General features: G+C 46.8%; 3 protein-coding genes and 2 long non-coding RNA genes across 23 annotated transcripts in view; 3 read left to right on the top strand and 2 right to left on the bottom strand.

Moving 5' to 3' along the window:
- The first annotated feature begins 23,105 nt into the window (after positions 1-23,105).
- Zfyve1 (zinc finger FYVE-type containing 1) lies at positions 23,106-72,275 on the top strand. Of its 8 annotated transcripts, none has more exons than XM_063261729.1 (12): positions 23,106-23,343; positions 24,910-25,811; positions 47,217-47,721; positions 52,843-53,057; positions 59,860-59,966; positions 63,316-63,424; positions 63,838-63,935; positions 64,034-64,151; positions 66,397-66,567; positions 67,102-67,282; positions 67,923-68,036; positions 70,735-72,273. In XM_063261729.1, the coding sequence occupies exons 2-12, from the start codon at positions 25,329-25,331 to the stop codon at positions 70,965-70,967; spliced, it is 2,334 nt and encodes a 777-aa protein (XP_063117799.1). In that variant the 5' UTR covers positions 23,106-23,343; positions 24,910-25,328; the 3' UTR covers positions 70,968-72,273. The 8 variants fall into 8 exon arrangements, with proteins under 8 accessions (XP_063117799.1, XP_038967952.1, XP_006240385.1 ...); XM_039112024.2 differs by having other exon boundaries at positions 23,110-23,343; positions 67,923-68,069; XM_006240323.5 differs by having other exon boundaries at positions 23,110-23,343; positions 24,906-25,811.
- On the bottom strand, positions 54,822-57,158 carry LOC134479226 (uncharacterized). Its single transcript, XR_010052278.1, has 2 exons — positions 56,340-57,158; positions 54,822-54,990 (listed from the first exon to the last, which is right to left on the bottom strand). It is a non-coding gene; the product is annotated as an uncharacterized LOC134479226 (long non-coding RNA).
- Positions 72,276-76,220: 3,945 nt separating the features above from the next.
- Positions 76,221-102,367, bottom strand: Dcaf4 (DDB1 and CUL4 associated factor 4). Of its 4 annotated transcripts, none has more exons than XM_006240347.5 (14): positions 102,219-102,367; positions 96,361-96,457; positions 88,015-88,115; positions 87,509-87,666; positions 86,768-86,850; positions 85,212-85,314; positions 83,667-83,810; positions 82,114-82,163; positions 81,056-81,135; positions 80,013-80,114; positions 79,805-79,902; positions 78,578-78,751; positions 78,193-78,307; positions 76,221-76,826 (listed from the first exon to the last, which is right to left on the bottom strand). In XM_006240347.5, exons 2-14 carry the CDS (start codon positions 96,447-96,449, stop codon positions 76,564-76,566), a joined length of 1,560 nt encoding a protein of 519 aa, XP_006240409.1. In that variant the 5' UTR covers positions 96,450-96,457; positions 102,219-102,367; the 3' UTR covers positions 76,221-76,563. The 4 variants fall into 4 exon arrangements, with proteins under 4 accessions (XP_006240409.1, XP_063118189.1, XP_038968441.1 ...); XM_063262119.1 differs by lacking the exon at positions 102,219-102,367 and adding an exon at positions 88,375-88,472 and having other exon boundaries at positions 96,361-96,377; NM_001108716.1 differs by having other exon boundaries at positions 76,231-76,826; positions 80,013-80,111; positions 102,219-102,343.
- On the top strand, positions 88,112-95,667 carry LOC134479227 (uncharacterized). Its single transcript, XR_010052279.1, has 2 exons — positions 88,112-91,977; positions 94,664-95,667. It is a non-coding gene; the product is annotated as an uncharacterized LOC134479227 (long non-coding RNA).
- Positions 102,368-131,612: 29,245 nt separating the features above from the next.
- Positions 131,613-141,963, top strand: part of Dpf3 (double PHD fingers 3) — a 278,933-nt gene continuing 268,582 nt past the window's right edge. For 2 of the 9 annotated variants that reach the window (XM_039112020.2, XM_039112022.2), the window contains exons 1-3: positions 131,695-131,765; positions 136,893-137,063; positions 138,210-138,255. In XM_039112020.2, coding sequence (XP_038967948.1) covers positions 137,009-137,063; positions 138,210-138,255 — 101 coding nt within the window. In that variant the 5' untranslated portion in view covers positions 131,695-131,765; positions 136,893-137,008. Of the gene's footprint in view, positions 131,766-136,892; positions 137,064-138,209; positions 138,256-141,963 lie in introns of those variants that run through there. The other 7 variants (XM_008764749.4, XM_063261728.1, XM_008764747.3 and 4 more) reach the window with 6 other exon arrangements.

Genomic DNA, 141,963 nt, shown 5'->3' with positions numbered 1-141,963 from the left:
TTTCAGAATGTTGAGTTTAAATATACCATCTCACTATCTGATCTCTACTGGTTTATATGTCTTTTACGCTTTTTCTGACATATTGCGGATTAACTCGGTATTTGTTCTTGTTACTCCTTTTTGAGAGGAAGAGCTGAGTCTCACAAAGCTGAGGTTGGTTTTAGATTTGAGAGACTCTCCTGCCTCTGCTTCCCAGTAGCTGGGACTAACAGCCAGGCTACTGCTCAATTTATTGCTAACATTAACTAGCTTGCTCACTATACATTTTGGGGCATTTGGTGTTCACAATAACAATATTCTTGTCATAGTATACCTTCAAAATACATGTTTTCTTTTCAGTTTGTGTGTGTTATTGTTTCTTGCCTGCTCGCCTTGTGTGCTTGGTGCCCGAGGGATAAATGAAGGTGTTAGATCCCCTGGAACCAATGTTACAGATGGTTGTGAGCTGCTGTACAGGTGCTAGGAATTGAACCCAGGTCTCCTGGCAGTACAGTCAGGGATAAGCGCTGAGCCTTCTCTCCTGCTCCTATAACGCCATTTTAAATGAGTATTACCTTCACGTACTGGGGGAATAGGGCCAGGAAGTGTGTGTTTGGGAGGGGGGGGTAATTGGAGACAGAGTTCACAGTGATGCCTGGAATTCAGACCCCAGAGACCAGCATCAGAGTGCAGATACAACTTTATTGTTTATTACACAAGCTTATTTATAGCTTTTTAGCCAGTTAGGATATATTTATGTATTCAATGATAAATCAGGGTGCTACAGGTGTTGTTTATCAGAGTCTGACTCACTGAGTCAGAGTCCTGTCTATCCAGGAGCCCGTAGAGGAGGGTCCAATCTCCGGGGGAGATTTCTGGTCACCGCCCTGGCCTTGGGTCCTTTGTGCTGTCTCACCGGTCTGTTGGGAGTTGTCACGTCAGATCAGACACTGTGTACAGTGGATCAGGACTCTTCGGGGAGCTATAGGAGCCGCAGGAGCCTGTGGTGCCTTGCTCTCTGTTCGACTTCTTGCTCTACCAGGTTCCTCCGCATTCCCTACATCCTTCACGTCTGATTCCGTGGTTGGTCCTGTTATTTCCCTCCTGCGTACGCTCCGGGATGCGCTGTTTTTTAATATTTGTATTTGTTTATTTTGTGCACATGTGTGTAGGTGTGCATATGTTGAGGTCAGCGGACAAACTGTGGCAATCAGTTCTCTTCTTCCACCGTTGGACATCCTTGGAGTAAAGGTAAAGAACATTGACATGCTGAGCCTTCTTGCTTGCCCTAGTTTGTGTTTAAATAGTTAAGGATTGTTTAAATAGATTGTCTCAGCCGTTCCCGTTGCTAGAACAAAATATCTGTGAGTGGGACTTGCTGCTTCTCTACCCAGTACAAGGCTCCAGGTTTGGTTCCCAGTACTGAGTGCAAGGAATCTGTTGCTAATTTATTTCTCACAGTTCTGGGTACTAGAATTTCCAGATTCTATATCCTGGCAAATTTAGAGTCCAGGCGAAGGCCTGGCTTTCTGCTTTCAGGATAGAACCTCTTTGCTAAGTCCTGACATAGTAGAAGGTAGAGGGCAAAAAGGGCCAAATCAATTGCCTTCAGGCTGTGTGTGTGTGTGTGTGTGTGTGTGTGTGTGTGTGTGTGTGTTTCACGTGTGCAAGTGCCCATGGAAGCCGGAAGAGGGCCCTGGTTAGAGTCCCTTGAACTGGGGTCCTCTGCAAGCTACCTCTTCAGCCATTTGTATATACATTTTCAGGTGTGTGTGCAGGTGCGTGGGGAGCCCAGCAATGAGGTTGTGTGTTCCTCAATTTCTCCCTGCCTTATTATTGAGTCAGAGTCTCTAATTGAATCTGGAGCTTACCAGTTTGGCTACATTAGCTGGCCTGGGAGCTCTAGGGAGTCTCCTGTCTTCCACATCATCAGTGATGGGATTACAGGTGAGTTCAATCCCTAGCTTTATTTGTGGGTGATGAGAATTGAACTCTGGCCTTCAGGCTTAAACAGCAGGCCCTTTACCAACTGAGCCATCTCCCTGTCTTCCCAGCCCCTTCGGCTTTTCTCCAAACCTGCACATTTCATCCATTAGGGGAGGACCTCCATGCTTCACTCACTTCCTGAACTTTCCACCTAAGTGTCTCCGTGAACCTTGGAGGGACACAATTATTCAAAACTAATAAGATATTTTCTGACACTTTTCATTCCTTTGTATCTATTTAAATTTTGGGGGTATTGTCCTTCTGTTTGAACTGTGTTCTCTACGTTTGCTTCTGAGGAATTCCATCTAGTAGATGGAAGTCTCAGTGATAGACACATCTTACTTGCTGGGTTTTTGTTTATTTTTGGAGAAAGGGTTTCTCTATATAGACCACACTGGTCTAGAATTCACAGAGATCTTCCTGCCTCTGCCTCCTGAGTAAGTTGGAATTAAAGGTGGGCACCACCAAACATTGCTTCTGATTTTTTAAAAACAATTTTTATTATTATTTTGGGGGGGGGTGAGATAGGGATTTTCTGGGTATGTAGCCTTGGCTGTCCTGGAATTCACTTTGTAGATGAGGCTGGCCTGGAATTCATAGAAATTCACCTGTCAGGGGCAGGAGAGATAGCTCAGTAGTTGGGAGCACTTACTGCTCTTCCAGAGGTCCTGAGTTCAAATCCCAGCAACCACATGGTGGCTCACAACCATCTGTAATGAGATCTGATGTCCTCTTCTGGTGTGTCTGAAGACAGCTACAGTGTACTTATATAATAAATAAATCTTTAAAAAAAAAAAAAAAGAGTCTCTGCTCCCAAACCCCATGGGAGAGAAACCTCACCGCCTGGTCAGGTGGGCACTCCTGAGGCTGCAGAGCGGAGGAGACCACCAACACTGCCCACCCCTGCCCACATCCCTGGCCCAAGAGGCAACTGTATAAGGCCTCTGGGTTCCCGTAGGGGAGGGCCCAGGAGCGGCAGGACCCCTGCAACTGAGACACCGCCGGAACCTGAAGGAAACAGACCAGATAAACAGTTCTCTGCACCCAAATCCCGTGGGAGGGAGAGCTGAACCTTCAGAGAGGCGGGCGCGCCTGGGAGGCCAGAAGACACTGCACTCTGCGCACGTCCAGACGCCAGAGGAAAACACCAAACGCCATCTGGAACCCTGGTGCACGGAGGCTCCCGGAAAGAGTGGCGCAGATCTTCCCAGTTGCTGCCGCCGCGGAGAGGACTTAGGCAGTACCCCACGAGCAAACTTGAGCCTTGGAACCACAGGTAGGACCAACTTTTCCCCTGCAAGAAACCTGCCTGGTGAACTCAAGACACAGGCCCACAGGAACAGCTGAAGACCTGTAGAGAGGAAAAACTACACGCCCGAAAGCAGAACACTCTGTCCCCATAACTGGCTGAAAGAAAACAGGAAAACAGGTCTACAGCACTCCTGACACACAGGCTTATAGGACAGTCTAGCCACTGTCAGAAATAGCAGAACAAAGTAACACTAGAGATAATCTGATGGCGAGAGACAAGCGCAGGAACCCAAGCAACAGAAACCAAGACTACATGGCATCATCGGAGCCCAATTCTCCCACCAAAATAAACATGGAATATCCAAACACACCAGAAAAGCAAGATCTAGTTTCAAAATCGTATTTGATCATGATGCTGGAGGACTTCAAGAAAGACGTGGAGAACTCCCTTAGAGAACAAGTAGAAGCCTGCAGAGAGGAATCGCAAAAATGCCTGAAAGAATTCCAGGAAAACATAAATAAACAAGTAGAAACCCATAGAGAGGAGACACAAAAATCCCTGAAAGAATGCCAGGAAAACATAATCAAACAGTTGAAGGAATTAAAAATGGAAATAGAAGCAATCAAGAAAGAACACATGGAAACAACCCTGGACATAGAAAATCAAAAGAAAAGACAAGGAGCTGTAGATACAAGCTTCACCAACAGAATACAAGAGATGGAAGAGAGAATCTCGGGAGCAGAGGATTCCATAGAAATCATTGACTCAACTGTCAAAGATAATGTAAAGCAGAAAAAGCTACTGGTCCAAAACATACAGGAAATCCAGGACTCAATGAGAAGATCAAACCTAAGGATAATAGGTATAGAAGAGAGTGAAGACTCCCAGCTCAAAGGACCAGTAAATATCTTCAACAAAATCATAAAAGAAAACTTCCCTAACCTAAAAAAAGAGATACCCATAGGCATACAAGAAGCCTACAGAACTCCAAATAGATTGGACCAGAAAAGAAACACCTCCCGTCACATAATAGTCAAAACACCAAATGCACAAAATAAAGAAAGAATATTAAAAGCAGTAAGGGAAAAAGGTCAAGTAACATATAAAGGCAGACCTATCAGAATCACACCAGACTTTTCGCCAGAAACTATGAAGGCCAGAAGATCCTGGACAGATGTCATACAGACCCTAAGAGAACACAAATGCCAGCCCAGGTTACTGTATCCTGCAAAACTCTCAATTAACATAGATGGAGAAACCAAGATATTCCATGACAAAACCAAATTTAAACAATATCTTTCTACAAATCCAGCACTACAAAGGATAATAAAGGGTAAAGTCCAACATAAGGAGGCAAGCTATACCCTAGAAGAAGCAAGAAACTAATAATCGTCTTGGCAACAAAACAAAGAGAAGAAAAGCACACAAACATAACCTCACATCCAAATATGAATATAACAGGAAGCAATAATCACTATTCCTTAATATCTCTCAACATCAATGGCCTCAACTCCCCAATAAAAAGACATAGATTAACAAACTGGATACGCAATGAGGACCCTGCATTCTGCTGCCTACAGGAAACACACCTCAGAGACAAAGACAGACACTACCTCAGAGTGAAAGGCTGGAAAACAACTTTCCAAGCAAAGGGTCAGAAGAAGCAAGCTGGAGTAGCCATTCTAATATCAAGTAAAATCAATTTTCAATTAAAAGTCATCAAAAAAGATAAGGAAGGACACTTCATATTCATCAAAGGAAAAATCCACCAAGATGAACTATCAATCCTCATCTTCAGTTGGTTTATATACAAGTGTGCAATTTCTAGGCTTGAAAGTAAAATGATGCTATCTGGTGCTGGATAGAGGAGCCTTATTTTTTATTATGGCAGCTTGCTATTTTTGTAACATGGTGATTTGGTTGAACATAATAAAGTACAGTAGTAACTGATCTCCCCTTCTTCCTGGATGAGCGAGGAGATGATTAAATGTTGATGTCAGCATCCTTGAGCATATTCAGATGAGCTTCTGCTTCTGTTGAAAAGGATGCTGTGTTTGATTGTGGTCCGAAGCTTTGAAGCACTACTTGGCATCTCCTTCCTTGGAGGTCTCAGTGTTTAAACATAACAGATTTGATAGCTTGTTGGTAAGGTGAGGTCCAGCTTGTCTCCACTAGGTCATCTTCATGTGAATCCGGTGGTTATACGGTTTTGTTTTAGGGATATTTCATTTTTTTAATAACGGTTTTAGCTGACATTCATGGAGAGAATGAATCCTTAGAACTGTGCCACTAGTGAAAGGAAATCCTGTCTAGAGTATGTTTCTTTACAAAGCTGTGTCACACCATCCTTTGTGCCCTCTGCTGGAAAAGTAGAATCAAGTCTCAAATAATGCCTTTTAAATTGTATCCTCTAGTATTATAGATGTAGGACAGTACTGTATCATACCTCTGTGGATGTAAAATAGCTTGTACCTGCTTTATGATACGTAGTAGTGACCGTGCTTTATCAGAGCTGTTTTTAATGATGTTGCTCAGAATGTTTTCTTTCCAGATGATGATTGAGAAGCTAATTAAAAAAAAAAAATGGTGCCAGGTACCACAAGAGTAACAGAACTGTGCTGTTTTCTCGGGTTTTGTTTTTTTACTTTTTTTTTTTTTTTTAATGGAGTGTGCTGGATGTCTCTACAGTTTTGTTCAGATGACTGCAGAACCTGGAAAAGCTGTTGCTGCTGTTGATGCATAACACACTGCTATTATTGGTCTTTTCATATAAATATAAATATATATATACAGATATATAATTTGAATTTTTTTTTTGGTTCTTTTTTTCGGAGCTGGGGACCGAACCCAGGGCCTTGCGCTTCCTAAGCAATCGCTCTACCACTGAGCTAAATCCCCAACCCATAATTTGAATTTTTTGAAACTTTAGCTGTGCTGTCAACTTTGGAAAAAAGTATCCCCATTTACTGTGTTGAGTTGGCACTGTACAGAAATTAACAGCCATATTGGTCTTGAAATGTTGAACTTAAGTTTTTTCCATTTGTACAGGGGTAATGCACTGTATTAAATATGTAAGGTCTTAAAAAAATGGGGTTTGGAGCTAAACAAAGAATTCATAGCTGAGGAATGCCGAATGGCTGAGAAACACCTAAAGAAATGTTCAACATCTTTAGTCATAAGGGAAATGCAAAGCAAAACGACCCTGAGATTCCACCTCACACCAGTCAGAATGGCTAAGATCAAAAACTCAGGTGACAGCAAATGCTGGCTAGGATGTGGAGAAAGAGGAACACTCCTCCATTGTTGGTGGGATTGCAGACTGGTACAACCACTCTGGAAATCAGTCTGGAGGTTCCTCAGAAAACTGGACATTAAACTACCTGAGGACCCTGCTATACTTCTCTTGGGCATATACCCAAAAGATGCCCCAAAATATAACAAAGACACGTGCTCCACTATGTTCATAGCAGCCTTATTTATAATAACCAGAAGCTGGAAAGAACCCAGGTGCCCTTCAACAGAGGAATGGATACAGAAAATGTGGTACATCTACACAATGGAATATTACTCCGCTATCAAAAACAATGATTTTATGAAATTCATAGGCAAATGGATGGAACTGGAAAATATCATCCTGAGTGAGCTAACCCAATCACAGAAAAACACACATGGTATGCACTCATTGATAAGTGGATATTAGCCCAAATGCTCGAATAACCCTAGATGCACAGAACACATAAAACTCAAGAAGGATGACCAAAATGCAAATGCTTCACTCCTTCCTTAAAAGGGGAACAAGAATACCCTTGGGAGGGACTAGGGAGGCAAAGTTTAGAACAGAGGCAAAAGGAACGCCCATTCAGAGCCTGCCCCACATGTGGCCCATACATATACAGCCACCAAACTAGATGAGATGGATGAAGCAAAGAAGTGCAGGCAGACAGGAACTGGATGTAGATCTCTCCTGAGAGACACAGCCAGAATACAGCAAATACATAGGCGAATGCCAGCATTAAACCACTGAACTGAGAATGGGACCCCTGTTGAAGGAATCAGAGAAAGGACTGAAAGAGCTTGAAGGGGCTTGAGATCCCATATGTACAACAATGCCAACCAACCAGAGCTTCCAGGGACTAAGCCACTACCCAAAGACTATACATGGACTGACCCCGGGCTCCAACTGCATATGAATAGTCTAATGAATGAATAGTAGCAATGAATAGTCTAATAAGAGCACCAGTTGAAGGGGAAGCCCTTGGTCCTGTCAAGGCTGGACCCCCAGTGGACCTTACTTAGGATTGTTGAGGGGAGGGCAGTAATGGGGGAAGGATTGGGAGGGGAACACCCATATAGAAGGGGAGGGGGAGGGGTTAGGGGGATGTTGGCTTGGAAACCGGGAAAGGGAGTAACAATTGAAATGTAAATAAGAAATACCCACGTTAATAAAGATGGAGAAAAAAATTTAAAAAAAAAAAAAAAAAGAAAGAAATTCACCTGCCTCTGCCTTCAGAGTGCTGGGATTAAAGGTTTGAGCCATCAGTGCCTGGCCCAATTTTTATCATTGTTAATTATATATGTAGGCTAATTATATATGTATCATTTTTAATTATATATGCAGGCTAATGTGCCTGATTGTGGTATGTGCATGTGAATGTAGGTGCCTGCCGAGGCCGGAGGTATCAGATCCATTAGAGCCAGAGTTGAAGATGGTTGTGAACTACCTGACAAGGATGCTGGGAACTGAACTGGGATCCTCTGGAAGTACTCTTAACTGCTGAGCCGTCTCTCCAGCCCCGTTTTTCTATTATTAATTAATTAGTTAATCAAATACGTAGGTCTGTGTGAGCACCTGCGTGCCACGGTGCAGACACGGTCAGAGAACAATCTGTGAGTTGATTTCTTCTCTTTCCACCAGGTGGGTCCAGGGCCTTGAGTTTAGGCCATGCTTGGAAGCAAGGATCTTGGCCCACTGAGCCATCTTGGCGGCCCATTGTGCCAATTCTTACTCATGGGGACTTTGCTTCGTGAGTTGAGGATTGCCCTCTTTTAGAAGGGATTTCTGGGGGCTGGGGATTTAGCTCAGTGGTAGAGCACTTACCTAGGAAGCGCAAGGCCCTGGGTTCGGTCCCCAGCTCCGAAAAAAAGAACCAAAAAAAAAAAAAAAAGAAGGGATTTCTGTTTATAGTTACTGTGCCTGTGGTCACTTTGATTCTACACGCTGGCCTTCGAGACAATAAATCTATGAGGATAAACTCAGAAAGGGCTCCTAGCAGTCCATTGTAATGGCGAGAGTCACTGGCAAAAAGCCACTTACAAAAGACATGCTCCTTTCGGATCTCAGGTTTCTGTTATGAGTTCCTCTCTCTACCCTATCCTTTGAGTCAGCTTGTTCAGGCTCCAGGCTCTCTTTCATGGACTCCTGTCTTATCCAAAACCTGAACTCCCTTTCTCCTACGTAGTTATTAATCATTGAGGTAATAGGATAGACCTTCAGGGCTCTCCCATAAATTTATTATTGCATCTTTTATTTTCTTTTGTCATGCTTGGGATGGAATCCATGGCCTTAGACTAGACAAGTGCTCCTCCATTAATCTCTGCCTCTGGTTCTATCTTCCCTAGCACTCGAGGAATTCTCTTGTTTTCCTATCAGCCTAGTGGTCCACTCCAGTACACATTGGTTGTGGTCTTTCTGCCGTCAGAGTATTCTCATACATAGGATTTTTCAGAATCTGAGTTCCAAACTCTTCCCCCAAAGCCCCCCGCCTCTGTTTTGTAGGGAAGGGGACAGCATTCTGGAGTCAGAGTCCTTGCCAAACCCACTGAGTGGACAAATATCTTAGCAATGCACAATGGGCATCCTCCAAACTGCTGGGCGCATGCTCAGTAGCAAGTGCCCCTGTGTTCACTAGTTTAGGACATCGGGCTGGGAAGTGTAGGCACATGATTACAACTCAGTACTTGAGAGCCAGAGAGGGTTGCAGCAAGTGCAAGGCCAGCCTGCTCTACATAATGAGGCCAACCAGGGGTGAACGGGAAGACTCTGTCTGAAAAAAATAAAACAAAATAAATTCACTGAGCAGAGACTCTGGTTGGCACAGTTAGTGACCAAGATAATGTAGTACGAATGGGAAGGTCAGGCCCTGCTTCTTAGGTTGGTGGAACAGGATCCAGAGAAAGAGAAAATAAACCGGTGGTGGTGTTCACTCCTTTAGTCCCAGCACTCAGGAAGCAGAGGCTGCTGGATCTCTCTGAGTTTCAGGCCAGCCTGATCTGCAGAGCAAGTTCCAGGACAGCCAGAGCTACACAAAAAGGCTGTCTCGAAAAAAACCAAAACCCAAAAGCCAAACAAACAAAAACAAAACAAAAGACAAACAAACAAAACCTTATTTATAGAAAAGCACCTCTTTTATTCTAAGTGCTCTAAACTTTCAAAGAATACATCAGTTTGCAGATTCAGTCTACAGGATTATTTTAGTCATAGAAGCAACACTAAAATGGCAATTAAAATATTGTGTTACATTCTAGTTTATGTTATATATGTGGCAGCGCGTCGCACAGTTTGAGTCTGGAGAATGATCTGTGGGAGTCAGTTTTCTCCTTTCTCCATGTGGGCCATGGAGATATAACTCAGGTTGTCACACTTGGTGGCAATCCCTCTTACTTGCTGAGCCATTTCGCTGGTCTAGAAGGAGCAGTTTTTGAATAATGCCCAAACCTCTATGCTAAATATGACTTAGTCCTTCTCTCTTCTACTCTGACTGTGCACCCCTGCTTATACTGGCCTTGAAGTTGCTGTGTAGTTGAGGGTGACCTTGGAGTCCTCCTCTGGTATTACAGGGCATGTCCTACCATTCCTGAGTCTGTGCTGTTCTTTCGATTCATGAGATTGTCTATATGGACTCTTCTAGAGTCTTTCACAAACAAAGCATTTCAACTTGACCTAATTTAAACTAATGTGTGTCTACTTTCTAGTCTATAAATTATCTTTTTGGTTTTACATCTAAGAACTCTTTGTTAGTTGGGCCTGGTGATGAAGTCATACAATTTAGCAAGGCCTTTCCTCTTTTCTTTACTTTTTTTTTCCCACTTTATGTGCATTGGTATTTTGCCTGTATGTATGTATATGTGAATGGCAGTGTTGGATTCCCTGGAACAGGATTTGCAGACAGTTGCAAGCTGCTATGTGGCTACTGGGAATTGAACCCAAGTCCTCTGGAAGAACAGCCAATGTTCTTAACTGCTGAGCCATCTTTCTAGCTCCAAGGCCTTTCCTCAACAACAACAACAACAACAACAACAACAACAACAACAACAAAAGAAAAGTCTATGCTGTATAGCTCAGTAGTAAAAAAATATGTGTAAGGTTCTGGGTTCAATCTCCAGGAGAGCAAAAACGAGCAGAGCTTAGGATCAGAAGATGGCTCAGAGGGTAAGGCATTTGCTTTGTGAACACAGTGATCTGAGTTCAACCCCCAGGATTCATGTAAAGGAGGAAGGCAAGAACCATCCTGACAAGTTGTCCTTTAACCTCCATATGTGTACTGTAGCATGTGTACAGTCCCCATCCATCACATACACACAGTAAAATTAAGCAAATGCATCTAAAAGTATTCTAATTTTTAAAAAAGCAACGGAACTCTGCTCGCCCCACATCATTGGACTTTTCTCATGTTTTCTTTCAGAGGTTATTTGTTTTGTGATTTTTATTTATTCATTTGTTTTTATGTATTTGTGCATCTGTGGGATTGTGTGCATGTGCATGCAGAAGTCCATAGAGGTCAGAAGAAGGCATTGGAGTCCCTGTAACTGGAACTACAGATAGTCACATGCCACCATGTGGTGCTGGGAACCACACCTCTGTTCTCTGCATGCCCATGCTCTTAACAACCAAGCGATTTCTCTAGCCCATGGTTTCGTTTTAGATCTACAACCCATTCTGAATTAATTTTTGTATAAGTATCAGATTGTTTTTCCTCTCTTCAGTAGCACCCTTTCTCTAGAATAGAGGACATACTATTTTCTCCATTAAATAGCTTTCAGAAAACATTGATTTGCGGCTGGAGAGATGGCTCAAAGGTTAGGAGTACTTTGTGTTGCTCTTGCAGAGGTCCCTGGTTCAATTCCCGGTACTACACATAGTAGTTTACAACCACCCTGGAATCCAGTTCTGCTCTCATTGGGCATCAGACATGACTGTGGCATACATTTCTACATACACACACGCAGACACTTACACATGAAAGAATTTGTTTGTTTTTCAAGAGAGAGTTTCTCTGTGTAGCCCTAGCTGTCCTGGAACTCAATCTACAGACTAGGCTGACCTCAAACTCATTGATCAGCCTGCCTCTGCCTCCTGAGTGCTGGGATTAAAGGTGTATGCCATCACTGTCTGGCTTAAAGATTTTTTTTTTTTTTGGTTCTTTTTTTCGGAGCTGGGGACCGAACCCAGGGCCTTGCGCTTCCTAGGCAAGTGCTCTACCACTGAGCTAAATCCCCAACCCCTGGCTTAAAGATATTTAAATATTCATTTTATTTTAATTCTATGTACACCTTTGTGTCGGAGTGTGGGTACGTGCATGTGAGTGCAGTTGCCTGTGGAGGCCAGAAGAGGGCACGAGCTCCCTTGGAATCTGAAGTTGATGTCCTGTGTCTTTCCTTGAACCGCTCTACCTTTATTTTATTTTTAAAAATTTGTCGGGTTGGAGAGATGTCTCAGTGGTGAAGAGCACTGGCTGCTCTTCCAGAGGTCCTGAGTTCAATTCCCAGCAACCACATGGTGGCTCACAACCATCTGTAATGAGATCTGATGCTCTCTTCTGCTGTGTCTGAAAAGAGTGACAGTGCACTCACATACATAAAAGTAAATAAATTAAAAAAAAAAAGGCATGCACCACCATACTTGGCTTGAGAGTCATTTTATTTTATTTTTTAAATTTATTTTTGTTCTAATCGTGTGTATATGTGTCTGTATGAAGAAATGTGCAAGTGAGTGCTGGTGCCCACAGAAGCCAAAGCAGCTGGATGCGCTTAGAGTTGTCATTACAGACTGCAGTGAACTACCTGACAAGGCTGTGGGAACGGAACGTGGGTCCTCTAGAAGAGCAAGAAGGTTCTTAGCTGAGCTATCTCTCCAGCTCCTATGTTATTGTTGTTGTTGTTGTTATTATTAGTGGATTTTGTTGTTGGAAGTAATCTCTCACTATGTAGCTTTATCTGGCCTGGAACTTCCTATGTAGACCAGGCTAGCCTCAACATCATAGAAATCTGCCTGCTTCTTCTGCTTCTCATGGCTGGGATTTAAAACATTTGGCACTTTATCTTATTTATTTTAAGCTGCATATTTTATTTTTTTCTTTATTTTTTTTTCCTTTTTTTGGAGCTGGGGACCGAACCCAGGGCCTTGCGCTTGCTAGGCAAGTGCTCTACCACTGAGCTAGACCCCCAACCCCTTTTTCTTTATTTTTAAGTGACATTTATGTGTGTCCCTGTTAATGTGGATGCACACACATGTGCCACAGCATGCTTGAGGTGACTAAATGACAGCTTGCCGGAGTCCTCATGGGCGTTGCCTGGGGTTTTCAGCCTGGAGGAAGGCCCCTTTACCTATCGAACCGCCTTGCTGGCCTCCTAACTTTACAGGTTTAAAGTTTTCATTGGTATAAATCTTTGTATATTGAGACAAAAGTGTAAGGTTAATTCTGTTCCAAGATAATATCTACACGTTTCAACTCTTAGATAGTCCTTGTGCCTATGCAGCTCATTTGAAAGTACAAGGTTTAACCCCAGTCCTTTTAAGAGATGCTATTACAAAGTTTTTAGGATAATTAAGCAATGCAAGTTACTAGCCAGTCAACCAAACTCATGTCATGTTGGATTATCTTAGAAATAGACTTCCTGGGTCAGCAGATAATAGGGAGCTGGAGACGAGCAATGTTTGCTTGTTCGGATATGCTATGAATAGATGCTCTTCAGGCCTCAGAGACTCATAGAATATGGCATGTAAAGATCTTTTCTATTAACTTAAAGCTTTTTGACATTGAGACATGACAGCTCCCGGCAGCAGCCTCATTTGACTTGGAAGAAGAGCATCGAAAAGCCTCCCTATGGAGTTGTTTCAATTGTGGCAAACTAGCCACTGGGCAGAGAAAATTCCCAAACTGTATCTGCAGACAGAACGCCATCCAGAAAGGACAAATGGATGCAGGGAAGTCGATTGCCAACCTCTGCCAATACAGGGCAAGCAAGTCTTCCATAATTACTGCTTCACAAAAGGTCTGTCAGATATTCCAAAGATAGATGCTCTGACATTATAGAGAATTTTAGGGACTGTCGGGGTGGGATGGGGTCAACTGTCTCTGTCATTTTATATTTTTGGAAGCTGCATCCTTGTGCATCCTGCATACAAGTAATATTTATTTTCTTCTCAGGCCTTTGATGGCATTGATGACAAAATAGTCATAGTCTTGCTATAAGCTTAAGTTGTTTAGGATATAAAAGGATGCTCTAGAAGGCAATTTTAGGAATGTAATGCAAATTAGGATAGAAATTGGTTTAGATACAGAACTCTGAACTAACGAGGAGAGGCTAGATAATACTCTCTCCTGAGTTGCCAAGTATGAATAGACTGGATTATTTGAATGTAACTTTTATTTAATAATTTTCAAAATAATTTTATAATTGTTCCTAGGGTATGTTGTTTATTGTTATAAGAGAAAAGGCCTTTTTTAGTTAGACAAAAAAAAGGGGAACTGTTGATGTTTGGTCCATTGCCATCTATTGTAATGCTACATTCTATACTGAAAGGTCTAAGCCTAGGAGAGAATTCCCTTCCCTGTTTACAAGCTTTTGTTGCAAACCTTCTTCCTTAGTTTAAAACTATTGGTTAAATAAAATTGGCCACAGCCAATTACTGGAGGGATTAGAGGTAGGTGAATTTGGAGTGCCCTGGTTAGAAGAGGAGAGACTAAGAAAAAAGAGGAGGAAGGAGAGAGGAAGAGGAAGCTGCCATGACAGGAGAGGAACCATGAGGACCTGACCAGGAGAAACTGTAAGTATCTGGGGTTCACTACCAGAGAGGTAGCCAGGCCTGCCTGCAGTTAGAAGAGTAGGTTAGGGGTGACCCCCAGTAATTGTTAAAGCCCAATAAAATAGCCATAGTGTGAGCCTCACTTCTTTGTGAGCCTCACTTCTTTGTGAGCCTCACTTCTTTGTGAGCCTCACTTCTTTGTGAGCCTCACTTCTTTGTGAGCCTCACTTCTTTGTGAGCCAGTCGGGAATAAGCTTTAATTGTTTGTACCACACACACTGAACCTGAAATTTTACCGACTCGATAGCTCGGGCAAGCCAACGAATTTCAAAGATTCCCCTTTCTCTGCTAGGGCTAGGCTTCTGGCACCCACCAATGTGCCCAGGTTTTTACGTTGGTCCTAGGGTCCAAACTCAGGCGAGTCGCCTCCCCCAGTCTCTCTAATTCATTAACTCATTTATGAGTGGATTAGTCATTCCTCACAATTCCACTGGGTCAGCTGGGCGGTGGTAGTGAGTGCCATTAATCCCAGCACTTAGGAGGCAGAGGCAGGCAGATCTCTAAGTTTGAGGCCAGTCTGGTCTACAGCATGAGTTCCAGGACAGCTGGGGCTACACAGAGACCCTTTTTTGGAAAACCATAAAAAAAAATCCACTTATCTGTCTTCTCTGTTTAACACTTCCTAGTGGGATCTGGTGCACCATGGGCTTTGGCAGTGCAGTAGCACAGGCAGCAAGGTGAATGCTTCCAGTGATGGCTTCCTCCCGACTTGTTAGGTGAGACCTTGCTGGTGATGTCTACCTCCTGACCATGTTTTGACCCAGATTCTCCAGTCTTCCCAACAACTCTAAACCATGTTCTGCTGTAGAATATTCGCCAGTGAAGACAGTCTGGACAAGGGTTTAGGCCATGGAAAGTCTTTATTAGCTGGCTCTTGGCTTCACTGCATGTTCAGGACCCCAGTGTAGCCCTGCCATCTTTTTTTTTTTTTCTTTTTTCTTTTTTTTCGGAGCTGGGGACCAAACCCAGGGCCTTGCGCTTGCTAGACAAGCGCTCTACCGCTGAGCTAAATCCCCAACCCCTCGGGGGTGAGCTTTTAAGCACAGAAATCATGTTCAGAGTTGACATACTTCAGTTAATAACAGTTAGCCAGAAGTGGAACTACAGAAGCTAAAAAAGGCAAGGTTAGTGTGCTTTGAGACTTTCCAAAAACTCTGTGGACTGTGATGGATTAGGTCTTGGTCTTCATTTGGTAGGTGGTGCTCTCTACATGCCGAGTTTTAGAGCCCGAATGGCTCTTCTGTCATGGAGTCAGCTGTGCTAAGGCCTACTAAGTCAGTGGCTGGCTCCATTACAACACTACCCTCCCAGTAAGTTAGCTTTCTTTTTAAATTACTGAGAGTGAATTGATAAGCTTTCTCTCAGTGGGCAGCAAAGAAACCTCAAAGGAAAGGTAACTTTTGAGGAATTAAATTATTCTGTTGCTGTGGGCAACAGCCACCCCTAAGATGAGGAGGGCTATGTGAGTAAGCCTTTCCTTGGAGGTGTTCACTGGTCTGATTCCCTTCTTGTTCTGATCCTAGCATCGTCAAACACTGTTCTCACTACAGTTCTCTCATAGAACTATTATGGGAACAAATGTGCTGTACTAATTTGAAGGAGTCTAGTCTGAAACTGGGTATGGTAGAGCATGCCTAGTTTCTCTGTGTGTGTGCGCGTACGTGCACGTACTTTCAGTCTGGATAACATAGTACACGTACTTTCAGTCTGGATAACATAGATAAGAATAGTATCTCACTGGAAACTTTTGGTGTGGTATCTCCAGCCTGGTAAGCTGGGTTTACGCATTTAAAGGTGAGTTCACTTCTGGAGGTAATAGGAAAACCAAATTTTCCAACCTACAAGGCAAGGCTAAAAGTGCGTTTCTTGGGATCTGGAAAATTCACCAAGCCAGTGGCATTTCTTAGCACGATATGTATACTTCACATGATATACCTGGATGCAGTCTCCTGAACTTAACGTACGTGTGTGTGTGTGTGTGTGTGTGTGTGTGTGTGTGTGTGAGAGAGAGAGAGAGAGAGAGAGAGAGAGAGAGTTTGAAAGAAATGTCCCTTGTAGGCTCCCATATTTGAACACTCGGACCCTGATTGGTGGCATTGTTTGGAAGGTTGTGGAACCTTTAGGAAGTGGGCCTTTCTGGAGGAAGTACGTCACTGAGGATGGGCTTTGAGAGTTAATAGCCTCACCTCACATCCAACCTTATCATAATTTCAAATTTGCGGCAGAAGATATGATCTCAGCTACCTGTTCCAGCTACAGGCTGCTGTGCCTTCCATGTCATTATGGACTCCCCGCTGTCTGGCAGAGAACTTTTTTTTTCATAAGTCATTTTTGGTGATAGTGTTTTATCATAGCAGCAAAAATTAACTAATTGTGTATTTGAAAAAAAAAGTTATAGATTAAGAACACATTTGTGTCCCAGCCCTCAGGAAGCGGTGTATACTTTTATGCACATAGGGTCATGTGCATTTGTATCTGTCTTTTAATCATGTTTTAAAATATTTTATTTATTTATTTATTTATTTATTTATTTAGGTTCTTTTTTTCGGAGCTGGGGACTGAACCCAGGGCCTTGCGCTTCCTAGGCAAGCGCTTTACCACTGAGCTAAATCCCCAACCCCAAAATATTTTATTTTTATTTCATGTGTCTTGCTGTTTTAGGTTATCGGGGCCCTTGTTATAGACAGTTGTGAACTGCAATGTGGGTGCTGGGAATTGAACCTGGGTACTTTGGAAAAGCAATTAATATTCTTAACTGTTCTGCCAGCTCTCCAGCCCCTCTTTTCGTACTTTTTGTATTTCCTGGGGCCGGGGAGATGGCTCGGTAGTTAAGAACACTTGTTGCTCTTGTAAAGTATCTGGGTTTGAACTTGGCGCCCACCGGTACATTGACTCATAGTTGCTGCAGACTTGGCCTAAGACTCGCATTATATTATCTGGGTTCCCAAAACTGCGCAAGAGTCTTCCTGTCCACAGTTGTTTTCCATTGGTAAATAAAGTTGCCAGCAGCCAATGGCTGGACAGAGAGACAGGGGCGGGACTTCAGATTTGCTGGGAAGGAGACTGAGAGGACAGAACCACCATACTGGGTTGGGGTGGGCAGTGGGGAACAGGGAGAGGGGTGGAGAGGTGAGTTGAGGGGAGAGGCAAGGAGGGGGAGGAGGGCAGGACAAAGAGACAGCCAATATGTAAGAACCGGGGAGGAAGAGTGCCCACCCCCAACTGGGTCTGGGGTAGCAAAGATGGAATGAAGATTTTAGTAAGTAATAACTCAGGAGTATCGGAGGGGAGGCGTCAGCAATGTGGAAGTTTGGGAGTGGCCCAGATATTGAGCTGTTTAAGGCATATTAAAATAGAAGATTGCAGGAGTTTGTCTTTCATTTGGGGATCCACAACCTAGGCGAGGGTAGCGAGGAACTCACACCACAGCCGCCAGGAAGATTAGAGCAGATTAATCAAATACAGCAACACACAGCTGCCCGCAACCTCAGTTCCAGGGAATCCAAAAGGCATGAGCACATGATGCACATACATGCATGCAGGCAAACATTCGTGTACATATAATTTAACATCTAAAAGTATTCACATAGTTTTTATATTTATTTATTTATTTTTTTGGTTCTTTTTTTTCGGAGCTGGGGACTGAACCCAGGGCCTTGCGCTTCCTAGGTAAGCGCTCTACCACTGAGCTAAATCCCCAGCCCTAGTTTTTATATTTCTTGTTGCAGCTTATCATTATCATTATCATCATCATTATTATTATTAATTATTCCTTCTGTGTGCTGGGATCAAAGGTGTGTGCCTCCTAGCTTGGCTTTTCTGAGTCTCATGGAGCAAATGGGATGGAAGAAAGGCCCAGGACCTGGTGGGAACTCTAAATCTGGACACTCAAGTTCTCACAGAGGTGAATGGAGAGTAAATACACGCCAACCCGACAAACAAGAAAGACAGTTGTCACGGAATGGGAGAGGTTGGGGAGTGTGTGCTGCCACTAGACCCATAAACCGGGGTTTACAGCTCAAACAGAAATGTCCTGGTGGCCTTTAATTAACTAAAACAAAAACAGTGAATTTAAAATATTTCTTCCTGAGGGAGAAAAAGGACCAAAAACTCCACAGTAAATGCTCTCTGGAACAATGACCCAGTACTGCTCTCATAGTCAACATTCCAGTTAAAATACCAGGGGTGGGAAGCATGGAAAAGAGCAAAACCCACTGAAAATGTAAGATCTGATAGACCCAACTCGCCACGAAAGGAACAAAACTAGTTTCCCCTCATTGTTCATGAAATTGTGTTTCTGCAGTGAAAGGATTCAAGAACTCTGGGTTCGTTCTTTGCAGAAAGCCACACAAAATAGACTGCCACCAGCTTTCTTGGATTTGGAGAGATGGCTCAGCCTTTAAGAGCACTCCTAGATCTTGCTGAGGGCCTGACTTCCCAGGACTAACATGGGGGCCTCACAATTGTTCAAAACCACAGTTCCAGGGGATCCCATATGCTCTTCTGACATCTGTGGGCTCATGCATGCAGGTGGTAGTATATATGCATTCACCTAGGCACACATGCATACTCCCAGGCACACATTCATACATCAGGGACACATACATACATCCAGGCACACATGCATACAGCCAGGCACACATGCATACTCTCAGGCACACATGCATACACCAGGCACACATGCATTCACCTAGGCACACATGCATATATCAGGCACACATACATACAACCAGGCACACATGCATACACCCAGGCACACATGCATTCACCCAGGCACACATGCATACACCCAGGCACACATGCATTCACCCAGGCACACATGCATACATCAGGCACACATACATACACCCAGGCACACATGCATACACCCAGGCACACATACATATACCCAGGCACACATGCATACACCCAGGCACATATACATACACCCAGGCACACATGCATACAAAGAAAATAAGAAAGAAAACAACTTTCTTCTGCACCTTAGTTGTCCTCCCTGAGGAGAGCTATTGCCCACAATTTTGGGGATTTTTCTTAGCATCACCATTTAATGTGGGATTCAGGGTTGGGTAAGTGCTTGCTGGGCTAGCAAGAGGTGACCTAGGTTAAAACCTCTAAGTTCACATAAAATCCTGGCTATGAGGGTTATACTTAGTCAACCTGACTGGTTCTGTACCCGTGAGGGCAGGTTGTCCTTATGCCTCCCTCTTCTGCCCCCCTCTGCTCTGAGACACAGTCTCACTGTGTTCTCTCTGGCTAGCCTGAGACTAGGCTGGCCTTGAACTCAGAGAGATCTGCCCATTTCTACCTCCTGGGTGCTAGGATTGAAGGCAGTTCCACTACACTGAGCTGTATGGGGGTTTCTTGACCAGTTGAACTGAAGTGGGACATTCAACCAGAATGTGGGTAACAATGTCCAGTGGCAGCCCGGATAAGAAGGAAGTCCAAGAAATTCCTGCTTTCTCCCTACTCGCCTTCTTTGTGCTGGCAACTTCATCTAACCGTCGGCATTTGCTCTCTTTCACTGCTGCTGCCATCTTTTGCCGAAAGACCTCAGTCTCTTTAGAATTCCAATATTTACTGAAGACCAGTGGCTTTTCTAGAAATCCCCCAGGCCTTCAATGCCAGACTAGGACTACTGAGGTATCTGGCCTCACGGACTGAGCATACTCCTGGGCTCTCAGCCTCCCCAGTGTAAAAGCAGCCACTGTTGTACTACCTACAGTACATGGCGTAAGTCAGTTGTACTGGTAAGTTTAATGTCAACTTGTCACATATTACAGCAGTCATCAGAGCTTCACTTGAGAAAATGCCTCTATCAGATGTGGCAGTTAGGCATTTTTCTTAGTGATTGATGGGGAGGGCCTGTAGTGGCTATTCCTGGTTGTCAACTTGACTATATCTGGAATTCCGATTCAGAATTGGAAGGCTCAACTTTGATCCTGATCTTGAGGCTGGGAGATACAAGTTTCTGGCCTGGATCTTGGTATGGAGATCTTGAGGCAAAGTGACTGTGAATTCCAGGAGCCTAAGGCAAGGAGATCTCTAAGTTCAAGGTCACCTGAGACAAAGCAAGTCCCAGATCCAGGCTTGGTGGTACTCACCTTTAATATGGGACACACCTTCTGCTGGAAACTTATGTAGGGACATTGGAAGAAAGAAGAGTCTCTCTTTTTCACCAGCCTGCCTGCCTCCTGGGAGGAAGCCACTGCTAGATCCTTGGACTCCCATTCATACCTGCTGCTGATCATTGTTGGGGAGTTGGACTACAGACTGTAAGTCATCAACCAATTCTCTTACTATGTAGAGACTACCAATAAGTTCTGTGACTTTAGAGAACTCTAAGACAGGGCCCAACCCATTGTGGGTGGTGCCAACACTGGGCTGGTGGTCCTGGGTTCTATAAGACAGCAGGCTGAGCAAGTCATGGTTGAGCAAGCCAGTAAGCAGCACCCCTCCATGGCTTCTACATTCTCCAGGTCCCTACCCTGTTTGAGTTCTTGTTCTGGCTTCTTTTAGTGTCAGACTACAATGTGGGAGTGCGAGCCAAATAAACCCTTTCCTCCCAAACTTGTTTTTTGATCATGATCTTTAATCATAGGAATAGAAACCCTAATTAAGATATCAATCTAATAAGTCTCCATTTTAATAAATATGCAGTGTATTGGTTCTGTTCATATACTGGGCATGGTAGCATACTTTTGTAACCCCAGTACTGTACAACAGAAACAGGAGGATCTTGGGAGTTCACTGGCCAGCCCGTCTAGTTTTCTTGGTAACTTCCAGGCTAAGTGAGATCTCAAACAAATAAACAAACACCCCAAACCAAGCAACCGACCAACTGACCAACTGACCTACCTACCAACTAGCCAGTCAGCCAGCCAACCAACCAACCAACCAACTAACCAAAACAAGGTAGATGGCTCTTTTTTTTAATATTTATTTAATTTTTTTATATATGTGAGTGCACTGTCACTGTCTTCAGACACACCAGAAGAGGGCATCATTGGGTCCCGTTACAGATGGTTGTGAGCCACCATGTGGTTGCTGAGAATTGAACTCAGGACCTCTGGAAGAACAGTCAGTGCTCTTAACCACTGAGCCATCTCTCCAGCCCCTAAGATGGCTCTTGGGGAATAATGCCTAAGATTGACCTCTGGCCGGGGTTGGGGATTTGGCTCAGTGGTAGAGTGCTTGCCTAGCATGCGCAAGGCCCTGGGTTCGGTCCCCAGCTCTGAAAAAAAGAAAAAAAAAAAAAAGATTGACCTCTGGCCTAAACATGCGCCTGACTCATGTGCCCATGCACCAGCACCCATACAAAAACACAAAGAAACTAAACCTTAAAATGCTAAATGTTTGTTCCTGTGATGTTTTAACCCCATTTTTTTGTGGTGCTGGGGATCAAACCCAGGGCCTTGTGTATGCCAGGCAAGCAATCTCTTTCAAGCTACACACATAGACCAATATATTCATTTTATAAGTAAGGTTATGAAATAAACTGGCAAAGCTACACACAGCCACAGAGGCAGTCCTAAGGATAAAACCTTTGTCATGCCAACCAACCTCAGGCTTGTTTAAAACTTGTTAGCTTAACTTCTTTTATAAAATCCCTCCTTTCTTCTCCCTATAGCATCTTATTCCTAGTAAACATTTACTTTTTAATGCAATATAGCTTGGTTCTTATTATCCTGGTTTGTGATAGGGTGCAGGAGGAAAAAAAAAAACAAAAAACAACTCCTCACCCAGGTTTTCCCACTGTTGGCTCTGTGTTGTGAAGAGATACTTCTCAGCAGTACAATCCATGCGCATACCTCATTCACTGTTTTGTGGATTTGGCTTGACTATTGATCTAACTATGTCCTCTGAATCAGAAGGCCATCGAGTGTCCTGCTGGAATCAGAAGATGAGGTCTTATCCAGTGTTGTCAATAGTTTGCTGTGTACCTTGGCAAGTAACTTAACCTTAGTTTTCTCTCTCAGGTTAACCATTATCAAGATAAATCATATGTTAAGATTGTCAGAGCCATCAGAAATTACTCAGCAAAATTCCTTTATTTTATGGAGGGACTACCAACCTAGGTAGTTAGTTCTCCTAGGCATTACAGAACAGTGTCTTTTTCCATGCGTTGTGTTTTCTCTCCCTGTTGTCTCAAGAAATAAATGAAAAGAAAGGGAAAGCACTAAACAAATATTAAGCTATTTTTAAAAAGGTCAGATAATAGTATTGACATTAGCAGGCACTGTAATCTTAAATTTTATTGGAATGTGTGCTCTAGCTATCTTGCACAATTTAAAAATTAAAAGTTATGAAGCCTATGTAGGGAAAAAGACAGGAAAGGAATAAGGCTGGAGTGAAATTAAGTGAGTTGGTTGAATACCTTTGAAGGGAAAACAAAACACCCTCAAGCACAGTAATATCCTCTCAATGTTTACTGGTGTTTTTCCATTTTGAGCATTCCTGAAGGAAAGATGTACAATAACAATGTGCCGTGTCATTTCCCAGTTATATAGAACACCATATCATTTGTTTAATTTACAATACTTCTTCCCAGGCCACTGCCCTAAACAAGTTGCGGCAACCTGCAAAAACCTCAGTCCCGGCCGAGACTACAAGTCCCGGAATGCTTTCCGGCCTATATGCCCCACCTATTCGCAAAAGTGATACTTCTATCGGGAATTGTAGTCAAGTAGAGCCTGTATTTCTGGGCTGTGGGATAGCACGACAAACATCCAAAAAAACTACAACTCCCAAAAGACCGTGCGCCCTTCCCGCTCCGCCGTCATCGCGCTCCACCCCTGGCTGCTCCTCCCTCTCTGGGTTGCGCTGTTCATGCCTTCCTGTTGGTCCGAGCTGGGAGAAGTTCACTCTGATCAGCTGATTCCAACTGACAACAAGAGAGGAGGAAGCCTGGGAGGCAGCAGAGGAGGAGGGGGCGGAGATGGAACTGAGGATGGATCCACCGGGGCCCTAGAGCAGCCCAGGTCCCGTCGCCAATCCGCGTCCCCCCACACACCGCCTTGCCTTGGCCGAGCTGCTCCGGGTGGGCTCTGCGGGCCGCGGCGGACAGGGCGGGGGCGCCTCGGCCGAGCCCCGGGCGAGCTCTGGTCCCGGGGCTCCAGTCGCTCCTGGGAGGAAGGGGGGACGGGTGCGGCTCGGGTGGGGGTGGGGTGGCATAAACAATGGATTCGGCTCCGGGTTGTGCGGGTCAGGGTGAGATTTGGGGGGCCTTCTTTGTTCTTCAGCTCTGCTGCCACCCCTTGGGCTGTGGTGGTGCCTGGGAGCAAGGTTGTGGGGTGAGGGACCCTGGATTGGAGAGAGGCGTCGAAGTGGTGGTGGTGGGGGGTCCGAATGGGCATATTGTTTGCTTGACCTGGTGGTGGTGGTGGTGAGGTTCAGCTGTTCTTTTGAAGGTTGGTTTTCTATTTTTCTCAGTAGTGACAAGTTTTGATTTTTTTGTTTCCCTTTTGGGAGCTGACTGGGCACGTCTGAGGTTAAGGTGAAAATAAGGTCTCCTTGTTACTCCCTTGCCTTCCTTGTTTATCTGAAGATCAGATGGATAGATTGGCTACTGTAAGGGAGGAGTGAATATCTGAAAGGAGGATTTTTACACTTGGTTGTGCTTTGGCATAGAAGGCAAAGGTAGGGAGAATTAAGAGTGTAGTTACATGTAGAGTGACCCAAAACCCCTGTCCCGCCTCCCCAAGTTTTTGATTTGATTTGTTGTGTCCTAAGTATTTGAGTGACAAGAGAAAATGAGTTGTTTTGACTCACTCTAGGGCCTGGCTCTACTGTGCGCTCTCTAGTGCAGGAATTCTGCCTCCTGTTGCTCCCAGCTCTCTTCCTCTACAGAAAGAAGGGACAAAAGGAAGCAGAGTAGTTGTTTTATTGTTTTTGAACATGAAATTGGGTCTATTGTTGTCAATTTTAGAGCCCTTACTAGGCCTTTGCTTGTCCAGAGCTGAAAGAGTCCATTTATAAGGATAACTGGGTTTGTGGAGGTCTTTGAGAGAGGTCTGAAGTTATTGTTAGAGTATTTTTCTTTAGCTTTTTACAGGCCACCTTCTCCACTTCTCATATAAGGAACAGGTACAGGGGGCTGGCCTCCTCAAAACTGTTTGGTGATTTCGAATCAGAATTTAATAAAGCAAAAAGAGCATTTTACCAACAAACCTGCAAAATCCTTTATAGGCTCTGGTCCTAGAAGTGTTTTGTTATTATACATGTTTGTTTTGAGACAGGGTCTCTCTTTAGCCCTGGCTGGCCTGGAACTCACAGAGATCCACCTGCCTCTGCCTCCCATGTGCAGGTGCCCCAGGTTGATTTTTATAGTTTAGTAGTTGGGCTTTAGTCTTTCGAGTGCTAGGAATCACAGTGTACTAGGATTCAGTGTACTGCTGGTGTAACAATTGTTTTCAGAAAATGAGATGATTCTGAGATGATGTGTCTAGTCCTAGAATAAGCCACTGTAGGTTTTATAAGTAAGAATGAGGGTTCTCTCTGGTTTTGGCCTAGCATTTAGGTGCTCTTTTTTTTGTTTGCTCAGTTTAAGGTACACTTCTGCTTTTTTTCCCCGATGAGTAAAGTCTCCTTTCTCTGTTCTAGGTAGCCCTTGAAACACTGGCCCGAGGTCCAAGTAGATCGAACAGCTCCTCACCGCCTTCTTCCATCACTATGACTTGTAGCTGAGGCCCAAACCAATGAGCCGACCTTTGTGAACCCAGCAGACCGCTCAGCGTGCACGTGCCGCAGAGGCTCTGTCACTTCCACCACATCTTTCTTTGCACTTTGCAGAGGATGAGACCATCATCAAACTCAGTCGACGCTGCTGCTGGTACAAGAGACTTGGAGGCAGACAATTAAAAACTTGAACATTTGTGAGTGTGTAAAAATCCTAAGCCAGACAGGTTTTCAGAACCCTGTGGAAGCGCTAGCCGCCTTCAGACTCAAAGCATTTGTCTTCCTTCATTCCTGGAAAAGTACAGTAGTGACTGTTGCAGGGTGGGTGGTTTCCAGAGAGTCTCAGTTATGAGTGCCCAGACTTCCTTAGCAGAGAAGGGCCTAAATCCGGGGCTCATGTGCCAGGAGAGTTATGCTTGCAGCGGGACTGATGAAGCTGTCTTCGAATGCGATGAGTGTTGTAGTTTGCAGTGTCTCCGCTGTGAGGAAGAACTCCACCGGCAGGAGCGCCTTCGAAACCATGAGCGGATAAGACTCAAAGCTGGTCATGTCCCTTACTGTGACCCCTGCAAGGGCCCCAACGGGCATTCACCAGGCGTCAGGCAGAGGGCAGCCGTGAGGTGCCAGACCTGCAAGATCAACCTGTGTCTGGAGTGCCAGAAGAGGACTCATTCAGGGGGTAACAAGAGAAGACACCCCGTTACTGTGTACCATGTCAGTAAGGTCCAGGAGTCTCTGGAGGGTGAAGAGATGGATGAGGAGACCAAGAGGAGGAAGATGACAGAGAGGGTTGTGAGCTTCCTCCTGGTAGATGAAAACGAAGAGATCCAGGTGAGTCCCCAGGCATTAGGGTCTCCTGTCTGTGTCTCTCTCTGTTGCTGGGAATTTGCTCTCCAAATCTGGAAGGAGGCAGGGCCCCTTAGAGGCAGAAAAGGCCAGGGCCTCAGAAGCCTCAGGTTGTCTGGAGTCAAATTTAGTTAGTTAGGTTGTTGTTGGTTTTGTTTTGAGAAGTTTTACTCTGTAGCTAGGCTGGCCTGGAATTTACAACAGTCCTCCTGCTTCAGCTCTCTAAGTGTGGGGATTGTAGATGTGAGCCATTATGCCTGGCTTATCTGATGGTTTTTTGAGATAGGGTCTTTCTTCGTAGTAAGTAGTTCAGGCTGGCTTTGAACTGGTGATCCTCCTACCTTGTCCTCCTGAGGTGCTGGGATTGCAGAGTTAAGATTTAGTTATTTACCAGCTAGGTAATCTTGGGCCAAATTCATTTTCCTTTCCTCCAAGCCTTAGTTTTTTCATCTATACAATGGGAACAATGATGGTGAGAATGAAATGAGGGTGTTGCCTCCCAGTACTGTCGTTAGTGGTAGGAAAAACTGCTTAAAACAGCCTAAAACATACAGGAGGGTATGCAGAAAACTGAATAATGTTACAAATATGGGACTGTGTATCCTGTATTGAAGGGAAAAAAATCTTTTACAAAGACTATTCTATCAGATGGCCTCTTTTGGTTTAATTATATTAGCTTCTTAGTCCATTATCTGTTGCTATGGCAAAATATGAGTCAGGGTAACTTATGAGGAATAAAAAAAATGTTCATTTTGCTCACAGGTCTATAGGCTGGAAAGTCTGGGTGTCTCTGAGTATTGTAGGGCAGGGGTATCAGGATGCTGTTCAAGTTTCTTGGCTCAGTAAGTCACCTCTCCTCTCACAGGGCTCCACTTTGATGACCTTACCCCAATTACTTCCCATAGAGTTCACTTCCAGAACTTCAGTATATGATATGAGGATCAAATCTGGGTGGGGCAAGACTGCTTAGTGGATAAGAGCATTGGATTGTTCTTGCAAATGACCCAAGTTCACAAATGCTCACAGATGCCTGTAGTTCCAGTTAAGGGATCCAGCAGTCTCTTTTGGTCTCCAAGAACACCATGTGCACAATCCCATATTCCACATAAACAAACATACATATATATGTGTATGTATGTATATAGTTTCAGAGGACCACTCCAACCCTGGTGATGCAGCGAGGCAAGGCCTCCAGAGTGACTCTGGTTTGTCTCACTTGGGGAGAGAGTGGCAAGAGATGGATGTGAAAAAGTATGTCAGGGGTTGGGGATTTAGCTCAGTGGTAGAGTGCTTGCCTAGCAAGCACAAGGCCCTGGGTTCGGTCCTCAGCTCCAAAAGGAAAAAAAAAATGTCTATTAAGCTGGGAGGGAGATGGTAGCCTGTGACTGTCAGGAATGACTGGAAAGAGTAATTTGTTTGTGTTTTTGAGACAGGGTCTTTCTGTAGCCCTGTCTGTCCCAGAACTCCAATCTGTAGACAGATCCACCTGCTTCTGCCTCCCAAGTGCTGTGATTAAAGCTGTGGGCTCCCATGCCCTGGTAGGGTAAGTGTTAGTTTTTTTTTTTAAGTTGGCTTTTAAAAAAAGTACATGTGTGTCTCCCTGCACACGTGATGGGACAGTTTATGAGAGTTGATGCTGTCCTTACACCGTGTGGATCCCAGGGATTGAACTCAGTGTTGGTGGCGACAAGCTTCTTGAGGCAGGCCCTTCAGTTGGCTGTCAAGGGGAGATTGCCGGGGTTGGGGATTTAGCTCAGTGGTAGAGCGCTTGCCTAGGAAGCGCAAGGCCCTGGGTTCGGTCCCCAGCTCCGAAAAAAAGAACCAAAAAAAAAAAAAAAAAAAAAAAAAGGGGAGATTGCCTCAGTGTTGAATTCACATCATAGCTCAGCGCTCATGGGCTGCGCAGCCACAGCAAGCTACTCCCGCCTCACTGGTCCCTTCTGCCTCAGTTTCATAGAACTGCCAAGAGAGAGTGGGAGTGGAGACGACTTATCCTACAGGGCCTCACGTCCTGTACAGGTTTGTTGTTGCCAGTCCCCTTGTGGTATTTGTGGCCCAGTGACTTAGTATTTGGTGATGACTCAGTCTCCAGAGGGAGGAAATCCCGATGTAAGTCACTAACAAAGAGATTTCCCAATTATCCACTAAGTATTTCTTACTTCTCCCTTTTCCTATGTGGACAAGCTGATGGAAATGAATTACGTCATGATCCCTATTCACTTCCCTTATCACTGGACACTTGCTAACACAGACTTCCCTTTATTGGTTTGAGAGGAACTAATAGAGTTAGGGAAGAATGACCCAGATCCCAGTCTGCCTCCCTTGTCAGCAGTAATGTCTTCATTATGGATTATGCTCTAATTGGGCAACATCGCGGACTAAATGTTTTATAAATGGAGCAGCTGGATCAGGACAGTTCTTTTAAAAATGTTTACTGAAGGTACATGCTCATTTTACCTTAATATTTATCCTAATCCCCCCCGGCCGTGTGTGTGTGTGTGTGTGTGTGTGTCTTTTTGTAGGCTGAAGCTAGAAGTTGATCTTAAGTTACTCTTGAAGACAAAGTCACTCATTGGATATAGAGCTTGCTGTTTTAAGCTAGACTGTTGCCTGAAAGCCCTTGGAATCTTCCTGGCCTCTGCTCCTACCTTTACCATACCCCTAGAACTCGGGTTCCTGGTACCTGCCACCACACCTGTATCACCTTATCCCTTCCTCCTCTTTGTCCTTTCTTCTTTCTGGAGACTTTAAAGACATTGTTTAGTGTAGCCCATGCCATCCTCAGACTCTTTGTAATAAAGGATGGCCTTGAATTTTCTTTTGAGACAGGGTCTCATAGGCCTTGGATATCCTATAAATCACCAGGCTGACTTTGAACTTGGAGATCAGCTTGCCTTTGTCTCCAAAGGTATGTGCTTAGCACCTCCGGCTTGGCCTTGAGTTGTGATCTCTTTCGACTGATCCACCTTCCTACTCCTGGGATTTCATGTTGTCCCACCAAGCCTGGTTTGCATGGTGCTGGGGATTGGCCCTACTAAGGCTTGCTTCACAGATACTTGGTCAGCACTTGGCCGATAAAGCTACATTCCCAGCCCAGTCAGGCAGTCTGACCATCTGTTCACCTCTGTCTTGTTCTCTTAAAATATCTTTCCCTTGAATAGGGTAGAAAAGAAAAATCTCAGTATTATTAGTCACTTTCAGATAGTGTTTTATGGGGCTGGAGAGTTGGCTCAGAGGTTAAGAGCATTGGCTGTTTTTCCAAAGGACCTCTGTTCAATTCCCAGCACCCACGTGGCAACTTCCAGCTGTCTTGTAACTGTAGTTCCAGGAGATCTGACATTCTCACACAGATCTATGTGCAGGTAGAACTCCAGTGTACATAAAAGTAAAAGTAAGTAAATTATTATTTTTTTTTTCTTTTCTTTTTTTCGGAGCTGGGGACCGAACCCAGGGCCTTGTGCTTGCTAGGTAAGCGCTCTACCACTGAGCCAAATCCCCAACTCCGTAAATTATTTATTTATTTATTTTTTTTTTCTTTTTTTCGGAGCTGGGGACCGAACCAAGGGCCTTGCGTTTGCTAGGCAAGCGCTCTACCACTGAGCTAAATCCCCAGCCCCGTAAATTATTTTTAAAAGAGAAAATAACCTTTAATATTTATTGTGAACCAGTGTCATTATTTAGGGATACTTAAGGAGCACAGGCAATTTATCAATGGTTATACCACTGAAGAAAAATATCTTCCCTAGCAACTAGTAATTAAATGTCTGGTGATCCTGAGCAAGGCATGTTTATTTTTTTTAATGAAAATGTTTTTATTTATGTGTGCGTATGAGCTTGTCTGAGTTCATGTGTGCCAAAGGTGTGCAGGTGCCAGGAAAGGCTAGAGGACAGTGTTGGAAGCTGGAGTCGTGGGCAGTTGTGAGCCATCTGATGTGGTTGCTGGGAATCAGTCGCTGGTTCTCTGCAGGAGTGGTCCACTCTCTTAACTCTGAGTTACCTCTCCAGGCCCCTCTTAGGGTTTATGGCAGGGTCTCACCATGGACCTCAGACAACCTCGAACTTGTAACCTTCTTGTCCCAGTGCATACTATGGTCATGCCTGCCCTGTAGTTGTACAGTCCATCTTTCTTTTTCTTTTTTGAGGCAGTTTCTCTGAAACTCTGGCTGTCCTAGAACTTGCTCTGTAGAAATCCGAGATTTGCCGGCCTGTCTCCTGAGTACTGGGATAAAAGGTGTTTGCACCATACCAAGATGGTCCATGCTTCTTAACAAGGGATTAGAAAGAAAGAAAGAAATCTAATGAGATAAATCTCGCTCCACGGAGACGCCTGCCCTTCATCTGTTTTTGTTTTTGTTTGCGAGTGTGGTGTGTGCAGCCGGGTTGCTGAAGGGCCCTGTTTTCCCTTCAGTCATAATTGTTGACCACTTCCTGGGAAGTAACAGTTTGTCAATCCCAGCAACATTAGTTGGGAGGAGTGGATTGGAACAGAATTCGTTCACTTTAGGTGAGTATTTGTTCTCATAGAGTTGTAAGTAAAAACTTAGGTACGGGGATTATCTAGTCCAGTGCTCTAACAGCTGTATGTACAAAGCAACAGCACATGGCTGTGTAACACAAATGTGGATTCTACGTTTATCTAGTTTATGTCTTGGTCTCTCTCTACACAGCATCATGTGCCATGAGAAGCACTAGGGTACCACTGCATTCTACTTTATTTCCCTTTTAATAAGAAGTCTTCAGACAGGCTGGTAGAGTGGGTCAGTGGGTAAAGGTACTTGACACCAGGAGAGGGACAATGTCCTCTGATCTCACATGTTCTGTGGCACATTCGTGTGTTCTCACACACGAATGAAGGAAGAGTTAAAGAAAACGTAGACAGAGTCTGATTGTGTAGTTCATGGTCTCAAAGTTCTTCTTAACCCAGTCGGTCCTTGAACTTCTGATTTTACCTCTGCCTCCCAAGTGCTGGTATTACAGATGCATACCCCACAGCTGGCCCTAAAGTTATTTTTCTGTGTTCTAGTGTTGGCTCATAATAGCTGAAGTTTAAAAAGTCCCCTCCTACTATGGTGTTAGGAATTTTTCTCAGCACCTGCACGAGACGTTTAACCCTAATGATAATCCTGTGTATTAGTTTGATATCGCAGTAACCAGTCATCATGTAGATTACCATCTAATCTCAGATCAGAAGTCTTAAAGTGGGCTGGTAGGCTGTGCTCTTTGTAGAAGCTAGAGAGGAGAACTTGTTTCTTTTGGTTTTGTCTAGCTGTAAGAGTTGAACTGGGTTCCTTGGTTTGTGGCCCTGTCCTTGAACTGCAAAGTGAGCCATGGAACAATTTCCACTTCCGTCCATTTCCATCCAGGTCCACTTCCGTCCAGTTCCGTCATGTTTCAGTCTTTCTGTTTCTGTGTCCCTCTCGATGCTTCTTTGTATGGATCCTTGAGAGTGTATTGATCCTACCAAGACAGTCCAGCATACTATCCCCATTTCAAGCCCTTAACAAGTTGTCCTCGGGGTTGGGGATTTAGCTCAGTGGTAGAACGCTTGCCTAGGAAGCGCAAGGCCCTGGGTTCGGTCCCCAGCTCCGAAAAAAAGAACCAACCAACCAACCAACCAAACAAACAAACAAAAAACCCAAGTTATCCTCAGAGTCCTGTTTGTCACATAAACTGGTGCTTCATAGGTTCCTGGGATCAGGGCTTGGATGTCACTTGGGGGATGGCAGTCTCCAGCCTGCTACATCTTGGGGAGTAAATTGTGTTTAATAGATGAGAACCCCAAAGGTTGATCTGATACAGAATGTCCACAGTGCCGTGATTGAGAAATGGATCTACCAGATAAAGGTTCATTGCAGAACTAGGTTCCAGAGGGGTAAAGCAGTAGGGCAAAGAATTTAACCAAATGCCCTTCTTGGTTCTGATCTCTCAGAAGCGGCCCTGCTGGAGAAGCCCGTCCTCTCTTTCCTGTATTTTGTGGCCTTTTTGGTGAAATGGGCAGACTTCTGGGGTTTCACCCATGGTGTTTTCTAGGCCTCAGTGGGGCTGACTGAGAGGAGCGAGCAGAGTATGTAGAGGCCCATTAGTGCGTTGGCCACGAAGGATGTGCTAACAGTTGTTTATAATGTCCAGCAGTCAGACCATCACCCTTAGCAAATGTCTCAAAGGTTAGGAGAATAAGCTTTCTAGTGGCTAGGGTTCTTACAGGAGGAAGAGGCTACTGTTTTCCTATTTTTGGGGTCTTCAGGAAGTTGAACATCTTTTGTTAATATGTTTAGTTATTGGGGGGAAAAGATGAGAATCAGAAAGAATCATTCTTCATTCTTTTTCTTCCAACATTTAGGCCAGTGATCTCATTTTCTAAGATGTATGTGTTTTTATGAGTTCGTTGCTGTGTGTGTCTGTGGTACCATGTGCATGTCTGGCACACAGAGTTAGAGGTAGCTGACAGTTGTAAGCTGCCACGCGGGCGCTGGCAACCAGACCTGGCTCCTGTGAAAGAGCAGCCACTGCTCTTAGCCTCTGAGCCACTCCCGCTCTCCCTTTAAAAAGACTTTCCTCATCCTAGCCCATTCACCTCTGTGATTACTTTTACCAAGTCCCTGTGAGTGTTCTCTCTGGCAGAGGCATACTACCCAGAACTGTGTCTCATCTTCTTGCTGACTGAGACTTGGGCCAGCCCAGAGACTTGGTCTCCTGAGCTGACTCATGGGGCAGTTGTGGGCTGGGGTGGGGGTGTGGGAGGGGCAGCTAACAGTGTGTGGGTGGGTCAGGCTTTCCTTGAGTCGAAAGCATCCACAGAGTCTGTGACATGGGAGCCCAAGCTGAGTCTCCTGCCCTTCCCTCAACCCAGTCATTGGATACCTCACTGAGGCGGGTCCTTTAAGAAGACCCAACACACTGCTTGGCTGCCTCCCTGTTGACAGTCCCAGAATAGTGCTGCTCAAAATACTGGGACTTGGCTTTTTTTTTTTTTTTTTTTTTTTTTTTTTTTTTTTAAATTGACCAAAAGAGACCTTAATTTAGGAGGTTTCAAAAATGGAAAAAGATGTTTTCTTCCTGGATGGGAAGTCTTTATCCTGATGGACTGGGCAGGTCTGCCACGTGCCTGTTTTTGTGTCATGGTCCCTGGGCCTGCTTTACTCTGTCCTCTGTCCTAGGTAGCTTCTGGGACCCTGTCTTTCGGTAGCCTTGTTCAAACCCCGAAGGATTCCATTCTAGCCAGTAGGTCATGAGCAAAAGGAATCCTGATTTTCTACATTGTTGAACTTTTCTGTTCTCTCTAATGGCCAGATGGATAGGGAATGAGAGCTGACGTTGGTGCAGCGGGGAGTTACCCGCTGACAAATTGTGGTCAGGATGTGTCTACCTTTTGCCATTAGCTTCTTAGGTGCTATGCCAAGGAAACAACTCTCTGGCGCTGTCAAAATCATAATCAATAATAATCGCCCGAGCGGGGCCTCCCCCAGCCTCCCCCAGCCCAGCCCTTTACTCACAGGAAGTAAAAGCTTCTTTGTTTAATTATGGTGATGGACTGGGCAGACGGAAATGGGATTACTTGGGAAACCCAGCGTTGTGGATGACAAACAAGCTTGAAAGAGCCCCTATTGTGTGTCTTTAGTCTCCTCTCGGTCTTGGGAGTATTCTCAGCTTTTCGTTCATTCTGCGGTTACTAACGCCTGACTCTTAACCTGGGAAACTATTTTGTTTAGTACAGGGCTGTTTAAATTTTGACCTGTATAAACCATCAAAATTACAGTGAGTCAGCTTTTTAAGGAACCCATCTCTATCTGTTCTAAGTTACCTCTACTTTGTGTGAAGTTTCCTTGACACCATCCCTCAGCAGTTTTGAAGTCATCTTTTTTAATTCAAAAGTGCTTGCCTTTTTGAGCCAGGATTAATGTAGAGGGCAAGGTCTCTTGCTGAGTTGACTTTGTGTGTTTTCTCTGGGGATGTGTCTGCTGGCTGTAGCACGCTTGGTCTTTCCTGCAGGCTGTAGCTCTGGTGGCTGGCTGGACTGTGCTGGGGACCTGGCCTGCTTAGAAACCTCGGAGCTCCTAGGAGATTGCTTTTAGTTCTAACTGATCGCTGTGAGAAATTGAAGGAGCTAGTGGGGAGACTATGATGAAGGGAAGGGAAGCTGAGGTTTAAAGGTTGAGGCTGACCTTGAATTCAGTTGGTAGTGAGGATTACCTTAAACTTCTGATCTTCCGACTTCAACCTTAGACCTGGGATAGACAGGTAAGCATCTCCATGCCTGGTTTGTGCAGTGTGGGACTTTACCCAGGGCTCCATCAGTCTGCCAAGTGAGCTATTCCCAATCTCTTTTTGCCTTTCTTTAAAAAAAACAAACAAAACAAAAAACCTTGATTATGTGTGTGTCTGTGTGCATGACAACTGTATGTGTGTAACATGTGTGCCACTGCCTGAGTGTGGAGGTCAGAGGATAACTGCAGAAGTAGATCCTCCTTTTTATATGAGGGTTCCAGGGATTAAACGTAGGTCATCAGACTTGGCAGCAAACGACTTTTCCACTCTGAGCCATCTCACTGGCCACTTTCTTATCCCCCCCCCCTTTTTTTTTAAGATAGATTTTACTGAGTGGTCTGGAATTTGATTTGTAGACCAGGCTGGCCTTGGACTCACAGAGATCCATGCTTCTACCTCCTAAGTGCTAGGATCAAGAGATTGTGCCACCATATCCATCCATCAGTCAAGAAGATGTTTGATTTGAGGGTCAGCATGGCCATGGTTGGAATTTTAGGGTGGAGGTATATGCTACTTATGTATAAGAACCTGACCTCCGGCTTCACATCTTGGGAGGATGACTTGACTTTCTGGTAACTCCTAGACCCCCCACCCTCTACCTGTTTTTGATACTAGATCATTTCTGGTAGATCATTCTAGATACTGGGTACTTGAAAAGAAATAGCTTTGCTCCTTTCCCACACCCACATTTAAGTTAAGTTCCAGCACAGCCTGGAACACCTTGGAAGTTAAGGAATACTCTAGAAATTCTACTTTCTAGTTAAGTTTTGCTATCTGGTGACTGCGTCATCCACATGGCTAAACCGTTCTGTATCCTCTCATAACCTTTTCTTTCAAAGCTTTCAAAGATATCAGTCTCCTGATTTGAAATGGAAGTACTTACTGAGGTGTATGTCTTAACCCCTCTGTGCAAACCCTTTTTGTCTTGTAGCACGGGGATCAAACCCACGGCTGTATGCTTGGCAGGCAAGCGCGCTGCCACTGAGCCACAGCCCTAACCCGACTCCGGTCTTAAAGGAGAACCTCTGTGTGGCGAGTGAGCCTGGGAGGAGGGATGGAGACCACCCCGCTCGGAATGCCCAGTTCTCTTGTTCATCCGAGTTCTTTGGGACCACAGTTCTTTTTGCACAGCGTCTGGTTCTGATGACCGTGGGTGTGGTTAGTAGATCACTGTTTCACCATTATCTCCTTTACTCCGCAGTTTAGATCTGGAATCTTTGGCAGACAGGCAGACAAGCAAACAACTTTCCACCTTCCCTGCTTGCTTCTTTCCTTTCTTGTCTTCCTTTTCTCCCCCTTTCCCCACCCATTTTCTTTTTCATTCTGAATTTAAGAAATGAAATCTCCCAACATTAGGGGAACAGTTGGTGCCACCCAGTACAAATGACGTGAGGGTTGTGTTTCATTCTGGTTGTTCTTGAATTTTTTTCTTCCCTTATATAGAAAGAAAACCGATTGTGTGTGTGCTGTTTATTTACCTGTCTACATGGGTCTCACTCTGTGGCCCTGGCTGACCTGGAACTTGGAGTGTGTGCTCAGCTGGTCTTGAGCTCACAGAGTTCTGTCTGCCTCTGCCTCCTAAGTGTTGGGATCACAGGCATATGCCATCATGCCTGCCTGTAACTTGGAGATGTGGCTCAGCTAGCACAGTGCTTGCCTGCATGCTTGGAGTCCCACCTCTACAGCCCTGCATAAGCCTAGTGTGGGGTTGCATGTTTGTAAACCAGCACTTGGCAGATAGAGGTAAGAGGGTTGGGAGTTCAAGGTCATTCCTGGTCACATGTTGAGACCCTGTCTACAAAACAAAACACAATAAAACACAAAATCCAACTTTATTGAGATGTGTAGTTTTATAAATTGACAAATGTGTGCATCCATGACCAGTAAATAAATACCGTTGCTCCGCCCCTGGGCCCTGGGAGGCAAGTACTCCTACTCCATCATATCTACATCCTCCAGCACTAAGTTATCCAGGCTGCCCTTGGGTTTATGATCTTCCTGCCTCACTCTCCTGAATATTACACCCAGCTTACTGTGCTTTTGAGAGTCATCCATATTTTTTGTACAATTTATAAGGAAATTCATTTTATTGCTGAGTTATATAATTTATTCATTTATCATGATATATACATATATACATATATATACATATATGTGTATGTATACATTTTTTATTTGTAGATAGGGTCTTAGCTTATGATCCTTCTGTATCAGCCTCTTTGAGTGCTAGGGTTTTAGGTGTGGCCCTGGCACTTAGCCTGTCCTGTGTATTTATATTGGATGTTGTGCATCTTTGCATTAGAATGGGAGCATCAAAGATGGCTGCATTAGTTAGTGTTTGCTGCTGTGAAAAAGGCACATTAAGGAAGGAGGGCTGACATAGCTGGACAACATGGCCGCAAGCTTGGGAGGCAGCTAGCCACACTGTAGGGCTGTGGGTGGCTGTGGGTGACGTGGTGGCTTGCAGGTCTCTGTCTGTCTTTCTCCTTCTGTGCTGCTCTGCCTGGATTTGCTTTGATTTGATTTTTACGAGTCCTAGGCATAAGACAGCTTTGGCTACCAAGCTGGATATCTAGGTAGGATGAACAGAGGACCACCATCTGCTCTGCCCCTGATCAATACAAGAACAACACACACAAACAAGGCGTCTCTGCCTATCACCAGGGGATCTCTTTCCCCTTTCTTTTTCTTTCTTTTTTTTTTTTTTTCTCTTCTTTTTTTCTGGAGCTGGGGACTGAACCCAGGGCCTTGCACTTGCTAGGCAAGCGCTCTACCACTGAGCTAAATCCCCAACCCCCCCTTTCTTTTTTAAATCCACTCACATCCCTCTTTCCCTGCTATTCCAGTCCAGAGCTCCAGCCCACTGGATGGTGTCACCCACAGTCAGTTAAGCTTCTCTAGAAATACCTTCACAGATGCATCTAGAGATGTTTCTGCTTGATGGTTCTAGATTGTGAGGTTGACAGTCAAAACAACCATCATAGCATTAGAAATAGTGGAGTAAATCACGTTGCTGCATTCACCTCACAGAGAGAAAATTGAGGCCAATGTAAGTTAAATGATGTTGTTAGGATTGTCCTGTGATGGGTAGTCAGCCTAACGAAGCCCTCCATGCTGGTAGTGCTCTCTTTTCCCCTGTGCTATCGTGTTTGGTTTGTGGGGACAATACATACTGACTTCCTGTTGTGCTAGGCGTGCTGTATTAAGTGGCACAGACCAGACCCCTGCCCCTCATCCAGGAGCTCATAGTAGTTGTGAAGCTGAGAGCTAGGAAGGAAGGATAGACTGCAGGCCAAAACAAAGGGCGGTGGGGTGAGGATTTGAGCAGGACAGGGGTTTCATCAGCTATTTCTGGTGTGCTATTTTTATTCATTCTTATTATTTGTTGATTTTTAATCTGTTTATCTAGTTTGTGGCCTGTTTCTTTGTCTTCTAGTCCGTTACTTTCCCTTCTAAGGTCCCCCGTCACTAGTGCTCATGCTAGTTTTGTTGTAGCTGAATGGAGTTCGTAAGAGGGAAGATCTCTTGGGTAGGTATTTCCAGTCCTCAGGATTGGAAGGCTTTTTTTTTTTTTTTTTTTTTCAGAGCTGGGGACCGAACCCAGGGCCTTGTGTTTGCTAGGCAAGTGCTCTACCACTGAGCTAAATCCCCAACCCCAAGGCTTTTTATTCAGATAATAGGAGAGCTGAACTGGGTGAATTGGGAATATCAAAGAAATTCATCATGGAGCTGACAAGAGCTGTTTTGGAAGGATCTGTGTGAGGCTCATTTCTGTGGCTCTGGTCTAAGCTGCCAGGACAGCAGAGGAACTGTGGGTAGTGCTTGTGAGGCAAGGGTCAGCTGGAGTTATAAGACATGGCAGGGGAATTCCTGACCTTTCCAGTCATGGGACACTTCGGGGACAATGGAGTGGAAGAAAGTGATCTTTGTCCTTACCAAATGTACTCAGTGTTTGTGAGGCCAAACCTGTGACTCCAATCACCTTAAGAAAACATCTGATAGGGAACTGACTATGCTTCTAACAAGGAACTCTACCTCACATGTGAACCCACCCACAGTAAGTACATATTCTGTGAGGATAGTGCACACGCTGCTTCCGAGCCTTCTGTGACGTAGAAGCAGGGTTTCTAGAACTTTCTGGTCATCCCTTATAAGGAATGGAACCTTTGCTGGGACTTCTTTAAGACTAGACCCCTGATACATTTGGCATCGTTTCAGTAAAGTCCTACTTGATTCTTTTATTTTTGTTTATGTACATTGGTGTTTTGTTTGCATGTATGTGTGAGGGCATCAGATCCCCTGCAACTGGAGTTGCAAGCAGTTTTGAACTACTGTGTGGGTGTTGGGAATTGAACCTGCGTCCTCTGAAAGAACAGCCAGTGCTCTTAACCTCTCATCTATCTGCATATTTGAATGGATACAAGTTAGATGGTGAATATAAATCATTGTCTGGTGTTCTTTTTACTTTGGGAGGGTTGGAGCCTCCAGGGCCTCATCATGCTCTACCTCTGAGCTCCTGATGGATTTATTTAGTTTTATGAGCATTGGTGTTTTGCATCTATCTATCTATCTATCTATCTCTCTCTCTCTATCTATCTATCTCTCTATCTATCTCTCTATCTATCTATCTATCTATCTATCTATCTATCTATCTATCTATCTATCTATCTATCTATCTGTGTATGGGCGCCAGGTTGTTTTGGAAGTGGGGTTACATATGGACAGTAGTGAGCTGCGATGTGAGTACTGGGAATTGAATCGCAGTCCTGGAAGAACAGCTAGTGCTTTTAACCACTGAGCCATCTTTTCAGGTCAATGTAAAAAAATATAAGTATTGTTTTTTTATTTGCCAGTGAGTGAATGCCCTATGTGTGTAGGTGCCCATGGGTGCCAAGAGATGTCAGATTCCTTGGAGCTGGAGTTACAGGAGGCTTCGAACTGCCTGACGTGGGTATTGGGACTGGAACACAGGTTCCTTTGGAAGAGCATCAAGTGCTCTTAACTGCTAAGCCAGTGCTCCTGCCCTGTTGTTTGGAATAGTATGAATTTTTTTTTTTTTTTTTTTTTTTTTGGTTTCTCAAGGGAAAAACTCCCTCCCTTTCCACCTCTCCTTCCTCTACAAGAAAAGAAAATGTAATGCTGGGTTTTGTCACTGTTGGTTATTGACGGATAGGTACAAGGTGAACTTGGTACTACAGAAAAACTACTTGTATTTTAGGGTACTGGTCTCAGTTGTAATTAGAGAATCTCTTGGTTTCTTTGGCTCTTTTCCTTTGAACTCAGCCAAAAAAGATAAGAAAGCAAAGTGAACTAGAAACCAACAAATACAAATAATTAAGAGAAACTCAGTGTTGAAAATAACTGCCCACATGACTTAGTTACAACCAGTGGGAAATTATAAAATAATCATTTGTTGGATAGAACTTATCATGAGGTTTCTATTGTGATGGAGTAGGGGAGCTTTGGATAGTGCTTTGTGTTACCTGGGGTGGGACTGACTGATTTGGGGCTACTGACAGTACAAACAGCAAACTTGACCGGGATGTCCGATTGTAGTTGGTGCAGATCTGGTCTGCTTTCGAGGCCCGGACAAGAAGGGCCTCCATGTTGGGCAGCTTCAGAGTGCTTCACGTGCCTTTGTGACTTCTAAGCCTGGCTGGACTGGAACCCCTTTCCTTCTTTCTCAGCTCATTGGTCCTTCCCCATTGCTGCTTTTCCCTGCCCTGGGCTGCTGGGGAAGTCCATGTGTCCATGCTTCCTGAACTCTGATTTCCCAATAGAAAGAAAGAGTGGGGATCATTCATTTTACAAAATGTGCTTGGAATGTTACACAAATTAAGTATTTTAGTAAGTTGGAAAGTGGGAGAGAGAAGTGGGTAAGAGAGGTGCTGTTGAGTTTGTTTCTGAAAGATTGATTTTTAAAAAATTGTGTTTATGTGTCTCTGGCTATATGCATGTGAGTGTAGGTTAGGGGCACTGGGTGCCCTAGAGCTGGGCTACGTTCCTGATTGGGGGTGGGGGGTCCTCTGAAGAGTAGTACATGCTCTTAACTGTTGAGCCATCTCTCCAGCCCCCTTGTTGGGTTCCTTTCAGCTTAATATGTATTGGGTGTCACTTTACTAAGAGTCAGCTGCAGCACCGGTATTTATAATGCTATTTTGTTTTGTTTGAGACAGGGTCTCTTTATGTAGCTCTGGCTGGCCTGGAACTCTCTTTGTAGACCAGACTGGCCACGAACTCAGAGATCTGCCTGCCTGTTCCCTGAGTGCTGGAATTGAAGACGTGTGTCACTGCTGCCTGACAATAATGCATGCACTTTTGTTTGATCAGTCTCTCTCTCTCTCTCTCTCTCTCTCTCTCTCTCTCTCTCTCTCTCTCTCTCTCGACAAGCCTCACCAGGCTTGGCAGCAAGTTCCTTTACCTACTGAGCCATCTTGCGTGGCTCATTGACCTTCTTTGAGGCAGAGTCTCACTGTGTATGCCCTGGCTGGCCTAGAACTCATGGAGGTCACCTTGACTCTGCCTCCCAAGTGTTGGGATTCAAGACACGGGCCACCACATCTTCTGTTAATTCCTTATTTTGGTTAGTGGGAGAGGAGAGGCGTTTTTGAAGTGTGTGGTGAGATCTTTGATTTTGGGTGGAGCTGGTTAGGTCTGGCCACGCTGCTGAGTTGCTGACGTCTGGGTAACAGGCAAGGGGAGCCTGGTCGCTCTTGCAGCACACTTGGGTGTTTTCCCAGGGGCTGATTCTAAGTAATAATGGCTCCTGTTCTCTCTCCCTCTGTGCCACACACTGGGCTATGCCCTTTGCTATTTATCTTAGAGAGTACTTTATCTGAGGCAGTCCTCTGTGTCCCCACAGGGTTGGGCAGTCAGTTGTTATCTAATGTCCCGAAGGCTTCCTAGTGAAGTAGCTCTTTCAAGGCCCTGCAGTGGCTCAGCTCTGGGTGGAACCTGGGAGCTGCTGACTCGCCTGAGGTCTCAGAGTCCGGGAACCAGGAGGAGCAAAGGTGATGTTGCTCCTGCTTTTGCTTTGTTTCAGGGCCAAGGGCTGTTTTAGACCATCAGAATTGGGTGGGGCGACAAAGGTGGCTCACTTCTGAAATGGGGTGAAGATGGGGTGGATGAGTGTGAGCAAACAGGCTAGAATTGGAGCTGGGCTGTGGCCTTCCAGAGCCTTTTTTCCTTCCCTACAAAAGGGAATCTATCTTTTTTTCTTTCTGAGATGTGGTCTTACCAGGAAGTCATGGCTGACCCAGAGCTCCTCTGCAGCCCTGATCATCCAGCCGCAGCCTCCTGTGCCCTGACCTCTTCCTTGACCTCTGCTTTTCCTAGTTTGAAAACTGGTCTTCCTGCCACCTAAATGAAGGCAACTGAGTCCTTTCTGGCTCGGGAAAAGTTGTCCACAGGTTGTTTATGAGTGTTACCAGGGAGCAAAGTAATGTGAAAGACAGAAGGGTGAGGCCTGCCTTCGTGTTTGCCAAGCAGGTTTTCCTCATCTGTTCATTTAATTAGCCTCTGCTTTCCAGTGGAGGTTAAAATGGTTATGTCCTTACTTTACAGAAGAAAAAAGCTGCTTAGCATATGTTGATTGCTCATAGACCATCAGAAGGCAAACCTAACAAGGCTTTTGAGTTCTTTCTGAGTCTGCTTTCAGGGTCCAGACACGACCCAATAGAAGAGCATACGTGGTTAGTAGGTCTCAGCATACTAAATACCAGATAAGATTCCAGCTGTTAGCTTATATGCATATGTTATCATATATGCATATACACAGAGATGTTGCGCGCGCGCGCGTGTGTGTGTGTGTGTGTGTGTGTGTGTGTGTGTGTGTGTGTGTGTACTTTGCTTGCTTGCTTGCTTTCTGAGATGGATCTTAGTAGCTTTGCTGACCTTGAACTTGAGCTCCTGCTGCCTTGGCTCCTGAGTGTTGAGACTGCAGCTGTGTAAGCACACCTGGCTTATGTATATATTATGCACATCATTTACTGGTAAGGCAGAAACACTTAATTCTGTACCTAAACAACTGCTCTTAAACACTCTAGATACCAGTTGCTCTTTCTGGATTGATGAGGTAGATTTTCAGGGGAGACACTGGAGGCCTAGGCTTTCTTGCCTCAGGACTGTTAGAGCACATAGCACAAGCTGGCTACCCTGACCTTAGCTGACTCCTTACTAGTGGGAATTTATGGGGCTTTTGTTTGTGTCTTGCTGGCCACCTTAGCAACTTGGAACCAGACTGGCTGAATGATCCAGGTCCAAATGGACTCTTCTTTGTCACTTTTTTTTTTTGGGGGGGGGGGTTTGTTTTTTGAGACAGGGAATCTCTATATTGTAGCCCTGGCTGCCCTGAAACTGTAGACCAGGCTGGCCTCAGAGAGATTCACTTGCCTCTCTTTCCCCAGAACTGGGATTAAATGTCCATGCCACTACACCTGGCCACTTAAGTTTTTAACTGGGACTGGAGGGATGGCTCAGTGGTTAAGAGCACTGACTGTTCTTCCAGAGGTCCTGAGTTCAAATTCCCAGCAACCACATGATGACTCACAGCCATCTGTAAGGAGGTCTAATGCCCTCTTCTTGTGTGTTTGAAGATCATTACAGTGTACACACACACACACACACACACACACACACACACACACATTTTTAACTTAATTTTTTGCGAGAGTCTTGCTGTGTAACCCAAGTTTGTCTTGAACTTATAGTCTTCCTGCCTCCAACTCTTCTGTGCTGGGATTATAGATTTGAGCTACCATGCTAGCTAGCTTTTGGATCTCTTGTTTTTTTAGAGCGATCAGGCAGTTCAAGTAGCCTGGCCCCAAGCTGATCAAATGCTGCTGTGTTCAGGTCTGTGGAAAGTCTAAGGGGCAGGGCTGAGAGGGATTCAAGTTTTAGCACTGTGTTGTTCCTGCGTCCTAAATGAGAGAGAGAGAGAGAGAGAGAGAGAGAGAGAGAGAGAGAGAGAGAGATATGCGTGTCTTTATGTGTGCATGTATGTATATGTGAATGCTGGCTCTTGAGAGCGCATGTGAGGAGGAGTCTGAGGAGGTGGTTAGAGGACACCTCTGGTTACCAGGGTGGAGGCAAGTGAGCGAGCCATCAGCCCTACATGTTCTTTCAGTTGTCATGAGGGTTATGAATGTATGAAGTCATAACGGTAAACTTTTAAAATATCACAACTTTATTAAAACGGAACTCAACTTAAAGTTGCCTTTTCAGTGTGAGGATATGGGGCCATGACCATGCAAACAGTCCTGACTACTAGATGTGACCCTCAATCTAGATTGGTCTTTTAGAGGGTGCAGGTCACTGAAAGCCCATGCTCGGTCTGTTCCCCAGCACCACAAATGAATGATGAAAGAGAATTGAGTGCATTTAGTATAATCAAAACCTGCAGCCAGAACACCATCTGATTCCAGAACATTCTATCACCTCAAGCAGAGACCTTGTCCTTTAACAGCCTCTCCCTGTTTCCTCCTCTTCTGGCTGCTGGCAGTCACTAATCTACTTCCTGACTTGTGAAGTGGATTGTCCTGAACATCTGACACAAATGAATCACACAATATCTGGCTGTTCTGTCTGGTTCTTCTCATTCAATCTCATTGTTTAGCATGTGTTGGTACTTAGGTTTCTTTTTTCCTTTTAGCATGTCAAGCAAATACCAATAGTTGTTTAGTTTTGAGTCAGTGTTTCTGTGTTCTGAGTTCTGTGTTCTGAGTCAGGTTTCTTGGCTGTCCTGGAATTGGAGTAACAGACAGTTGTGAGCTGCCATGTGGGTACTGGGAATTGAACCCGGGTCCTTTGGAAGAGCAGCCAGTGTTCTTAACCTTTGAGCCACCTCTACAGCATATTGGTTTATTTTTATGTCATGGGTTTTTGGACATTTTTGTCTAAGTGTTTTTGGTGGCGATGAAATTGTTGAAAATTTCATGTTGGTATTATTGTATTTGTGTAATAAATGTATGTGGGTGTACATGTGCCACAGTGACCTTACAACAGCCACTAGTGACTTTTGAGAAGTTGCCTTCTTTTACTGTGGGTCCGAGGTTAAACTCAGTATATAGGGCTTCTAATGAGCCTTTTTTTTCTTGGTATTTTAAAAACAGGGTTTTTCTGGGTAGCCCTGGCTGTCCTGGAACTCACTGTGTAAACCAGACTGGCTTCAAACTTACCACCTGCCTCTGCTTCCTGAGTGCTGGAGTTAATGGTGTGCACCACTGTGCCTGGCTCCAGTGAGCCATCTTGCCATGCATACATGCATGTATACATACATACATACATACATACATACATACATACATACCATAAAATTTTCAGGTAGACTTGCACTTTTCAGGCTAGTCTGAAACTTTGAATATCTTTTTTTTTTTGTTTTGTTTTTTTTTGTTTTTGTTTTTAAAGATTTATTCATTTATTATATATCAGTACACTGTAGCTGTCTTCAGACACACCAGAAGAGGGCATCAGATCTCATTACAGATGGTTGTGAGCCACCATGTGGTTGCTGGGAATTGAACTCAGGACCTCTGGAAGAGCAGTCAGTACTCTTAACCACTGAGCCATCTCTCCAGCCCAACTTTGAATATCTTAGACCAAGCTGATCTTCAGCAAGTGGTCCTGCTGTCTCAGTCTCTCAAGGAACAAGATTGTAGATGTTTACAACTGTGTCCCCTTTTGGCTTTTATTATTTTCATAGGGAGAATATTTTTATTTTAACATTTGTAGTTATTGTTTGGGGGATGATACGTGTGTGCAAAACTGTCATTTGTCCAGTTCATAAACATATTTAGAGTATTGGGTTGCAAATAAAAATACTTTGTACTACAAAATATCATAAATTCTTTTAATTAGAACTGGAAACACTAAGACAGATGTAATCATGTTAATTTCATGTACTTCTGATTCAGTAAGAGGTTTGTTGTAGGTGGGATTTAGATAAAAGACTAGTGCGAGTCTGAGGAGAATATGCCTTGTAATTACTTTTCCCACTGAAAAAGTAACTGAAATGATTTAGGATACATTTTTCCAGATAGTTCTTCAGATGTGTAATTCCTCCCCAAAGCTCTTCTCAGACCTTTTCTAACCAGTCAAACAAGTCAGTACAGAAACAGCACCTCAACTCTAGGTCCGAGGACATTATTGTGTGTAGTGCGTATGTGCTTTTCAGCCATGGGCAGACATAGTCTCACTGCAGCATTTCCTCCCCCGCTGAAGGTGTGTGAGCAAGGACACAGGGAGAAGACGCAGGCGAAGGTGCTAGCCTCCAGTCCTTCCCAGCCCGAGTGTGATCCCTGGGACCCACACAGTGAAAGGAGAGAACCAACCCCTTCAACAGAAGCACCATGCTTTCCATGATGTGTTAGTGCACTCGTGTACACACACACACACACACACACACACACACACACACAGTGCGTACAGGCAAAGCACCCATACGCATAAAATAATTTTTTTTTTTTTTGGTTCTTTTTTTTCGGAGCTGGGGACCGAATCCAGGGCCTTGCACTTCCTAGGTAAGCGCTCTACCACTGAGCTAAATCCCCAGCCCCTAAAATAATTTTTAAATTAAAAAAAAAAACCTTAAAATTTTAGGTGGTTCACACCTTTAATCCCAACATTCTGGGAGCAGAGGTAGGTGGACCTGTGAGTTTGAGGCAAGACAGGTCCACATAATATGGACCAAGCCAACCAGGTCTATACAGGTAGACCCTGTCTCAAGAAAAAAACATTTTTGGCCAAATCAGCAGTGGGTAAGGCATTTGCTGTACAAGTATGAGGATGTTTGAATACTTAGAAGCCGTGTACAGTAGTGTGCACGTCATCCCCGTGCTGCTGTGGGGAGATGGAAGGAGGCAGGGACCAGAGACCCACTGGAAGCCTCCAGGCTGGTGAGCCTGCTGTAAGCCGAGATGAACAGGGAGACCTCATCTCAACCATGGCGTGGCAAAGACTGACACCTGAGGTGGCTCTCTGACTCGCTCCATGGTATGCCATGGCGGATACACACGCACGTTCAGCACACACACCCCAGAAAGTTTTACAGAATCAGGTCAGAGTAAGGCACATGTGAGAAATGTCTTAAAGGTGAAGATAATAGTTGTAAATGGCAGTAGTGGTCGGGCAGAGGCTCAGCCTCCTTCAAGGCTAAATGATAGCCGTTGTGGGACATGCCGAGTCTGCGCATTCATTCACCAGTCGACCGACCGGTGTTGGGCTGCCTTGGCTTCGGCTGGTATGGCTAATGCTGCTGTTTGTATTCATATATGGAGAGGTTCTGTGTGCTCAGTTGCTAGATGTAAACCTACACATAGAATTTCTGAGTCATGGGGGTCTTGCATGTCACCTTTTCTTTATTGCATTTTTTTATTTTATACGTGGGTGTTTTGGCTGTGTACCGAGTGCCTGTCTGCTGCCCATGGAGGCCAGAGAGGGTTTTTAGAGCCTCTGAAAGCAGTTATGGGCTGCTCTAAGCTGCTGTGTGGATCCTGAGAACTGAACTCAGGTCCTATAAAAGCCAGTGCTCTCAGTCACTGAGCCAATCCTCTAGTCCATCTTCCATTGTCTTCGCAACTTTGTAGCACATGGTCTTAAGCTATTAATTTACTTCTTTTTAGAAACGATTGGCTAACCCAATGATTAACATGTTTTCTTTTAAGAACTTTACAGATTGAGCTCTTTATTAAAGTTTTGTTTCTCAGTTGTTGATTCTGTGTGTGTGTGTGTGTGTGTGTGTGTGTGTGTGTGTGTGTGTGTACGAGAATGCAGGTGCCTGTGGAAACCAGAAGAGGGCATTTGATCTCCTAGGACTAGTGTCACAGCAAGTTAGCCTTTCAGTGCGGGTTCTGGGAACCAAATTCAGGTTCTCACTAAGAGCAGCCAGAACTTTAAATCATCAAACTGCTTCATGCCCCAGTTTTAGCTTTCATGACTACCAAGTTCTCCCCCGACTGAAGCTTCAGAGGGTTCCGCAAACCATTTGCTAATGAGCAGCTCTTGTCTTGAGACTTCCTTTTCCTTCCATTTTGATGAGTCAGAAAAGGTCTTGTTCCCGGGAAACAGTTGTGTTTCTTACAGGCATTAGTTTTCCAGCTTCTATATTTTATTGTCTTCCTTTTTTTGAAGGTAACAAATGAAGAGGACTTTATTAGGAAATTGGACTGTAAGCCTGACCAGCATCTCAAGGTGGTTTCCATTTTTGGAAATACTGGTGATGGAAAGTCCCATACCCTCAACCACACTTTCTTCCATGGCCGAGAAGTCTTCAAAACGTCCCCTGCTCAGGAGTCCTGCACTGTGGGAGTGTGGGCAGCCCATGACCCAGTCCATAAGGTAGCAGTGATAGACACAGAAGGGCTCTTGGGGGCCACCGTGAATCTGAGCCAGAGGACACGGCTGCTGCTAAAGGTCCTGGCCATCTCAGACTTGGTCATCTATCGAACTCATGCAGACCGGCTGCACAATGACCTCTTCAAATTCCTTGGGGATGCCTCGGAAGCTTACCTGAAGCACTTTACCAAGGAACTCAAGGCTACCACTGCACGCTGTGGCCTGGATGTCCCCTTATCCACTCTGGGCCCTGCAGTCATTATTTTCCACGAGACTGTGCACACTCAGCTTCTGGGTTCTGGTGAGTAGACAGCGGTGTGTCACAGACTGGCTTTTTAATGCATAGGAGGTGGCCTCTGGGAGGCAGTATGGTGATGGTAATGCCCAGAAAAAACTTGGACCCGGGCAAGACTCAAGAAAATGTTCAAGAAGGCTGGAATAATCAACCAGTACAGTAGACTAAGGGTCCTGGGAGATTGGGATGAGGTCTGTTTCCCTGGGATGCTGATGGTGAGAGCTTCAGAGAGGGCTCAAGAGAGACTAGAAGAGCTAGGCAGAGTGATATATACCTATAATTTGAATACTCGAGAAGCTGAGGCAGGGGGATTGTGAATTTGAGGCTAACCTGGGCTACATAGTGAGACTGGTGGCACATTGAAACAGAAGAAAGGCAAGTATAATGGTGCATGCCTGTAGGCCTAGCATTCAAGAAGTAGAGGCCATCCTTACCTACATTATGTCAGGGCTACCATAGGCTACATGAAACTCTTGACTCCAAAACAAAAAAAACAAAAAAAAACCAAAAAAACAAAAACAAAAAAAAAAAAATCCAGAAAGCAAGGGTGGGGATTTAGCTCAGTGGTAGAGTGCTTGCCTAGCAAGCGCAAGGCCCTGGGTTCGGTCCCCAGCTCCAAAAAGAAAGAAAAAAGAAAAAAAAAAAAAAAGAAGAGAGCTAACATACAAGGCACTGATATAAGCTTGTGAATATGTTGAATGAATTCTTGCCAGGAGTTCCGTAGAGGGAGAAAAGTTGGACTATAAAGTGGTAGCTGGCGGCTCATGTGGAATTGCTAAGAACTTCCCTTTTAAAATATTTAAATAGTTGAGATAATGGTGTACTGATGAGAATGACTCTTTAGAGAAGGGGTAAATGTAAGAAAGAAACCAGACGCCTCGAATGCTAGAGGCCCTGGTTAAATCCTAAACAGTGCAAATGGCACATGTGGCAGTGCACACCTGTAACCCCACACTTGAGAGGCAGACCCAGAAAAATTGCTGTAAGTCTGAGGCCATCTTGGTCTACACAGTGAGACCCTCTCTCAAAATAAACATGAAAAATTAAAACAAAACAAAACCAGAAACAGCTGGAGTGGTTCTCAGGTGGAGGAGTCGGCATGACTTACGTCTGTGTGTGAGAGAGGGAATGGAACCTATGGAGGTGTGAGTGGGGAGTGCATCTGCAAACTATCCTGCTGTTTCTGCTTCTTTGAGAAATTTAGAGCAGGGTTATCAGGTGCAACAATATAGTTCTTAGATGTGGGGTAGTGACCTGGTCCTGAGCAGTTCTACTGTTCATGTCTGTCCATTCAGTCAAGAAAGGACTTGTTGTGTGCTAGGCAGAGAGGAATAGAGCTAAAGCCTATACCCTTGGTCTACTTGCACAGACCGTCCAGTACTCTGTTCTGTAGCTTGTGTAGGCCCTGAAGCTGCGGGAATAGAGAGGCGGGACCACACATCTAGGAAAGAGGAAGCGATGCCTGCAAGCTGAGCCTTGGCTAGGCAGAGGAGCGGGAAAGCATGTGCTGGGGGAGCAAATCCCTGGCAGTTTCCCAGGAGCAGCTATATGCAGGGAACTGCAGTGTCAGCCCTTGGGATGCATTCTTTGTCTTTCCAGAAGGCTCTCTGGAATAAAAGCTTCAGTTATAATTTAGATACCGTGGCTTGTGATATTCCTGGTTGCTTTCTGTTACATCAAAATATAATAGAAGCCAAGGGGGGAAAAACAATCCAGTAGCTGGATATGAGCATGTGCACATCCTGACACTCAGGAAGCTGAAGCAGGAGGATTGAATGTTTGAGACCAGCCTGACACATTGAGACCCTGTCTCAGAAATTAAAAAATAAAATGAAATTTAATCTAAACTCAAAGGTGTTTGTTTCACCCCTGCCAATGTGTCTGGCCATTTGTTATTTCCCCTGACCCTATCTCTCCTCACTCTGTGTTGTGCTTGCCCATGTGTATGTGTGAATGTGTGTGTGTGTGCATGTTTATAGGTATGTATAAACAGTGTGTGCGTGCATCTGTATGTGTGTGTGTCTGTAAATATATTTTGCATATGCACATGTGGATACACACACACTGCTCCCTACTACTGACTGTACCATGTTTTCTGTGTTCTCACTTCGGGATATGCTGTCTGTCTGGACCTCTGTGCCCCAGCTACCTTATCTGGGCCAAACCTTTCCTGACCTCCTATGCCGTGGTCCTTTCTGCACCCTAGTGCTGATACTCTCTCCGAATCTGGAATCATCTTGTGTGTGCTTACTTGTTTTTGGTGTTTTCCATGGAAATGGAAGTGATATGAAGGCAGAAGCATTGCCTCCCTTGCTCACTGCTCCCGTCTGTCTTAAAGGGCCAGGCGGATGTCTGGTGCACAGAGGTGTTGAAGGGCTAGTAGAGAGCGGAGACAGCACAGCATAGCTAGTGTGTGCTCGGGGAGTTGGAGACACTTGAGGGTCAGACCATGGGTGGCCTTGGGTCAGTTCTCTGAGGGAGACCTATATCCCCTGTCAGGTCTGTATTTCAAAGCATCCCCCTTGCCCAGCCCTGCATTCTGGGTCTCTACAGCCTTAGGGGCCAGGTTTTTTTTGTTTTTTTTTTTTTGTTTTTTTTTTTTTTTCTGGAGCTGGGGACCAAACCCAGGGCCTTGTGCTTGCTAGGCAAGCACTCTACCACTGAGATAAATCCCCAACCCCTAGGGGCCAGGTTTAATTACCAGTTTAGGCTTTGAAATAGCCAGGCCCTAGAAGTCATCCTTTTGCTTTGTGCTATGTAGGCCGCTGTGTGTAGCAGCCTCAGATGACAGGTCAGAGGACTCCTTGCTGTCTGTAACCAAGGAGGCCCTTGCAGAACTGAGGCTGGAACACCAGCTTCCAATTCTGATATCTGGAGCCTTTCCTGGAGCAACAGGGCTTCTTAAAGCCTTACGATAGAGCAATACGGGCTGGAGAGATGGCTCAGTGGTTAAGAACACTGACTGCTCTTCCAGAGGTCCTGAGTTCAATTCTCAGTAACCACATGGTGGCTCACAACCATCCGTAATGAGATCTGATGTCCTCTTCTGGTGGTCTGAAGACACCAACAGCAACAGTGTACCCACATATATAAAATAAATCTTTAAAAAACAAACAAACAAGATGGAGCGAGGCAGCAGGGTAGGAGGAGTGCCAGCATGTGGGCAAATGGGGCGTTGCATTTTTCTTGCCTCACAGCTGTTCAGCTGCCGATTTCTGTTTGATCTTTTTGCTGTTTTTCTGGAGTGCTGGTGGGAGTTTAATAAGAAATGATCGACAGGTTGAGTATTCCTTACCCAAAATGCTTGGGACTAGAAGTAGGATTGGAGGCTTCAGATTTGGAATATTCGCCAAGGTCTGAGAAAGGAGCATCTTGAATCTGCAAGTGTGAAAGCTAAGCGCTCTCCTGGCTAGGTTCAGAAGTCAACTTGACAGTCCAGGGTTGTTAGAGGGAGTCACAGCTGGGGAACTGGCTTGAACAGACTGGTTTGTGGGCATTTTCTTGATTTATTTTTATGTGTATGGATTTTTTCATGCATAAATCTACATACCGTATGTATAAACCAGCAGTGTCTGCGGGACCCAGAAGAGGGGTCAGATGCTCTTGGAACTGGAGTTACAGGGTGTTGTTAGCCAAACGTGTGAATGCTGGGATTTGAACCTGGGTCCTCCAGAATAGCAGTCAATGTTGCCTTACCACAGAGTTTTACCACAAGCCATCTCTCTAGCCCCTATTTTCTTTCTTTACCCCCTTGCCCCCAAAAAGTGTGTGGTTGTTTTGCCTACATGTAAACGTATCTACCACATGCATGTTAATACAGAGGGTGTCAGATTCCCTGGGACTTTGAGTTACAAACCATTGTGAGCTGCCATGTGGGTGCTGGGAATTGAGCCTGTGTCTTTTGGAAGAGCAGCTAGTGATCTTAACCACCGGTCCATCTTTCCAGCTCCAAACCTTGTCTTCTTGATTGCTAATTGATGTGTAGAGTCTAGCCCACTGCAGGCAGGGCCATCCCTAGGTAGGTGGGCCCTGGCTGTGTAAGAAAGTAAACTTTGCCACCCCCCACACCCCAAATTGCTTTTGGTCAACAACAGAAATCAAACCAGGACATTGTTGAAATCATTTCTGACTTGGGAGATTTATTTAGGGATGCCCTGGCTGGATTATGTTATGTAGATGAGCAGAATGAAGTCTTTGGAGAGCATCGATTGCAAGCTCAGGAAAGACATGCAGAGACATTGGGAGGAAGGGAAGGGCCGGGTCAGGATCCTGGGCTGCTGTGGGAGAAGGCAGGGACGAATGCCTCCCGCTATTTCTTTCAAGTCTCAGCAGGAACTGAGTGTAAGGAATAAGTCCAGGATCATGATGGCTGCTGTTTAATGACTCTCTCCTAAAATGTGAACTAATACATCTCTAATGTTTGAGTGCTTTTGGTACAGCGTTAAAGGAAGTTAATCTAAAGTTTCTGTGCAAACAACCCTTTACCTCTAAAAGGTTCACTGACTGCCCATCCTCTGGCTGCTGATCGGTTGGTGCTGAGCCTGTTACAGGCCACTCCCCTGTGTTGCTAGCTTGTCATAGCTTTGCAGCTTCGTGATGCAAGAGCAGAGTTCTCAGCATAATACTGAGTCCTCACTAGTAAACAACTGGTTACATATATCTGCAGGCCGGTCAACTGTTCTTAAAAGAGTAAGGTGCTTCTTCGGTGAATAGTGTAACAAGCGATTACAAAGCAAGCTGTGTAGGAAGGGTGATGTCACAGAAAGTATGGACAAACACAGGCCGTGTTCGTCTTTCCTTTTATGCTGACGGGTCTACCTTTTCCTTCCAGTAAATCTTTTTCAAAATTCTTCTATGATACACATGCAGACGAGTGCACATTACATCACAGTGTGTAAGGCAATGAATCACACACCCATGTAATCAGTGCCTGTTTGTGAGATGCCCTGCCTTCTTCTTGCTCCTTTTCAGACAGCCAAACAAGTACAATAATTCTAACCACGTGGTAGTTGTGCCCGTCTGTGCTTTACCTATGTAGAGTTAAAATGTATCTTCTCCAGTGAGAGGTAGGTAACTTTCGTTTTCAAAAAAGGCACTCACTATGCACATGCCTTTCTGCTTATACAGATCACCCCTCAGAGGCTCCTGAGAAGCTCATCCAGGACCGGTTCAGGAAGCTGGGCCGCTTCCCTGAAGCCTTTAGCTCCATTCATTACAAGGGAACGAGGACATACAATCCCCCCACAGACTTCTCTGGGCTTCGGCGTGCCCTGGAACAGCTGCTAGAGAACAACACTACGAGGTCTCCTCGGCACCCAGGGGTCATCTTCAAAGCCCTGAAGGTCAGCTGGCTCCCGCCCTGGGTACTTCTCATCAGTCCCCAGTACTCCTAGGCTGGTGCTCGGAGGCCTGTGTTGGAATGAGTCGGCACAGAGGGCATGTGTGAGTGGAGGAGGCACACGCCTATGCCTTGTCTTGTCAGGTGCTCTGGTAGGAAGGAATCTTGAGTCCATAAGACAGTTGGTAACGGGTGAGGAGCTCATAGCTCAGTTGGTAGACTGCTCCTGTTGGAGGTCGGCTCCCCTGGACCACATAAATTGGACATATGGTGGTGCATGCCTATAATCTGGACACTGAGGAAGTGGAGACAGGACCATCAGAAGTTCAAGGACATTTTGGCTGCTGATTGTCAAGTCTGAGGGCACTTGGGGTTTATGAGACAGGAGTATTTAGGAGGATCTTTGCATGAGATTTTCTTCAGAGCAGATTCTGAAACATTGGGGAAAAATTGCAAAGGGGATGATTTCTGTGTTACCTACATACATGACATACGTGGTATTGGGCTAATGTTTGGGAAATCCATCTTTGAGAATTATTTTCTCAGATGACAGATCAGTGAGTTTAAGGCCATCTTGGTCTACATAGTGAGTTTCAGGCCAGCCAGAGGCACATAGTGAGACCCTGTCTTAAAAATAAAACAAAAACCTATCATTTTCCTGTAAGTCAGGCACATTGTGGATCTGTGCCAGCAGTAGAATCAAGCTGCTGTTTTGTTAGCATAAGAAATGACATCCTTTGTAAAGCTGCTGTCCATGTTCTGATGGAGGCTGCTTGCTGCTTTGTAAGACAGGCCTTACACCCAGAAGGCCCTACCACCCAGCTGTGTATTTTATTTTCTAACTACTGTGTGTCACACAGTCACATGTGTAATCCTATTTAAATATTTTCATAATTTGGTTTTTTCTGTCCTTTTTCCATCAAGGTTTGACTTCAATATAATCTTTTATCTTCATTTTATGTATTTTAATTCACTGTTCTCTGTACTAAACTCATCAGCTCATTCCTTTGAGTAAACCATTTCTTTTCAACACTGTCAAATGCTCACAGGCCCAGGGCAGTAGGCAGTAGAAAGGGAGCAGGGGGACCTTTTTTTTTTTGGGTTCTTTTTTTCGGAGCTGGGGACCGAACCCAGGGCCTTGCGCTTCCTAGGCAAGCGCTCTACCACTGAGCTAAATCCCCAACCCTGGGAGCAGAGTCTTGAGGCAGTGATAACATTTAAGCTCTTGCAGGCAGGCAAGAGGGGCACTGGCCAGGAGACTGTAGCTGTGCTGAGGATACCCAGTGGCTCAGAGGATGGACAAGGGGACCTGGGAATGGTGGGACAGAGGATGCCATGAAGCAAGGTGGGCCTGGCCTACATACTCCAGGATATGTCCATATGCTTGGTGTATTGGGGTGCAGTCTAGACAGTGAGTGAGCTCATACTTTTAGAGTTTTGTTTTAAAGCCCCTGTAGTCCAGGCTAGCCTCAGTTTCTCCATTTCCCTGGCTTTGTCCCCACACCCCAGGGCTGGGATCACAGATGTACATCACTACACCTGGATAATTTGCACAAATTGTGAATTGTGTCCCTTAAGCTGTTTTTGAGATGTTTTTTGCAAATTCTTGTATAGAAATAAAGTCACCTGTGGGTTGGTATGATAGCTCAGTAAGAGTGCTGACAGTGAAGCCAGGCGGTCTAAGTTTGATATCCAGGGTTCACAGGTGGGAGGGCAGAACCACCTGTGAACATGTGGCATGTGCATCTCTCCTCAGAAACACACGTCTATAGATAAATGTAATTTAAAACTTTACACAGGTCCGTAAGTCTCTCCATTTTGAGCGCCACTATTCTCCTGCAGTACTGGGATCAGGTCTTTAGCTTTGCCAGAAGTAGTTAACTTGCTTCTTTGGAAAACATCTTGGTTTGGTAGTATATCCATGTACACCGAATACACTGGAGGCAGAGGCACAAGGATCACTGTAAATTCAAGGCCAGTTTGGTCTGCATAGTGAATTCCAGGCCAGCCTAGGCTACAGATTGAGACTCTTATCTATAGAACCTTTAAAAAGAAAAAAATCACAAAGAGAAATCTGTATAACTTAGAAGTCTGGGAGCTGGGCATGGTGGTACATGCCTGTAGTCCCAGCACTTTGGAGGTAGAAGCAGGAAGATCACAAGTTCAAGGCTCAGCTACATAGTGAGCTTGAGGCCAGCCTGGGATACATGAGAATTTATTTCAAAAAAAACAAACAAAACTCAGAGATCCACTTGTCTCTGCCTCCCAAGTGCTGGAATTAAAGACATGTGCCACCATCTTCCTCCTCCCCCTCCCCTCTTCCTCCTCCCCATCCTCTTCTTCCTCTTCTTTCTCCTCCTTTTTTGAAATAGTGTGGTGGCTTGATTAGGAATGGCTCACACAGGCTCATGTATTTGGATGCTTGGCAACACTTCACAAGGATTAGGACATGTGGCCTTGTGGATGAAGTTTGTCACTGGGACTGGGCTTTGGGGTTTCAAATGCTCAAGCCAGGCCACTGGCACTTTTCTGCTACCTGTGGATCCAGATGTGGAACTCTTAGCTACTTCTTCAGCATCAAGCCTGCCAGTGTGCTGCCATGATTCCTGCTCTGATAAAGGACTAAACCTCTGAAACTGTAAGCCAGTCCCAATTAAACATTTTCCCTTATAAGAGTTGCCATGATGTCTATTCACAGCAGTAGAACATTGACTAAGACAGACAGGGTCTCACTATGTAGCCCTGGCTGGTCTCGAACTTGTTCTGTAGACTAGGCTGGCCTCTATCTATCAACCCAGAGATCTTTCTGCGTCTGCTGGGAGTAAAGGCATATGCTACCATGCCTGGCCTTACTCCCTTGTTCTCTCTGGTTTTTGTCCTGGGGATTGAAGCCAGGACCTAGCACACATTAGGCAATTGCCCTCACTTCTTACATGCACTCATATTCATTAGAATGGGAAGAGCAGCTTTGCAGATGTGGTTTATGAGAAGGGATGAAACACTGGGAGCATCACTGGCTGCAGTTTGAACACGTTGGTGATGTCTGGGCTACTAGTGGCTCGCCAGTTTGTGCCTGAAAATGGTTCCCTGTTCACGGGACCACTTTCCCTGTCATCTGGACACATTGTGTTCTCCAGTCCCCAGTACCAGTCTTAGTTGGGATAACCACTCCTTCCATAAAGGTTCACAGTAGCACCAGCCTAGATACCTGTGAACTTGCTTTCACAGTTAGGGAATCAACACTGAACCAAAGGGGGCTGAAAATTAAGTGGATATCTGTACTTACAGTTCCGAACAACCAGGAGATGCATTTTCAGGTTGAAGCCATGTAGGTGTCATGTGATACCTTCTTTAGCCTCCGATCCTGAAACTCATTTTCCAATTCCATCAAATTGGGAAGCATCTGTTAAATATTTATGAAGTTATTGCTAGAGGGTGGTAGCATTGATTGAAGAATATCCATTTGGAACCAGGCCTTCTACTGCTAGCTCCTGATAAAAGGAGCTAACCTTAAAGGTACGATAGAAAGTCCCCTACTGTTGCCAAGGCAACTAAAGTTCAAGATCATCTGGTTTCCAGGCAACCAGGTCTCCAATTTTGCCTCAAATACTTTGACAGACTCTCTCAAGAGAAGCCCTTCCTTGCCTTTCCCTTGTAGCTTGAGACCTGAGGAGGAGAGACCAAGAACTATGGAATGATGTGAGGTTTGGAATCTTTTTTTAGTGCTAGGGAATGGGCCTAGGACCTCATGCCTGCACATCCCAGAGCTGGGTCTGGGAATTTTGTACTGGCTGAGCTAGTGTGGGTCAGGTAGGGGGTTCTGTCTGTACTAGGAAGCAATACAGTAGAAGGAAGACGGTTTTTCCATCCTGTATCTAAAATATGCTACCGTTGATTTGTTTTTGATAGTTACTATTCTCTTCCCGTGTGCTTGATGTTTCTAAGTCGTCCTGAAGCATGTCAGGGCTGGGGATATGATTGTCAGCCTGTGACTTGGCAAAGAAGTGGCATGCTTGTTCTCTTACCCAGCATTTAAAGGGATGGGGCTGTTTGTGTAGGAGTTCTCTCTCTGATGTCATAAGAGGTTACTGTTGCCTTTGACAACACAAGTCAGCAGTTAATGTGTCTGGGTCAGAGAAGGCTGCACTTCTAAGGGCATGACTGCCTTGAGGGGAATGCCACAGCTTGGTTCATGAAAAGCTCAGAGATACTTTAAAATGGTCATTTTTGTTGCTGTTTTCAGACAGGGTCTCACTGTTCGGCCCTGGCTGGCCTGGAACTCAGAGATCCACTTGCCTCTGCCTCAAGAGTGATGGGACCAAAGTTGTGCACCACTAGGAGTAGCCACTACCCCCATTTCTGTAAAAAACTTTCAGAGTAGTAAACTGAGCCACTTGGGATGATATAACGTGTTCTGTCAGCCTTGCTGGGTGACAAGCTCCTCCGCAGAATTCAGCCCAGATAGTGATTGCTCGCCAGGTACTGTTTATCTTGAAGGAAACAAGTATGACAGAGTCCAGTGGCATCCTTTATGCTGTGGCTTGGGATGTGAAAGTGGGGGGAATCAAGGAGTTTGCGTTAGCCTTGGCCACACAGTAAATTTGAGGTCACACTGGGATGCATGAGACTGACTCAGAACAAAAAGACAAGTATTTAAGTTAGCCTTTGACCTAGCTGCTGTAGAACCCTCAAGGCTATAATGTTGCTGTTCTTTGGTTTCTCCCCTACCATCTGTAGGGCAGACTCCATGTTCCTTCCCTGGCTTTCTGTTGTATCTCTGTGACACTTCATTAGATTAATAAACATTTGTTTGCAGGTAAGTGTTCACCTGCAGGTGCTAGCAGCCATGAAGACCAGTAAGGAGAGAAGGCTCTTTTCCATTGTTTTGTTTGAGTTGGTGTCTCATTAGTCCAGCCTGGCCTCAAACAAGGATCACCTTGACTTTCTGGTCCCCTGGTTGCACCTCTTCAGTGCTGGGATTATAAGCATACAGCCTGAGAAAGGCTCTCAGGTCCTGTGCGCTGTCTGTCTGTCAGTGAGAATGCTTAGGAAGAAAGGAAAGCCACCTGAGTATCAAAACCAGTAAGAAGATGCTAGCAGCAGCGGCTGCTAACGGACCACAGGTCTCACATGGGTGGGCTCCTTTGATACTCGGTGTTTGTTGTGAGAGCTAATGAAGAAAGTGGTAGAGGGATGGATGGCCCATTCCAAAACAAAGGAAAACAGGCAGCACATATGTCAGTTTACAGTCCACATTGGAATCTGGAAGAAGCAGGTTCTACTCTAGTGAAGGAATGGCTCAGACAGGAGAGATGAGACAGACAGACAGAATTTTTGAAGTCTTTGTTAGCCTGACTCAAAGATTGCCACTTGGTTGCTGCCACTTAGGAATGGTGTTTGTGGTCACTTCTGTCCTTGCTTTTGTGTCAGTCTCTACTACTCTGGCCTTACACTGATCTCACTCAACACTGCACCTCATGCTGCTGTATGCCTTTAAGCTTACAGCTCAGGTTAAGGTTTTATTGAAAAGAAGAGAAAACTATTTTACTTTTTTGCAGTGCTGTGTTAGAATTTATTTAGGTTTTAATGCATTCTCAGCAAATTCTCATTGAGTGAGACTTTTTAAAAACCTTGAAAACTGGGCATAGTGGCACACCCTTCAGAGTTAGGTGGGTCTCGTGAGTTTGAGACCACTCGGGTCTTCATGGCTAGTCCCAGACTAGCCAGGGAAAAGCAAAACAACTCCCCTCCCCCAATAAATAGCTAACTAGTTAAAGTCCAGTGCCTAATCTTGGACCAGGTATAGTGGCTCATGCGTGAAATCCCAGCACTAGGCAGACGGAGGCAGGAGTGTCAGTTTAAGGACAGCCTTGGCTACAGGAGAACCTGTCTCAGAAACACCACCACCAAAGCTCCCTCCACTCAGTCTGCCTTCTTGCTCTTGTCCCAGCATCTCTCCTGTTTTCACTGAAGGAATAATACCATATGCTTCTGTTTTCAACTGTTTCCCCTTCTCTTCCCTGCATAGTGTGTGGCTGCCTCAGACTTGGGATGCTGATGTTAGTGACTCCTCAGAAGGCACTGGAGGATCTAAAGCCTGGGAAGCCCGTTAGTGTTTGTATCATTAGGCTGAAGAGCACTTCAGATAGTGGGGTCTGATTTGAAACAGAAGCACTCTGCACATGAGATGTTCTCTCCCCTCCTCAAGCACCTCAGCTCCCAGTTCAGTGTTTGCTTTGGCCATCTGCTGCCGTTTAGGTTAACAGAGTTGATGAGTGACTGGGAAATTTGTTTTTTTAATTGTGTTGGACAGATGACCTTTTTTCTGTGTTGAGAGTTTTGTGGCCTAGTTACATTCCTGGGGAGCCAGTGCTTAGAAAGTGGAGGGAAGCCTAGGACACTCCCAGCTTGTTTCTCGGCTCCTATCCCTCCTTGAGTCTGAGTTCTTTCCCAAAGGATGTGAACATCAGTCAATATATGTGATGAAGATCACAGTCAACATTGAGTAAAATGCTGCATGTGGGAGAGAAACTTGTGATTTCCAAGGCAATTAAGGGAAAAGAGTAACTGTTTGCTTTTGATCTCTTTTGAAAAGCAGTGGACTGCTTTCTCCCAGGCTTCCTGTGGGGAGAGTTGGTGCAGGTTGGGGTCAAGGTCCAGAGAGTAAGGAGTTTATTATGTATGGGGCTCCCTTCTCCACTGTGGTATTTGCAGGAGTGAGGGGGCCATCCTAGAAAGGCAGGCAAGGGGGAGCTGGAGCCTGGGCTGCCTGAGGGCCTTCACAGACTACCTTCCTTCTTTGGCAGGCACTAAGTGACCGCTTCAGCGGTGAGATCCCTGATGACCAGATGGCGCACAGTTCATTTTTTCCAGATGAGTACTTCACCTGCTCCTCACTCTGCCTCAGCTGTGGGTAAGTGAGAGGCACCATGCCCATCCTCCAGCTTAGAACCAGAGGCGTGTTCCTTCTGACTTGGGTCAGTCACCCGATTGCTAGTTAAATTATAGAATCTGATAGGCTTGGGCCAGCAAGTTGGCTGAGCAAGGGAAGGTTCCTGCTGCTAAACCTGATGACCTGAGCTTGATTCTGTCATTCATAGGGGGAAAGAGAGAACTGACTTTGACAAGTTGTCCTCTGACCTCTGCTCCTACAACATCTGTGGTGTGTGTAATTTAAAAATTAAGAAAATTAATTCCTTGGGTTAAGGCCTAACGGTGCATTTCTGACAAGTTCCAGGTGATCCTGCTATCTGGAGACTGCCCTTTAGCGTTAAGGACTTTAGGAGTACACTTCAGGAAAGACTCGAAGACTGGTGTAGATGTGGATTGATTGGCCTCTGGTGTAGCCAGTTTTCAGTAGGAACCTGGGTTGCCTGCTTCTCTCTGTGTCTTGGAGCACTGGTTGGTTTCATTGTCTGTGACAGTACTTATTCAGGTCACACTCAAGGGTCCCCACACTCATTCCTGACTGTGGACAGAATTGTGTGATAGACAGTAACCCTAGGGGATTATTTTTCTCTATAAGAACAAACCCATGGGCTGGAGAGATGGCTCGGTGGTTAAGAGCACTGACTGCTCTTCCAGGGGGCCTGAGTTCAAATCCCAGCAACCACATGGTGGGTCACAGCCATCTGTAATGGGATCTGATGCCCTCTTCTGGTGTGTCTGAAGACAGCTACAGTGTGCTCATATATAATAAATAAATAAATAAATAAATAAATAAATAAATCTAACAACAACAAAAAAGGGACAAATCCTGAGAACATAGAATTTTCTAAGGAACATTCAGAATTAAAGCCAAGGCCCCACATTCAAGGGTATTCATTGGGTGGATCTGGGCTGTGACCTTGGCAGTGTTGACTTACAAGGCCCCGGAGGTATTCAGAAGTATACCTTAAGCTGAAATTATTGGGTTAGAATAAGTCTCCATCTTTAACCTGTAGCACCTTTAGTTATTAAAATCCAGGCTCTGGATCAGTAGGTCTGGGTGGGGCCTGAGATACGTATGTCCGTGTCTTGAAAAGGTGTCAGGGTGCTCCTGTGCTGCTGGTCTGTGGAACCCACTCAGTCACAGAGGGGTTAGAGCAGTGACTCACAAATTTTAGCATGAACCAGAGGAACTCAGAGTGTGCTAAGTAGATTACTTAGTCCCATTTCAGATTTAGTAGATCTGCAAAGGACTTGAGAATTGGGTTTGACATTCCCAGGTAAGGGTGATTCTGCTTGTAGGGCCTTACCTTGAGGATTGCTGCATCACTTTAAGCTGTTGGAGGCAATTAAATCACAGTCTTATTTATAGCTTGCCTGATGGCTTCCATGAGTTTAAACACAGTGTGTCAAGGCCAGGTTGCAGTCTCCTTGTCCTGTAGACACAATTCCGAATTCCCTTCACCTCTGAATTGTTTTGGTCATGTCAGGACCACCATCTATTCTACATCTTCCCCTCCTGCCTGCCCATTTACAGGAGGTGACCTGAACCTACTCTTCTATGAATGGTTGACCTTTGGCCTGGGATGGTGTACCCCATCTGAGGGCTACAGAACCATTTCTGAACTGGGTGAACAGGTCTTCAGTTGTGCAGTCGAGGGCAAGGACATTTTTTGGAGAGTTCCACCTGTGAAGAGAGAACATGTCTTAGTTACCAGGGTGGCATCCTTTTGCTCCTCCCAAGTCCAGCATGAGAGGATTGAGCACTATTGCTTACCTTTCATTCTGAGCATCTGCAGGATTTCTAGAATGTTCTGTTACTACAGTGAACCCTAAAGTGCTGATCTTTGCTTCTGCCTTGTCAGCACAGCAGAGCTTGCTGTTCCCTTGAATGTTTTTGTGGTTCAGCATTAAGCTTCCCCTGATACATTACCAATTTGGGGGCTAGCTTTTTATGTTTACATTCTGGCAACCATATGGTTTAGCTTTACTGTCTTAGTTGCTTTTCTGTTGCTGTGGAGAGATATTATGCCTAAGGCTACTTATAAAAGAAAGTATTTAATTTGGGGCTCACAGCTCCAGAGGGTTAGATTCCATGACTATCATGGTGGGGAGCTTGGCAGCACACAGGTAGGCAGGTGCTGGAGCAGCAGTTGAGAACTTACATCAGGCAGAGGGGGTGGCTAGGGATGAGAATATGAACTAGGAATGGTCTGAGCTTTTAAAGCCTCACAGCCCCACCTGCTCCAGCAAGACCACCCTGTAGTTCTAATATTTTCTCTAGTAAATCCTGGTGTGTGGTAACTACCCGCCTCAGTGGTTTGTTCTTGAAAGACACACAGACTTTATATGTTAATATGCCATAGGCAGCACACTAGCTGGGCTGCTGCCTACCCTTCATGCTGTTAGAATCCACCTCCCACCGATAACTCCAAGTTACTACTTAATTTCTATGTTCCATCTTTCTTGGCTGCTCTTGACCCAGTTGAGCAGCCCTCTGAGCTGCATCCTCTTGGCCCCTTTACATGACGGCTCTGCTTCTCTCCTGCACATTCTTCATATATGGCATCTCCCCTTCCTTTCTTCCTTCTTGAGGTCATCTCAAGCCTGGGAACCCTGAATCCCGCCTCTGTCTCTCCTCCCCAGCTATTGGATAATGGCATCTTTATTTACCAATCAGAATTAACTAGGGGTGGGTTCCCAGAAGCTATGTGTAGACCCTTTCATGCAAATAGTTTTGGGGGGCCCAATTAGCATGCAAGCAGCTACTCTGGTAATCCTTCTAAACTGTTACACCAACTGAGGGGCATTCAAACTCAGGACCATATTGGAACTATTGTCATTTAAACTAACCATATTTCTTTCCATTATATCTCTCTTGTCTTTTTTTCTTAAGACATATTCAGCTTTCATCTCTAGTCAAGTTCATGTCTTCTTATCTCTTCCATTTCTACAGAGGAGCCAGGTTGATTTTTCCTTTTCTCCATTTCCCCATTCAGAGTAATAGTTGCTTGCTCTCTGTTGTGCTACTGCTTCAGATGTTTGCACTAGAAGCCATTCTAATAAGTCTCAGATAAGTAACTATGTTTATCCTGAACCAAAAGTTGTCTTCTGCCATGTACCCAAAGAGATTTCTGAGCCAAGTGACTTCCAAACATTGTGTGACAAGCTAGAGTTATATCAATTCTAGGTCAGTAAGGGAGCTTAGATAAAACACTGCTTGTGTGCTTAGGAACCAGGTCTGGTTCTGGTCCTGCGTCTGTTCGGAGCCCGACACTTCTGTGTGAATGGTACTGTCCTCTTCGCCCTCTCATTGTGTGTTTGGCTTCCTTCAGGGCGGGATGTAAGAACAGCATGAACCACGGCAAGGAAGGGGTGCCTCATGAAGCCAAGAGCCGTTGTCGGTACTCACACCAGTATGACAACCGAGTTTATACCTGCAAGGTGAGTCCACTGAGCCTCTCCCCACCACAACCAGGAAAGCCTAGAAACCCTGTACTGGGCAGAATGAGAAAGGAAATGACCCAGCAGTGCTTACCCCTCACTCTGGGGCCTCTTCTCTAGTTCAGCTTATTTATCCTCTGGTTTTCTTCTCAGGAAACCACTTTAGATGGATTTTTTTTTTTTCTGTCTGTGACAAGAATAGAATTTAGAGCATAGTTCTGGGTCCCAGACTATTTTACAGCTCTTTCTTATAGAGAGCACTGGCTTCTTAAGAGAAATTAACCTCCTTCTGAGGTGCTAAACTCAAGGCGTGTACCCCTCAGCTGGTGTGGTGATTTTCGGGGTGGAGGTTGTGAGGAGGTCATGGGGCCCAGGGTACCTAGAATAAACTGGCAGAGTAATCCATGTTTCAGGCCTGCTATGAGAGAGGCAAGGAAGTCAGCGTGGTGCCCAAAACATCCGCCTCCACCGACTCTCCCTGGATGGGTCTGGCGAAGTATGCCTGGTCCGGGTGAGTTGGGATGGCATGGCTACAGTGTGGGTATTGTCTGTCTGTTTTGTTGGTGCTGTTTTCTTAGCACCTGACTCTGCTGACTTGCCTCCCTGTAGGTATGTGATCGAATGTCCTAACTGCGGTGTGGTCTATCGGAGCCGCCAGTACTGGTTTGGGAACCAAGATCCTGTGGATACAGTAGTTCGGACAGAGATTGTACATGTGTGGCCTGGAGTAAGAACTATTCCTTGGCTTCCCTCCCGGGTTCTTTGTTGTTTGTTTGTTTGTTTGTTTGTTTGTTTGTTCCTGTTCAATTATTGAGTGTTTGTGTCTGCAGAGGTGGAGTTTGCTTAAAGTAGAAAAGTCACCCCTGAATCTCACGTGAGTGGTTTAGAGAGACAGGATCTACAGAGCCCATCCTGTTCCCACTCTTCGATTCTTACTCATTATGCAAATGATAGGAACACAAACTTGAATGAAATGGCTGGAAATTAGTCCAACTAGCCAGTAAGATCTTATCTTGTATGCTCTTACTTATTTTCTATCTGCAGATGCATATTTTTGAGAGATGTACTTACTGCTCATTTAATTTTATGCAGAGATGGGGTTACACTATGATGCTTAGGCTGGCCCAGAGCTCCTGGACTCAAGTAACTTCCCTGCTTAAACCTCCTGTGTAGCGGAGACTATAGGCATGTCCCAGCAGTCTTTGCTCAAGTATATTTTCTGCCATTCTCCTCCCTTTTCTCATAACAGTTTATTTGACTTAGTGCTATGGTTTGTCTTACCATTCTTATTTTTGACATCTATTCATTTTATGGTTTCTTATTAACAAATATGTTTTAGTGACTATCTGTATGTGGGAAAGCTTTTTCTGTGTTCTGGGAAATTGTGTGTGTGTGAATATGCACGCATGTGCATGTGTGCTTATGCTATAGCATGCATGTGGAGATCAGAGGACAACTTGTGGGAGTTGGTTCTCCCTTGCTACCGAGTGGGTCCCAGGAATCGGGTTCATGTTGTCATGTTCAGCTATAAACTCCTTACCTGCTAAGCCATCTTCACGTTCTAAATAGTGGAATGTTCCTCTTGTAATGGGGTCTCACTGCACTGCCTAGGCAGGCCTCAAGCTTGTGGTCCTCCCAGCTTGACCTCCCAAGTGCTGAAATGCCTGCGTGCCATGGCCCAGCCTACAGGATCTCTGTAGGCCTCTCACTGTTGTCTGCTCTGGAAAACCAGATCTGTTTAGGAGACGGCGATACAATTAGTGCATCCATTCTGTCAGTCATTGCTCACAGTTACTCATGGTAGTCAGTGTGCCTTTGTTCTAAGCTCCTCGGGAGGCTGAGACAGGAGGATGGGTTGAGCGCAGGAGTTTTGAGTCCAGCTTGGTGCAATGTTAGATGGGCCCTGTCCCAGCATAAAATCAAATCACTGGTTGTGTTTGGAATTACTCATGAATCATAACAAAGCCAACACAACTACTTTTCTCAGAGGGTATCATTTTACTGTCTGTTGTTCCCCTGCTGGATAATCCCTGTAGCATTGTTATTTAAACTCAAGTGGAGCACTCAGCCCATAGTCATGGGGGTCAGCCTTCTGTTGCTGTAACTACAACACATCAGCTTAGACAGTAGAAACATGCACTGGAGAGATGGCTCAGGGGTTAAGAGCACTGACTGCTCTTCCAGAGGTCCTGAGTTCAGTTCCCACCAACCACATGGTGGCTCAGAACCATCTGCAATGGGATCTGATGCCCTCTTGTGGTGTGTCTGAAGACAGCGATAGTGCACTCATATAAATAAAAAATTAATAAGAAATTTTAAAAAAGAGAGAATAGAAACACGTATCAGCTCATATTTTTGGAGGTTTCTACCCATGACCAACTGACTGGGTTGCTCGGGACTCCAGTAAAATAGGGCATCCTGGTGGGCGTGTGTGATAGAGGAGACCTGTTTGCATCCCTTAGAGACCAGCGTCCCAGTCCCCTTCAAGAGCACATCCCTAATGTGATCATGAATTCAGAGGGCCTTCTCTTTTTCATTCCTAGCATCCTTTCATGGAGCCGGGGGGTGGGGGGGGAGGTGATACCTTGGTGGCCTTGATGGTGTAGGCTGTCCAATCTGGACAGTTTAGCATGGCTGCCTGCTCATTCATTGTTTTACCATCGGAGTCCATAGTCCAGCAGGGTTCACATACAGATGTAATAGCAGCTGTGCTTGCAGGAGGAGCGCGCTCGGTGTGGGCTCTCGTAGGATGCACCGCCTTCTGTACCACAGGGCAGAGTTGAACAGCTGAACAGCTGTCCGGTCACACTGATGAGACTCCGTCAGTGCAGACTGCTGTGGTAAACTGCCAGCTGCTAGGGAGAGTGCCAGTCTGCCTGTGCTCTGCCTCCCCTGGGGGCTTACGGTTCTGAAGTGGCCCCAGATATTCCCTCTCCCTTTCCTCCCTTAATGAGCCTGTGTTTTCATTGCAGACGGATGCATTTCTGAAGGATAACAACAATGCTGCCCAGCGTCTGTTGGATGGGATGAACTTTATGGCCCAGTCAGTGTCTGAGCTTAGTCTTGGACCCACTAAGGCTGTGACTTCTTGGCTAACGGACCAGATCGCTCCTGCCTACTGGAGGCCCAACTCCCAGATCCTGGTATGATGTAGGAGTCTTCTTGGGTCCTGATGTAGACCACCCTGATTATTCTGTGTTGCCTGGGAGCTAATCCCATTCCAGGAGGAGGCACAGACATTTTCCCTCCTGGGTTATCCCTGAGAGTCTTGGGAGGGTGCAGCTTTAGATGCCTTCTCTGCTTCTGGAGCGCCTTTTGTATGCTGTGAGTATTTTCTCTGTGGTGGGTGATATTTGTGGGCCTGTGAGAGCCAATTAATATTGCCTAGATGTCAGAGAACCACAGCTACAGAATCTGGAGAAAGGAGTCCTTCTGAGGTCATTTCTTAACCACAAATCTCAGGGTCCCCACAACCTGGAATTAGTTTCTGCCCAAACACGTAGCAGGAAACGCTCTGCCCCTCTCCTTTCTTTATTCTATTATTGCTAGAAAGCCTGGGTCCTGACTGAGCTGGAACCCACCTTCAGGAGTTTGTGGTTGCCCCTGGGTCATGTCCACTCCCCAGCCGAGCAGGCATGTAGGACCCCTGCCTCTGTTTTGTTTTGGACTTGGAACAGAGCTGCAACCAGTGTGCGACATCCTTCAAGGACAACGACACCAAGCATCACTGCCGGGCCTGTGGTGAGGGCTTCTGTGACAGCTGTTCATCCAAGACCCGGCCAGTGCCCGAGAGGGGCTGGGGACCTGCGCCTGTCCGTGTGTGTGACAACTGCTACGACGCCAGGAATGTCCAGTTAGGTAATGTGGGTCTCGGGAGCTGCGAGAGTGGAAGGCGAGGCACCCTTCTTCGCACCACTGAAATTGGGCACTGCTCCGACCATGTCACTTGTGAGAGCAGGTGCTCTTCTGACCCAGGCTGGTCGTCCTCTGAGCTCCTAGCTAGTGTAGGCCCATGCCGCTGATCCTCGAGGTGGAGTTTCGGGAGCTAGGGTTAGCTGGGGCCTGGCCTGAGTTCTGAGCTCAGCGGTGCTCTGAGAGGAAAATATCTGCATAGCTGATGCATTCTGGAAAGCCACACAAGCTTAGATTGAGTCCTCTCTCTGTAAAAGTTTAGGTCTTGGGGTTGGGGATTTAGCTCAGTGGTAGAGTGCTTGCCTAGCAAGCTCAAGGCCCTGGGTTCGGTCCTCAGCTCCAGAAGAGAGAAAAAAAAAGTTTAGGTCTTGCTCCCAGAAGCAATCTTTGACTTTAAAAATAAGTTATAAATCACTTCTAGAGAGATAAAGGACAAGAGGTGCCCAGGCCAGTTTCAGGCTCTCAACTGGCTGGCCCCACAAGTCACTTTTAGTTACTGTGGGAATCCAGAAATGTCCCAGCGTGGCCCCGTCTCCTGTATGGGAGGTGACTACCGAGAGGCAACAGCTGCTCTTGTTGTCCGCAGATGTGGCTGAGGCGCAGGCAGATGATGAAGGCGGAACGCTGATCGCCAGGAAGGTGGGCGAGGCCGTGCAGAACACCTTGGGAGCCGTGGTGACAGCTATTGACATACCACTAGGTGGGCCTGGGCAGTGCCTGAATTGGGCGAAACGTATGTAGCATGAGGGGTTCAGGGTACCCTGAATGGCCATTTTGTCTTGCTTGCTTACTGGACTGAGTCTGGCAGCAAGGAATGAAGGAAAGTGTTAGCCTTGCTTTTATGTGCTGAATCCTTTAGTAGTGTCGCTTTGTTTCTGGAGGCCATCCTTTCCACCATCTGTGCTGTGCATAAAGGCCTGTGTTCTGTCTAAAATAGTGTGAGTGGAGTGATCAGAAAGTCTGCTTATGCCCCTGGTGTCATTGCCTGCAGCTGCTGTCTCAGTGTTGCAGGGGAGCATTTGAGCTGATTCGGAAGGTCCACGCTGATCTTCAGAGGACAGTTAGAAGCTAGGCTCAGTGGGCATCCCTCTGCCTCACTGTGTACTCTGGGCCTCTCCACTTGGTGTCTGGTAGTAGATGAACCACAAGGGCATTTCGGGGTTTCGAGAGCTGATGCTTGGTGGCTAGACAGTGGCTCAGTGGTTAAGAGCTCTTGCTGCTCTCTCAGAGGACATTTAAGTTCGAGTTCAAGCACCCATTGGATAGCTCACAACCACCTGTAACTCCAACCTCCAGGGGGGCTTCTACTCTCTTGGGGTTTCCATGTGTATGTGCACATATGTGGATACATGTATTTGTGTGTGCGCATGTGTACACACACACACACACCACACCCCACACGCATACACACGCACATGCACGCACACACAAATGAACAAATAAATCTTAATTAGAAAAACTAACATATGGAATCAGGTGCCAGTATATGCTTTTAATCCCAGCAGCTGGGCCTCTGACTTTGTGGCCAGTCTGGTTTACATAGCAAGTTTTAGGTCAGCCAGGAGAAACGTCTCAGAGAGAGACAGACCCTGGGATCTGGCGGGGGCGGGGTGGGGGATTGGTGGCGGCCAGCTTCAGTGTTTGAAGAGGTAGGAAGTACGCTTCTGTCATTTGTTGCAGTTACAGAGCCTGCTTAGGTTCAAGGAAGGGGAGCTGGCGTCTCAAAGACAGCGTGTGAGAGAGCTTGTTACATTAGTTTAGTCATGAAGTTTGTTTTTGTGCATGTGTCCTGACCTGTTCGTGAAGGTCAAAAGGCAACTTTTAGGGTCATTTATCCCCTTCCAGGCCGTCAGGCCTGGGGGTCGTGCATCTACCTGTACTTGCTGCCGCATCTCACTGGCTGAGCTGTTGCTACCTCAGCATTTAAGGTTCTTCTCTGTGCCAGTTGTGAGGGGTGCTTACAACCAGAGTAGGAAGAGAGACGGGGGAGGCAAGTAGTGTTTGGAGGACTTGGCCGCACAGGCGAGCCTGGGATGTATTCGGGTGTAGGGTATGAGAGAGATCAGAGTGACTAGAGAGAAAAATGGGTAGCACACAAAACAAATCCTGAGCCTTTGACTCAAAGATATTAGAATTGGTGGATTTGCCTGGTTTCACATTCAGATTACATCTGCCGTCAGATACTTGGGAGGGGCTTGGGCTGCCCTGGGTGGGAGTGGTTTGTTCATGGCGTGAGTGTTCCTTGCTGAGCTCCCATCAGGTTGTGTTTGGCCTGTTCTTTCCTCCTCCTCTCTTTTTTAAAAAAAAAAAAAAAAACCAAAAATCTTAAGATTTACCACAAGAGCAACGAGTACTTTTTTTTTTTAATTTTGAACCTGGTTTCTCTGTGTAGCTCTGTCTATCCTGAAACTCATTCTGTAGACGAGACTGGCCTTGAACTCAGGCCTACCTCTGCCTTTGCTTTAAAGGCATGCAAACCACACCGGTTTACTGCGAGTGTTCTTAACCACTGAGCCAACTCTGTGTCCTGAACACATTATTTCGGGTTGTTCTGACAGCTTTAGAAGGGCTTGCTTAGTCCCATAGCTACTGTGCTCAGTGGTGCTAGGGTCCGACTGGATGTCTGGCTGGAGTCCAGACTTGCTTGTTGTCCTTTAGTCGCAGTGGGTACCGCGTCACTCAGAGTATTGTATTGTCACTCAGAGTGTGGTGGAGAGAGAAACATCAGGACGTCCGCTACAAGTCCTGTGGTCCAGGGTGGAAGAAGCCTGGCATCTTTTTTTCCTCTTTAATAATTTGTCTTTTGCTTGCATGTGAGGGATGCTCACTTGCATGCATGTGTCATGCACACACATGTGTCATGCATACACATGAAGGTTGGAGGACAGCTTGCTGGAGTTGGCTTCCCCCTGCCACCATGTGAGTTGTGCAGGTTGAGCTCAGGCCTGGTGATGGAATGCTGAGCGGTTAGAGACACCTGCTGGGTAAGCCTGGCACTGTGTTCTGTCCCTGGAACCATGTCATAAAGGAGACTACAAAATTACCTCTGCCTTCCACTCAAAACACTGTGGCAGGGTGTGGATGTGGCTTGGTAGGGTTTGGGTAGCATTCAGAGTTGTAGGTCTAATCCACTGCATAGACTGGATGCAGAGCGCACACCTCTAACCCCAGGACTGGGGAAGTGGAGGCAGGAGGATCAGAAGTACAGGGTGGTCCTCAGCAACCATGATTCTGAGCCCATCTGTGCTGTCCCTGAAATACATAATAAAAGTAAATAGGAGAGCACAGCAGAGTCATGGCTCTGTGTATAGTTGGGATGAAAAGCCAAAAAGTGTCAGAGGACTTGGGGCAGGTGAGGTTCTGGTGTCCTGACTGTTCCTGCTCCTTCCCTGATGTAGGCCTGGTGAAAGATGCTGCCAGGCCGGCCTACTGGGTGCCCGACCACGAGATCCTGCACTGCCACAACTGCCGCAAGGAGTTCAGTGTCAAGCTCTCCAAGCACCACTGCCGAGCCTGCGGACAGGGCTTCTGCGACGAGTGCTCCCATGGCCGCAGGGCTGTGCCCTCTCGAGGCTGGGACCATCCAGTCCGAGTCTGCTTCAACTGCAATAAAAAGCCTGGTGACCTTTAACCCCAGTTCCCTCTCCACTCCTTCACAGTTCCTTAGGTTCTCAGGGTTAGAAACAAGTCTCACTGAGGTAGGCCCTCCTCCTGGTCACCTGGTGTGGTGTGGTGTGGTGTGTGTGCCCCCTCACATCCCTGGGCTATTTTCCTCAGTGGAGGTGAGCCTGGCGGTAGATCCGAAGGCATGAAAATCCGAAGGCATGAACCACCTCAGGGCAGGGGACGGAGGGAACAGCTCTCAGTAAAGCAGATTGGACAAGAGTCCATTGCATTTATTTCAGCTAAAATAATAAATCCCTCTCTCCATTCATCCACGTAGAGTGGATTTGGAGTGCTCAAGACTGTTCTGCTTTGAAGACTTACCCTGGCCTGGCCCACACAGGGACAGAGTGGCACTGGGAGTCAGTCTTTCTCCTGAAGCAAGCCAGGCTTAGAGTCACCTTTTGCTGCTTCTCCCAGAGCTTGGCAGAGTCCTTTTCTGCCCCTTCTCCCTCCTGCTCCCCAGCTGCCTGATTGGCCGGCCGCCTGGGTCTGAACCTGCTGCTTGAAGCAGTGTTGGTTCTGGCTTGTTCTGGGCAGAGGTCCGGCTCGGTTGGTGTGTAAGCTGCTGGTATGTGTAAGGGGCAGAGGGCAGGCAGGCAGGCAGGGTCTTGAGACATAGAAGTGAAAACGCAGGTCCTGGCAGGATATCTGCTCCTGGATGCTTCTGTCTCCATTAGGTTTTCTTAGAAGGCCATACCCTGCCCCTTAGTCAGAGCTCAGCTCCTCACCTCTGCTCCTCTGAGGATTTTTATTACTCAGTGTCTTACTCTCTGTTCCCATACATAAAACCCCTCTGTCTGTTATGGGGGGAGGGGTGACCACGAGAAACCTTCCAGGGAAACAGCACAGAATGGACTGTTAGTTGTGTTTTTTAAAAATATATATAAATATATAAATAAATATTTCAACAGATCATAAGGAAAAAACTTCTCTTTGGTTCTTACAAGAGAAATGAAGTGAACAAATGTTTCTCAAAAAGAGCTTGGACATCCTATCGATCATGACTGGAAGACTGTTGTGCTGAACTCCTGTGGGGTGGAGTTCATCTTCAATGGCCAAAAAAAGAAGAATTACAGCAGCGTTGTTATTGATTGAACTGATGGGTGGGTGGAGCCTCGGGAAGTGTGTGGGTGGGCAGTCGTCCCTGGGGTGTGTATCCAGCGGTTAGCCTTGGAATGGATCGGTCCTTCTCAGATCTGTCCTTTCTGCTTCCCGAGGCCCTGCTCTAGAACTGTGTCATCACTCACCACTATAAAGGACTCTTCTGCTGAGCACAGCGGTGTCGGCTCTTTTTGGCTCTTACGTCTCACTTCCAGTTGATAAGAACATAGCTGGTGGCTAGCAGAGCAGAGGTCCAGAGCATGTCTTAGAGGGGCAACGTTTTACACAGTATGTCAGCTTATTATTCGGAAGAGCTTTTTTTTTAAATATATGTCCATAAACCCATTTACTCACACTTAAGATGGAAACTGTTTATACTCAAGAGCTCAAGTCATCCTTCGGCCTCAGCTTCCCAAGTAGCTGGGACTTCAAAAGTGTATCACAGTAAGCTCGGGGTGTGTTTTAACCGACCTCCTAACAGTTGGCACTCTCCCGGTTCCCCCTTCTGGTTTCATGTATTCCACATTCGAACCTCTTATTCCTGCCTCCACCTTCCAAGTGCTCCGATTACAGGTGTGCATCACCATGCCTGGTTTACATGGTGCCAAGGATCAAAGCCAGGCCCTCCTACACACTAGGCCAGCACCCCACCAAGGAAGCTATGTCCCTCACCCTCATTTTCCAGGTAAGCATGCCCCAGATTGGCTGGCCAAGTGGACCAGAACTTTATGATTGCTCTGACTAGTCTTTGCTTAGAGAGGGTGAAAAGTGGTCTTAGAATTCATACCATACTGTGATCCTTTCTCAAACCCTGCCACAGGAGGGTGGGGCGTTGAGAGCGAGGCAGCTGCAGTCAGGCCAGAGGTGGCTGGCCTGCTGAGTTGTAGCTTCGTGGCAGCTGTTGGGTCTTGGTCTCCCTCTGCCATCATGTCATGGTGTCATTGGACATTCCTCCTGATCTGCAGCTTCAGTGTTTCAAAGAGATGTCAGTCATCTGTGGAGGCAACGAAGAATTACCTGGTGCTGGACCCCGGTGGGACCTTGTATGCCCTAGGTGTGTGCTTACTGTGTAGGTGTGTGCTTACCGTGTAGGTGTGTGCTTACCGTGTAGGTGTGTGCTTACCGTGTAGGTGCATCTCCAAGACTCGACTTCCTACCTTGCCACCTGTCATGCCCCTGTTGTCCCAGTTTTCTGTGGCTAATGACTCTCTGTCCTGCAGCTTTTCCTTCATTGTCTGTCTGTCTGTCTGTCTGTCTGTCCGTCCGTGTCTGTCTATTTTTATTCCTTCTCTTCTACCTTTACCTAGGGAGAGCTTGAGGAAGAGATGTGAAAAGTTCCCGTGTAAGGTGCTGGTCTGTCTTTGCTAGGGGACTTAGGTGTGAATCCTGCTAACCATGCCATGGGGACATTTCTACCCTCCCCTTCCCCCATTCCAGGCTCTTCTCAGAGAGATCTCACAGGAAAATCTATATAAAAAAAAATTTCACGATGTTCAAATCAGTACAGGAGAAGGAAGCACACTAAGGTGAAAAAAGGGGGCCACTTTTCTTAGCCAAAAAACAATGGAATCCCAGCCTATGCTAAGAGGGGGCAGGGAGAAGCAAGGTAAATGCAGACTGTAAAGGACCTGAAGAAACTTCCTCAGCTGTCAAACATATCAGCTTGGTTCACTTTCCTCAGTTGGATGCCACAAGTCCAGCCAGCACCTGGATTAGGAAACAGCATGGCTGTGCTCCAGGAACACTGGGTCCCTCTCCTCACAGAAAGCTCTCCTGAAACCAGGAGCACAGGTCGCGTCCCCCACCTTCCTCTTCAGGTGTTCTATGAAGTCTTTAAATAACTGCACAGAACTAGCTCACAGGTCAAGATGGCTGCTCACCATGAGGAGATCTTAGGCGAGCCCTGAGTGGCCTGATGCTTCTGTTGGCGTTTCTCATCTGGTTGGCTTATGGTTGGCTGTTGCACTGCTGGGCATTGTGAGAGTTTCAAGGCTGTGCTCACCACCCGGCCCGGAATGGGCGGTGGTGCCTGTGCTTTATAGCTGCCGTGTGGGTCAGGTTTGGAAGTGCAGAGCCTCCTGGTGTAGCACCCAAGCCCTTCCAGGCACCGTGGCTCTTCCGCATTTCATGTAAAGTCACAGTACCTTTACGTTTAACCCGTGTCCATTAATGTCAGGAGGGCTCAGCACTCTCTCCCTTTTGTTGTTCTGAGGCGTGTCTGTTACGCCATCAACTGGCTCAGAGGTTACACGGGTTCTATTTGGGAACACAGAGCTGGCTTCCGGGTGTTGGCAAAATGAAGATCCTGTCGTACTGTGCAACTGTTTCCATTGCCAGCTTTAGAATCGTCTTCAGGGAGGAAACTGAATCTGCCTGCAGTTTGTGTGCGCTCATTAATGGAACCAGCTTTAGTTACTGCTTATAAGACGCTGTATACAATCCACCCTCGTCAGGCTTCCGTTGTCGCAGACCTCGGCACTACATGTGACCAGAGCCGTCTGGTGGTTTGTAGTCAGCAGAACACACATTGCTTGGTGCTGAGCGATCTCGGTTAGCTACTGCCATGTTTTTAAACTGCTACTTTATCCTGACACTCCCCATCCTCACAGTTCTACAACTAAGAGAGCCTGTATTTCCGGGGCTGCTGTAGTCTACCTTTGTGTCTTTGCTCAGGTCATAGATAGCTCCGAAGAGGAAGGACACTGTTTACTATTACAACAGCTTCTCACTTTAAGCCGGTGCTTCGTGCTTGACAAGCACATGCTGTACCCCTGAGCAGGGACCCTGGCTTCATCTGTAAGGTGACAGTGATAATTATGTTACTATTTATTCCCTGACTCCTTTATGAATTGTTACAAGGAGCAAATAAAAAGTGAGATACTAAAAATAGTAGATACATGATATTCTCACCCATTTTTGATGACTTGGTTTTGAATGTTGTATTAGGATCCTAGGGGGAAAGATGAATATTCCCAATTTGTTTAATTGGGGAGTATCCTGGCTAACAGGAATATGTAGTTAGGGACGAACAGAACAGTCATTAGAACCCAGGGAGCTGTATCCCAATGGTGTCAAGTCAGACACTCAGTCTCAACAGGAAGAGAGCCAGCCGAAGGACTAACAACCAGTCCCACTCTGTTGCCACTGAGTACCGGGGCCACGGAGGATGGATGGAGAGGTCCAGAGGTGAGCTTCCTGGAGCATGAGCAGGGCAAGCCGGAGTGAGCATAAGGGCATCTGCACATGTCCGCAAACCGTTAAGGCTGCTCTTAAGGCCTTTGACCCCACTGGCAGGCGCAGTAGGGATTTCCATGGGTGGCTGAATGCTTCAATAGCCTAGGGAACGAGATCCGAATCAGGCTGGGCTCGGTGTGGTGGTGCACACCTGTCAGAAGCAGGCTGAGCCGAGCTCAAGGCCAGCCTGGCCTGCACGGAGGAACCCTGTCTTGAAAACAAGTCGACATCTGAACCAGAAACTTACTACATGTGCTTTTTACTTTGCTGATTGGTAGGAAAGATTTTTTTTTTTTTTTTTTGGTTCTTTTTTTCCGGAGCTGGGAACCCAGGGCCTTGCGCTTCCTATGCAAGCGCTCTACCACTGAGCTAAATCCCCAACCCCTGGTAGGAAAGATTTTTAAACTATAAATATTTCATAGACTGCCACTCTAAGATTACTAAAAACTCAAAGCCAATTTATTTGACCTTGGGTAGAACTGGCAACCAAAAGCTGCTGCCTCCCTCTTTCTGCCTGCAAGACGCTGAGGAAGGCATGCTCGGAGCCACAGCGCTCGCAAAGCTCCATCTTCCCAATGCCCATGCATGGTGACAGAACACGGGACCGGCTGGTACCGTTTGAGAAGGCCATGTATAAGGGTGTCAAACCTGGTCCTGAATCCTCAGACAAAGCCACGGCTTGCTTTTCCCTCTGCACCCCAGCTGCCTTTCTCCAGGGCAGAAGAGCTCTCTGGGCCTGCAGCACTCAGGTGGTCTCCCCACCAGGCAGTCCCTGGCGAAAGCAGGAGCTTTAATTCTGCATTGTCAGTCTGCACTCCACAGTGTACTTTGCTGGTGAAGGAGGGAGGTCTGTGGAACTCAATGGGCAAAGGAAATGCACACCTTTTATGGCAAGGCCTTTCGTGCTCTGAGCCTTTATTGACATTGTTCCACATAATGTACTTTGACAAAATTAGAAAATTGAAAAAAAATTTTATTTTATGTGTATGGGTGTTTTGCCTGTTATGTTCTATTCATATATCGTGTGTGCCTGGTGCCAAGGAGATCAGAAGAGGGTGCCGGATTCTGAGATGGGTGTGAGCTGCCATGTGGTTGGTGGGAATTGAACCTGGGACCTCCGGAAGAGCAGCCCATGCTTAACCATTGAGCCATCTCTCCAGCTCCTGAGTCAGTCACTTTGCATTCTGCCCGAGGCTGAAGGACTCCATCTGAACAGCAAGCGCCGTTTATAAAATGTCCTCCTTAGAAACAGAAGAGGGCTCCCACCTGCCCTCCTTCAGACCATCTGGACAGGACGAGCTGTATGGGAAACAGTAAAGGTCCTGCTGGACAGCCATGAGCAGCCCTGGGGCTCCCCGGGGGCCCCCAAGCCGAGGAGAGAAGGCCACACTGGGAATGTTGGCCTTGGAGGTCGGGCATGGAGAAGGTATGGTTCTGAGCAGCCGGGCATCATGGAGGCTCCAGATTCTTGTGTAGCAGTCTTGGCCCACTAAGAAAGAGGAAAAGTAACAGCAGGTTAAAGAGGAAAGAATGTATGCGTAGACACTGCTCCTCGCCACCTCTCAGGGCCAAGTGTGACTACTAAGCCCCTGGTGCAGTACCTCTTGACCTGTGTTTTGCCACCCCATTTGGGTTGCCTTTCCCTGGGGTCGCCTAAGACCATCAGAAAACACAGATATTTACACTTCAATCCATACAGTAGCAAAAACAGTTACTAAATAACAATGGAAATACTTTTAAGAGCATGAGTTGGTCTGTTGCTCCAGAACCCTAACCAACTGTACATGTTCGAAATGATAAGGATGCCCTGGCTGGCTGGGCGGAAGCAGTGGCTTGGCTCGGCCAGCACCGGCTTGTGCGTAGAGGGTTTTCTTAGGTGGGACCCAGCCCACCTGATCTAGATGCCAGGCAGCTGGGTTCTTTTAGATGAAAAATACTACCAGGAAGACCTTCCAACTTTGTCACATCCAACAGAGCAGATGACAGCTACTTCCAGTTCAAGTTGAAGTTCCAAGGACACTTAAGTTATAACAATATAGCATGGGACACCATGGGTTATGGTGGCCCAGATGCTAGATCTGTGTGGGCTTTTAGCAGTTAGACTTCAGACCACTCGGTGACTCTGAGGCCGCAGTGCTGCTGTGGCAGAGATGTCCTTGGGGGATGTGGCTGGCTGTTGCAGCTGGGCAGACACTGTCTGCCTCTTAGCAAGGCTTGCCCACCCTGTGTCTACAATCCAGCATGGGAAACTGCTGAGACCAAGGCTTGGGGAATATCATTCTAGGAACAAGGCCAGTGCTGGTGTTGATGAAGATGGTAAGTACATCAAGAAAAGTCCCAGCCCAGTGCTGCTTAGCTCCCACGAATTTTAATGGAATGGGCGAGCTGTCCATAGGAACATTAGCACACGAGGCTTCTAGAAGACTGAGAACATGTTCCTTATGTAGAAACCTTGAATTGGGGTTGTAGCCTACAAATAACTATAACTTGTAGTCAGTTTAAGTCCTTCAGGGCTGAGTAGCCAGATAGCTGCTACTCCTTGGTAGATCACAGCTATGTTAAAAGGCCAGGATTCAAGCACTTTAGAATCCTAAATTTCTCAGCATCTAAGTGAGCTTTTAGGCAAGATGTGCCTGATGGAATCCTGTGATTCAAAGAGGCCCAACGTCCAACTCAGTCCCTAACTGCCTATTTCTGGGGTGCTGCCCGCCACTGACCTGTTGACAGAGGGCTAGCTGTTGATATCTCAGTGGTCCATAATTCCCTTTATTTACCCCTTTTTCCCTCTGCTGTTTAAGACATGAGAGCCCTTACGGGTAGCACTTGACGGATGGGAACTCCCAATCCCCACACACCTGCCACCAGGATTCCTTCCTCCTCGTGCATATGCAGTGGCAGGTAGGCGTACTCATTCACGTGACCTTCGTATTGTCTCACACATTTAGTGGCTCTCAGGTCCCACAGCTTGATCTGTAGGCAGAAGCACAGAGGGTTTCTTGGGAAGAGTCTAGCAGGCACACAGCAACAACCAGGTATGCAGGCGAAGGGTGACCTGATCTCAGTGGCCTAGACGGAGGCCTCCGACTCCTGCCTATCAGAAGCGCAGAACAGAGGCCCTCCGCACTTCTATCCAGGCAAGATTAAGCTCATGGAGCGGCAAAGGATAGCCTGGGTCTTGGTACATCTGTGTGCCATGACCTGCACCCTGCTATCCTGAGGCCTGAGGTCAGTATTCCCTACCTTTCCAGCCATGTCTGACGCCATCAGGTACTGCTCCTCCTTGAAGACCTGCACAGAGGTCACTGCTGAGTCATGGAAGATTTGAGTAGCCTTCCAGCCCTTGGCTTGACTTGGAGAACGCAGGTCAATGGCAAAGATCTCCCCAGAACGACAGCCATTAAACAGCAAAGGAGTCTGTGGAGAGGGGAACAGTGCCCAGTTTTCACTACCTGGCCATGCCTTGGCATTAGGGCTCAGTGGAGTTAGAAGAGAGTCTGATTTTGTTGTTGTTGTTGTTGTTGTTTTGAGATGAGGGTTTCTCTGTGTAACAGCCCTGGCCGGCCACAGAACTCAAGAGATCTGCCTACCTCTACCTCCTGAGTGTTGGGATTAAAGGTAGACCCGGTGCCTCCTCCAGTGTCACTTGTGGTGAGCCTATAGGTGCCTGGAGGTTAGATCATGGTCCCCTTAGGCTTCTTTTCTAAGGCCTAAGTAATGTCTCCCTGTGTCCACTATGGCTCTGGTGAGATCTGAGGTGATGGACTGATGGGGAGAGCAGACAGCTCAGTTAAATGTGTGGTTTTATCACAGATGGATGAAGGGCTGAATGGTCAGTTCTGCTCCTGCCCAACACAGGTCAGTGACCCCCTCCTGCAACTCTTTTAAAGAAAGAGAGCATTTTCTATAGCTAAGTCCTTGAAATACAGTAACGAAGACATACCATTTCCCATCTGACCTGTCAGTTCTGTGAGACTGCTTAAGAGCTGTGAGTCAGTATCAGAGCTGCACACTGTGCTGCTGTGTGGCTCCAGGACGGACTGCTAGGGAGGCACTCTACTCTCGAGCTGCAGCCATAGTCCCCACTTAGAATTTCACAATGATCCGTCCCGACTCCTCCAATATCCAAGGCCCGCTAACAGCTGTCGGGAGACAGTTCCACATCAGCTCAGACCCGCTCTCTTGGAGCTTAGGAATCCTTCTGGGCTGCTGGCCCACACCTTTAACCTCAGAACTCAAGGGTAGCCTGGCCTCCATAAAGAGTTCCAGTCATGGTTACATAGTGAGACTGTTTCAAGAAAACCAAAGCAAAACAAAGCCACCAAAACAAACCAACAAAACAGTCTGCTGACCCTCCCACGCTTTTCCTTGTAAGAGGTGCTGGCCCAGCTGTTACGGCAGGGAAACCCAGATTCACTCCACAAATGTTCCACTGCAGGGAACATTCTAATTAGCCCCAATCCAACTAACCTTGACTGCAAACTGCTGGGCCAAGACGTCACTGTTGGTCCAATATGACTGCCGGTGTCCTGTCACCACGTTGGTCAGCAGGACCCTCCGAGACAAACCTGGTGGAGACAAACATCCCTGAGGGATGCTGGCAGTCTGGGGAAGAGGAACTGCATGGGGTCTTCAGGTCTCTGGAGCTCTGGACCCGACACCCAGGGAGGTGGCGTACCTGTACTGAAGCAGTTATTTGCCTGGACGTTCAAGGACCAGGCACAGGACCAGGCCCCAGGGATCCGGAAACTACACAGCATGCCAGGCTGGTCGGTACCTGCTAAGAGAAACAAAGTAAAACACGGCTGCCTTCTAGGCCTAGGGACACCTCTCCATGATACCAGGTTAGCAATCACAAACCTGGGATAGCACTGGGAACGCAGCTCAGACCCCAGCCATGAGTTAGGTGTTTCCCAGAGTTCATATTTACTACAGTCACCCCCCAAGCCACATGCTGACGTATTTCTGTGACAAAGCCTTTGGAAAGTGACTAGGATTTGATGAGGTCATGCAGATGGAGTTCCAAAGTAGGAATGATGGGTTTACAACAGAAAGATGTCAGTAATAATGGGTTCACTCCCCCCCCCCCCAACTCTTGGACCAAGACTTCAGTTTCCTTATCTGTACAGTGCGTGCCCCACAAGTTGTTGGGCAGTGAGACGCCAAAAGGCTAAATGTTCACGGTTTCACCTACTTCCACGAGGAACCTGCTGGGGCAGGCTGCCTCCACCCCAGAGGTCAAGCAATGTGCTTGGACGTGGGAATGCAGTAGTTGTGCTTTGGGCCTGCTCTGCCTGGAGCCTGCACTCTTGGAGCTGACCCCACCCGGCAGATGCCATCTCTGAGAGTCTGAAGACAGCATGCGGAAGTCTGCCAGCAGGGGCAGAGTGCAGCCAGCCAGCGTGCCTATCACACGAGGGCTGAATCAATGCCTCTGAATGATGGCTACCAGCAGCTCAGGCCAGCGTCTTAATGTCTTGCTAGTTATGTGCACTTTTGCTCTGACACAGCCTCAAAGGGTTTAAAAAAAGCTGCAGCTAAAATGCAGCAATCCTGGGGTAGACTTTGACAGTTTCTCCTCAGTGTTATCCATTCTGCCTAAAGTGTGGAACAGCAGCCAACCCAGCTTCTGGTACCCACATTCCTAAGGCACCCCCACAGAGACAGAGGACACATCCTCAAAGCATTTTTTTCCCCAAAGCTAAGGAAAGGGCTCCGTACCTTGGTGACTGCTGACAAACAGTGATGCTGGGAGCAAGGTGGCACAGCCTGGCGTCTCTGCAAGGCCCATGAGGCACAGCCTAGAAGGAAATCTGCTAAGGATAGTGAGGTACAGACAGGGCCGTCCTCTGGGAGAAGGATGCTATCAGTATCCTTCAGGAAGTTATAAAACGCCAAGTAGGGCAGAGAACCCTGTCCGGATGTGACACTTTTTACACTTTCCACACTCGGTTTCTGTTTCTTCGGGAACATAATGTCACAGACACCATAAAAAGCTCTTAGTCCCATGCAATCTGTTTCCCGTCTTCTACTCAAGAACTGGGCTTCTCGAGGTGAAGTGAGGCGGGTAAGGCCATGGTGTAACATGCCCACACATGTACTTGCCTGTGTACACGATGAACTAAGTCTCAAGTCCAACCAGCTAAGAGACTGAACCCATGACAAGTGTCATGAACGTATGTGTGTGAAACAAATTTCACACAGCGAGCACAGGCGCCGTCACAGTGAGCTACTGCAGTCCTAGAGAAGCCCTGCGGGCTGTGAGTGCACAGAGGCCAGTATGTTCCACAACCACAGGGCCTAAGATCTAGTCTTGTGCTTGGGGTCAAAAGAACTCCCTCCCTTCATGGCCTTCTGTTTCCCTAACTGCAGCTTCCTCCCTCCACTTCACAGTGGGTACCTTCTTAGGGATGTGCTAATCCTTTCTACTTTATTCCCTTGCCAAAACAAACCCCATGGCAGGGATGCTGGGTCTGCCTGGTGACCCATGAGCGTATATCAGCAGTAGAACAGGTGGACCCTGGGGCCAGACTTCTAGGGCCCAACGCTATCCCTAGCCACTACACTTTAAGTCCCAGATGTCTGGCACATAGGAACTTGACCATCATCCTAGAAACAGCCACCTCTGTACCTCGGTTCCTTATGGAGACTCCCTGTTGTGGACCCAGGTGTGGTCTTTCCCTAAAAGGTGAGACACCCCTCTCTGCCACCTCCACAGATGCTCAGGTCCAGACCAGGGCATGGCTGTCTACTAAACCCTTTTGTCTGCGGAAGGATACAGAATGTGGGAGTCCAAGTGATTGAGTGAGGCCCAGCACACAGAGTTCACCTGCGGGGAGCGGGAGAGAGAGACTAGGGTGACTGCTGACCACAGAGAACAGCGGCAAAATGCTTTCCTAGAAGACGGCTGGAAGGGACCGCAGAGATGGCTCAGCACGCGCTGCTTTTACGGAGGACCAGAGTTTGGGTCCCAGCTCCGTGAACACTAACTCCCTCTTCTGGACACACAGATACATGTGCCCAGGTATGCACACACACATACACGTCCCTTAAAATTGAAGAGGAAAAAAAGGAAGGAAGAAGGAGAAAAGGGAGAGAGAAAGAGAGAAAGGACAGACTTGTAGAGGCACAAACTCACGACGCCTCCACTCCCTGCAATGCTGAGACCAAACGCAAAGCTCTGAACATGCTAGGCAAACACTCTACCACTAAATCACCCTTAATCTGACATGTGATTTCCTTCTTCAGGTTTTGCTCTTAAAATGGGCTGCAAGGAGCATCCTGAGGATGGTGGAGCTCCCTGTGCAGATCTCTTAGGTCTTGAGGGGAACGGGAAGGAGTAAACTCCAGGCTTCAGTTCTTGCAAATCAGCATGGGTCCCAAGCTAAGGTATCTGTCAACAGCCCCCTCCCCCAAGCTAGACCTGTATTCTCTTATTTTTTTTTTAAAGATTTATTTATTTATTATATCAAAGTATGCTGTAGCTGTCTTCAGACACACCAGAAGAGGGCATCAGATCCAGATCTCATTATGATGGTTGTGAGCCACCATGTGGTTGCTGGGAATTGAACTCAGGCCCTCTGGAAGAGCAGTCAGTGCCTTTAACCACTGAGCTATCTCTCCAGCCCTTTGGTTGTTTTTTCAAGACTTATTTATTTGTATCCTCTATTTTTACAGGACCAGGAAACAAACCTAACTTTTAACCAAAGGTTAACCCTTTAGGGTTTTCTTTCTTTCCTTCCTTTCTCCGCCTCCTCTGAGACAGAAAAAGGTACAGCTAGGCTCACCTTGTAGCACAGGCTAGCCTTCGGCCAACAGCGACCCTCCAGTCTCAGCCTTCTGTGTGCTGAGTGAGATCACAGCTACCACACTGGGCTCCTCAAGCCATTTTTACCAGTGTCTCGCTCGTGGCTTATGTCTTAGTGAACAGGAAGTCACTGCCTTAGATGCAACATAAAGGCTATGAGATGGAGTACCTGACATTTTGGGATGCCCAGCGAAGGAACCTATCTAGGCTGTGATGGCTGTATTCCAGGAACCACACCCCTCCAGATCAGTTCTGATCCTTCAGAAAAGAATCTCGAATGGCCACTGAAAGCACCCTGCCTTGAGCTCACCCCAACCACCTAAACTTCTCTTCAGATGTTACGGCTCTCTGGGACTTGCTCATCCCGTGGCCTCTCAGGAATTAGCAAACCATCTGTCCCTTGGAAAATGAGATGGATCCTTCAGTCTTCACCAGGCCGTTTTCCCTTTCCCTCTCTGAATTCAGCCAACTACAGCAGTGGCCTAGGTCCAAAGGCAAGAGCTAGAAGGTGGAGACAGGACCTACCTTCCTGTTGGTAAAGTACAGGTTCTCGTGCATGTGCACCTCGAACGTGGGGGCCTTCAGACCCTGCAGGCTGATGATGCCGTACTTGGAGCCTCCGATTTTGACGTCATTCACCGTGAAGAGGCGGTCACTGGTAGTGTCTGCCTGGAGGGAAACAGGCTGCAGGTGATCTCTCATGTGGGCTGCCTAAGCTCCTCTCCATGAAGGAGTAAGGCAGGGACCCACCTTAGCTCCCACTCGGTGACTACACTCCAGCAAAGTGATCTCCCAGAGTCTGCCCTGCCATCTCTGAGGCACTGAAAAGATGGCAAAATGAGGGCCTGACCAGGAAGTCTGGTGACCTTAGTGACCACCTCAGAAACAAGTCTGGGAGGACCATACCATGTGGCCACCATAAAACCCACAAAGAGCTCTGAGTCCTAGACAGCTACATAGTGAGACCCTGCCTCATTTAATTTAAATATACAACAAAGGACCGACCTGTAATCCCAACACTCAGGAAGCTAATTATGGCAGGGGAACTGAGTGTGAGCCAGGCTGAAGTAGAGTTTCCTTGTCTTAAAAAGCCCCGTTAAGTTTCCTCTGATAAAAGTCTAAACAGACACACACACTGGTGAAATTCCTCCTACAGTCTTGAAGAGTTATGTGCCTGGATGTACCCACCAATGATGGGAATCAAGTGGGTCAAAACACCTTCCCAGTCCTCTGGCTGGCTCTGGGTACTACCCAGCTGGTCACATGGGATGCTGGGTCACAGGACGGCTGCTCTACCACAGGCACATTGCTAGGGAAGGAGCTCGAGGGGACCCATGGCAGCAAAGTGCCTGCTGTCCCGTCACCAGGCCCTCAGGAGGGCTGAGCAGCAGAGACTGGGGCCTGACCCCAATACTTCTTTCTGCTGTCGGGGCTCCTGGACCAGGAGGCCTCAACATGGGCCTCAAGGGTCACTCTACTTTAGCCTCCCATCTTCCCAACCGATCACTGCCTCCATGGTCTCATCTCAGCCTCAAGGCTTTCCCTTGGCCTCCAGGAAGGATGACAAGCGCTCAGGGGGCCCATGGAAGAGGGAGGGCATGCTCTGGCTCCTTAACAATGCATACCTGACCCTAGACTCTGGTAGTTGGACTTGATTTCCACTCCAGGTCTCAGTGAATACAGAGACTTTCCACTTCCAATAAATAGTGTGATGGAGGTACGAACGGCCCTGCCACTGAAGTCAGGGACATTGAGCGAAGGAACCCACCATGCTGCAGCTGATGGCACCTGGATCCTGCCCACACTGTGCACAGCCGGAGAGAATACACTGTTTGTCGTATGTGGCCAGACCCAGGTTTATTTCACAGGATGGGACTGAAGGGTGAGTGATGGACATACACATACACACACACCCACACATACCCCTTAAAAACAACAACAAAACCCCACCAAACCAAAAGACATCTTTTTTTTCCCCCACGTAATCAGCATCTTGTTAGCCAGGCTTAGTGAACACAACACCAAGCCAGAAATGGCAGCCACAGACACCGACAGACACCTCTCACTCACCAGGATGAAGTTAAAGCGGTCACTCGCCAGAGCTGAAGGGTCTGAGCTCTGAATCTCTACCTTTTTCCTCTCCATGCAGGCCACCCGAAGCTCGTGGGAGAGACTGGACAGGGAGACAGAAACGGGAGGGCATGGACACCATGGCCAGACACCTGAGTGCCATGCAGGTGTGTCTGTCACCTGTTCCCACCAGCTGTGGGGAGATGGCTCGAGTTCAGAAGCTCAAGGCCAGTCTGGACCACATGAGCAAGGTCCTGTTTCAACCATAAAAAAAAAGCAAGACAGGTGGGGTCCTGCCTTTCCCACAAATGCCCACCTCCACAGTAGTTTTCATATGTAACGCTACGGACAACTGACTGGCTGGGTAGCCCTTTCCCAGTCAAGATTTAGGCTAGAGCATTTTCTCCAGTCACCCAGTACATTCTGGGTGGAGAAAATGGGCCCCAGACACGATCAGGTTGCCGAAGGGCACACAGTGGATTAGAAGAGCCCAGATGTGCAGCCACCACCTTCCTGCCCCTTTCCTCTCCCCAGGACAGCTTCCTCCGCTCCAGGTCAAGCAGAGACTTCTCCCCTCCTGGGAGAGAGATGGCGGAGGCTGTATGCTAGCTACCTCTGCTGGCTGCTGGCCTTTCCTGAGGTAGGCACTAGTTAACCTCCTGTGTATGAGGGGAAGCAGAGGGTAGGGGGCTGGGATCAGGGGCTGGAGTCAGACAGATCCTGTTTCTGGTTTTTACCTGGAGTAAGTCATTCTGCCCTGAACTTCAATGTCCTCTTTAGAGAACAGGAGGGGCTGTCTCTCAGCCAGCCTTAAACTTAACCAGATTTCCCCACCACTGCCTCTCTGCATATGGTTCTCGCTGCCTACTTCCCAGCTCTGTCTCCCTTCAACCCATCTTACTAGACCTAGTTAGAATTATAGCAGGCATCACAAAGGTAACATATACATTGGAAATGCTAGGGACTGAATCGGGCATGTGAGGCAAGTACAACTCCAACTGAACTGCTGGCTTTTAACCACAAGTCCGTGCTCCCCTTTGTGCCCTCCACCACCCCCCACCCCGGTGCCCTTTAAGGATTTATTTATTTTATTTATATGAGCGCACTGTAGCTGTTTTCAGACTCCAGAAGAGGGCATGCTTAGCTGCCCCAGGGAAGGCTCCGTGGAGTGTGGCTTTTTGCATAATAAAGGGCTGGCAGCTTAGAGCTGGGGCTTAAAGACCAGTAGAGCAGACTACCGGGCAGATGAGAAGAGTGAGCTGGGAAGCTGGCAGTGCAAACCACATGTAGAGAGGCAGAGGTGAAGTCAGTTAAGTTGTAAGTTCGAGGCTAGCTGAGAGACATTCCCAGCAAGAGGCCAACTGTCTTAAGCTTGTGTAGATGTCTCCGTGTCTTTATTAAACTTCAAGCAGGATTCCCAAAAGCCCCCCACAATACCCCCAGCTATGAAGACTGCTCATAGAATAAATAACACAAGGTTTCTCCTGACTAGATTCGTGAACTACAGAGATAAGGACAGGAAAGAACATCCGAGACAAAATAAGATATTATTTTACCGGCAATAACTGGAGAAGTTGAGAAAACCCAGCTGATTTTTCCGTAGGATGGACGATGCATTAAATCCCACTCTGGCAATTTTCTAAGTTCATAAATTAAAAAAAAAAAGAAAAGAAAAGAAAAGAAAAGAAAAAAAGATTCAGTGAAGGTAGCCATGCTGGCTTAAATCTGGAATTCTAGCATTGGGGAGGTGGGGAGGGGATCCTGAACACCGGTTCAAAGCCATCCTTGGACACAGTGCTTTCCAGACTAGCTTGGTTATGAGATACCTTGCCAAAAAGCAAAACGAACAAACAACAAAAATATATTTGTTGTAGTTTGGGTAACAGAAGTAGGTATTTAATTCCACAGGACACGATGAGGGACACGGGTATTAATGATCAGAAATTTGATCATTGAAATTTGATGGTGTCCTCTGAAAGTTTCCCCTCATGGGCAGTAAGAAAAATCCAGCACAAGGCAGTCTGGGGGCCAGCCAGTCTGCCCTACCTCTTGTTTGCTTATAGGCAATAGGCTGTGTATACAGTGTGAGACCAGATGCCAAGGTCAGCAGACAGAAAAAGGAAGTGGGAAATGGGGCCTCTCGCCTGGTCTTTTCTTTATCATTTCCATGCCAGGGCGACTCTGACAGCACAGTCTGACATATGTGAGTGTCACAGGGCATCTAATGGGCAGCCTGCTTTCAGCAGTAGATGGGTGCTGTGGGTGTAGTGGGCACTGGGTAGCCAAGGGTAGCCCACCTTTTTCTGCTTGTCCTCTTGCTGCAGCAGCTGCAGCCTCCTGCTCTCCATCTCCTTGAGCTGGATGCCCTCCTTCGTGAGGGGGTTGCAGTTGTTATGACCCGGGAGCAAACGGAAGTATCGGTTCTTCTCAGGGTCAAAGTAAAAACCTGGAAGGTCTTTAGGACAAAATAGTAAACTGACCAAATAAAAAAACCAAAACAACAACAACAACAACAACAAAAACAGATCCACCTAATGAGAATAAAGAGTCAGTGTGTCTCTTCTACTGGTGAAGTGACAGTCATGGTCACCACTGAGGTCCAGACTGGGGAGACCATCTGCCCCAGAATCACTCCTGACACCGTCTCCTTCAGTCAGTGGATCGATTTGTTTCTAGAATTCCCTCAAGTCAAAAATGGGCTCTTGACTCCCCAACAAGCAAACAGACAGAGCCCTGGCTGAGGACTGGCAGCCAGGACAGGGCCACTACCTGGTCTGAGGGGCCTGCCCGCCTCACCACCTACCTGGCACTGAAGACTCTCCAGCTTTGCTGGACGAGGTTGATGGGCACTCAACATCATGGTGGCCGGAATCTTGCGAGCTCTGAGACGCCCCTGAGGTGTACCTGGTGACACACATGGCAATAGGAGTGTGTGTGCACATGGGGGCCAAGGGACAATACTGGGCATCAATCTTTTTAGGCAGGACCTCTCATGGACCTGGAACTCACAGAGCAGACTAGGCCCGCTGGTGAACCCCAGGGTTGTTTGTCTCTGTCTTCCCAGCATTGGGGATCACAAGCACATGACCCCACACCTGGCTTTCAAACAAACCAAGCCACCTCCCCAGTGCCAGCTCTCATTCATTCTGACAGAAGGTCCTACCTAGCAGATGTGCAGCCTTTACCTGACCTTTGTGATTTGGGGAGCACCAAAACAAAGGCCGGCCTCCTTTCCTTCTCTTCCTCTTCTCCTTCCTCCTCCTGTACTAAAAGGACACGAGTCACAGGAAGTCCTTCTCTTCTCACTTCTGCATTTGCATTCCTTGAGACCTTTTGGAATTCCCCGGGATGAAAAGGAACCCAGAGCTCTTTGCCAGTGAGATCGTTACCAGTTGGGCTCTCTGTCCGCTTGCCCTTTACAAAGCCAGGTGAGGTCCATTATTTACTGGCTTCAGCCGCAGAAGGCTCATATTTTATCTGGCCAGACAACCTTACAGATGGAGAAACCTCGGCGAACAGAGGTAATTTCCTCAGTAATATTAGGGTGGAGCCATGGCTGACACTGGCTGTGTAAAGCCACCGTGGCCTCGGTGGCAATTAGAGGGAATGCAGGGTGGGAATGTCTCTCCTCACACAAAATAAAAGGAAGTCTGCAAAGCTAGGCTGAAGGAGGCAAGGAACAGCCCAAATCCCACCAACACTGATGCTATGCACAGGGGTGGGAAAATTATTTCTCTCCCTTTCCGCCCAGAGCTTTCTGAGGCGGCCCGTCTGTATCAGCAGGAGGATGGATTAAGAGTCATGACTCTTTCTCTCCAAGGACTGCTGCTCCATTCTTTCCACACAGAGCCCAAAAGATGGCTGTGCCCAACAGGTTTCCAAGCCACTCTGCCAAAACTGTGCTTGGGCTCTTGCACAGATCACATCTCACTACCCATTATGGCTTGTGGGAAGGCCTGAGGCCCAAAAAATATCCATGACTTTCCTAACAAAACATACCAACACTGGGCGGGGTGCTGACCTTCCTACAGTAGGGGTTAAACTGGAGATTTACACCCGGTGAGGTGCTGTGTGCTCAAGGCTACAGGGTTGGGCAGCTTATTAAGGGTTTTTATACAATCAAGCAAGAGGCTGACAAGACAGAGCAAGATGGGACAGAACGAGACAGGAAAGTAGGCCTCCCCGGGTCACAGCTGCTCTCTCTCTCTCCCATCGTCTCTGAAGGATTTGTACTGTTTGTGTTAATTTAATCTGGAGAAGTACCTTGATATTTGAAATCATGACCCTGTATTTGGAAATTTAAAAGATAATTAAATGCATATGGGTGTGGACAAGCATGCATGGGTGGAGGTCAACTTGAGGGAGACTGTTCTTCCCTTCCACAGTGGCAGCATGACTTCGCACCACTGAGTCATCTTGTCATCTTGCAACCCCCAAATTTATCTATTTTAAGAGGAGGGCTGGGCTGGCCAGGCAGCTAAGTAGGTACAGATGTTTGTGGCCAAGACTGAGGACCTGAGGTTAACCCCCAGGACTCACATGGTAAAGAAAAGAACTGATTCACGCACGCACGCACGCACGCACGCACGCACGCACGCACGCACGCAGGACTCACATGTGGAAGAATCTGACATTGGCACATGTGTTGTAGAGAGAGAGAGCAACTTGTGAACCTGAAGGCTACACGAAGACTTCCTCCTGTCAGGAGTCCTCACTGAACCCCGGTGGAGAACAGGGTAAGGGGGTGGGGATGCTCCTATTCTGAGATAAGAATGGTTATACTTCATAATATGATGGTTAATAGCATATTATAGCAGGATAAAAGACCTACACTGGGGACTGTACATATAGTCTAAGATGGGTGGGCACACGGTACCCATGAAAGACCCCAGCTTAGCAGCAGTAACGCCATTTTGCAAGGCTGTACTTAAGATGACTGGTTCAGGGAAAGGTTAGAACACTGAGTACACAGCAGCTGCCAAGCAGGATGTGTTTGGTTGAAGGCCTGGCAACAGGACGACTTCGGTTGAGCACCTGACAATGAAAAAAAGCCCCGGGAGAGGTCCCACACCCTGGTGGGGGGCCGAGTCAGTCGTTATGTTCCAAGAAGGTAGCTAAGAAACTTGCCCCCGGGCTAAACCCTTGCCATATTAGAATCCACCAATTATATCCCTGTAACCATGCATCTGCTTCTGTATGCTTGCTTCTGCTCCCCAAAATCCTATAAAAGCCCATCCTTGGTTCTGTGGGGCGCGCCAGTCCCCCGAGTGACTGAAGCGCCCGCAGGTGCCTGTGCCTGTGTATCCCGACAATAAACCAAATCCTCTTGCTGATTGCATCCTGTGGTGTCTCGGTCTGGTCTTTGGAGTTAGAGGGTCTCCATCCCGAGGGAAAGTTCTCCCTGAGAGCTTTTCATTTGGTGCGTTGGCTGGGAAAGGAGATCCTCCACCCAGGGACCACCGACCACCCACTGGGAGGTAAGCCGGCCGGCGTCTGTCTGTCTGTCTGATTTTGTCTCGTTCTGCCTTATTCTGTCTGTTCTGTGAGCGCTCAGCCAGGTTGTTTGGAATTTGGGCGGGACGAAGAAGGAGCTGACGAGCTCGGACTTCTCGCCCCGCAGCCCTGGAAGACGTTCCAAGGGTGTTAGGGGCCCGACTTTTCGGGGCCCAATCTGGGAGAGGAGAAAGATCCGGACTAACGGCACCTCTGTCTGTATTTTTGGCTTTCAGAGGGCCCCGGACCTTTGCCACCTCCATCTGACTTTTTGCTTTCAGTTTGGTACCAAAGCCGTGCAGCACGCCTGTCTGTTGTTTGTTTGACTGTTGGTGTTGTTTGTTTTCTCTGTGTTCTAATCTTCCTTAGAACTAACATGGGACAGTCCCTAACAACGCCCCTAAGTCTCACTCTTGATCATTAGAAAGACGTCCACGACCAGGCACACAACCAGTCCGTCGAGGTTAAAAAAAAAAGGAAAATGGCAGACTATCTGCACATCTGAGTGGCCCACTTTCGGAGCGGGATGGCCAGTGAATGACACATTTAATAAGATCATTATTTTACAGGTTAAAGATCGGGCCGTCCACGGACATCCTGACCAGGTTTCTTATATTATCACTTGAGAGAGTCTCGCCTTAAACCCCCCCCCCCGGGCGGAACCCTTCGTGGACCCGAATTGGCCTCCCCTCAACCCCCAGCCTGTCCCCTCGGCCCCGCCCGGTCCGCCGGCCACGTCTTCCTCTCTCTACCTTTGTGAAATCAGAGCCTTCTAAGAAACCTGTCCTCCCGGCAGACCCAAACTCCCCTCTCATAGATCTTCTCTCTGACAGGCCCGGCTAAAACGGAGGAGGCAGAGCCGCCGGCCAGATCAGTTGCCGGGCCACAGTCTGATAAGGGTTTCTCCCCTGTCGCAGGGAGATTGCGCAATAAGCTCGAGGTGATGCCAGATACAACCTCCCAGGCTTTCCTACTTAGACAGGGAACCGGTGGCCAGACCCAGTACTGGCCGTTTTCAGCAGCTGACATTTACAATCAGAAACAAAACAACCCTTCTTTCTCCAAAGATCCGGTGGCACTCACCGACCTAATAGAATCTGTTTTACTTACCCACCAGCCTACTTGGGATGACTGCCAACAGCTCTTATAGGCCCTCTTAACCTCAGAAGAAAAACAAAGAGTGTTCCTAGAGGCCAGAAAGCATGTTCTGGGAGATGATGGGCGTCCCACCCAGCTGCCTGAGGACCAAACTGGGATTTTAATACAGCTGAAGGTAAGGGACACCTACGCCTTTATCGCCAGTTGCTTCTAGCGGGTCTCCGAGGGGCTATACGACGCCCTACTAATTTGGCTCAGGTAAAACAGGTATTACAGGAAGCAGGGGAAACTCCCTCCGCCTTTCTAGAGAGACTTAAGGAGGCCTACCGTATGTACACTCCCTATGACCCAGATGACCCAGGACAAATGACGAGTGTCTCTATGTCCTTCATCTGGCAGGCTGCTCCAGATATCAGGACTAAGTTACAGAGGTTAGAAAATTTGCAGGGCTATACATTACAGGATTTACTTAAAGAAGCTGAAAAGATTTTTAATAAGAGAGAGAATTGAGTCGAATCTTGGCCGCCGTAGTTCAGGGCCAAGAAAGGAAGGGAGATAGGGGGGAGCTCGAAAGGGGCTGAAGCTGGATAAAGATCAATGTGCCTATTACAAAGAGAAAGGGCACTGGGCCAGAGAGTGCCCCAAGAAGCCTGGCGGACCCCGAAAGCCTCGACCACGAACCTCCCTCTTGGCTCTAGATAAAGATTAGGGAGGTCAGGGCCAGGAGCCCCCCCCCCCCCCCCCGCGAGCCCAGGGTAACGCTTAAAGTTGGGGGGCAGCCGGTTACTTTCCTGGTAGACACAGGAGCCCAGCATTCAGTCCTCACTCAAGCTTCAGGACAACTCAGCGACCAGACGGCCTGGGTACAAGGAGCTACTGGTGAGAAACAATACCGATGGACTACGGACCGCCGGGTTCAGCTGGCTACTGGTAAGGTGACCCATTCCTTCTTACATGTTCCGGACTGCCCGTACCCTCTGCTGGGCCGTGACCTGCTCACCAAACTAAAAGCACAAATTCATTTTGAGGAAAGAGGGGCCCGAATAACTGGCCCCCACGGAACTCCCCTTCAAGTTCTATGAATATAGACTATATGAACTGGGACAGGACAAGCCACAATCCCTAGAAATAGACACTTGGGTCACGAATTTTCCACTGGCTTGGGCAGAGACTGGTGGGTTGGGGTTGGCGCTCCAACAGCCCCCCTTAATTATACAGTTAAAGACCACTACAACTCCAGTCTCCATAAAACAATACCCCCTGTCACATAAAGCTTATCAAGGTATAAGGCTTCACATTACGAGGCTTCTAGATCAAGGCATCCTAGTCCCCTGCCGGTCGCCTTGGAATACGCCTCTTCTGCCTGTTAAGAAACCCGACACTGGAGATTATAGGCCAATACAAGACTTGAGAAAGGTCAACAAGAGGATAGAAGATATTCATCCGACTGTTCCGAACCCTTACAATTTGCTCAGTAACTGTTCATCGATGAGAAACAGGGGTATGCTAAAGGGGTCCTAACACAAAGGTTGGGACCCTGAAAACGCCCTGTGGCCTACCTGTCTAAGAAATTGGACCCTGTGTCCTCCGGCTGGCCACCGTGCCTAAGGATGGTGGCTGCTATTGCTGTCCTGATCAAGGATGCTGGAAAATTGACTTTGGGACAGCCACTCACCATCCTAGCACCCCACACAGTGGAGGCCTTGGTAAAACAGCCCCCAGACCGCTGGCTCTCTAATTCCCACATGACCCACTACCAAGCCTTGTTACTGGATGCAGAACGGGTTCAGTTTGGGCCCGTAGTCGCCCTCAATCCTGCCACCTTGCTTCCTCTACCAGAGGAGACAGAACAGCATGACTGACTACAAATCCTCGCAGAAATACATAGAACCAGGCCGGACCTATCGGACCAGCCTCTTCAGAATGCTGACCACACATGGTACACGGATGACAACAGCTTCTTGGCAGAGGGAGAACAAAAAGGCTGGAGCTGCGGTCACTACGGAGGACAAAGTGATTTGGGCAAAAGCCCTGCCTGCTAATACCTCTGCACAACGGGCTGAACTCATCGCCTTGACTCAGGCGCTCAAGATGACAAAAGGTAAGAGGCTAAATATATATACAGACAGCCGTTATGCCTTTGCCACGGCACACATCCACGGGGAGATCTACCAGAGGCAGGAGCTGCTCACATCTGAGGGTAAAGATATGGCTAAAATTCTGGCCCTCTTAGAAGCCCTATTCTTGCCCAAAAGACTGAGTATTATACATTGTCCAGGACACCAAAAAGGGCACAACCCAGAGGCATGAAGAAACCGGCTGGCCGATGCCACGGCGCGAGAAGCGGCCATGAACAAACAAATCTTGCCCTTAAATAGCCCAGACCAACCCACGCCCCCACCAGTGGGACAAACTAGTTGGGTTTATGCCCATGAGGACATAGAGCTCCTAAAAAAATGGGGGCCATCTACCACCCTCAACTAAAACAGTGGGTCTACAAAGGACTTTTGAATTGATCTCCTTTTTACATAAGAAGATAAAAACCTTACTAGATTGGGAAGAGATAAATCTGTGTTTTTTTTTAATTGGGACAAAGCGATACAAAAGGTGACTGAGAGTTACAAAGCGTGCGCTCAGGTTAACCTGGGAAGGACCATGATTGGACAAGGAGTTCGTCCTAGGGGACACCGTCCCGACATCCATTGAGAAATTGATTTTACTGAAATTAAACCAGGTATATATGGATACAAGTATCTCCTAGTGTTTGTAGACACCTTCTCAGGATGGGTCAAAGCCTTCCCCACGAAGCACGAGACTACAAAAATGGTCACCAAGAAGCTCCTCGAGGAAATCTTTCCCAGCCCTTCTCTGAGGGCCCATTTACAGGCCCTACAGATTGTGCAGAGAGACGTCTGGAGACCTTTGGCCGCTGCTTACCAGGACAAGCTTGAGCATCCGGTGGTGCCACACCCGTTCCAGATTGGAGACACCGTGTGGGTGCACAGACACCAGACCAAGAATCTCGAGCCACGGTGAAAAGGACCCTACACCGTCCTCCTGACTACCCCGACCGCCCTAAAGGTAGACGGAGTCTCGGCTTAGATCCACACACCACACGTCAAGACAGTCCGGTCTGAGGAATTGACTAATCACAACACTACACCCCAGACATAGAGAGTTCAGCACACTCCAAACCCCTTAAAGTTAAAACTCCTACGTGGCTCCTCCTAGCCCTTTTGTGGCCTAGAGTCAGTGGGGGAATAAGCCCCCACCAGACAGAAATTTCTTGACCAAGTCGAGTGAAAGATTTCACTCAAAGTTAGCAAAAAAATGGGGGAATGAAAGACCCCAGCTTAGCAGCAGTAACGCCATTTTGCAAGGCTGTACTTAAGATGACTGGTTCAGGGAAAGGTTAGAACACTGAGTACACAGCAGCTGCCAAGCAGGATGTGTTTGGTTGAAGGCCTGGCAACAGGACGACTTCGGTTGAGCACCTGACAATGAAAAAAAGCCCCGGGAGAGGTCCCACACCCTGGTGGGGGGCCGAGTCAGTCGTTATGTTCCAAGAAGGTAGCTAAGAAACTTGCCCCCGGGCTGAACCCTTGGGGGGCCGAGTCAGCCGTTATGTTTCAGGAAGGTAGCTAGGAAACTTGCCCCCGGGCTAAACCCTTGCCATATTAGAATCCACCAATTATATCCCTGTAACCATGCATCTGCTTCTGTATGCTTGCTTCTGCTCCCCAAAATCCTATAAAAGCCCATCCTTGGTTCTGTGGGGCGCGCCAGTCCCCCGAGTGACTGAAGCGCCTGCAGGTGCCTATGCCTGTGTATCCTGACAATAAACCAAATCCTCTTGCTGATTGCATCCTGTGGTGTCTCGGTCTGGTCTTTGGAGTTAGAGGGTCTCCATCCCGAGGGAAAGTTCTCCCTGAGAGCTTTTCACCCACTGATCTATTACTCATGTACTTTTGTGTATATTAAGGTTCCATATGCCCAATGGTGGTGTCACTAAGAGTTGGAGGCCGGTCTGATCTACATAGTGAGTACCAGGAAAGTCAGAGCTATGTGGAGAGAGAGCCCCTCTATACAATACCCCCTCTCAGTCTCATAGTTCACACACACACACATATATATATGTGTGTATATATACATATATGTATACATATATATAAAATGTAAATGTTACATGCTATATATATTATATATATTTGCATAAACAACATGTTAGACATATATTTATGTAAGTCTTTTCCCAAGACTTATACTAGATAATAGCTCCAGAAAGCCTCTCCCAAGTTTCCAAAATGGAAAAGCAGGTCTTCAGTTGTGTCAAGACAATCTACCAGTAGCTATGGCTGACACTAGTCAGAAGCCAGTCACTGTGAAGCAAAGAGTGTGACTGTGATCTCACTTCCTGTAGCAGGGCTGATGGCAGGCAACATGTCAAGCTTTCGAGCCTACTGGCCTCACTGCCGACTGGTTTGGAGGGGTACAAGTGTGGGCACTGTATCGGACAATGCTGGAACAGAACTGAGCAAAGCTGGCCCTCAAAACTTACCTCTCACTGGAATCACACTGCCTGAGGGCAGGGCTACGGTGGTGGCTTCGCCCTCGTCTTCTCCTACTCGTCCAGATGTTCTTATCCATTTCTGTTCCTAGGAGAGAGAAACACAGAACACCAGATACCCTGGCTGTGTGCTTTCCCATTTGACTAGCAGCTCTACCATGCTCACAGTGGTCACTGCCAAGGCTACCACCCACACCTTTGTCTGCTTCTAGCACTTTCCCAATGTCCCCTCCTACCATTGACAGACAGTGCAATCCTCTGTCCTAGAGAAGTGACCAGGCAGGAATAACTTGTCCGGCATCTTTTCCACAAATACTCTTGTGAATTCTTACTCTTGTCTCAGAGAAATAGATCCGTCTCTGTGCCTTTCCAAGACACCCTCCCCCACCCCAGATGTCCACCTCATCCTTCCTCGGGGACACCACAGATGTCTAGTTTACGTTTAATGGCTCCCTCTCCTCTGTTGGAAAGCACACCAGTGGCTTCACTTGCAGGTCTCCCCCTGGGATCCAAAGGTGCAGAAGCATCCCAGCCAGTGATCTACATACCAGTTCAATGTCTTCACATCCCACAACCCCAGCATTCTGCCCAAACATCCTCCCTGGAGTAGCACCTAATGATCCACACTTTCCAAAGTCGGGGCCTGGGGGTAGGGGATGTCGCATTCAGTTCCCATTCCTGAACTTGGCTTTGAATGGCCAAATGTACACTTGGAAGATTCAGGCAGTGAGGTCACCAAGTGAAGGCCAGCCTAGGCTGCCTAGCCTTTCAAAAGAGCCCAACAAAGAGCCGAGAGAAGGCTCAGCAGTTAAGAGAGCATGCACTGCTCCTGCAGAGGACTTGAGTTCAGTTCCTGGCACCTACACCAGGTGGCTCATAACCATTTGTTAACTCCAACTCCAGGGGATCCAATGTTTTCTTCTGGCCTCAGAAGGCACCTGCACCTGCACATACCCTACCCTCACATTTACTGGATTTTTAAAAAGTCGCTCAGTGGGAGGTAAGGGTGCTCTTTTCCAAACATGAGTTTGAACCCAGGATCCCAACGTCCTTTGACTACCATAAGCACAACCGACCGACAGCACAGTGAGCAGACACACATGCAGGAAAAGCACCCATACACATCAAATAAAAATAAATAAAACACATGGGCGGGTAAGGCAAGAGGAATGCAAGTTTGAGGTTATCTTTTAGGTCACACAGGGAGATTGAGACCAACCTAAGCTACTCAAGACCCTTAAAAACAAAACACACCCCATTAGAAAAAACAAAACAAACAAACAAACAAACAAAAAACCCCATGTCTAAGGATTGAAAGTATGTTTTTCTAAAATACAAGTTCACTTTCAGGATACATACTGTGGTTTATATCTGCATTTGTCTGTTTTGTTTTTTGTTTTTTTTTTTTTTTGGTTCTTTTTTTTCGGAGCTGGGGACCGAACCCAGGGCCTTGCGCTTCCTAGGTAAGCGCTCTACCACTGAGCTAAATCCCCAGCCCCTGCATTTGTCTGTTTTAAACTTTGTTAATACACTCCTGTCTCACTGGATGTGAATTCCTTTTTTGTTTGTTTTGCTACAGTGCTGGAGACCGACGGACCTCAGGGCCTTGTGCGTGCTGGGCAAAAGATCCAGGGTCGTTCCTTTTATTCTTAGCACCCACTGACCTAGTAGGCTACATGCAAATTACTGCTGAGCGAAACAAAACAATAACCCTCCCCTCCCCCAGTATAACAAACCCTGTGGCTACTTTACTATTCTGTGGCGCTTGGGGTCTTACTATTGAGTTTACCTCCAGTTCCCTTCACTTATGACACATTCAAAACCAGAATGTCTATGGGGATTTTGCCAGCATCTATGTCTGCCCATCACTCACATGCCTGGCACCTGAGGAGGCCAGGAAGAGGGTGTCAGGTGCCCTGGCACTAGAGTTACAGACAGTAAGATCTGCCATAAGGGTGCTAGCATCAAGCCTGGGTCGTCTGGAGGAACAGCCGATGCTGTAACTGCCAAGCCGTCTCTCCAGCCCTACTTCACTGTAAACTCTAAAGCTTCCTTCTGCTGGATGTTTTCCTACAGTATTTATATTTACACAGCACCCGATGTGCATGTGCGGCAGGCACTGGGCTTGGCACTGGGAAGTGGGCAAGAGCAAAGAGTGGACAGGCTAGGGGCTGGGGGCAGGCGGACATGTGAGGACCCTGCAGGCGGTTTGGTACAACCAGAGTCAGGTACAAGGGACTGCAGGAAGAGCTGGGTCAGGCTAGGGAGGGCCTCAGACGCTAGGGCAGAGGCTTGATTACTTATGAGAGCATTAGAAACGGAATAAAGGATACTAGCCTCAAACAGTTTGAAACCTACAATCTGGAGTGGGGTGGGGTGAAGAGGTGTCACTCTTCACAGCTAAAGCTAGCATCCAATGTGTGATTCTTGCTGTCTCAGCCTTCCACATGCTGTGTTTATAGATGTGCACCATCATACCTGGCTTTTCCATAACCTTAAATTATGAAAATGATCACACATGACTATGTAGGGCACTAAAATGCCCCAGAGTATAGTATTTTATAACTCTATTTCCATTCGCCGGAGTCCTTTAATTAATTCCACTTCCCAGCAGCTGAGATACTGAGCTGATATGAAGCTGGGCAATTTAGGAATCTAGATTCTAAGTCATTCTGAGATAAAAATGAAAATGGGAGAAGGATCAGCTGTTGATCCTTAGCCACCCTGTTCCAGACACGCACGCACGCACGCACGCACGCACGCACGCACGCACGCACGCACGCACGCACGCACACAAAGCCAGGCAGGCCCACGACTGCAGTCAGAAAACTTAGCAGTAGGAGGCTGAAGCATCAGGAGTTAAAAGGTCCCCATTAGCTACGAAGTGAGGTCAAGGCCAGCCTGGCCCTGAACTTCCCTTAGAACTCCAGAGTAGCCGGGGTACAGGCCTACTATGAGGCGGGCAGCCAGTGTGTTCTTTATAATCTGGGGGACTGCTCAGTCACAGGGACGTTGCCTCATATCACTTTAACAGTACTTTCAAAGGTTCGGCTCCTGTGACTCCCAGTCTCTCCACCTCTCCTTGAGGGTGGTTGAGAAGTCCAGCACCCAGTCTGTTTGCAGTTTCCCAAGCCCCACTTTAGATGCGGGGCAAAGATCTACTTGTGTCTTTCATTCTGTGGGAGGCTGGGCTTTTTTCCCTGTTGTCAGTGGGCAGCTTCCCCACATATTAAGAGGGTTTAGAGGACACCCACATTCAGCCTTTCCTCTTCTCCATAACCTTTCCAGGCAAGGCCTTAACATTCCCCATGATGCAGGTCCTGGCAAAGGCTTTGGTTTATTGGGGCTCTCTCTGTGTGGCAGCAGCCACTGGCTAAGCAGCTGACCCCATGGCCTTGGGTTGGGGGCATTATGAGAGCAACAGTACATATGGGTTGTTGCTACCCAAAGACAGACCCCAAGCACTGGGCAACATCTTAGCTTGAGGTCCTGGGACTGTTTCACCACTTTACCCCAGGCCATGGCTAGACTGGGGGTAATTATAAAGACACTCGGAATTACATAGCAATGTGCTGCACAACCTTGCAAGTGTAATATAAAGCGGCTATGATAGCCAATGGGGACTGCGCAGACAGCTCTCGGGCAGAGCCCTTGACATCTATATAGGCTGGGATCTTCAGAATACATTTTCACTCTATGGGAGCTTGGAGATAGGAGACTTCCCATAAGCTCCGAGGCCAGCTAGACTAATGGACTACAAGAGAACACAAAAGACCCTGTCTCAAACAAGGTAGGTGACAAATGACACTTCAGGTTGTCCTCTAACTTCCACACAACAGCACTCACATATACATACAAAAATCAAATAGATAAGACAGATGATAGGTAGAGTGAGAGATAATGCAATCATAGGAAAAATTCAGTAAGACCCCGACTCCTAAGACATAAAAAGATGCAAAATGCTAACATCACTAGTAGGTAAAACCCAGAATAAAATGACCCCCCCTTCAATAAGGTTTCCACCCTCAATGGTATGGACCGTGAGTGAACACAGGAGGGGAATGAGAACATGCAGATAGCTCATTAAAAGTTCTATCCAGTGAAAAAAATAAAATAAGAGACCGGAGAGGCCTCAGCAGCTAAGAGCACTTGCTGCTCTTGTAGAGGACCTGAGCTCAGTTTCCAGCACCCACTATCAGGTAGTGGCTCATAACCTCCTGCAACTCAGTTCTAAGTGATCCAACATTCCTCCAGCCTTTGAGAGCACCTGAACACAAGTGGTACACACGTGTACACACACACACACACACACACACACACACACACACACACACACACCCCTATCTCAACTCCATTTCCAGGCAGTGGGAGCTTTGTCTTCTCCAGGTAGCTGACTCATTGGCTGTTTTTTGTTTTTGTTTTTCTTCTTACTGCCCTGCTCCACACACAAGGCTGTGTCTGGGAACACCCAAGGTGGAGGGAGTGTGGTGCTCCCCAAAGTCACTTTGGTGTGCAGACTGTGTTTCTCACTGACGCAGAACTTGGTGTGTCAGGGAATGGAGGCTGGTCCACACCAGGGCCTCAGGCAAGCCACCACTTGACCTCTCTTTCTGTATCTTTTTTTTTTCAGAGCTGGGGACCGAACCCAGGGCCTTGTGCTTGCTAGGCAAGCGCTCTACCACTGAGCTAAATCCCCAACTCCTCTCTTTCTGTATCTTATAATGAATGATACCACTAGGGCTGGAGAGATGGCTCAGCAGTTAAGAGCACTTGCTGTTCTTCAGAGAACCCGAGTTCAATGCACAGCACTAATGTGGGAGTTCACAACATCTCAAATTACAGTTCCAGGAGTTTGACACATTTGGGTCTCTTCGATCTTCCACAGACATGTAAGTACGTACACACACACACACACACACACACACACACACAATTAAAAATAAAAGCTCTTTTAAAAGGGGTTGGGGGGGATGCCATACCAAATATCCTTAAGCCATGAGTCCAAATAAACCTTTCTTCCCTTGAAAAAAAAAAAGGGGGGGGGGTTGGGGATTTAGCTCAGCGGTAGAGCACTTGCCTAGAGAGCACAAGGCCCTGGGTTCGGTCCCCAGCTCCGGAAAAAAAAGAAAAAAGAAAAAAGAAAAAAAAAAAGGGGGTTGGGGGGTGGGCGCTGGAGAGAGGGCTCAGCGGTTAAGAGCATTGATTGCTCTTCCAGACGTTCTGAGTTCAATTCCCAGCAACCACATGGTGGCTCATAACCATCTGTAATGAGATCTGATGTCTTCTTCTGGTGTGTCTGAAGACAGCTACCCCATATTCATAAAAATAAAACTTAAAAAAAAAAGGGTGTGTGTGCGTGTGTGAAGAGCAATCAGTGGTTAAGAGCGCTGAGGGCCCAGTTCAAATTCTAACACCCCATAGGGCGACTCATAACCATCTGTAATTCCAGTTGGAGGGGATCTGACTGATCTCTTCTGGCCTCCCTGAAGACCAGGCTTGTTCGCAGTACACACGTGTATGCAAGCCAAATATCCATATGCATAAAATAAGCTTTTAAAAAAAAGCAAAACTACAAACTTCCAAAATCTATACCCCAAAGTACTACTGGCCTCGTGTTTCTTCACAGCCCAAATTTCAACATAGGCAGGAGCCTTAGGTCTGCGGGATGGACGCTGCAAGGTGATCCTGGGGACGCCGCAGGACCCGCCAGATCCGGGCCCACGCCCACTCCGGCCATGTATTGCACGCTCACTCCTGTTTTTAGCCTGGCCTTCCCTGTCCTCTTGCGTGGGTACAGCGGCACCCTCCGTCGGCGCTCAGGTGCACGCCAAGCGTGGGAACAGTCTTACCTGCGCAGACGGTCCTCTCAGACACAACACGGCTGGCCTGGAGTACCCAGAGGCGTGCGAAGATCCGGAAAGACACCCATGTTCTGTGTTGTCGCAGCCCATAGGACTAAAGCGACCGGTTCTTTCTTCTCATTGGATTAGGCTTCTGCCTGTCCATGTTACTTTACGGAGGGCGGGACTTGGAACTTCCGCCTGGTCTCTGTCCGGCGTGCCCCGGCTTGACACGCTTAGGGGCGGGGTCTGCTGCGCTTAGGGGCGGGGCTAGAGATTGCTACCTCCTCCTTAGAGTCCCTGGTACTGGTAGTGACGGTGAGTCTTCCCTCCTGCTGCGGATCGTATCTTGGGAAGTTTCTCTCGGCTTGGGGCCGGTACACAGGCCCGAGTTAACACTGATATGTGAGGGAGGAAAGATGATTGTGGAAAGAGCAAAGGAGGCTTGAGGGGGAAAGAGAAAAAGGAATCCATAGAAAGCCTTTGGGACACAGGTGCCGGAGGCTCCTCGAGTCTAGGTTAGGTTGTTTCCTTGCCATGTGGTCTAGGGTGCGCCTATCACTTCTCTGTGCCTTAATTTCTTCCACTGTAGCAAGAAAGTTGAACAAATATTCTAAGTCAATGATCTCCTGCCCAAAGTTTGTACAGGCAATATTTCTAGAATGGGATATGTGTGCCTGGGCCAGAGAACCCTCCAGACTACTACTTCAAGGAAGATGGAGTTTGTGATAGGTCAGAAGTAATAGTAGTGTGAGCAGAGTTGGTTCAAATAGGCCAGACTAAGTGGGGAAGCACCAACAAGCTTGATCTTAATGGCATTTGGAGGAGAACAGAATCAATTCCTGCAACTGTAGAGTACCTCATTGTGTGCCATGCTAGCCCAGGCTCCTGAGTGCCGGACCCACTAGAAGCTAGCTACCAGTGATCATAGATGTGGACCTACGAAAGCACTTCAGTCCTTAACAGGTTTACAGACATGTGCAGGGGGTGCAGAGTGCTAGGTTCTGAGGGAAATGAGAGAAGTGAGAGCTACAGCTTCCCAGAGCTTGAGCTGCCCGGCTGGTTGTGAGGACCCAAAGTAGTTGGAGAACAGCCTCAGAGGCAGGGAAAACGTGGGACTCCAGAGGCTGGAACCTTGTTGGATAAAGTGCTTAAGGGAAGTCTGTAGGGTGGGGCAGCAAGTTTCGGTGAAAGTAGTTAGGGAGGTAACCGAGGGATGGAGGTAGACAGAACAAAAGGAGAATCTCTGACCTGCATTCTGGGAGGAGGAAGGCAGAATTATAAACTAAAGCCTTGTGGTCCCTGGAGGACTGAGGGGGGGGGGGAAGGAAGAGGAGGAGGACCAGGAGAACGAGGGAGCTGGGAACTTGTGAGATATTGGCAAACAGTCAGCTGACTGGCACCAGTGACTGGCTCCACTGAATTCCCACCACGGGAACTGCGTGGACATCAGTTTTGCCTTGGAAACCTGTAATACATACTCACTACACAAGGGAAATTTGGTCAGAAGCAAGTCATGTGGCGTGCCCGACTCGGTTTTCTCTCAGGTAAAGTGATGATAGACTAATACTGAAAAAGAAAGTCCAGAAGAGTAAAGGCTGTGACCCAAAATAGGGTCTTGGTTTATGGCTTCCAGTGACTAAGCACCCTGTGTTACAAATTTAGCTTGGTGTCTAGATAGTGTATAGTATCCAGAGGTAAAAGGAAATCACACACAGACACACACAGACACACACACACACACACACACACAAACATACACACTCACACACACATACACACACGCACACACACTCACACACACATACAAACATACACATTCACACACACACACACGCACACACATGCACACACACACTCACACACACATACATACTCATAGACACACACACACACACACACACTCACACACACACACAAAACACTACCACCACCACCAATTCAAAATAAAACAAAAAACAGAAACTGAAGCTGGCATCCATGTCCTGGAGAGTTGGCTTAGTGGTTAAAGAGCATTGGCTGCTCTTTCAGATGACCTAAGTTCCCAGTACCCACGTAGCAGCTTGAAGTGTAATAGGCCAGGCAGAGAAGGAAGATATTCTAAAGAGAAACTTGTGTCCCTCCTACCAAACTGTTGAAACAATGGATCTCAAAGAAATGAGAATTTCCCCCTAGGAATCTCATGCAGGGAGAAAGAACAGTCACCAGCTAGAGGGGACACAGGGGGAGCTTGTCACACACAGTCTCAAGAACTTGTTAGACTACCTTACAGGATAGCCTGTAGCAAGAAAAGGGGGGAGGGGAGAGAGAGGGGGGAAGGGGAGAAGGAGAGGATGAGTCTGTAGCAAAACCCACAGCTCTTATCTTAAAGGGATCAAGAGGGGGCTGGAGAAATAGCTCAGTGGTTAAGAGCACTGGCTGTTCTTCCAGAGGTCCTGAGTTCAATTCTCACAGCCATCTGTAATGGGATCCGATGCCCTCTTCTGCTGTGTCTGAGACAACTACAGTGTATTCACATACATTAAATAAACAAATAAATCTTTAAAAAAAGGGGGGGGGATCAAGAGATAGTTTACTCTGGAGCCATTGTGAGTGACCATGGCCCAGGAACACAGATTTAGGATAACCCCAATTCCATGCTCCAACATGGAAGCAGTTTAATGAAGTTTCTTTAGTTTTACAGAACAAAGAAAGTCATGAATCGGGGCAAGTTACATCAGAGGGGCAGGTATAACAAGATGGGCGAGGCTTTGCTGTAGACCCAGGATGCGCTCTGAGTTTTTGCGTTGGTGGAAGCTAATGGTCGGCTGAGTTAATAGATTCTTAAAGGTTTTTTATCTATTGGCCACAGGATGCATTCTGAGGTAGAGAATGGTTATTCCAGAGGGTGGGCTAGAACTAGCCCAGGATAAGGGAGTCAGCCTCTGAACTTACAACATTCCAGTCTCTCCACAGGACTGAAACACAAATGAGCTTATCAGTCTCTGCAGACACGGCTTCTCTTCAGGATTTTTTTTTTCATTCACTGGTCAAGGACAGACAGCACCACACCCCAATGGAATGATTAGTGTACACATCTCTGGCCCTCTGTTTAAACTTTGATCGAACTGCAGTGCCCTGAAGACAGACTCGAGTTTGCTGGATAGGAGTTGCCAACCCAAGCTGGAAAACAACAGCCATATCTAACTGCCGTTCCAGGGGATCTGGTGCCCTCTTCTGACCCCCAAGGGTACCAGGCATGCAGATGGCGCACAGACATACATGCAACACAAAAACATCTATAAAATAAAATATAAAGATAAAAAATTTAAAAGTTCATTTCCAGCCTGGTGGTGACGGCTCACGCCTTTAATCCCCACACTTGGGAAGGCAGAGGCAGGTGGATCTCTGTGAGTTCAAGGCCAGCCTGGATTCAGCTTGTTCCAGGACAGCCAGAGATGGGCAGAGAAACCCAGTCTGGAAAATTAAAACAAAGGGCTAGAGAGATGGCTCAGCGGCTAAGAGCACTGACTGCTCTTCCAGAGGTCCTGAGTTCAATTCCCAGCAACCACATGGTGGCTCACAACCATCTGTAATGAGACCTGATGCCCTCGTGCTCGCTTCGGCAGCACATATACTAAAATTGGAACGATACAGAGATCTGATGCCCTCATCTGGTGTGTCTGAAGACAGCTACAGTGTACTTACATAGAATAAATGAATAAATCTTTAAAAAAAAAAAAACTTCAATTGTTTAGCAGGTGTAGTCGTCAGACACGACTTTGTTGATCTCCAAGCATCTGGTTGATTTTTAGCACACTCTATTCCAAGCTCACCCTATAGTTTCTTTGTACCAAGTCTGGAATGAGTCATTTTCTCCGCTTAATAGAGATTGGGATTGGCAGCTGAGATGAGAACTCTATTGTGTTCACTGCAGTTAGGGTCCCTCCTCCAGGGCTCTTTGACTGATTACACTTGGGAATGTGTGCTGGATAATTTGTGTCAACTTGACATAAGCTAGTGTCATCTGAGAGGAGGGCTTGAGGCAAAAGGATAGCTATTCGAAGTCATTCTTGGCTAGAGGGCAAGGGTGAGCCAGAGTGGGCTACCTGAGACCACTGTCAAGGAGGAGGAGGAGGAGGAAGAGGAAGAAGCAGAAGAAGAGGAAGAAGAGGAAGAGGAAGAAGAAGAAGCAAAAGCAGAAAAAGAAAAAGAGGAGGAGGAGGCAGAGGAGGAAGAGGAGGAGGAGAGAAGAAGAGGAAGAAGAAGAGGAAGAAGAAGAGGAAGAAGAAGAAGGAGAAGAAGAAGAAGAAGAAGGAGAAGAAGAAGAAGAAGAAGAAGAAGAAGAAGAAGAAGAAGAAGAAGAAGAAGAAGAAGAAGAAGAAGAAGAAGAAGAAGAAGAAAGGGAGATGGTTCCATGGATCGAGACAACTGGTGCTCAGCGTGACTGCCTGAGTTTGATCTCTGGAATCTACAAGGTGGAAGGAGAAATCAGGCTTGTCCTCTGCCCTCCACAAGTTTCTTGTGACATGTACATGTCCCTCCCCACAAAACTGATAAATAAATGAGGAAACCCCCAAACACGGCCTTGCACTGAAGACTGTATGCCAAGGAGCTAGCCAAACTGTGTTCAAATTCTTGTTTTTTCACAGTTTCACATTAGTTGTGGGCCCTTGGAGATGTTGCTTAGCCTCTGTGAACCTCAGTTTTCCCATTTGAAAGGTGAGGAGACTAAGTCCTCCGATGAGGAATAGTCACCCTTAGACTGATCATGTAAAAGCACTTGGACCCTCGCCCAGCCCAGCGTGAGTGCTCAGGAATTCCCTGACATGGACCCCAGAGCTTTTCTCATAGGCACAGCTGGACCCCAGGAGAACAGGCTGGGGAAGTGCGGAAGACTTGCCTGTGGGGGGTGGGGTGGTTCTGGCCTCCGTTTTCCCACCCGGAGTCATGAGTGTAATTCTTCCAGCACACAGGCTAAAACCGAGACCAAACCTGTTCCCTTACCTTAGAAACTCTGCCATCTTATCTCCAGGGTGGAAGTTCCTGCAAGATAAGCTCCTCTTTGTATAAAAGGCATCTCCTGCTACCTCTGATTTCTAGTGGGGGAGGGAGGCTGACTCATTCTCTAGAACTAAATAAGCATGTGTTCCCACTAGCCCCATAGCTTGAGTGCCACCGTTAATGAGCTGCAGTGTTGCCCATGGCTGTAGGCATCATTAGAGAAACCCCAGCAGAGCTCTGTTTACTGCCAGGGGAGGCATCAGAGGCAGAGAAAGCACAGCTGGGGCTCCCAGTCCCCGGCACATGTGCAGTTTGGGAGGCTGGAGTAATCGCCCTTAGACTTGTGGAGTCAGGACATACATTCCAAGAGGAGTAAAACCAGCGTGCAAGCTTGAGTAGTGTTGGGCCAGGTGGTTACAGGGTGTTTAGAATCATTTCTTAGGTTCTGACAGCTTGAGTACCTTAAGGAACTAGGGTAGTGAAATTGGAAGTATAGATAGGGGCTGGAGAGATGGCTCAGTGGTTAAGATCACTATCTGTTCATCCAGAGGTCCCGAGTTCAAATCCCAGCAGCTACATGGTGGCTCACAACCATCTGCAATGAGATCTGATGCCTTCCTCTGGTGTGTCTGAAGACAGCTACAGTGTGTTTATATATAATAAGTATATTATATAATAATTATTATATATAAGAACAATGTAGCTGGGGAGTTGTTAGCTGAGGGAGTTGTTAGCTGAGCACCCTATTGTGGAACATGCCGAGCTCGGCTGGTGTCCTAGGCCAATGCTTGCTTATTGCTCAGTGCGTATGCGTTGCAGGTGATGTAGACTGGCTGAAGCTACTGGGGACAGCCCATCATGAATGACTTGGGTTCATACCACAGCACAACATATATACAGTGTGTGACAACGTCCACTGGTCTTTTTTGCTGTGGGACTGAACCAGCCTGTGGAAGTGCTCACATCGTATGCTGACAGTTGGCAGAGAGTACTGAACTTACAGAGAACACCCAGCTTACGTAAGGCAGGCCCAGCTTCCACAGAATGGTCACGAGGTACTGGATTTAGAGGTGGCTGACATTGGCTGGGTAGGGCTGCTTGAGTCACAGACTGGATGCTGGCAGACAGCAGACATCAGACAGACATTAGGTTTCCCACAGATTGGGAAGTAGACGTTCAAGTCATTGACGATTTGACTTTCTTTTTTTTTTTTTTTTTCCTTGAGGCTTCTTCTCCCCTTTGCAGCTTGACCTAAAGGTGAACAACCCCAGAGTCTCTTTGTGATCACACAGATTGGGCTGAGGATGTAGCCCAGTTGGTAGAGTGCACAGTGTACCACTCATCAAGGCGGTGTGTTCCGGGGTTGGAGGTGGGAGAATCGGGTCAAGAGCATGCTTGGTTACAAAATGATAATAAAAAGGACTCTGATTAAATTGAATTAGGGCCCACTGTAAATGTGTTCATCTTTAAAACCTTCAATCCAGTGGGGTGGTGCAGCGCATGCCTTTAAGTCTAGCATTTGGGGAGCAGAGGCAGGCAGATCTCTGAGTTCAAGGCCAACCTGATCTACAGAGTGAGTTCCAGGACAGCCAGGGCTACATAAAGAAATTCTGTCTGGTAAAATAAAAATTAAGGACTGGAGAGATGGCTCAGTGATTAAGAGCACTGACTGCTCTTCCAGAGGTCCTGAGTTCAAATTCCAGCAACCACATGGTGGCTCACAACCATCTGTAATGGGATCTGATGCCCTCTTCTGGTGTGTCTGAAGACAGCTACAGTGTACTTATACATAATAATAAATAAAATCTTTAAAAAAATAAAATAAATAAATAAATAAATAAAAAGGTCCCATATCCAAATTTAGACATAATCTGAGGACCCAGGAATTAGCAGCACTTCCTTCGTTATTCCTCCCCACCAACCCCCCCCCCCCCCCCGAGGTTTTTGAAATTCAGACTGTGAATTAAGACTAGGAAGTAAGTCCATGGAGAATGACAGAGTCAGAGTTCTTGCTGTTACAGAAGGGAGCAAAACATCCGGGAAGAAACTGAACTGGAGGCAAGATACTCGAGTGAAGTCATAGGTGTATTTTGCGCCCAGATATCTGCACGTATCCCCCTTGCCGCTGTGAAAGTGTACATGAACCCAGGCTTCTGCCCACTCCCTCCCCCCCCCCCCGTCCTTCAGAAGCAGGACCCTCTCAGCAGCTATAAGCACTGTAGAAAGTGGTTCCTAAACATTCTTTTCTGAAAGGAATCATAGCTTTTCTGCTGTTATTTCCCAAGAAATGACTGATTCAGGGTTAAGGCAGAGAGATTCCAGGGTGTGTTTGGGGTAGCTATTCTGAGGAGGCGCCCATTGACAGAAATTGGGGATATCTGAGCATGGAGGTAAAGAGTGATCGTGAGGGACTGTCTACCCCACTAAATAAGTGGGGAACACTGCGTCTATGCGGTAAAACATGCAGGCTGAGCAAATACAGGAAGAGAAGAGAGGACTTTTTCCCACAGCAGAGTGCCAAGGAACAAAAGGAGACGAATGGGCGCTGAAGCAAGTGGCAGCAGGAGGTATGTATGCAGCACAATGTGCCGAGGTAAGGTTATGCACGCACTTTATTCTCATCTGTTTAGTTTTAGATGGAGTCTTTCTATGTAGTCCTGGCTGTCCTGACCCAGAACTCACTATGTAGACCAGGCTGCCCTCAAATTCATAGAGATCCTCCTGCCTCTGCTTCCTGATCACCGAGAAGCATGAGAGACACTTATGGGGTGGGTTTCAGTGCCACCACCTGCCACACAAACCACACAAATTACACTGCATACTCAGGGGCCCAGACGCAGAGATGTTGAGAGCTTTTGGTGCTGCTTCTAGGAATCTGGCATTTGTCACTGGGCTCGGACAAGGAAGTAGGCTCAGATAGGAAGGTCAGAAATAGTGACCGTGGGTTGTTGTTTACTGCTTTGCTGAATTACTGCTACCTTACGTGATCTCTTTGATTTCTACTTAATGACTTCCTTATGTGATCTCTTGGCTTTCTACTTTACTTAATTACTGTCTTATGTGATCTCTTCGTTCACTACTTTGATTGAGTAGTTCGTCTTTGATCTAAGAACTCACCATGTTTTTTGAATGTACCTAGAATGGTATAAAAGCAGGCTGGAGAAAAATAAACCTGTTTCAGCCTCAGTATGAGCTGGAGTCATGTTAGAATCTTGTCTAATTGTTTTTCTTTGTTTTCAATCCTTACTCCCTTGCTTGAGACCCTATTGACTGACTGAACTGGCTTGGTCACAGAGAAACACAAACTATGAAACATTGTATTAAATCCACAACAAGTTCATAAGAGTTCTCACACCTGCTGCAGGCAAGGGAGAGAGGGCAACATGAGCTCAGCCCCTGCTGTGGGCTGTAAAGCAGTCTGACCTAGTTTGGAAGGCAATCGGGCAACATTTATCCCTGAATCCCACTCCTTGGAGTCTACTCCATAAAACAGACAGTCCTTATTGATAAGGCCATAGGTGCAGGCCTGTTTATTACAGCACCGTGGCTGCCAAGAACTGGAATCATCTCAACAATGGAGAATGGCATAAAAATTAGAACGTATTACTCTATAGAATATTATATAGCCGTGTGTGTGTGTGTGTGTGTGTGTGTGTGTGTGTGTGTGTGTGTGTGACCCCACCCACGTAAGCTGTTGATTTAGCAAGTGAAATGGCTCAGTGGATAAAGGTGCTTGCTGCAAGTCTGATGACCTGAATTCCATCCCCAGACCCCACATGGTGGAGAAAACCAACTCTTTGTTGTTGTTGTTGTTTTGAGATAGTTGTGTGTGTGTGTGTGTGTGTGTGTGTGTGTGTGTGTGTAGTCCTGGGACTCATTTTGTAGATGAGACTGTCCTTGAACTCAAAGACTTGTCTGCCTCTTTCTCCTAAGTGTGCCCTACCACCCAAAGAAAACCAGCCTTTAAGTTTTGTGTTCTCTCTCTCTCTCCTTATTCTATATATGTCTTCAGACACCAGAGGAGGGCATAGAATCCCATTACAGATGGTTGTGAGCCACCATGTGCTTGCTGGGGTTTGAACTCAGGACCTTTGGAAGAGCAGTCAGTGGTCTTAACCACTGAGCCATCTCTCCAGCCCCATAAATCTTGTTCTTTGATCTTCATATTGAGACATTGCACAGGGATGCTCCTTCACCCCTAAATAAGTAAGTAAGTAAGTAAATAAATAAATAAATAAATGTGAAACAAAGATGTTGGCCTGGTATAGTGGTGAGTGCCTTTAATTCTGTCACTCAGGAGGCAGCGGTAGCGGAATCTTTATGAGTTTGAGGCCAGCCTGATCTACCTGTGGAGATCCAGGTCAGCCAAGGCTAGGTAATAAGATCTTATTTCCAAGCAAAAGTAAACAGAACAAAGTAAAAGGAAAGACGCTGAGCTTCCAGGGACTTTTATTTTTCTCCTTGTATCTTTATGTGCCTTTCCGGTTCTTTATAATGGGCATGTATTATTTTTATGGCCGAGGAGAGGAAGAAAGTCTTCGGACTTCAAAAGTAAAATAACAAAACCAAATAAACTCGAAACTGGAAATCCTAATGTGAGTGAGCGGCACATACATTCTTATTAATAGCTGTCTGGAGGGGACTCAGCTTGAGAAACGGGTGGAAACGGATGAGCAGAGGGAACCCTGATTGCTCCGAAGTATTACCTTCATTGCAAATTATGGGGCTGCAGGGACAGTGTTTAAAGCCACAGTTGTGTTTGCTACAGCACATCTTTCTCGTGGCTTTCCCGTGTCAGCAGAATCGTTTGCTGCTTTCGGCCAACTTCAGGAAACTTTTAGTAGGAGCTTGAGATCTTGGCAAGCGCTTTCTTCCAGATGTCCTCGGTACAGCAGTAACCTGGTGAAATTCTTCGCTGTTCCCGGATGAGAACACAAAGGCAGAGAAACAGAAGCCGGAAGAAAGGCAGGGGGCCCTCTGTGACAGTGGGGGTACACTGTGCCACCTGCTAATTTGAAGTTTTCCCAGACAGGGTTTCTCTGTGTAGCCCTGACTGTCCTGGAACTCACTCTGTAGACCAGGCTGCCCTCAAACTCAGAGATCCACCTGGCTCTGCCTGGAGTGCTGGGATTAGAGGCGTGCTCCACCACTGCCTGGTGGTTTACTGGTTTGTGAAAGATGTTTCCTCCTTGCTTTGTAGGTAGTTAATGAGAATAGCATTGTGTGATGTCACAAATCCAGTTTTAGACTCCAGGGTAAAAATTCATTTGTACTCTTCGAACCTGAAGGTCGGTTGTTTGGCGTGCCTCTTAGAGACCGGGAAACAGTCTGGTTTCCAGTTGAGGCTGCTCCTTAGAGTGCCGCAGGAGTGACTTCTGTTGCTGTGTAAAAACCTTTGATGACCCAAGGCAATTTGTAGGATGAAGGGATTATCTTGACCTGTGGCTCCAGAGGGATAAGAGGTCAGTCATAAGCATGGCAGCAGGCAGGAACAGAAGCTAAGAGCTCACCATCTTCTCTCAAAGTATGAAGCAGAGAGAAGGCAAACTGGGAGTGGGGGGAGGGGATACTTCCTCCAGTAAGGCCACACCTCCCTAACCTAAGAGGCGCCACCAACTGGGGACCAAGTGTTTAAGAGCCGGTTGGGGACAGTCTCATTCAAACCACCCTAGATGAGTTCGCTTTGAATTATTTATCATTTGCAAACGGAAGGCTCCTTCCGTGGTGATGAGAGTTGCTTCCAAATGCTCACAAGGATAACAGGCTTTCAAACGCTGGACTTGGGAGACACTGGGAAAGTGCGACTCCTACTGCTATGCGTCTTTTCTCATCTTGCACGGGAAATGCCACAGAACTTTTTTTTGAAAGGGTCTTTATTGATGTAGTTTAAGATGTATAATATACTTCTCTTGCGGCTGTGAACTTGAGGGCACTAAACTCTATTTGAGGGTAAAATTCAATCTTTACAGATAGTCATCTTATAAGGAGGTTTGGCGATTTAATAGACTGTGAAGTATTTTTGATTTCCTTAAACAACTGTGTTTCAACAATGAAATCAGGCATGCCTGTTGTCCCAGGACATAAGCTCAGCCTTTGGGATAGCTCACAGATTTCATACTGGATGTCTGCGTTTTCCTTCCTCTTTTTTCTGCCTCCTTGGATTTTTTTTTCTTTTTCTTCTTTTTTTTCTTCTTTTTTCTTTTTTCTTCTTTTTTCTTTTTTTTTTTTTTTCGGAGCTGGGGACCGAACCCAGGGCCTTGCGCTTCCTAGGCAAGCGCTCTACCACTGAGCTAAATCCCCAACCCCCTCCTTGGATTTTTTTAAAAAAGATTTATTTATTTATTTATCTATTTATCTATCTATTTATTTATTTATTTATTTATTTATTTATTTAATGTATGTGAGTGCACTGTTGCTGTCATAAGACACATCAGAAGAGGGCATCAGATCTCATTACAGATGGTTGTGAGCCACCATGTGGTTGGTGGGAATTGAACTCAGGACCTCTGGAAGAGCAGTCAGTGCTCTTAACCACTGAGCCATCTGTCCAGCTCCCTTGTTTCATTTCGTTTCGTTTCGTTTCGTTTCTTTTCTTTTCTTTTCTTTTCTTCTCCTTTCTTTTCTTTTCTCTTCTTTTCTAGAAGAAATGGAGAGTGGCTCTGAGCATTTCTATCTGTCATTTATCCCCATAGTATGATATTGTGACAGTACCTCTTTTCTTGTTTTTGTTGTTGTTTATTGTTTTTTTAACATGCGTGTCTGTTTTTGTCTGCCTGTCTGTATGCACATTAGGAGATAAAGGTGTTTGCCACTAAGCCTGAAGGACTGAGTTTGATCTCCAGAGTCCACATAATAGGAAGGAGAGAGGACTGTGTCCTCTGACCTTTACTTTAGCATGCACAAGCACACGTGTGTGCACATGTGCACACACATACACAACAATGTAGAAGAAAAATTAAAAAGGAAGAAAGAAAGACAGGAGGAAAGGGAAAGTTCCTATGTAGGCCAGGCTGGTCTTGAACTCACTGTGTATGTGTGTATGTATATATGTATGTATGTGTGTATGTATGTATGTATGTATGTATATATGTGTGTATGTATGTATGTTCGAGTAAGTAAGTGTGTGAATATACATATATGTGTGTGTTCAAGTATGGCCTTGAACTTTTGATTCTTCTGTCTTTTACCATAGAGTGCTGAGGTTACAGGTGTGCACCACTATACCTGGTTTACCTAGTGCTGGGGTTTAAACCTAGGACTCTGTACACCTTAGATGAGCGTTTTACCAACTGAACTGTTTACTGACATCTCCAGTCCCCAAGATGTCTTTTTCCCTAATAATTATAAATAGGTCCCCAGGGGCTGGAGAGATGGCTTGGCTCAATGGTTAAGAGCACAGCTGCTTTTACAGAGGACTGGGTTCAGCTCTCTGAGCCCATGCAGCAGCCTACAACCGCCTGTAACAGGTATAAGTGACGCTGTGCTCCTGGGCTTTGTGTTTTGTTTCACCTGGCACACTTCAAAGCCTGTGTCACCTCTTAGTTCTGAAAGCAAGCCAGCCATCACATCCTTCTTCTTCCTCCTTCCTCAATTTCTGCCTAAGCTATTTCCACCCATCTATTAAGAGAGCACTCCTGGTCTTGGCAGGGTAAGAGTCCAGAAGGAAGGCAGGGGGAGAAACCCTGTGCATTAACCATGACTCTGCAGGAGAGTCCCTTGCAGGGTTCCCAGAAATCAGAGCACTTTGAATGATGACCACTGTACAGCATACAGCACAGAGCAAATTCAGGACTCTGCCCTGTTTCCTGCCTTGCTCCCCAGGGACTTCTTACCTAAAACAGATGTCAGTTACATGGGATTCCTGGGGGCTGACTATCCCGTTTGCCTCCCTGTCTCAGTTTAAGAAATGAATAAATTCTTGGGCAGTGGTGGTACACACCTTTAATTCCAGTACTCAGGAAACAAAGACAGGCCGGTCCCTGAGTGTGAGGCCAGCCTAGTGTACTGAGAGTTCCAGGACAGCCAAGGCTACATAGAGAAACCCTATCTTCAGAAACCAAAAGATCAAAACCCCAAACAACCCAAAACAAAAACAAAAACAACAACAACAAAGCCCAAAACAAAACCAAAAACAAACCCGCCACAACCAACAAAAAACCTACCCCCCAAACCCCACCATAACAATAACAAAAATTCAAACCAAATCAACCAACCAACCAACCAACCAACCAACCAACAAGAAATAATGAGTAAGCTCGGGTTTCCTATCCACATTGGAAAGGGTGTGGCCAGGGATAGCTTTGAACATCCCAGGAGTGCCTTATGCCTGATGCTCCAACCCCCCCCCCCCCCGCCTCTATCTCTATCTCTATCTCTCTTTCTCTCTCTCCTCCTGGCCCAGGAAAGAAGACTAAAAGTAACCATTGGAGTTTTTATACATTCTGTGCTCCAGGGATCTGTGCTGCTTAGATTTTTAAAGTTTACTAATTATTTTTGGCAATTTTTTTGGGGCCACATTTATTTTTTGACAAAAGCCAGGGTTATCCAGGAAGAGGGAGGAAGAGGTTCCTCAATTGAGGAACCGAGGAAGTGCCCGTAGGCACGTCCACAGAGGCACTTTCTTGATTAGTGATTAATAAGGGAGGACTCTCAGACCACTGTGGGGCACTGCCACCCCGGGCAGATGGGCCTAGGTTATATAAAATGGCTGCCTGAGCCAGCCATGAAGAGCAAGCCAGTAAGCAGTGGTCCTTCATGGTTTCCGTTCCCACTTCTAGGGTCCTTCCTGAGGCTCTGTACTGACTCCCCTTCATGATGGACTACAATTATACACCGGAATAAACCCTTTCCTCCACAAGCTGCTTTGGTCATGGTGTCTATTATAGCAGTAGAAGCCTAACTGATAGAGAGACTCTCTGTAGAGGGTCCCAGGCATGGAGGCTGGAGAGATGGCTCAGCAGTTAAGAGAGCACTCGTTGCTCTTACTGAGGACCCAAGTTTGAGTCTCTCAGTACCCACATCCAAAGCTCAAACTGCCTGTAACTCCAGCTCTGGGGCATTAGATGCCTCTGGTCTCAGTGTACACCCCCACATATATAATGCATTAAAAATGAAAATAAATGTTTAAAAAGAGGGATGTAGGAGGCATAGGGGCATCCTCAGTGACTTCCTTGTCAGACAATAGTCATGTGAAGCTTTGGGCATCCGTAGGGTCTGGTTTTGGGAGTTTTTCTGGAAGACCTAGTCGGTAAAACAGATCTCCGACCATATTTCTGGACGTTCTTTCCCAGGCAATTGGTCATTATCTGGCTCAAGTCGCAGAACTTCCGCACGACATTCACACGGAAGGAAACGGAAGGCACCGTAGACCACAGGCGCAAGAGGAGAAACCTGGTCACAGTCCGCACTCTTACAGCATATGTTTCCAGATTCTCAAGGCAGAAAGAACACAGGTTCGGATCGTGAGGTCTCCTAGCATTTAGGCTGTCTGTCTTTGCCTGCTAGGGCAGTTCCACCTTCTCAGGCCGAGCCACACTGAGGTAATACTTGCTTCGGGAATTGTTGAGTCCACTGAATGTAACTTCCTGGCAACAAGGAACTGGAGCAACCTTAAGGAGCTTGTGGAGGTAAGTCTGTGTGGTTGGGTTTTTTTCTTCCACTGTTAAATAGATTGAAGCCAGCACTGCTTTGGCTGTGGAAGTGGTTATGTCTGTTTTCTCCACCGGAGCCAGCATATGTGATAAAAGCAAAGAAAAAAAAGTTCTGATGTCAGCAAACTCGGTGGTGTCCGGGCATGTGCGTATATATTCTGGAAATCAGAGAGCTACATTCAGGGGATAGTACCCATGTAATCGGGTTTGGCAGAAAGTGCCTTTACCGGCTGAACCATCTCTCTGACTCCACATCTGTATTTCATCGATACCCGTTCCTACTCTCTAATATCATATCCCTGTAAGATACTGCTGTTTGGCATCTCTAGGAGTTTCTCAACTTTTTTACAAATGTGTCTTCCCACTAACCGACACTAGAGGGCACTCGATCGCCAGTAACAAATCTGGGTCTTGGACCTTCGGTGTGCCTGTTCCACTTTGGCGGTACCTTTTCCAGTAAAGAAGAAACCCCACTTTCCCCTCAACCGGACGTCAGGAGAGAAGGTGCGCTGGGGTCTAGACATTGGTTTCCAACAAATCAGGCTTTTGAAACATCCCTATTAACAGTGAATAACTAATGTGTCCTGAGAGTTATGTTTAAATCCCTTCCCATGGTCCTTTGTCTGGTTCATGTCTAACTCCATGATATCCCAGAAGGAAAGCATTGGCAGGAAGCGTCCCTTCCTAAGTGGAGGGGTTTCTAACCCGCTAGACTGCCCTCATTTGACTCTGATCGTACTGAAGCCTCTTTCCCCTCACACAGGAGGGACTTAACTCCTACTGTGGCCCAGTAGTCTGCTTCAGATTTGGTGACCTCTGGTTCTTGTAATTCTACTACTCTCGTCTTTTGTTTTTTTCATATCTCTACCTCCTCAGCAACCAGTCCTTGATCTTTCATTCACTGACCAGCAGAAGAAGTAGATCTCAAGGGCTTCCTGTGTATCCTGCTCCTGCTCCTCCTGCTCCCCCTCCTCCTGCCCCTCCTCCTGCTCCCCCTCCTCCTGCTCCCCCTCCTCCTGCTCTCCCTCCTCCTGCTCCCTCTCCTCTTGCCCTGCCCACTCCTCCTGCTCCCCCTCTCCCGCTCCTCCTTTTACTTGCCTTCTTCATTTTCTTCTTCCTCCTCTTCCTTCTCCTTTCTCTCTTCCTCCTCTTCTTTTGTGGTTTTGGAAGTTGAATCCAGGGCCTTGTGCATACCAGGTGGGTGCTCTACCACTGAGCCAGTGTCTGGGGGGCATCCGTGCGAAGGTCAGAGGATAATTCATGAGAGCCAGGTCTTTCTTTTCTTTCTTTTCAGTATTATGGACCCCTGGGATCAAACTCAGGTTGTCAGTCTCAGTGGCGGGCACTTTTATCTGCCAAGTTTCCTTGCTGTCACTATTAATGACATTTCTATGTACCATCTACATTGCCATATGTAGAAGCAGGTATGAATAGTTCCATTTTATAGAGGAGTAAACTGAGGTTCAAGATTAAGTTACTTGCTGGAAGTGAATTTTCTGATTTATTTTTAAAGTTTTTTTCTATTTCTTCTGTACTTTCATATTCTTTAATGTTGTTAAAAGTGTTTCAGGACGTTTTATGCAATTTTATTAAAAACCCTCACAATTTATGATAAATCTAGTTAAAGACATAAAAATGACAGACAGCTTTTATTCTTGTGCTTTGGCCACCCCTATACTCTCAATTAAACCATAAACCAAGCATAAACTGGGTATGGTGGTTCATGCCTATAAATCTAGCACTTGGGAAGCTCAAGCAGGAGGATTGCTGTGAATGCGAAGCCAGAGCAGGATACAGAATGAGAGACGAATGCTTTAAAACAAAGGAAAAACAAAAACAAAAACAAAAACAAACAAAGTAACCCTCCCCCCCCAAAAAAAGGTAGGCATGGCAGAACACACCTGTAATCACTCAAGAGGCAGAGGCGGTCTAGTCAAGAGTTCAAGGCTACTCTTGGCTGTATAGTATGTTTGAGGTTAGCCTAGGCCATCTGAGACTCTCTTACAAACAAGCAAACTACTTCATGGGATGGGGCAGGCACGGCCACATTGGACACCAGGTTCCCACTCAGCCCTAGTATTGTGAGGTTTTGTTTTAGCAATCTCTTTAGTATAGCTAATATGTAAAATGAAAATGCTCTTGTTTGGCTGTGTGGAAAGACTTTCTAGAAACCCTGAGGCCTCCACGCATGGCAGTGTGACCTGTCCTCCCAGTTAATGAGCTCACAAGTTTAGTCATGGCTACAGCCTCAGTATTTTAAGGTTTCCAGGGAACACAGTTTCTCCCCGTGTTACCTGCTAGGAAGCAAGAGGCTATGATGTGTATAGAATCACTGACTGGTAAACTGAATCCCATACAATGTCTTCTGCATGCTCAATGCTGTTCTAAAAAAAACAAAACAATACAAAACCAAACCAAAACACCCCTAAACCAAAAAAACAAAAAACAAAAACCAAACAAACAAACAAACAAAAAACAAAAGCAAAGCAAACCAAAACAAAAACAGCCACACACTAGTGAGGGGCTCTGTCATTCATTAGGAGGATGGAGGTTTTGAAATGTTGCCAAGATCTAACTCACTTACCATACAGACTCCTCCTCCACCAGTGTCTGGTTCAATGGCCTTTAGAATGTTCAGAGACCATCACAACAATCAACTTGAGAACAATTGTTTTATCTCCTACAGAAGAGAATATTGCGAAGGTTGGAGAGATGGCTCAGTGGTTAAGAGCATTTGCCACTCTTGCCGAGGACCTGACTTCAGTTCCCAGATGTCTAATCTGGTGGTGTATATTCCGGTGGCTCAAACCTTCAACTCTAGCTCCAGAGGATCCGACATCCTCCTTTGGTCTCTTCAGGTCCCCCACACGTGTGTTTACACAGGCACAGACACACAACTAAAGATAGATATGTCTCAGAAAAGCAGAAACCCTATGCCCTGTATTATATCCTCTTATTCCCATATACCTGCCCCTCCAACCCTAAGAAAAGGCCGGCACTTTTCTGTCTGCATTCCTCAATGTTGGAATCACACGGCCTGTGACCTTGTGACTGGATTATTTCACTTAGCATGAGGTCCATCCATGTATGGTAGTGTGGACTCATGTGTAATCCCAGCACTGTGGGGCAGAGGCAGCAAGACTGCTATAAATTCACAGTTAGGCTTGCCTGATGATTTCCAGGCTACCCAGGGATACATAATGAGACCTTATCTCAGAAATAGATAAGCTAAAAACTAAAAATCCATTCACATTGTGGCATATAGTAGTACTCCATTTTTTTTAAAAAAAGGAACACTTAAGATTTATTTTATTTTAAATTAAGTGTAGTGTGCTTGTGTGTGTATGTGTGTGTGTTGTATGTGTGTATGTTGTGTGTATGTGTGTGTATTGTATGTGTATGTATGTGTGTGTTGTGTGTGTGTGTTGTATGTGTGTATGTGTGTGCGTGTGTGTGTGTGTTGTATGTATGTGTGTGTTGTATATGTGTGTGTATGTGTGTATGTGTGTGTGTTGTGTGTAGTATGTGTGTGTATGTGTGTGTGTTGTATGTATGTGTGTGTATGTGTGTGTTGTATGTGTGTGTATGTGTGTGTGTTGTATGTATGTGTGTGTGTGTTGTATGTGTGTGTATGTGTGTGTATGTGTGTGTGTTGTGTGTGTATTGTGTGTGTTGTATGTGTGTGTATGTGTGTGTTGTGTGTGTATGTGTGTGTATGTATGTATGTGTGTTGTGTGTGTATGTGTGTGTATGTATGTATGTGTGTTGTGTGTTGTATGTATGTGTGTATGTGTGTGTGTTCTATGTGTGTGTGTGTTGTGTGTGTTGTGTATGTGTATGTGTGTGTGTGGTGTGTGTGTGCAAGTGCAGGTACCTTGGAGGCCAGAGGCATCAGATCCTACTAGAGCTGGTCCAGCTGATTGAGTCACTTGATGCGGGGTAGAGACCTGGACTCAGGTCGTCTGTAAAGCATATGCAACGATGCTCTAAGGCAGGAGCCATCTTTCCAGGTTACCCCACTGTCTTGCAATTCCTCCATTTGTCTCTGAGAGATACTCCACTTGTTTCCATTTTTTTATTTATCTGTGCATTTTTTAAAAAGTGAGGCAGGACCTTATGTAGCCTGGAACTTGCTCTGTACAGAAGACAACCTTGACCTCCTGATGCTTGTGACTCCATTTCTCAAGCTGAGTGGTTTTCCCACTGTTGACAATATGTGTTAACTGAACCTTGCTTTTCTTTTAGGCAGGATCCTACTATGTAGCCAATGCTGGCTTCAAACCTGCCATCATCTTGCCTGGGCCTCTAGGTTGTAGGAGAATATTACTGTGTTTGGCTTCTTTGTCATTTTAGCCATCCCTAACAGTAGAGACTTCTTTTTAAAAGTAGGGTAAGATCTCTATCGCTGAGTTTAGTTATTTATGGTTTTATTGAACCTTTTAACTACCAGTTGTTAACCGTTGACCAGACCAGGCACTGGAAATGTCAAATTATCAACCATATCTGCCCTCCATGCTTTGGAGGGCGGGGAAACAGAGAATTGCCACTATATATTTTTAGAGATTGTATTATTTATTTTTATTTTACCTGTGCGAGTGTTTTCTCTCATGAATGCCTATATGCTACTTTCATGCAGTGTTGGCAGAGGCCAGAGGGGGCGCTGTATCCCCTGGAATCGGAGTCACAGACTGTGGCACTGGGAAGAGAACTTGGGTCCTTGGGAAGAACAGCCAATGAGCTTAACTGCTGAGCCCTCTCCCAGGTCTAGGGAATTACAAGTATTTTAACAGAGCAATGTGTGAAACTTTACAAGAGTCAAACGCAGCATGTGAGCCATTTACCCCAGTAGCTTTAAATTCAAGCTGCCAAATGGGTGTTATTAAAACACTAATGTCTGCTGCGTGGTACTGACACATTAAAACCCATTACTCAGGAGGCAGATGCAGGAGGATCTCTGAGAGTTTGAGGCCAGTCTGGCCTACAGAGTGTGTTCCAGGACAGCCAGGGCTACACTGGGAAACTCTGACTTGAAAAATCAAAACCAAAACCAAACCAACCAACCAACCAACCAACCAAACAAACAAAAAAACCCCCACAAAAACCACAAAACCCAAACCACAAAACATTTAATATTTGCAGGATGCAATGGCAAATGCTGTAATCCCAGCACTTGGAAGGTAGAAGGCAAGAGGATGAGGAATTCAAGGTCATCTTTGTCTGCAAAGTGAATTTAAGGGCATCCAGGGCCATATAAGACTATCAGAAAACAACAGCAAATCCAAAATATAAGACACTTAAAATCAATCACATTTAAAAGCCTAGAAACGCATGGCTTTTCAGTCTACTCACCAACCAGTTCACTTGTATCTAGAAGACAGCCCCGACTTTTACAGTTACCCGTGACTCCCAACTGTTACAAGATGGTTGCTGCCCAGTTTCAGCTGAGGTACGAGATAAAAACAAACTGTACCATCCTTGGCGGGGACCAGATATTGAAAGTCAATTTTTTGTAATTTTTTTTAGTAGCCTTGACTTGCGGATTTTTGTTTCCTGTTGTTGTGATAAACAGCACCTTCCACCGATGCCCATTACTCTGAAAGGACCACCTTAGACACTTTCTCAATTCTGTTTCTTTATTTATTACCTTCTTTGGGGTTCTTGATGTTATGGGATAGGCCTGTATCCCAGAATCCTGTATACTGAGACACTGGCCCATCATAAACACTGGAAGGATCCCTTCCCCCTCCCGGTGTCCTGAGGTAAGGGGAAGAATTAGCAGGAGGAGGAGGCAGGGGTTGGGAGAGGCCCTGGATGAAAGTGGAGTATAAACCCTTATTTCTATAGTCCTGACACTTGGGAGGGTGATGAGGCAGGGTTGCTGTGAGTTCAAGGCTAGCCTGGTATACATAGTAACTTTTAAATTAGAGTGAGCTGTGGAGTTAGATCCCCTACCCCACTGGAACACCAACTCTCCAATAATTCAGCAATGTAATGGTGCAAGTGAGGTCAGGAGGATCCTGGTCCAGCGCACTTCACCGAAGGGTTGTGCTTAGTCTGCTGTCTCTTCTCTCCTCTCCTCTCCTCTCCTCTCCTCTCCTCTCCTCTCCTCTCCTCTCCTCTCCTCTCCTCTCCTCTCCTCTCCTCTCCTCTCCTTTCTTTGTTTCTTCCTTTTTTTTTTTTTTTTTTTTTTGAGACAGTGTCTCCTATGTAGATCAGGTTGGCCTTGAACTTCTGCTTCTCCTGCCTCAGCTTCCTGTGTGCTAGGCTCCCAGGGAGATACGACTACACCTGGCGCTTAAGGCAGCAGCTGCCTCCTCCCTTTTAATTTTGGAGTAAACGTGGAGCGGAGGTCCTTCTGCAGTTATGCAGGTCAGAGTTCATCGCCCCGAGCTGTCAGAGAATGGAAAACATCTGCTTGAAGCCAGCAGGCCTCTCTCTGTCCCAGGGCTTTGCCAGGGTGTGGGACATTTTAGGTCTCATGGCTTCTGTCCATCTCTCCTGCTGGTAGACACCTATTTTTATATAGTAGTGTAAATATTGACAGAACAACAAGACTTGATGTGCCCTCTTTTGCTTAGCTCATAGACTTTGGGATGGCTCCTGCTCAGTGCCAGAGCAGAGAAGCCTGAGGTCATGTAAGTGGGGGAGGGGGGGTGAGTGAGGGAAACAGGTGCTGGAGAGTGTCACCACACTTAAAGCAACACCCCTCTTGGGGTATCCTGGGGGTGCTGCCTCTGCAGATGAGAAGATTGCTTAGGAAAGAGCCCAAAGGACTGCATTGGTTCCCCAGTGTGTGTGTGTGTGTGTGTGTGTGTGTGTGTGTGTGTGTGTGTGTGTGTGTGTGATCAGAGAGAAATTGGATTCACATCTCTCTTGGGTCATGCTTTGATGGCAGTGGCCGGTATTTTCCTCCTCTGTGCAAGAGTCTTTAACTCAGGGTGTGAGAGCTCCCAAGATTTCAGTCATCTGCAAGGGTGAGGGAGAGCTTGGCGGGGCAGACTTGGCAGGTAGGGCATTAGCTATTTTAAAAAGAGCAACACGGGCTCTTTAGCCAGTGGCTCACTGCAAAGAAGATTCAAGGCCAGCTCATGCTGGACCGGCTTCAGTGAGGAGGGAAGGGGGCAGCAACTAGTCCTGTCTGGGGTCTGGGCTCCTAGGCATGCTCAGGGAGGAGAAGGATGAGGGAAAGGATGTCCTAGCTGTTGGCTTTCCTTGTGTTTGGCATCCAGTCGACACTTAGGCATGGGGTGTGTGTTTTGTGCCTCTAAGGGGGGGGGTCTGTTTGTTTGTTTGATTTTTAGAGACAAGGTCTCTGTATAGCTCAGGCAGTCCTGGGATTCTTTTTTTTTTGGGGGGGGGGTTCTTTTTTTTTTTTGGAGCTGGGGACCGAACCCGGGGCCTTGCGCTTGCTAGGCAAGCGCTCTACCACTGAGCTAAATCCCCAGCCCCCAGTCCTGGGATTCTTAATCTTCTTGCCCACCAAATGCAGGGACTGTAGGTGTGTGTTTTCACACCCAGTTGATGAGGTCTTGATTTCTTCCTTGGGAACACAGCCCTAAAAATCTATTTTTTTTTTCCTCTTTGACTTTTGAGACAGTTTCTCTTTGTAGAACTGGCTCTCCAGGAATTCCATCTCTAGATCAGGCCGGTCTCAAACTCAGAGATCTGCCCGCCTCTGCCTCGCAAGTGCCACCACCGCCCAGCTCTAAAATCTGTTCTTAAGAAGCTGACCAGGAGGAACCCCTTAACTTTTAAAGTGTCCCCTTGAGGTAAAGGAAGGATCAGTAGGAGGGGGCAGGACTTGGAAGAGTTCCAGCTAAAAGTGGAGTACGAAGCTAGGTATGACTTTTTTTTTTTAATACTATTTATGTATGTGAGTGCACTGTCACTGTTTTCAGACGCACCAGAAGAGGGCATCAGATCCCATTACAGATGGTTGGGATCCACCATGTGGTTGCTGGGATTTGAACTCAGGACCTCAGGAAGAGCAGTCAGCGCTCTTAACCTCAGTTAAGCCATCTCTCCAGCCCACAGGTATGACATCTTATTCCTGCAGTCTACCTGGGAAGTACAGACACCTGGGAAGGTGAGGCAGCATTGCCGTGAGTTCAAGGCCAGCCTGGGCTACCCAGTAAACTCTAGGTCAGTGTAAGCTATGGACTGGGAACACCCCCCTCTCCCCAACAGCTCCCCCCAAAAAACCAACCAACCAACCAACCAACAAAAAAGTAAATGAAGTAAGTATTATCGAGTAGAGTTGAGAGAATCTTAGTTTGGGTCACCATCACCCCAGAAAAAAAAATGTTCCAGTAATAGGGGAGGAGAGGAACCATTAAGATCTTGTCGTAAGGCAAACCTCACTTAACAGCAGAAAGAGCAGTGTTTCAGCACACCCAAGACCTCTAGCTCAAGGCCATGGACTGAGAGTCTTTTCTTTTGTCAACAGGAACTGCCTGAAGTCTGTGCCCGGGAGTATGGCCCTGATCTCTCCCATGTCCTTCAAGCTCTTAGATAGCTGGTGACCGAAGCCCACAAGTTCTCTAGAAACCATCGATTCTGCCCGCCGCCGACTATCATCCTCTGTCTTGGATAAGATGTCTCATCCTCCTAAGGGGTTCCCCCACCTCCATCCCACGGGTTTTCTGACCTCCACCCCAGTCTCCTGTAACCCACATCGTTGCTCTTTTTCTACATGTCAGACTCCTCATTTGCAGCCCCCCGCCCCCTTAGAATCTTTTGGTGTTGGTCAGCGGCCTCCAGGACCAAACCGCCACTTTTCTTAGAATTTACACTCCACCTCCTCTCTCCGGTGTTTTCCTGCCCACTCATCCTATGCAGCTATTTTCTTACCTGAGGGCTTGCTCACAAGTCCAAAGCTCTTACAAATGTCTCGGAAGGTGCAGTCACAACACCCCCGTCCCCCCTCCGCGCCCTTGTCATTGTCATTTGGGAGTAATCACTGGCTGCCTCCTTCTGAAGGGATAACCCTGATCTTTTGGCCCGGTTGATGTTTCTTATCGTACCCCGGTTGCCGATGCTCCCTCTCCCCGCCTCTCAGCGTCTGTCTAGTCTCCTTACATGTAGGGCTTGTCCTTGGCTTCTCTGTGCCCCAAGGCCCGGCAGTAGGGAATCTTGCTGTGCAAAGTAGCTGCTGCTGAGTTATATTTTTAGTTTAGAAGACATTTACCTCTTGTCTCGTTTCTAAGGTCTCCTTAAGAAAAGCCCAAACTAATCGATTTCTTCCTGAGGGAGCCTTTCCCTCTCCTGCTGTTAGAATGGCTCAGTTTCTCCACTCAGGTCTTTGGATGCGGATCACTTCTTTGTCTCATGCTAATGGATCAAAACCTCTGCCCTTTGAACCCTCAACAGTCCCAAACTGTAGACACGCCACACACGAGGATGTGACCGCTGGGGCTGTGTGCACCAGGCCTCAGTGGGAGATGGCCGGGAGGCTCCTTTCCCCCCTAACTTACAACGAGCAATTGTTCTGCTTGCTTGTAGGGTTGGTCTCTCTGCAGATGGATAGGAATTGTAATTGTTTTCCAGGCCTGGTTTGCTTGTTCCTTTCTTTCTTTGGTTTCTCAAGACAGGGTTTCTCTGTGCAGCCCTGGCTGTCCTGGAACTCCCTCTGTACACCAGGCTGGCCTCGAACTCAGAGATCCACCTGCCTCTGCTGGGATTACAGGCCTGTGCCAATACTACGAGGCTGCCTGGTTTATTTTTATCTCGGTGCCTGTGCCTATGCACCGTGTCTCTTCTAAGAGAAAACCCTCTGCTCTTGGATAAATGAATGAGTGAACTAAGAAACAAAGTCCCTGGGAAGCAGCCAATACTGTTTCCATTGACCTCCCCTGAAATAGGTTTCATAGGCATCACCTAGGAGTGTCTCCCACATCCACAGCTTGCTTTGGGGGAAGTGTTTTGAGAGACTGAGAAGGGAACAATTCTTCTGCCCTCCTTCCCCAGGCATCGAGAAACCCAGGATTTTATTGTCGTTGTTGTTGTTGTTGTTGTTTTGTGATAGACTTGGTCGAGGTCCAAGCTGGTTTTAAACTCACTATGTAAATAAGACTGGCCAAGAATTCCTGATCTTCCTTCCGCTATTCCCCAAATGTTAGCATTGCATGTCTGGCTTAGCTCACATTTTTTTTTTTTTTTAAATGTAGGATTTATATGTTCTAGGCTGGCCTCTAACTCATAATCTAGCTCAGAATGACTCTAAATTTCTGATCTTCCATTTCCTAATTGCTGGGATTACGATCATGCAGCATCACATCCAGATTATGTCCCAGGGCTAGGCACGCTAGGCAAACACCTTGCTGACTATCCGGATGCTAGCCTAGGTATTATTATTATCATTTATAATTAATTAATTCTTTTCGTTTTCGAGACAGGGCTTCTCTGTGCAGCCTTGGCTTTCCTGGAATAAGCTCTGTAGACCAGGCTAGCCTTGAACTCTCAGAGATCTTCCTGACACTGCCCCACAAGTGCTGGGACTAAAGGCGTGAGCCACCACCTCCCCAGCTTTGCTGACCATAGTTTGAATGTTTCACTTTCTTCAAAGGAATTTTGCTTCCGTTTAGTGTTTAGAACATATCAGAGCTGGTTGCGGAAAACACTCAAGGCTACTTGGGCTGTGGATGAATGGAGAAAGGGAGTGGGGAGCTGCTCTTGTTTTTGATAAAATTCTTCTAGTTCCCAGAGCCCTTGAGGGACTGTGTTCATTTTGGATTATTTTGTCTTCGTTAAGGTGTGGTACGCAGGGTTGAATGTAGGGCCTTGCCAATGCTCCTTACTTAGCTATTATACTGTAGCACTTGGCTATTTCCCTAACCCTACTTTTAATTTTCCAAGGATTTATTTATTTTTATTTTATGCGTATGGGAGTTTTGTTTGCATTTGCTTCTCTATATCATGTGCAGTACTCACCAAGGCCAGAAGAGGGCATAAGATCCCTAGGAACTATAGTTACAGAATGTTGTAAGATTCCATGTGGGTGCTTGAAATGGAGCCAGGTCCTCTGCGAGACCAGTGCTTTTAATGGCTGAGGCTTCTCTCCAGCTTCTCCTCTTCCACTTTTCATTTTGAGACAGGGCCTCACCGGGTTTTCCAGGCTGGCCTTGAACTCCATCTGTAACCTAGGTAGGGCTGAACTTGCTCTTCCTCCCTGAGCCTACAGGATAGGTGGAGTTGTAAGTTTGCACCATCAGGCCTGGCTCACACTCTTTCAAACGGATCCTTTGGCTGTTTTTTTGGGGGGACCCTTGTCTCCTCTCATATGTAGGTGTGTTGCAAAGGCGGTATTCCCACCAGAGCGTATCTGCATGCTTTGCCTTTGCCTGCAGATGTTTTGTTTTTGATGATGTATGTATGTATTTATTTATTTATATTTTATGTACAATGGTGTCCTTCCTGCTTGTATGTATATGTGAGGGTGTCAGATTCCCTGGTACTGGAGTTACAAGATAATTGTAAGCTGCCATGTGGTGCTGGGAACTGAATCTGGGTCCTTCATCCCTGAGCCATCTCTCCAGTCTCTAATTTTTTTCATGAGTAAACAGAGATGGGTGCCCTTGTGACCTAGGTTCTTGGTCGCTTGGTGTGTTCTTCAGCTGTGTCTAAGAGGTTTGCCCCACTGACATCAATGGAGAAGTTGGAGAAAACTATGACAAGGGAAATGAAGGTAGTTGAGAATAGACCCTACCTCTCTTTCTGGTGTATAAAGCTATCCAATAAAATATAACCTGGGCTGCATGTGTGACTTGAAATTTCCTACTAATCACATTTTTTAAAAGGTAAAAAGAAATTGTGAGGATAGTTTTACAAACATTTTATTTAATCTAGGAAACCCCAAACATAATTTCTACACGTGATCAATATAAAATAATTCGGTTATTTGGAGGGAAGTTTAATACCAATCGGTTAGTGTAAGGTTGGGCATGCCTTTAATTCCAGCATTCATGAGGCACCCAGGGCTACAACATGAAACTCTATCTTTCAAAAAAAATGATATGTTAATATAGGCATGAGGATTAGGAGGAAGAGAGACATTCAGAAAGAGGGAGGAGGGGTTTGAGAGCAAGGGTAGGTGTGGCCTTCCCTAAGAGAATCCACTCATAGCTAATTTGCATTCCTATTTTGGCGCTAAGCCTATGAAGTCGTGTGTATATTTGACACATCTCAGAATTACCACTTATCAAATGCTCAGTAGTCACCTGGGCTCAGGAAGCTCTGGTTTGACAGCAAAGCTCACTGCTACCTAGGGGAGGGGGAGAAGTGATCATTCTGGCTCCCTTCTGCATTCCAAATAGCTTGCCCAGCCACCTAGATCAAGGCAGGCAAGATGGGGTTTGTACTCACAGGCGAGCCAACAGAGCTTTAGAAATGGGATTTTGTTCCCCTCCCTCCCCTCCATCCCTCCTCCCTCCTCCCTCTCCTCCTCCCTCCTTCTCCCTCTTCCCCCTCCTCTTTATCGCTATTCTTTTCCTTTTCCCCTTGGGCTGTCAGGGACTAACCCCTAAGACAGATATGTATTTGGCAGGCTCTGAGGTCCTGAGTTAGCCCCCTGACTTGTGATGAATTTAATTTTATGTGTAGGAGCGTTTTGCTTACAAGTCTATCTGTGCACCATGTGCATGTCTTGTGCGTACTTCGTCCAGGAGAGGGCATCAGATCCCCCCTGGAACTCCTGTTAGAAGGCTGTGGGTCACCATGCCCGTGCTGGGGGTTGCCCTAGGTCCACATGAGCAGCAATGTGTGCTCTTAAGCACCAAACCATCTCTCCAGACCCTGAAGTGTGATTTTTTTTTAAAAAGTGTTTTGATATCACAACCAATAAGAAGGGTTTTAGGTTTATGGAGTTAAATTGGGGAAACATTGCTATCAACATTGTTCATTTGCTCTAATCAATGAGTTTAGAAATAGAGAATTATTTCTGCTGTCTGTTGTCATCTTCTCGGGATTCCTATGTTCTTTATGTCACCAGCTGGCAAATGGTGGCAGACAGATGGATTTCAGAGTCTATATTACTATTGCACAGCACTGGTGAAGCCCAGACTTTAATTCTGGTCAAGGTTTCTGTCTCCTTCAAGCATGTTTACTCTAAATCCCTTGCTTTTGAAGATTTCGGCCCAAATCTGTGTCCTTTTAATCTATGATACAAACCCCAAAGTTAATAACAATATCTCTTTATTTCTCAGAAGTGATAAAAGTGACTACCAAGTCAGAATTGTACTGACAGTTAAAATGACTTTCCATGAAGTCGAAAAACCAAGGCAATACTATTTTGGGGGAGGGGTGATAAGATTGGGTTTCCATATTTGGGGGTGTGTGTGAGACTGGGTTTCCATATGTAGTCCAGGCTGGTTTTGAACTTTAAGGGAGCACTATCACACCTGGTTCTCTTTACAGTGCATCAAAAACAGCTTCCTAATCGTGAGACTCTGTAATGAGAAGAGAGGGTGGGGGAGAACATCACCCTACTAGGCAAACAAAGAGTTAAATATTTCCAGTCTGCACACACGGACTCACTCAGCTTTGCTGGGCTTATCTGTAACTCTAATAGTGAATGGAGTTGGAATCTGAAAGTTCCGAACTGCTTTGTGATTGTATTTTACTTTATTCATGGAGAGTCGTAAAAGGCGAGAGCAGGTGGAATTGTGAACTGCAATTCAGCATCTCTCGGTTTCCTTTTCACTCTCCAGCTCTCTGCTATTTGACCTGATTAAACAGCCAGGGGATAGCCAGACTTCTATATGCTAACGATAGAGTCTCTGGACTCTATGTGATTTCGTGCGTTTTCGCCCAGTCTGAGTCTCCCTGTGCTCCGTGGAAGCCTGAGTTCGCAGAAGTCTTAGTTTCTTCAGGGGTTCACCAGACTCTAAGCAGCCGAAGACTGGGGAAGCCTCCAGTCACGTCTGAACATTCACTTGCAGATTCTTTTCACCTCCTATCTTAGTCCAGAAAGGTGACGCCTGGATTCGCAGAGCCATTCCCGGAGGGGACTCTAGCAACACCTACAATTGTCAGGCTCTAACAATTTCTGCCTAGTTACTGGCTTCCCTAGCTGCGTTTCCTAAAGTTGCCTCAAATCTTCCCCAGCCTTCTGCCTAAAAGGTGCCAGGTCTCACTTCGTTCCCAAGCTGGTCGTGTCAGATCTTCGAAATCGTCGACAGTGGAGAACGGTGGTCGTAGGGGACCGTGCAGAGTGACCACCTGTGAATTACGTAACAAAAAACCATGGCTGAGACATTCCAGGGGGAAGGGAGTTGCTGCCCTGGACTCTCCCGTTCTCAGAAACCGACCGAGGAAGGTGGGTGAGATAAAGAAAACACTTCGGGAACAAGAAAATTGAACAGCGGCAGAACCCAGAGCATTTTTAGCAAAGAGTGGAGCACAGTAGTAATTTCTTGGAGGAAACTGCAGCCTTCCAACTTTTTGCACTTGTAACACAGTGGTGTACCCGAGACTCGGGGGTTAAAACCGTGATATACAAAGCCCAAAGCTAATGAATGGGATTCAGCATTTTTGTTGGCATTATGTAAATATTCTTGTCCAGGAGCGCAAACTCTGCGGTTATTTAGTAAAGTAGGGACTCAAACTAAGCGAGATTGCTCTCCCATGTATCTCCACTAGTCCCTATTTGAAAGGGCGCTACTAACACGGTACTGCCCCTTTAAGACCTGCTCGCTCTCGGGCTCTACAAAAGGGAGTGACCTCTGGGCTTTGACAGCTCCCCTAATAACTACCACCACGCAGGCTCCGCCCACTTGGCGACCAGCCGCGCCGATTGGCCGGCAGACCGGTATCCCGTGCTCTGATTGGCCTGCCGCTTCCCCTGAGCGAACCTTTAGAACTCTGAGACAGACAATATTCTGTTACATTGTAGCAAAATGGCGACTGTCATTCACAACCCCCTGAAAGCGTAAGTAAGACTAAAAAATGTACATATTCCGCGTGGTTTCAATATGAAAAAAAGGCGCCTTGCGGAGCGCAGCCGGCGCTCGGCTCTCGCAGACGCCTCCCGCTGCGCCCGGGCTCCTCTTTTCTTCCTGCTCTTACTTCTTCATCTTTTTTCCTCCCAGCGCGCAGAAATGTCAGGAGATGCAATTAACAAAAAGAAAATTGTTAAATTTGTGTTCTGCTTAATTGGCTGACCCGGACCGGGAGGGAGCACAGAGCGCCGGCGCCGGCTCCGGAGCTGCGGGGGTCGTGTGCAGCTCGGGTCTTCACGGTCCCCGGAGTCCCCTGCCTCTCCCGGCGCCGCGCGGGGCTGGCTGAGTCCGGCCGGAGCGCGGGGCAGGGGCCGCGTCCTGCGCTCTGCTATGCCCTGCGCTCCAAGCCGGAGCTTCCCCGGCCCCGCTGCTTGTCCACCGGGGCGGGCAGACCGACCGCAGCGGCTGCGGAGTTTTGCAGGGCGTTCGCTCTGCCTTCCGAGCTCTCCCAGGGAGTTTGTGTAAACCTTCCGGAGTTGGGAGGACGGCGCGCGGAGCGGCGGGTCCCGGGAGTCCTGGGGCCCAGGTGCTTGCCCCGGGCTTTTCCACTCCGGCAGCCGGGGATCAGGCGGGCGCTCCGGGCGGTCGCCGGTGTGTCTGTGTATTTGTAGGCTAACTGGCTCTAGTAAATTAACGATCTGGGTTAACTTGAGGTTGATATGGAGACGGGGAAACTGCAGGTCTTATTAATGGTGTGCTCGCCTGCTCTGGGTGAAAAGCTGAGGCGGCGGAGGCGGCGGTGTAGGGCTCTGGCGACAGCGAGGGGCAGGTGCCTCCCGGAGACTTTGAGCGGACAGAGGGGGGCGGGCTGCGCAAGGACTCGCGGGGGCCGGTTCCGATCGGAGCTGCCTGCCTGCCCGTCTTCCTTCCTTCCTTCCTTCCTTCCTTCCTTCCTTCCTTCCTTCCTTCCTTCCTTCCTTCCTTCCAGTCGGTGGACTGAATATGAAGCCGCCAAGTCTGCGGGTGATCGTGGAGCTGGGGGTGGCCTGGGAAAACTAGTGTGGCTCTCAAGGGGCGCTATTGGCAGGGATGTTGGCAGAGGGTGGATCCTTGGGAATCGCGGCGCGGCGTGGGCACCGGGTGGGTGCCGAGTGTACTAGGACTTCACGCCCTGATGAAAGCCTCTGGGAATCGGAGGGTGCGCGTGGGTGTTTAGTACCAATTCTTCCCGGTCTGTGTCAGTGGTCGATCTTGGCTTTTAACTGCGCGCTACAGCGTCCTAAGCCCTGGCTCCGGGAGTCGAAAACACCGTTCGCTTTGGGGAGCAGCAGGGCGGCGGCGAGTGTGTGTGTGTGTGTGTGTGTGTGTGTGTGTGTGTGTGTGTGTGTGTGTGATTCCTAGTGCCAAGAAACGCGTAGGGAGAACCCGCTGCGTTTGCACCAGCCAACAACCAGGAATAGGGCAGGGATGTCCCAGATCTCGGAGTTTCCACGAGATACTGCGGTAAAGACAGGGGCTGAGCTTGATGCGAGTTCCTGGCTCCGGTTCCCGCTCGGAAGCTCAGCTACTTTGCACTCGCGACAGCGTTTAACCTGAGAGGGGAAAAAAATGTTTTATGGCAGAATAAATGGGCGTAACTTCGCCGCGTCCTCGCCGACTCCCGCCACCACACCGCTGGTGCCGTGAGTTTCTCCAAAACCCACACAGCTGATTTGCAATTTCCTCATTTCCAGTCGAAATCACGTAGCAGAGCTGATGCTGCTTGGTAAACTCAGGTCTGAGAGATCTATTTGCTATGTGTACGGGGTTCCTCATTGGGAAAGCGGCATCCTTGGTGCCCGGGAGCGGGCTTACGCTCGGGCGCGCGCAGGAGCTCCACGCTCCAGGGTTCCCCAGATCTTTTCACTTTTTTTTTTTGACACAGAAGCGTGCGTGTATTGGAAATTGTGGGGAGAAGGAACAGAGAAGCTAGAAGGTGGTCAATCTCGGTTGATAGAATTAGTTCTGAATTATCCTTGTATCCCTTAATAATTGGAAACACTTGCCGTGGGATGCATTTGTAACTCCGTCTTGGCTCACGCACAGGGGCGCTCACCCACAACACCCCTGCCTGCCCTTTCCTCAGAGGAAGTCCAGTGGTCACTTATAATTAGCCATCCCCTTTTGTATCCCATCCTCTTCCCCTGAGGACTAAGGGTGTAAACAATAACCCCAATCAGCCAAGCTTTTTGCACCCTGGACATTTTCAAAACTCCGCACGCAGGAGCACACACACATCGTTACTGGGAGACCGAGGCCATCTGCTTTTATCATTATTATTATTATTTTAAAAACAACTTGTTTAATAAAACATCCTATACATTTCATTTGTTTTTAGAAGTTGCTGACCAGGAAACAAAACACACGTGAATAAATTATGCATGGGCTAAATTAGAACAAAGCAGAGCAACGCATCCAGCCGAAGGGATGGATGGGGGCGCAGGGAGGAGGAGGAAGAGTGAGGGGAATGGTTTGGAGAGCTTACGTGTTTATCCTTGTGTGCCCCTCCTGACAATGAGGGAGCTCCAAGCCACATTAGCATTTTCTCCGTGTGCAAGCGCTCTCTCTCGTCTTAAAAAGGCAACATCACGGACGCCCCCTACAGAAACTGGTCACAGAAAGATTTCCTCTTGAGCCTGGGGATAAGTAGCAGTAGTAACGGTGTTGGGAAGAAGCCAGCTCAGGTTTCTTTCATGCCACCCCGTGTAGGGCTGTGCCTTAGACTCTGGGTCCCTTTTCATCTTGCTAGCTTTTTTCCATGTGGGGGCATTCAATAATTCAACTCGCTGGATGACTAGATGGCTCAACTTGAATCTCTGCTTCGCGTGGGGTTGGGGGTGTCTTCTGTAGGGTCCCAAGTGCCTGAAAACAGCCTTTCTTGGTAGCTTGCCTTTCTTCCTGGCTGTCTTTGATCTCTCCTCAACTCCTTTTTCTTGCTGGTTGCTTTCACCCCTTCCTCTCTGAAGCTGACAGTCTGGCTTCTCCATTCCAGCCTTTAACTTCTTGTTACTGCCCAACAGGGTGTTAGCCGCAGAAACAGGAGCTGCCAGGTCAGATTAGATCAGAAAGGAACGCAGCAGGTGGCCCCACAGCTAAGCGGTCACATCTGGACAAATGGAATTCAGAGACACTGACAGACACATATGATGTGTAAATGTGAGTTGCCTGCTATTTAAATTAGCAGCTACACCCTGTCCTCTGAGTGCAGCTCATCAGAGACCTCCTCAACTCCTGTATACCCAGGAAGTGAACAGGGATAGATTTGATAAAGGCATGGGTGTAAGTTACATGTTGTCGATTTCTGTATACTTGGGAAATAAAATGCTTAATTAAAAAATTATTTATTTTAGGTGAGCACATGCTTTTAGTCCCAGCACTGGGGAGGCGGAGTTGGTGTCCAGCCTAGCCTACATAGTGAGTTCTGGGCAGCCAGAGCTGCATAGAGAGACCCTATTAAAACAAAGATACTATTTTATGTGTGTGTGTCTTGAGTGGGTGTGGTGCTGGAACAAGTGTATGTGTGTGGAAGCTCGAGCGTGTGTGTGTGTGTGTGTGTGTGTGTGTGTATGTGTGTATGTGTGTTTGTGGTTAGAGGACAACCTTTGGAGTGGTTTCTTCCACCATGTGTGGTCCGGGGATTGAACTCTGTTCAGGCGTAGAGCAGACACTCTTACTTATGTTTTTATTGTAAGATCTCACTATACTAGCGCAGGGTGCTCACCTTCCCCCGTGTCTGCCAACAACACTTTAAGCAGCACAATCTCACAGTAACTTATCAAAACTCTGCTGGTAGCACTTAACTGGGAATGCCTGCCACCTTCTGCCAGACTTGATAATGTACATATGTATCTGTTTTTATAACTCCGGGCTCAGAGACGGAATAAATGCTATCGTCACTTCATTATTCTAGTTAGGGCTGTAATGCTTTAATTGTTTGATTATAGACAACCAGAAAGCTAAACTATTTAGTCATGCTTATAACGATGATTCCTTGTACACAGTTGCCTTGAAGCTTCACTTTGTAAAGAGTTACTCCAGCTTGGAGGTACTTTGCTTTATTATTAAGGACGTAACTCTAAGAGGAGGAAATGTTTACTTGATCAGTATTCAACATGGCTCGTGTGTACAGATGATGTGGTCAGGTCTTTATCTCTCTGTCCATTCTTTGATGTGGATGTGTGTGTGGGGCACATGAAGGTTAGAAACCAGACCTTACTCTTGCTGAGAGAGCCAGTTTAATTATCAGAGAGGAAGGGTCAGGGGGCCACATTCCTGGTCCTAATCTTGTCTTGGCTATTTTGATTGGGGAAGGGGTGGTGAGTAGGGATGAAGCAGAGAACAGTGGGGTAGGGGGCTTTGTGAATTTTCGGCCTTTTATGGACACCATTCTAGTCCTTGATGGAAAAGGACCCTTGAAGCCAACAGATGCTTGACCACTACCATTTCTCTCCGCTTTAGTCATCAGTGTAAAAATAAACAGGAGGGTGGGGGTGGGCGGAGAGTAAAAAGCACTGGCGGTTCTTCCAGAGGACCCGAGTTTGGTTCCTAGCACCTACATAGAGCATCCAAGCTCGAGGGATTTGACACCCTTACACACACACACACACACACACACACACACACACACACACACACACGCACACGCACGCACACAGATAAAGTGAATCCTTATTTATTTGTCTGTTTGTTTATTGGTTTTAAGAGACGGTTTCTCTGTATAGCCTTGGCGTCCTGGAGCTCATTCTATTTCCCAATCTGGCCTCAGACTAGCAGATCTACTTGCCTCTGACTTTCTGAGTGCTGGCATTAAAGGCGTGCATCAAACTCTGGCAAAGTAAAATAAATCTTAAAAGCCCTAAAGTCTCTAAACTTCATTAGCGCACATTATTTTTTATTTTTATTTATTTATTTATTTTTTTTTTTTGGTTCTTTTTTTCGGAGCTGGGGACCGAACCCAGGGCCTTGCGCTTCCTAGGTAAGCGCTCTACCACTGAGCTAAATCCCCAGCCCATTTTTTATTTTTATTATATTTAACTACTTGTTATTATTATTATTCTGAGCTGTCCATATCCACACAGGAACTCAGTTTCTGTCAGAATCCAAAGGGAGGCATCGTCACAGGGTAAACCTTGAAGACAGTCCAGTCTGCAAACCTCCTGGGGGACATCCTAGATCCACAGAACAACAGGGATCCATGGTGATCGAGTTGGGGCGGTTACATCGTCCTTTGACTCCTTGGAAGCATGCAGGTAGTTGAATTTGGATTTATCCACAAAAAGCTGTGATATCTCTACATCCTCTCAGAGCAGCACCAAACACGGAATGCATGGTCATCACGCTTTGTTTTGAGCACACACACACCCCCACCCCCCATTCCCCCCCCAAAAAAATAGAAACTGAGGCTGATACCCATCTTTCAAAGTGCAGCCCTGTTGGTGGAAGCTGGGTCATAAAAAGTCCCCCCCCCCAACCCCCCAACCAGGGGCCTGTTTATTATACCAACCTCAGCAAAATAACTTTTGCGGTTTTTGAGTGTTTTGAAAGTCACTCGAAGGCCAAAATATAGCCAAGTGTGGCAAACCTCAGGCCAAAAGAAATCCCACAGGCACTGAATTTTTTTTTTCTTCCCTGTTGTGATTCTCCAATGCCTGTCTTATTACCCCATTTTAAATAGTCTTTAAGTATGAAGGTATTTAACAAGGAAAGACAAAAGAGTGGCCTTGGGGGTAGGGAGGAGAGGATGGGTGAGTGGATCAAACCACTGTGTGGTCTGGAAGTGCAGAGATGATTGTTTAACTTCGGAAGAGCCCCCACAGGATGAACGGTTTCCAGTCTGCAAGTTTTCTTAGCTTGCCGGAGTGACTGGGAAGGGGTGTGGTGTGGTGGTGTTTGTGTGATTTGTTTTTCTTATTGGTCAGGTTACTGGTGTTTCACAGTCTGTCAGACCATATGGATGAACAGAGCTAGCCTCGTAAAACTGTCACCAAGAGAAGGTTTTCTTGAAGCCTGTGATTTGCATTAGAGTTTTAAAAGCCAGAGTTAGGAGGTGTTGCTGGGGGAGGCCAGGGGCTAGAGAAGTAGAGTGTGGTGAATGTCTGAGTTGCATGTTTGTGAACACTTAGAGGGGGGGGGAGGGACAGAGGGAGGGAGGGAGGGAGGGAGGGAGGGAGAGAGAGAGAGAGAGAGAGAGAGAGAGGTTAGTGGCAGGGGAAGAGAGGGAAGAGGATATGAGGTTGGGGCTCTGTGGAGACTGGGAAGGTTCAGACTTAGCATCCCTAGTAAGGGATTCAGATAGTTCTCATTGAGTCTCCGGCACTCAGGGGCTGAGGTGAGAGAACAATAGTGACCACATAATTCTGCTCTAAGTATCCCCTCTATCCCTTCCCTCCCGATAGTCACAAACCCAGGGACTGTGCTCACCTCAGGATGCTGTGAAATGAGGTAGGTTTTTCTTGTCATTCTTACTCATCCTGACGACCTGCTGTTTGTAGTACCCATGGTTGAACTCTCTATCAGGAAACCTTTCTTGTTCTCACCCTTTCCTTACCACCATGGCAGCCTGTCTCACATGCTGTCTCTTTTCCACGGTGACCATAGCAGCTTTGCTGACTTTGGAGTAAGGTGAGGAGAACAGGCTCTGGCATCCTATACCTTTTCGGGGTTTCCTATTCCTTTATGAGGAGGAGGTGCACTTGATTTCATAATTCCCTGATCAAAAATGTCCTGGCAGTTGCCTGGGTATGGTGGCACACATCTTTAATCCCAGTACCTGGGAGGCAGAAGCAGGGAGGTCTCTGTAAATTCTAGGCCAGCCTGGTTTACACAGTGAATTTCAGGACAGCCGAGGCTACATAGTGAGATCCTATCTCAAAATAACCCCTCCCAGTCCCCAGCATATGAAACCAGACCAAACTAAAACTCAAACAAAATCGTGGTCAATTTTGGTGGGAAGGACAGTTAGTGCTTAGGCTCGTTTCTAAGGTGTTGCTCTGGAGTGGAGTTGTAAGACCTGGAGGCCCTCATGTTGTTTCACTTCTTGGGGTCCCACCTTGCCACGTAGGGCTCCCACTTAGGGTTCTATCATGATGGAAACATCCTATCCCTTCTCAGAACCTGCGGCTGAGGACCAGGTAACCAAGCTGTTCAAATGTGGGCTTTTCTTTTGGTCATGCAACCAGAGAAAGGAAGGTCGGGCGGGAGACCAGTTTGTCTATTTTGCTATTAGAAGCACTCAGATAATGTTTCCAGATGTGAAAAGTACTGGAATTACGGAGAATGCTTTCCTTCTCCAATCTACCCCTCCCAACCCCGCGCCCACGTAAACATTGGTGCTGTAGCCCATTTCTGAGTACTCATCTAGGATGTGTGAAGCCTTGGGTTTGCCTCTTGAGTTTAGAGAGGAGGGACCCAAGCCTTCAGCTGACCCTCTGCCTTTCATCTAAGTCATATTGTTTGACGGTGGCACCCAGCTCAAATGACATGGAGGTAAAGGTCTTGCTTCCTTCTCATTCGCACAGCCACAAGAACCTGGTTGCTAAGTGACCTGAAGCCTGTGGGCCTGTACTGATGTCTCACTGAGCTCCCTCTAGTGCAGCTTGTGTTACTGCTGTGGAGGGAGGGGCAGGCATCCAACAGACACCCAGGAACTGGCTCATACCTGTGTGGGCATCATCACGCAGATTGGAATTTCATTGTCTTTCCTTTATTGACGTTGTAGACTCCACCTGGGGATTATTACCGGGCTTTTCTGTGGTTGAAATCTCCCTTGGCAATTTTCTGCAAGCCTAAAGGAGGAAGAAGGGCTCGCAGGACTTATCAGCCATTTTGCAGATGCCAGCATGTAAATTCTAAGTCTTAAGCCGAAGGAAAAGTGACGTAGTTGATCTTCAGCAGACAGACGCCCCTTTTACATTTTAAAACCTTTGATAAGATAGGCGTGGTAGAAAACACACCATCTTAGCAGGGTGGCAGTGGCACACTCTTTTCATTCAAGTACTTGGGAGGCAGAGGATGGCAGATCTCTGAGTTCCAGGACAGCCAGGGCTATACAGAGAACCTCTGTCCTGAAAAAAAAAAACAAAACAAAACCAAAAAACCCCCAAACAACAACAACAGCAGTAACAACAACAAAAACACCATTTTTAAGGCATTGCAGTTCAGTGGCATTAAATACATTTTAACAATATTTATTGCGTATGGGGGCACATACACATACATACACATACATATACACATGCCCTGGTATGCCATTTGCTTATGGAGGTCAGAGGGCAACTTGTGAGTCACTTCTCTTTGTCTACCGTGTGGGTCCCAAAGATTGAATTCAGGTAGTCAGGCTTGGCAGCAAGCACCTGTATTTGCTTAGCCATCTTGCCAGCCCACATTAAATGCACTGATAATTATTGGCCAGCCATTTCTAGAACTTTTTCAGCACGCCGAACAAAACTTTATGTGTCCTCATTAAACACCTTTCTGGGCTGGGTTCTAGCTCAGTGGTAGGTAGAGCAGGGGCTTGTATGGGCAAGGCCCTCGATTCAGCCTTCAGCACTAGACAATAATCATTCCTTCCTTATACCCTGCTTCCCAGGAGCTAGAAGTGTCCTTTTGCTCTCTGCCTAAGGATTCCATATGAATGGAAACTTGCTCTGTTTGCCCTTTCGTGTCTGGCTTATGTCACTCTGCGCAATGTCTTGGGCGCCATCCCCGTTGCAGTGGGCGTATATCAGACCTGCATTCCTTTTTATGGCTGTTGTATGGACGGGCTACACTCTGTTTATCCATTTATCTGCTACTGCACACTCGAGCCATTCCTGTTCCTGGCTGTTGCAAATAAAGCTGCTATGAACATTTTTGTGTTAGTAACCGCTCCAGGCCCTGTGCTCAGTTCTTATGGGTAGAGGCGTGGATTGCCTTTATTTTCGGACTTTTTACAAATCAGAGGCTGCAGTTCTAGCTGGTACAGGCTGTCCCCCCACCCCCCAACCCCATTATAACAATGATAATAATGTTACAGAACTCGGCAACCCCATTGTAACAATGATAACAATGTTACAGAACTCAGCCTCCTCCCTACCCCTTCTCTAGGTATTAGCACTACTGTCTGGGGAGTGGTAAAGGCCCAGGAAGCTGGGAATCGGGAGACTCACTCACCTCTCCCATTCCTAGTTCTTGGCATGGCCCCTTGTGCCACCTTTGCTGTGAGGGTAAGAATTCCTTATGAGGAAATCTGTCCCCATGGAGAGGGAGGGAGCACCTGGGATGACAGGACAGATTGGTGGCTCCCTTGGGAGTTCAAGGCCAGCCAGGGCTGCAGAGTGAGACTTCGTCTCAAACACAACAGAGGAAAGTAAAGTTACAACACAGATCTAAAGATGGAGCTCAGTTGGTTGGTTAACACATGAAGCTAGAGTTTGAACTCTTGCACTGCACGAATGAGGCATGGTAGCGCTTGCCTATGATCCTAGCACGAGGGAAGCAGAAGCAGGGGGTTAGAAGCTCAAGGCTGTCCTCAGCTAGTGACTTCGAAATAAGCTGACGATACACCAGATATTTTATCTAAGCACGCACGCACACATGAACACACACTCATACACATATACTGAAAAAACCCAGGAAATAAACAAACAAAAACTGAGCCTGTTTTTGCACAGGGGGAGAACTTATTTATTTAATTCTTCTCCTGCCCAAGCCCCTGTTTATCCTTCAGGGGCCCAAGTGAAATAAAACTTTTCAGAAAGGGGAAACTCCAAGTATAAGGCATTCCCGGGAGAGCTGAATGTCCCTGTCACGTATCGAGTCCTTCTCAAGAGTCAAGGATAACCTAATACATTAGATGTGTGTCCGTGTTGCTGGGGATCAAACCCAAGTTCTGACCCATGCTGGGGGAGTTTTCTGTTGAGTCACATACCCAGCATGCTTTCTTTGAGACCACCTCTTACCAGCTATCTCCTGCCTGCCTCCTGAGTAACTGGGGTCAGAGGTCTGACCCATCATGGTTGGTCTATTAAACATTATCCAAAAGACATGTCACTGACATCATATCTAATCTTTGTCTTTAATACAAATCTTGCTCATCAAACTGTGACTCAGTAGTCCCGGGAGCTCAGACAGCTTTCACGTGGTCTAGATTTGAAGTGGGCATGAAGATGA

This window comes from Rattus norvegicus, chromosome 6 (assembly GCF_036323735.1).
Source record: "Rattus norvegicus strain BN/NHsdMcwi chromosome 6, GRCr8, whole genome shotgun sequence".
Taxonomy (NCBI): domain Eukaryota; kingdom Metazoa; phylum Chordata; class Mammalia; order Rodentia; family Muridae; genus Rattus; species Rattus norvegicus.
This window is presented reverse-complemented; position numbering and strand designations above follow the sequence as displayed.

Coding starts and splice junctions, on each gene's coding strand:
- Zfyve1 (XM_039112024.2), top strand. CDS start 25,329: ATGAGTGCCCAGACTTCCTTAGCAGAGAAGGGCCTAAATCCGGGGCTC. Junction 25,812..47,216: donor ATGAAAACGAAGAGATCCAG/GTGAGTCCCCAG, acceptor CTTTTTTTGAAG/GTAACAAATGAAGAGGACTT. Junction 67,283..67,922: donor CGCCAGGAATGTCCAGTTAG/GTAATGTGGGTC, acceptor TGTTGTCCGCAG/ATGTGGCTGAGGCGCAGGCA.
- Dcaf4 (XM_006240347.5), bottom strand. CDS start 96,449: ATGGATAAGAACATCTGGACGAGTAGGAGAAGACGAGGGCGAAGCCAC. Junction 82,164..83,666: donor TGTACTTTACCAACAGGAAG/GTAGGTCCTGTC, acceptor CGCTCCCCGCAG/GTGAACTCTGTGTGCTGGGC. Junction 80,115..81,055: donor GTTTGTCAGCAGTCACCAAG/GTACGGAGCCCT, acceptor TGTTTCTCTTAG/CAGGTACCGACCAGCCTGGC.